The following is a 102,916-nucleotide window of genomic DNA, read 5'->3' as shown; positions in this document are numbered from 1 at the left end:
CATTTGCAAAGTTCTATAAACTTGATGTTACAGCCCCTTCTATGGCTCATTCTGTGCTAAGTGTAGGGTCTTCAGTGGTTCAGGGTCTCCCTGTATAATATATCACACGGGACAGTTGGTCTTCAGAATAGGCCTGCCTTGCAATCAGGGAGTCAGTATTTCCCCAATGTGAGACACCAAAAGGAATGCTATGAAAGAGAACTTTTGGGTTACTTACATAACCTGGTTCTCTGATTAGCATGAGTGAGTGTCTCACCAGACCACCCTCCTTGCTCATGAGTAGCGAGGAAGAGGTGGGTTTGTTTTTTGAATAACGAGTGATGCGGTGTCAGCCCAATTTATAGAGAGGAGGGTCCCGTTCCTCCCTGACACACACGTCTTTGGGCCCAGCCCTACTGTTGGCTAATCCAACAGGTACTGTGCTGGCTTTTTGTATGTACTTTATAATTAACATGTTTTCAAGCTAAAGCTGGTGTTGTTGCAGTGCAGTTAGTTGGAAGGAAAAAAACTAGGCCTACATAAACACTGTACCAACAGTCACATGAGATCTGTCATTTATTTAGCACCTGAGTCATTCTTTCTTTATTTTCAGATAGCCTTTTTAAAAGTTACTAGAATTGTACAGGTGCTTTTGGAAAAAAAAATAGAGGACTAAATGGCAGAGATGTACATTCATTAATTCATTTCATTTAATCTTTATTGCAGACTCATGGTCCATAGAAAAGAAAAAAGAAATTCATATTCATATTCCTTTATAAATATTACAAAATGTGGTTCTCTATGAGAAAGCTGTTATTTGTTGATTGGCTAACAGAATAATATGCCACTCTTGTTTCAGCATATCAAACCACCAAAATTGAAGTGCCAAAGAAGAACCGCCAAGTGGAACCAAAGAGCAGTCAGATGGCAGAAGACACCAAAGAGGCTCCACCAGAGGTTAGTGGGCTAGTAAGGTTTATCTCCAAGTCAGATATTCTCATCAGAGGAATATCTTCAGCTTCAGTTTGTATTTAATTTGGAGGATCACCTAGGATCACTTACCTGATCTTCAAAGCTGCTTGGGGAATTTGAACCAGCAACCATCCAGTCAGAAGCCTGTTTCTCTAACATTTAGGGTACCGCTGCCCACACTGATCAAAAAAAGAAAATGTTATATCACTATGACTTAATTAATACAGTTACTTGTGTGTTTTTAGCAGCAACGTGTCACAGTCTGTCTAATGAGTGCAGCCTTCTTCGGTGCCCTGGGATCATCTTTTCTGTACGGATACAATCTGTCTGTGGTGAATGCTCCTACTGTGGTGAGTCAAACCAAAACCAAACCACCAGGCAAACAATCATGTGTTTTCCTATGTATAATTTGCAATATAGCACATTTTTAGTACTTTTGAAAATGTATTTTACATTCAGTTCCCTGGACTGAAAATTCACATTACCACCCAGTAACAATCTGTATATCATTCTCATATGGATAAATTTGGCGTATATATCAACCATATGGATAAATTTGGCGTATATATCAACCATATGGATAAATTTGACTATTGCAATTCCAAAGGATTTAATTTAGGTCATAAAGAATGTTAAAAAATAATGTAATAATGTATGCATGTGTGAAATCAACATATAATGTGGAGGCAAAACAAATATGAACTATCCATCTCTTTATGCTGCATTTGTCATTAAATACAGCTAACTTTCAGCAGGATTTCCTTTCTCCCTTTCTGTTTTTCTGCAGTATATAGAGAACTTTCAGAACAAGACGTGGCTGGAGAGGTACGGGATGCCCATTGGAACTGAGACGGGCACTTTGCTCTGGTCCATCACCGTCTCCATATTGGCTATCGGGGGGCTACTTGGAGCAATTGTTGTCAAATTCCTTGTCAGAGTCCTTGGAAGGTAAGTGAGACAAGCTGGACTGGACTTTAAGAAAGTTTATTGATGCTTCCAGCCTGCAGTTATAGTGTATTTGCCCATAGGGAAGGTCATTGCTCCATTTGAGAGATGAGGGACTAGAAAAATAGATAATGGGCACACAGAGCAGGTTATATATTACTACACTGTGTTTTAATTCTTATGTTTTACATGATTTCTAAACTGCCTAATGTTTTAAATGTATCTGTTTTTCTCTCACTCTGTATTTTACCTTAATTTGTCTTTTCCTCTATTGTAAAGCACTTTCAGCTGCATTTTATGTACGAAAGGTGCTAGATAAATAAAATTGTATTATTTATTATTACTAAGTTAATGGAAGTGACTACATTTTGTCTTCCCCAAAGGGATTAAAATGACGTTATATATGGTACTATATGGTGCTTTATAGGCAATGAAACAAGAAATAAAAGCCAATGAAATAAACAATAAAAAGAAACACCGGACATGAATTTAAAAACAGGGTTACAGAAGAATAAAAATGGCAGTTGCAACAGCAATAGTTAAAAAAATAATAATATAAAGATGACATATGGATCCACATTGGAGCCCAATCCACACTCATCAAACTCTGCCAGCTGTCTCTTGTCTCTTGTCTCTTCTCTCTCCAACATGAGGCAGTAAAAACACACTACAGGTTGATTGTTAATGACTCTCTTTCTTTGTTTCTGTTCACTTCTCTTTTACGCTCCTCCTCACTTCAGGAGGGGCTCCTTGATCCTGAATAACAGCTTTGCCTTGATCGCTGCTCTGCTGCTGGCCTCGGGGGAGACGGCCCGCTCCTTCGAGATGCTCATCATCGGCCGTCTTATCATGGGGATCCACTCCGGTGAGGGTTTCTGCTGTTAGCCCTTTCTTTTAACCTTGTAAGCTGATGAAGAACATAATCATACTAATGTCAGAAACAGCCTGGGGGAGTACTTCCAGGACGAGCTCTTTTTGCAACAGAAAGCAGTGGGGTTTATGGGAAATGTGGTCTTAATTTTGAGAAACACAAACACAAACAATCCAAACAAATAAACCAAGGCTAGCAACCATCTCATCCATGGTCTCATTTGTTTCTGGTAATTACACAGAGATATCACAATCAATTTGACAATGATTGTAACCTGTGTAACTTTAAATTATCCCGTAGTGAGGGACCTCCCAGATTGGTAGTAGGCCTACCAGTTGTCTTGATATAGTCTCATTTGTTACAGTAATTGTACCAAAGTGTCAAAATTAACTTGACAATGATACATTGATGTTTAGAAATGCCACACATACAGTAGCGCCTTTCTTTACTTTTTTTTACTTTTACTTTTGTTTGTTTTGTCAGGGACCATGTACAAAAACATTCATCTCAGACTTGTGACTTTCATGTCGTTCTGTATCTTTCCCCTGCAGGTATCGCTCTCAGTGCCCTTCCAATGTACCTGGGAGAGATTTCTCCCAAACACATCAGAGGCTTCATTGGCCAGTTCCACGGAATCCTGATTAATGTGGGCGTGTTCACTGGACAGGTGTTGGGACTACCTGACTTACTTGGACAGGTGCTGTGAGACATTTGATATGGGAGTTCGTTTTGACACATTTGCACTCTGAACATACTTTTTACTATATAACCTTTTGATTTTTCCTGCATATTTTTTTTCATATATATATTTTGATATTTCTGGCTTTGATGTGTTGGAGACAGACAGTAGACATGATATTTGATTCAGTTTTGAAGTTTATTTATCCATTTATTCTGCGTGTCGTCTCTGGTGGCGGTGTGACTGCAGGAGTCCAGATGGAACTTCCTGTTTGCTTTCCTGGCACTTCCTGCGCTGCTGCAGCTGAGTGTGCTGCCCTTCCTCCCCGAGTCGCCCCGCTACCTGCTGCTGGAGAAGAAGGATGAGGCCGGCGCAGAAAAAGGTATACCGCCTTTCTAATGTCTAATGTCCCGGGCCGTTCTGTGTGGGGTTTGCGTGGGTTTCCTCCTGGTGCTTCGCTTTCCTCCCATAGCGCAAAGACATGTGGATCGGAGGCTCTAAATTTCCCATAGGGATGAATGTGAGTCTGTCTATCTGTGTTCACCCTGGCGACCTGTCCAGGGTGTTTCCCTGCCTACCCCAGTATCTGCTGGGATAGGCTCCTGCCCCCTGTGACACCAGAGAGGATTAAGGATTAAGGTGGAGAAGATGAATGAATGAATGAATGAATGAATAAAAAATGAACATGTCTACTAGCTACAACATATACAATGGCACACAATATACAGACATATCTATGTATCAAAATCTGCCATCTGATTATTGAATAACACAAGGTTCTTCAAATGTTAGAATGTCAAGTCACTCAACCTGCCAGCTGTTTAAAACTCTGGTATTCATCTTGTACTTTATGATTATTACCTCCACCAACAGAGTTGGACAGGGGTTATGGGGTTTTCACCCCATTCCATCTGTTTGTCTGTTTAGCAGGATATCCCAAAAGTTATCAATGGATTTGAACAAAACTTTGTGGAAATATTGGTCATGGGGCAAGGAAGAACTGAACAGCCCTAATGGAAACTGAGCAGATATAGAGCTGATTGGCGACATGATGCTCTCATAATTGGCTAAAATGCTTAAAAGTGGCTAGGATTTGAACAGGCAGATCTCATGTCCCATTTCAGCTACAGTCATGAAAATGTGTTTCCTGATGTGAAACAAGTTGGTAATGTGGCATGGAAGAAATTATTAACTTTTGGTGAAAATCCGAACTGGGATGGAACTGGCATATCTTGACAACTGCATAGCGTTGGCGGAGGTATGTGCTCTACCGAGTGCCATCTAGTTGCTATTTGGTTTGATCATAAGATTCGACTTGTGTTGGTTCCAGCCTTCAGGAGGTTCCTGGGGAAGGAGGACGTGTCCCGGGAGCTGGAGGAGGTCCGGGCCGAGAGCCGAAACAACCTGCAGGTCATCTCCGTCCTGCAGCTGCTGAGGAGCCCAGCCGTCCGCTGGCAGATCACCACCATCATCATCACCATGGCCTGCTACCAGCTCTGTGGCCTCAACGCTGTAAGATGTTCTTCAACTCCTCAATATTCCTCTGCACAAGGTCCTGTAAAATGTATGACATGTTGCATTTTTGTTAACAGCTCCTTTTCTACACCAATGAGATCCTGTTTGACGCTGGCATTACAAAGAGCTTGGTGCCATACATTGCTCTGTGCACAGGCGGCATAGAAATTATTTCTTCTGTTGTCTCAGTGAGTATGACAAACTTACAGGTTACCAATTTCTCCACAGACAGTAGTCTCAATAGACCAGAATGCAGTGTGGCTACAGCTTGCATCTTTGCGCTGGAAAAACTCACTATGCTATCTATTCTGGGAAACGTACAGAAAATAACTCTTTTTGTCTGTTTGTCCAGAGTCTTCTGATTGAGCGAGTCGGACGAAGACCCCTGCTCATATTTGGTTTCTCTGGAATGGCGGTGGGCTTCAGTGCTCTAACTGTGTTCCTCAATTTGCAGGTACAGAAAATAGTTATTTTTGCAATTCAAGACACATACACACACACTTACACATTCCCGTGAACACTCACACACATGCACATACACATACACACTTTCCATGAAGGCCGGGTTTCTGATGGTGCCATCCTGACAGATTTCAGGTGTGGCCCGGTATGTATGTGTTTCCACACTTACACACACACACACACACACACGCACGCACACACACACCAAGGACAAAAATATTTCCTATTCTAAGCATACAACCCATCCTCAACAACTTGCTCCTCTTTCCAACAGTATTCAGTTGCCCTTGTACCTGAGTTTCACCTTAGTAGAAATTTAGTTTACTTGCACCGGCCACTATACTGAACTTTTTCCGCACCTTGTACAATGATCATCCTTCTGGACAGTAATCATTTTCTGCGGGACATACTGTATTTATTTATTTATTTTTTACATATTTCATCCATATGCTGCTGTTTGCACTCTGTTTTTTTGTGCTATGTTTTGCACTGTGTTGTCCGTTGTTTATTGTCTTGTCTTCATCTTGTCTTGTCTTACTCTTACATATTGATGACTAATGGCTGTTTCATTAAGTCATCCTGTCTTTCCCACAGGACCGAGTGTCATGGATGCCCTACCTAAGCTTTGCCTGTATACTGGCTTCCATCTCCTCTTTTGCTCTCGGTCCAGGTAATGATGTTGATTCCCATTTTTTTTGTCACTCCTGCCCAAATGTTAACAGAATTGAGTGTGTTTGCAAAGTCATATCGTAAAGAGAGCAAGTATATGCTGAAATTAGCCGCGCTGCTATGTCATGTAAACACTGTTTCCCATTTGCTGTTGTTTTTTGATAGCACAAGGGATAGTTATGTAAAAACCCCCTATGTATTGTGTTTCTCCTCTTCCAGCTGGGACTGTTTTTATTCTCACCAGCGAACTGTTTGATCAGTCCTACCGACCTGCTGCCTTCATGATTGGTGGTACGGTGTTATGGCTGTCCAACTTCACAGTGGGCCTGATGTTCCCTTTCCTTCAGGTGTGTGTGTGTGTGTGTGTGTGTGTGTGTGTGAGAGAGAGATAGAGAGAGGGAAAGAGAGAGAGAGAGAGAGAGAGATAAGGAGACAGCTTATCAGCTTATTACTTCTCACTGCTTTCAAAGTGCTCATTCCTCCTTTGTAACGCTTTAATTGTAATTGGTTGTAATGACTGGTGACAAATTGATATTAGATGTAATTTACTTACTAATGCTGAGTGTTTAAAGGATAATTCTTAATTAAATAATAATAATGCCACACAAATGCAAAATGTAGCCTTGGATGTAATGTGGGTCAATGTGATTTGTTTTGTAGTTGTTTTGGGATTGTTTTGTTTTGTAATTCTGTCAAATCAAATGAAATTAACAACAATTTAAGATAAATGGTTATATTTGCTCAAATTTGAAATGTCAAAATGGCTCCTGTGACTCTTACTATTCAGGTTATTGTTTCAGTGTTGGCTGTATTTGCTCAAATACCATATTATTGATTGCTTCCAATAATACATAGAAATTATTGATGTGATAGTGTGACTTCATTTTACATTTGATGGAAGTGCAGTCTATGTCTTCATGAATGGTTTAATTGATTTAATTGATTAAAAGCTGGTAGCTTTAATAGCTTGGTATTTTATGTGTGCAAAAATATTTTTCACTGCATCTATTGACATCAACTGTTTTAATTGTTTGATTTATATTTAGTTTTTCTAACCATTTGATTGTTGTGTTTGTGCAGGAGGCGCTGAAAGCCTATGTCTTCCTGGTGTTTGTGGTGGTGTGTACCCTGGGAGCGCTGTATCTCTACTTCTTTCTCCCTGAAACCAAAAACAAAACCTTTGTGGACATCAGCCAAAGCTTTTCGAAAAAAAGATTTCCTCCGATGTGCAGCCAGATGGGGAGACTGAACTGTCTGTCACTCCGAAGACTCAAAAAGAACATTAGTATATGGAGAAGTCATGGATGTGCTTCACATGGTGCGTAACTTCTGAATCAAAGACATTGGATTGGGTATCTAATATGGAAATGCCATTTAGAGTTTGGTTTGAACATACAGTACGTAATGGGTGCCATCTGGAGGCCTTTCACCCTGTCTGCACTACTGCTGATATTGCATTTATGTGTTCTGCATGGCAACTTATTGGGTTAAAATGCACATTGTGTACTCACAGAGGTGGGGACAACGGGTCACATGACGTGGACTCGAGTCAGACTCAAGTCACAATTTTAATTGCTTGAGGACTTGACTTGATGCATGAAGAGAATACTTGAGACTTGGGTTCTGGTGACTTGGGACTTGACTTTGATGACTTGAAAAGGTTTCTGAAGTCTTGACAAACGATCTTGTGTTTGTGTAAATGAGATTTGTTCCACCAGACAACTGAATTTAAATTCTGTTTTCTGAATTTGTATGGAATGATTGAATTTATTGAAGTTGAAACTGATTATAGAAATCAAACTCATGATGCTCTTACCAAGTTTTTATGCTATTAACACAATATTGTATTTAAAAGTCCTAGATATTTTGTTTTAAAGATATTAAATTGATACGACTCTTGATTTGTTCTGACTTGACTTAGTGTTCTACATATAGACTTGAGACTTGCTGAATGAATTTTGTTCATGACCTTTGTTACATGTCATCTACTCTCTTGCTGTCTCTCTCACTGTCTCTCTTTCTGTCTCTCTTTCCTTATTGTATAGCCTACTGTGTAGTAAAACAGAATTGTTATAAAAATCTTTCAGAAGAGGTTATTTCACTCGGTGGGATCAGGGTGGATAAAGCAACATGATCTCATTCTGTAACACTGTAAAATAAACAAATATTTCAAATGTTACCTTTAAATAACGATTTGAAACATTTCCAAAAACAGGAACGAGAAAACTAACTCTCATCATTCCCAAGCTGGGTGTTGGTGCCTGTACATTCTGACTGGACTGATAACGTTAATATTAACTTTTTAACTTTGACTCTGAATGTTTGCCCCCTCAATCCAGATTAAAATTGAAAAATATTTTCAAAGAAGGAAAAGGACTCCTCCTGAGGAGGAGCAGGACAGTCTGGACCAGAGGAGCTGCTGAGCAGTAAAACAGAGTAGATAATAATGTCAAAGGCTGTAATGTAACGATGTAAAGATACAGGAGAAACTGACAGCACAGAGAGATGTAGCAGGGCAGAGGGGCAGAAAAGCAGATTTCTCTGTAAAAGGGTCTCATTTCTATTCTTCTGTACCTCGTAGACAGGACAACCGCAAGCAACAAACAGAACAGTGTAGCACTGTTTATATTTTTAAGTTATGTTTGACAGAAAGTACTTGAAAGGCAACATTTTAGATATATACAGGTTAGTTATTTGTTTGACAAATGGAACTATTTAAAATTGAGTACATTAGATATTTTTTCAGTCATCCAGGTAATGGGTAATCTTTTACTGATAATAGCCTATATATTGACAATATAAGAGAATACAAGAATTAAAAGGCACTTAGCCAGCCAGCCAGTGCTATTTAATAACAAAGAAACAGACTGCAGAGATGATGCACAAAGACGCACATCCGCTGCCTGTGATAGGCTTTTTACTCCCAGTCCCAACCCTTTGGCTTTGTTAAGAGTAAAGAAGAATAAACCATGCTTAATTTCAACATAACCTTGCAGCTTTAGGCTATTTACTTATTTGCCGATTGTCTTTCTTTCTTGGTTTTGGAAATAGAACACCACCCTGCCTTGGCCAGGCCCAAAGAGTAGCCTATTGCTCTGTGCAAATTTGGCCCCTATTTGATGACCCCTGCTGTACAACATGGGAACTGGAAATACCAGTTGTATGACAATTCATGGAAGAAAATATTGAAGCAACCTAATGACGATTAAGAAGTCTTCATAAAAACTACATTTCCCATGAGTCTCAGCGGTGTACGTAGAAGTGTCAAAGGCTGTGACTGCTGGGTGGACAAAAGCTTCTCTCGTGTGTAGTTCGAGTTGAAAATCTTGATTTTAGCGTGTGATTGTTAGCTTTACTCTTCATCGTATTAACGTGGCAAAGTGTTTACAAAACAGGATTTCACCTAACTCTGCGGGGCAATGAGACTGACATTACTTTAGCTAGTAGCTACGGTTAGCTCAACCTTGTTTTGGTGACAACGTTACACTTAAAACTAATTTGTTAAACGGTGCACCTGTATTTAGCTTTATGGTCATCATCACTTTGCTGGAGTTATTTAACTTTATGAACATATCGCTCCCCTGAAGGAGTGAGCTTGCGTTGTTTGCTAGCTGCAGGTTAGCTAGCTGCAGTAGTCGGTTAGCTCGGAAATGTTTTCCTGCTCTGCCAGTATGCGGCTCGTCATTGTGCTGGTATGCAGCCTGGCACTGGCTGCGATGGGACAGCAGGACGACGACTGGATCGACCCGTACGATATGCTCAATTACGATGCAAGCACCAAAACCATGAGAAAGCCTGCAGAGGTGAGGTGCGGTTAATCTGCAGAGGAACCTGTTCAGAGATTAGTTAGCCTGCATGCCCCAGTCTGTACGAGCCAGGCTGACTACATTTATCTTCTGACAGTGAATATGTTTGCCTCACAGCCCATCAACTATCCCAATGTGCCAACAAAAAGAAGAGAATACAGTCAGGACTCCGGCCAAGTGGAGCTGACAACGTGCAACAACCAAGTGGTGGAGCTACAAAAAGAGGTTAGTGGTTTTGGGCTTTTGTTGACACTTTGTCGTGGACTGGGAACTCCTCTGAGTTTTATGGCTGGCCACAAACCAATGAATAAGGTGTACAGCGCCCCTGACTGTGCTAAAACATGCAATGTTCTCTACAGGCAATGGTGATTCAATCCTTTATAAAATATTTAATTGCTGTCAAATTTGAATTATGTTCCTGAATTCCTCCCACGTGACTTTAAAGCATCAACAAAATTCAAACGGGCATTACAAGTAGTCACTACAAACATAGACACCTGAGCAGCAGATTTAAACAAAGCGTATAAGACCTTACAACACATACATAAAAATAAATAAAAATAAACTTTGGCAAACAAAAAGAGAAATTCCCCTAATGGTAAAAGCATCACAAAAATGTGCTCTCCTTCAGATTGAAGATCAAAAGAAGAAGGTCGCGTTCATCTCACAGCAGCCTACATGCAATCCGGTGTTCAAGCGATTCCTCACCAGGCTCCTGAAGGAAATGGAAAGAGTTGGTCTGGTGGGTTTTCATTTCCCATTTATGTTTTATGATGTATGTGATTTGTAATGCAACTTTTGCTAATGTTGAATGCATTTTACCAAACCTACATTGCCATCTTTACATCATGAGAACCTCAGTGGAAGTAAGTCTCTGTCTCAGTTGTAATATCCTTAATGATTATAACTGTAATTCAATTCTGTTCATTCTTTAGATTACACACAGTAGTATCTAGCACAGTACAGTAGAAAACAGCATTGCACTTGTAAACAAAGCCTCACTCTGGCAACCTGCCCCCTTTTTCTCCCCAGCCCAGTGACCAGAACGACGTCCTGTATGATGCCAAAGTGAGACTGTCCAGACAAGCCGTGACAGAGATCCGGAAGCTTCTGGAGGGTGAAGAGAGCTGGAGAACGGGGGCTCTGGATGATGCCGTCAGCCAGATCCTGGTGGATTTCAAAGCACATGACCGCGAGATCTGGAGGTGGAATTTTGAGGACACCTTCGGCGTGGAGATTGACACGGTCTTGAAGGTAAGCTCACTCTGTATTTGTATTATCTCTAATTCCGTACCGCTGTGTTCTTGCTGTATGTCTGTGTATATCTGTATGTATTCAAAGAGGGAGAACATGTGGGTTGCATTGGTTTTTGTGTTTGGGTCTTCCAGAGATGCTCATGAGTCACGTAATGCAAGTCTAAGTCAAGTCTCGAGTCACAAGTTGTCATAGCAATGCGCAACATAAAAAATAAAAAACACTTCAAACATTTTATTAAATGCAACAATTGAAGCGTTGGAGATGCACAACTCTTGTTCTCAGTAAAACCAACTTTATTCAACTTTCAAAAAGACATGCTTAAAAAGGTCATTAACGTTTCATCCCATTGTAAGGCCTTTGTCAGAATACATTAAATGCAACAATACCATTCTTTTACAGACGCTCATTGTTCATGAGTCACTAATCTAGAGTCTGAGTTGAGTCTGAAGTCAATTTGTGTATGACTTAAGTGTGACTTGAGTGCAAGTCGCAAACTCGAGTCCCTGGTGTCTTCAGAGAGAAAATGTACCTGCCTAACATGTCTGAAGACAAAAAGTCAACATATGGGGTGGAGAAACAATTTGTTGATCCCATTTACCCTCCGCTGGGAGACATGACAAGTTGCCTGAATAGCAACTAAAGATGTCGAAGTTGTTTAATATACATGCAAACAGCCTTTTAAACTCCAGATGAAATGCAGCTCTGTTTCAGCACCAGTGACACTCAGATGGCCCACTTCAGTATGCTGTTTTTAATGATTTTGATGTATATTTTGTGCTGCATGCTGATGTTTGTTTCCCATCCCAGGTTTCTCCCATTTTCCACCTTGTGCAGCCAGTTAAGTTGTATTGTATTCTCTCTACTCGTCTTCCAGATAGGTCTGTTTGTTATGATCATAGTGGCCATCATCTGCACTCAGCTGTGGTCAGTGGTCTCCTGGTTTGTCCAGTTCAGGAGACTGTTCGCCATCTGCTTCTTCATCAGTATCGTCTGGAACTGGTTCTATCTGTACAAGGTAAACTCATCTCTTTGAGTGTGCTCGCTCTTGAATGCTTTCTTTTAGACAAATAGTGTGTATGTAATGCTGATGTCTTTCTGTCAGATTGCCTTTGCTGAGCACCAAAACAACATTGTGAAGCTGGATAGCGTCAACGAGAAATGCACGGGAGTGAGGAAAATTGACTGGAGTGATAGCTTGAAGGGTAAGCCAGTTACAAGTGTATAACATAAAATACACATGGTAACAGTCGTGATGATCACAATCTTGTCTGTTTGAACTAGTGCTGAAAGGATTAGTTGATTAATCGATTAGTTAATTGACCGAAAATAGATTATAATCTTGATAATTGATTAATCAGTTTAGTCATTTATCAAGTAAAAATACTGAACATTTGCTGGTTACAGCTTTTCCCTGTTTCATATTATATAAAATGAATACTTTGGGTTTTTTGGCTGTAAGTAAGTAATTGGAAGAATCACTTTGGACTTTTAACTTGATGGGCATTTGTTGTTATTTTTGACAGTTTATAGACTAAACGATTAATTGGAAAAAAAAAAACATACATTTCAGAAATAGTGAAACTGAAATCATTAATAATACACTCATAGATCATAGATGCCAGACGTACACTATATTTAGTTAGTATTTGAGTTATTTTTGCTGAAACGTGGCACTTTGATCCTCGCATTGCAGAGTGGTTCAGGAGCACCTGGACTCTTCAGGACGACCCCTGTAAGAGATACTATGAAGTCCTCATGGTCAACCCCATCCTGCTGGTCCCCCCAACCAAGGTAAGTCACTGTGTTGGTGTGCACGTGTTTGAGTGCATGTGTGAGATATGTAGAGCTGACTATCGAACACAGGACATGGTCCAGTTAGAAGCCATGAATGTCAATTTTTAAAGCTTCAAAACGTATGAAAGTATCCGAATGTTGCATTTCTATTATAAGAACTCAAGTGTTTTTTTCCCACGGCGCCGCTAAGGGCATCACAAGGCAAATTCAGGTCAGGCAGTCAGTCAGTCAGTCAGTCATCTGTCGCTTTGTGAGATGATACGCTTCGTCAGGTGGTCTCTAGAGGGCATCTTTGACTGTAAGATGCAGTGTTTCCTATACAGAGGCACAAAATCAAAAGTTGGTCAATGTATAGAAATTGATCTAAATCGATCTCTATTGCGCCTGATTTCACATCACGTCATGTTTGTCATTTGGAGATGGACAGACAGCAGACCAGCAGCATTGTACTCCAGTCTCCCGGTGTGAAAACAGAAGTGAAACTTAACAATCCACAATTTGCTCCAGACTTGCCTGTGTTAGTGATGGTATTTGTAAACAGTAGCTTGATAACTCATCTTCTGCCGCCCTACAAACTTTAATGGTAGGTAATGTTATTACCTTATGGTATTTAAGTAAAGGTAGTGGAATTAGGTAATTTAACTGATAAACGTGTTGAATTGAATTGACCACATGCGCCATGGGTCTGTACAGGATCTCTACTTGTTTTCCTGTTGATAGGCATTTCTTGAGGAATGAGAGCATTTCATTATACATTAAACATAATGAAACACCCTAATTCAACACACAAGGTCTTCCATAAGCACTGTTTTTAAAACTGGTAGCAGATTTGAAGTGTGTGTATGGAAATGTCATACAGTTACATCCTACACTTTCCTCTCTGTTTAGGCCATATCAGTCACAATCACAACCTTCATCACGGAGCCACTGAAGCATTTTGGGCAGGGGATCAGTGAGTTCCTGCGGGCACTCCTGAAGGACCTGCCAGTCACCCTGCAGATCCCTGTTCTTCTCACTATTGTGCTCTCCATTCTGGTAAGGACCTGTGATAAATCACCATTCACATACACACATACAATCAGAGGACACCACCATTCAATTAGTGAGTGTCTGGCAATGTGTTTGTGTCAGTGGAGATTCAGAATGGAGGGAGGGGGCATGCTGTAAAATGCTGTAATGTAAAGATAGACCTTGTGTCCTCTTTTTTTGTATTAATTTGAGTGCAGAAGATGCATATTGTTCCCTGTTTTGGTTAATTCGTACCCTCATTTTCATTCTTTTAATAATTTGTGTGAACAAATGAATTCAACAAGTTAATAAAATGTGCACATATTTTTACAGCGTGTTTGATTTAGCTCCTTTAACTGATTTCACTCAGTTGAATTTACTTGATTGCACTGACTGTAGTTTAATTAACATGATATTTAGTTGAATAAAGATATATTTAGTTGAATCAGGGTTTAGATAAGGTATAATGGGTGGACTTGTTGATTACATTTTACTACAGGTAGTCTTACTTCAGGATGAGTGAGTTCTCAAGGCATTACCTACTAACAACACTGTCATGCAGCACTGCAAATGTAATTATTAGAAGAAACAACTAACATACTGAGAGCTAATGGGCTATATATCATCAATATGCAGACTGGAGGGATGTTATAGAGTATTGATCAGGTCTCTAACACCAAGTGTCAGAAAAGGGCTTGGTGTGGTTACACTGCCTGTATATATCAACTTACAGTTTGTGCACATTTTATATCTATGCACACACTTTTTAGGCAATTGGAGTTTGTGTTTTGTCGTGAACACGAGTTAATACTTTTTTAATACATTTTTTCGCTACTAAACGGCCTCTGCTGGGCTCCGTTGCCAGGCTGTCAGTATTGGTGAATTTATTTTTCTCTTCCACAGGTGGTCATGTATGGCAGTGTGCAGGCAGCCTTCCAGCATGGCATCACTGCACCGCTACGCCGCGGCCGAAGGGAGCCCCCTCCTCCACCGGTGGAGCAGCCCCGGCCTCAGCCTCCCCGCCTGAGGATCGAGGACCGCGACCACTTAGCGGGGGGCGACGCACCTCAACATGTCCCACGACCCCGAGCCAACCAGGGCCGAGCAGACAGGCCCCAGGTTCGTCAGCGGGGGCCCAACAGAGCCAGGGAAGGGCCAGCCAAGGTGTTTGTAGAGACCCTGCGGACTGCCGACCCGCTCTACAGGGGGGATGAGGCGGACGTCGCGCGGGGGGAGGAAGGTCATGACGCAGAGCAGCTAGAGAGCCTCTCTGCCACCGACAGCGACCCTCAGATTGAGGGAGATTCAGACGACCAGCAGGAGGCGCAGGAGGAGCTAACGGGAGCTAGTGCTAGAAATGTGGGTGGGGACCAGCGGGCGAAGCGCAGTGAAGCCAAAGCTAACTCACCCGCAGCTAAAGCCAAACCCACTAAATCGAATGCAAACTCATCTCAAGCAAAAGCTAAACCTTTGACGGGGGATGCAAACGTGTCTCAAGATAAATCCAACAGAGACAGTGTGGCGTCCAAATCTCAGCCAAATAGAGTGGCTGAGAGACCAGCAGGGAGTCGAGCTTCACAAACAGCAGCAAGGAGAGATGCTCAGGTGAGTTCTATTTAAAATCGATACCGCAACATTTTCTTGTATCATACAAATACTGATATCAGACTTTAGACCTAAGCGCTCTTTAACTGTGATAAAAGACATTTAAGGTACCCTTTTGTTCTTTTTAATGCTTCAGCGTTGTACATGCATTAATGGGATGATGATTCAGATGCTACATAAATTGGTAAATAACTATTGTGGATCTTATTGTTATGGCATATTTTTTCCATTTGGTATCTCTCCAGTGCTTTTACCATTGTGTTTTGATGATAGCTTGTCTGGTCCTTATGCATGTGTGTAGCCAGTAAAATGAGGATTTTATAGTTCTGTATGTTTAATATATCTATCCGGAAGGCATGTTTTTGTTTTTGAGTCACCACATCATACATCTTAACATTCTCTCAATTGGTATAAATAACATGAATCGTCAGCGCAGTGGTTCTTAGCTGGGATGCCGTGGCATACTGGTGTGAACTTAGGCAAGCGATGAGATGATGCCCAAATGCAAAGAAAATCAATATAAAACCAAATTATTTGCTTGACTTCATTAAAAGCTTATGAAATTGAAACTTCATTTAAAAATACTTTTTAGCCCCCAAAGCTTTTCGCTCCATGACCAGAGGCATTTTATGTTCAGCTACCTCCTCTTGTATGAATATAATTGTAATATTAAAAGATAATTCCGGAAAATACTTCAAGCTCAACAGTGAAGAAAGTGATGAAATTTTGAATACAATCGCCATGATGGAAAAAAATTAGGAAAATAAGGCCCAGGTTGAAAATAAGCAGATTTATCCTTTTATGTGACATTTCAAACAGTTGATCTGTAACTTAGCTTGACCTTAGCTTTATGGCACTTACTCTCGTTGTTCTCTCCTGACTAGATCCTTGCTTGTGTTGTATTAAAATCTCATATGTACGTCGCTTTGGATAAAAGCGTCTGCCAAATGGGAAATTGTAATTGTAAATTGTAAATAACGATCTACCTTGGAATTTTGTGTCATGGCAATAAAATGTTTAGTTAAGTGAATCAAGTGTGCCACAGCAATAAAGGTTGAGTACCACTGTATACGGGTAAATCCACAACATTAATTTTTATTAACATTTGAAGGCTTGTAGCAGCAAATAACATATAATCCTAACTCAGTCTATAATGTAATACAACTAAATATAATGCAAAGCTGGTAGTGTAATTATCAGCCGACAATGTGCTGCAATCCCCAAATGTAATGGCACTTCACTTATTTCACTATTTACCCAATCAGTACATAATTGATTGGGTATCTCTTTGTTGGCTTTAATGTAATAACATTCTGAAATGTCTGTAAATATCGCTTACGACATGGCTCATTATTAGTATTGTGTTATTGGCTGCTACAAGGTGTTTCAGTGTGAATATGAAGGCAAATGTTTTCCTTTTTAATATTTTTGGATGTAAACTCCCTGCAGGTCCTGGAAGCCTCGGCTGAAGACAGGACGTCCTCTGTCTCAGTGGGACATGTTGAAACTGTTGGGAGTCCTGTCCAGGAGACAGAGCCCACGTCGCTGACACGATAGGCTGCGAGTCGCCTCAGCAGTGTTTTGGGTGCCTTGAGGACATTGCTTTCGTAATCATGACACTGAAATTAAATTTTGGACTTTGTAATTTTACGGTGTGTAATAAGCACAATTTCTTTATGCTGTTTTTTACAGGAAGGTATTTTTATGGTATTATATAATTGTTTTGATATTTTGGGTGTTGAATTATGGTGCGATGTCAGTCTGAATAAATAAATCTAGATAATCCTGCTTTGTTACAAAATGTCCCTAAGAATTTGAAAGCCAAATGTATTACAAAAATAAAGTTTTTCAAAAAAAAAAAAAATAGCAATTACATATGACTAAACTGTATCTTTTGGATGTTCTATGGTGCACTAATGCTTAATTTCAGCACACAATATTTCAGACACCACTGGTCCGATTTTGACTAAACTTGGACGGGTGATACATTATGGCGCTGTGTTCTGGTGTTCAAAAACATTACACTGTTTGGCCTGATGGGGGCGCTATAATTTAAGGAAAAAAATTCTAACCTTGGAAGGCCCTAACTCCAACTCTGTTGTCCAATTGAGACAAAACTTGCTACACACATCCAGCTATCCATGCAAATTACACTGATTGCCCTAATGAGGGCGCTGTACTTAAAGGTCCACATTTTTAACTGAAAGTGAAAACTCAGACACAACTGGTAAAAACTTGAAACTTGGATGGATCATGTATCTTGCCACTGATTTGCCAAAGGGGTGTCTGCATAATTCATGGGGGACGACATGCTTACTTGTCTGTAATGTTTTGTCCAGTTTTGTTCATGATGGGTGGAGAAGAATCGTGCTGGTCTGATCATAGACTGTAGATAGTGGTGTTGGTCAGGCACCCAACTATATTTTGTAGCGGCTCACTTTCACAGGGTGCTGACAGAGTTATTCTGTATCATAACCATAATAGGTGGTTACAGGTACAGATTAGTACTGGGACAATGGAAAGAATTTATTACAATCTAAACAAGGAAAAAACAAACAATTGCGCTTCCCCCAACTTTGATTGGGTGCTCTGCAACAAACCAATCACCCTTACCCTAAAGGAAAACTAGAGCAGGGGCGGCATCCCAACTGTGTAAAAAGACTGGATTTGATTAGGTTTTTTTTCATAGGAGCAATGCTAATGTACTTTGGCCTGATTTTGCTGGCCTTCCTCACAGCATCTGAACTGAACTTAACTGCGCTAAAAGAACTAGTGAGGGCCAGTTGATCACTCATACATATTGAAACAAGCAAGTTGACATTGTAAATAACCTGGTTATAAGGACTTGCCACTGTGCAGGGGAAAAGATGGTATGTCGGATAACCAGAAAAATCACTTGTTAGCATTTTAGTGATTCCTCATTGGAACCAATGAGTGCTTCTGGCTCTACTGTAGTTTCTTTTACTATGTTGAATGCTACCTAGCTGAAAATCCTAAAAGCCTGAGTAAAAGCAAAGGATGATGCAAATTAATACTAAAAATGAAGACATTTCAGTGCTTGCTTTGTAATTACTGTAGTCAAATATTAGCATGACATTTGACATTTTCTGGCCTTCTTAAAGCTGGGTAGGAAACTTAATGTTGTATTATTTGGTGACAATGTCAAATGGTCTGAGGAGAGGAGACGGCCTGCCTATCAAGGAAGCAAGTTATTTTCCCCGCTGCACAAGACGAGTTAATCAGGAGGGAGTCACATTCAGGTCAGTCAACTGGTGTTAGGTAGCTATGGCTTTGTAACTACAGTAGCTAATCTGTGTGACAAAAAAAGTATTTTTTTCCTGTGAATATTTCAGTAACAACTACACTGAGCTAGCAGAGCTGTGTTGGTAATGACCAGTAGGCCTCTTGAACTGGTGTGTATGGACCTTTTATCCTCTGAACCAGACTGGTCCAACACAAAGGACATATGAGTCATCACAGATGATTCACAAGGTAGCCTATGTGGTAGTCATCCCACCTCCAAACCAACGAGCACATATGTAGCAAAGAGCCTCTGGGAAAACTTTTGGTTCATTATGGCCCAAGAACTGTATGAGTTGACTGGCATGAAGGTGCAAACTATTCCCTACCACAGGGAACCTGGTAGAGAGGTCAGTCTAATTCTCCTCCAAATGCGCGGAAAATTTCATTCAATACGATAGATTACAAATGGAAAAATATATATAATTATGAACTCACGGCACTAGAGTAAAGTATACATTTAGATGATACACAACATTCAACTGATATTTGAATGATCCTAAAATCCATAAAATGCCTCTGGTCATGGAGCAAAAAGCTTTGGGGGCTAAAAAGTATTTTTAATTAAGTTTCAATGGGAAGTGGCAATGGGAGAATGGGAAAATGTATGGCTGTCCTGTTGTAGAGGGGGAGAGTGGGGCAGAGCCCTAGAGCAGGTAAAGAAACAGTTCTTGATTCTCGAGTGATGATATGATGTATATTCCAGTCTCTTAATGTCATGACTGTTCCCTTTTAGTTCCTCAGAACAGTCAGTATGTGTTAGGGTTAGGGTTAATGATCTTCACCTACAGGTGGAGGCACAATAGCAACCATCATATTGGTGTTATTAGTGCTGGCTGGCATTGTGGTTACACTGGCTACCCTGTCACAACATACTGAACACATTTTCCTAATGGAGGAGATAACTACAATCATGCACAATAGGAAAACTAAACCATACATCACATATGAAATGACTGTAGACACAAATGAACCAAGGAAGAAGGCCAGTGGATTCCAGGTTGTAGATTTCAGAGAGGTAGTGCTAAGAGGAGAGGTATCATTATCCCATGGATGGAAAGGCATTATAACGGAAACTAGAGCACACCCACCGCTACTAAGAGCTGTATACACAGTACACAATGTGAGAAATAAACTCGTACTATCTGACGATGACTATGCAAATCATTAGGATCCCAATGTTGAGATTGGCCAGGCAGAACAGGAGCTGAAAGCAACTCTTCAATTGACATTGAGATATTACAAGTTGCCGCAGGAATTTCTCCTGAGCTCTTTACTGTTCTGGTTCTAGTATTAGCATATATATAGGGACGATTCTAACATCAAATTGAATCGGTGCCGAATGTCCATCATAACCACTACAATCCATTTTAGGCTTAACATTAACATTACGAGGAACCCAGGCTATTTTAGCTTGTTCACAAGTTGGGGAAAGGAAATCAAACCCAAGGTCGTTACGCAATTTCTGATATTCATGAATAACACTCTAATCACCGTCTTTCAACATTGCATCAGGTCTACCGCCATGTAGGGAAGTCAAATGTTTACGGTTCTGTTGCAAATCTAAATAAGTATCACTATGATAGGAATCTAGGGAACCACAGGATTGACACAGAGTTAATGGTACTGCTATATATGGTACACCGACCCCTAATGAGACTGGACATAAGCCACATACTTTAGAAGTGCCAAAGGCTGCAAAATGCATTTTAAACAGTGCCTCATGTCAAGCAAGTTGTCAGTCACACAACAATCTACTAAATGACTCAAATATGTTCCTGTGATTGTCTAAACTTTCTATCACTCATTGCATTGTTCTATGTGGCAAACCCACATAAGTATTTGCCATTACTGTTGCCCTTAGAAGATTGGAGTTTTAGTTATACAAACTTCACCTTAGGTCTGATCTAGACACAACAATCCTTTATGTGTAATGTAAAATAAATGGGCTTTTGGGCAAAGTTAAGGAGGCAGCAGTACTAGATCTTTTAGGAATAGTCTAGAATGAGTTCACACAAAGTGTTTGTGGGAAAAAACCTTGGGGATTATGGAAGAGGGCCTTGGTTTTTCTATTCCCAAGACACCTAGACTTTTAGTCTAGCCTTTTAGTTGACAAATCTGAAGTTGAGGAAATTAATAGAATACAGTTTAAAATATTGTGTTTAGGCATTATGACAACACTAAGGTCGGTCCTTAAATATTGGAAAACTACCAAAGCACCACTTTTTTTCAGAATGGATGAATTCATTGGTTAAAACAACTTCATATGAAATCATGTTAACTAGAAGATTAGAGAATTATGATAAAGAAACAAGATAGATATGGAAAAACTCTATTTTCTTAAAGGCTCATAAAGGGTAGTTGTTTTTTTGTTTTTGTCTTGTATTTGTCTTTATTGTGTTTTTGTCATGTATTGTGTATGTATGATTATATATGTTGTGCATATGATGGAAAATGAAAATAAAAAAAAGTTATATTAAAAAAACAAAAGATCTGAGGGTGGACATGAAAAACATTGAGAAGAAATTGAACATCATCAGACATTGTACTAATACATTACCAACAAGAACTAAATTGTGACTCCAAGTGGGAATTAAGTAGCTTCAAATTCAACAGTTAGTATTATCTATTAGTTATGGAAATATGACACACCCCCTCTGCTATTTACAAAAGAACTGGAAACTGCAAACACACACTTGGCTTCAGAGGTAGGAATGACTAAACAAAAAGACAATTACTTTCACTTTGGAGAGGTGGCAGACAGTCAAACTACAAATCATAAGAGAACAGAAGAAATGAGCATCTTATTTGCACATTTAGCTTTCTCTGTTGGTATCATAGCGAATATAAAGATGGACAGAAGGTAGAAGGTCTCTTGATCAAGCCTAGCCTACTTGTGAAAACTTAGGTTGTGACTTGGTTTCTTTCACACAAGTGTTTCCTGTATTTGATAAAGCCTAGAAAAAATAATTAAAGAATACTGTATGCAAATATCACAGCAAGTGATTGACTATTTTAGGGGTATTATAATGATAGCACAGGAGATAAAAATACAATAAAGTATGATAAGGCCACTATGAACCCAAAATTGAGTACTACACACACTCTATAAACCCTATAGGAGTATTATGATGATTTATCAACAGGATAATTCTGTCAAAATCAAAACCAAACCTTGTTTTGTCATGTCAAAGGCCATAGCCAGGTTTTCATTAAAGATTGCACCTTATGTGAAACTCGAAGATCAAGTAGTTGATTTTGGTTTTGAGGGAAAATAATGTGATGGGGTGTTTGACTTCAGAGTTGACCCAGACATCACTGTGTAAACCAGAGTTTCCCAAACTTTTACAAAGCAAGAAGCCCCAGACAGGTTTGCATCAGACCAGTGACCCCCTATCTGATAAGCCTGCGTCCCAGGAAACCCCATCTGAGGAGCTGTTTGTTATGACTTGGGAAAGGATGGAAGTAGCTAATTACATTTACTCACCTTACTGTAACTGAGTAGCATTTTTGTGTACCTGTACTTTTTTTAATGTATTTAAGTCAGTCATTTTAGTAATCACATCCATTACAGAGTACAAATTTTCATAGCTTTCCATAAGCAACAGTCACTGGACCAACGGCCAGTCAGCAGATAAGATAATCTGGTTTTAATTAATCTTTAAATTAATTTTTAAAAATGTTTAGTTTGGTTTGCACTTTATTTTGTAATTTCCAATTTTTCCAATTAAAATAATCTAATATGAACTCTGTCCTCTTGTCCTTTTAGAATTGCATGGTGTCATTGTGACTTTCTGCCTTTGTTCATTGTCTAGGTTTTGTATTTCTTTGTGTATTATGTTTCCCTGTCTAGTTCTTTTAGTTCTACGTGTACCATGTTTCCTGTCTGCCCCATTTGTAATCACCCCCCATGTGTACCGTATATTAGTCTTGTTCCCCAGTCAGTCTTGGTCGGATCATTGCTTTCTGTTACATGTGTCAGTTTTTGTGTGAGGAGCTCTCGTCTTTGGTTTCCTGTGTCACCTGCAACCAGTTACATTAAACACCCAGTGTTGGGGTTTAATCACCACCTGCCTCGCTGTCCTGCATTTGGGTCCTCACCACACCTCCACGTAACACATGGAAAAGATCACAGCTAAAACATAACATTTTAAAAGAGCTACTTTTACTTTAACTTAAGTAGATTTTTACACCGGTACTTTTAATTATACTTAAGTAAAATATCAGCAAAGTAACAGTACTTCTACATGATTAGGACATTGTAGTACTCTTTCCACCACTGGACTTAATTGGGTTAGAGTGAAATAACTGTCTATACTGCAGGTGAGGTGATAACAACAGCAGGGAGAGTGAAACCTGTCATCAGAAGAGTCATTCTCATTCATTCTATAACAGGGAATGAAATAACAGTGACATTAAAATATTCCTATTTTTGCTGCGGACCACTTGCGACCCTGTCCAGCGACCCCTGGTGGCCCCCGGTCCCCAGGTTGGGATCGCCTGCACCGCCTGAAACTCATTTCCTGATTGGCTGGAAGAAGTTCTAGCGAAGGAAGGGATTAATCTGTTCTGCTACAACTTTCTTTCTGCCACAATGTCACTGCAGCTGATCAGTCAGCCCCTTCTGACAAATACACCCGTTTGACACCAGTGTGAGCGCGTGTCTAATCAATCACAGATAACATGGAATTATTGGTTCGATATCTGGATAGGAGCAACTCAATTAGGTAAGTTTCTGAATTTTACCACTAATCAACCATACTGCAAAACTAGCTGCATTTTGACATATAACCCACTAAAGAACAGTTTAGGGATATGTTTTTAAAATATACAAAAAATAGCCCAAATGTCGGGCTGTGATGTTCATTTGAAGTGTGTTTTAGACTTTGGAAATAACATTCTTCACATGCGCTGTTGACAACATATCTGCACATGTACATGCAAAGTATATCTTATATCTCATATATATCTCAATATATATATCTAATATCTGAAGTGTATGTAAAGTGCAGTTTATCCTCTTGTTCATGTACCAAGAGCTATATTCTCATTGCCTTCTACTTTGACAAATGGACTTTCTGAAATGTATTTAAATGTAATTGGCTTTAACAACGTTTAGTTGAACAGAAACATCGAATATCGAGTAGCCGAAATGAAACCAAAACTTCTTTACATAACCTACCGGTAACTATTGTTAATTTGTCATTTAACATAAAAAAAAAAAAAAAAATACGGCAGCCCACTTTTAAGTCAGGCACTTGATTTATCACTTGATATTCATGACTGGGACAGACAGTTATTCAACACAACAGTTTAAGTTGAAATCAGTTGTAAAATGTGTAGTCTACCAACAGATACCTAGCCTAAAAGTTAATATCCTACAAGAACAGTAAAATAGAGTATTTGGGAGATTTAAACGCTACAGTGAGAGCTTGAGGGGAAAATATTTAAAGTGCACTGAGCTAACCTTGGACTTGCACCCAGCTGCATGAATGCAGGCAGTGTCCTCAGTACATGTACTTCCTGTCAGAGAGGACCAATTTGGATCACTGCACTGAAAAACACGTGGTGGTGAAGTAAAAAATCCTCATCAGCTAACTTTTCAGTTTCACTTCTCTGTTTTCATTCAGAACGTGCTGTACTGTGCTGTTTTTTTTTTTTTTTTTTTACATATAAGGGGGGACACAAACTGCCAGAAACATAATCATTACAACTTTTAACAATCTGTACTTTTTCACTCGAGCTGAAGTTGTTGTTTCTCATTTGTCTCCCAGCAGCTGCATGATGTGTGTGTGTTGCGTTTTGGTGTTTTCAGCTCCATAATGAGTCAAGACATTATCAAGGAGGAGACCCTGAGAGATGACCTGAGGTACTACTTCATGAGTCCGTGTGAGAAGTACCGGGCCCGACGTCACATACCCTGGAAACTGGGGGTGCAGATCCTGAAAATCATCATGATCACCACACAAGTACGTGCGGTGGGGTTTAATGCTGATCATCAAAGACTTAGGAAAGAAGAAGAAGTGTGTAAATCTGTTCCGAAATGGTTCCAGCAGCTCGTTTAATTAAAACAGGAAACATGATCCCCGTCACAAGCTTTCAGAGTTCAACCACAGAATGATTTTCCCTCGTCAGGTTGTTTCATTTGATTCATTAGCCTATCAGAGGAGGCCTAGAGGCTGGAAACTATTCAGCATTTCACAAGAAAAAAAGCAAAATTTTGAGAAAAAATAGATGATAAATTTGCAAAGTAGAAATATGCTTTTTTCCTATCCCATAAATAATCTCGCAACCCTCCAAAATTGTCTTGTGACCTCCTGGGGGCTCCGGACCCCCAGGTTGAGAACCACTAGTCTAATTGCACATGTAAGCGAATGAAGATTGTACATTATCATCCTAGCTATGAACGTAAACCCTCGACAAGCTTTGAAATAAATGAGATTTGAAACTGAATTCTGACCTGGTGGTTCTCCATTTGAACTAGGATTCAGATATTTCAGTTGTTTAAATTTCCATTCATCTTAGTTGTGGGATACTATAATGCTATTAAAGCCTTTTAGTTCAGTTACTTTGTTCTTTGCGTCCATTCTGTTCATTTTCACACTTGCCAAAATCTAAACCTAAAAATCACTTTGGTCGCCAAGTACAGTAAAGGTACATGAATTTGTCTTGGTGGCATCAGAGCGGAAACATTTTTGATAACTTTACAGTACATGCTGGCACGCAGAGTCGTAACATGACAGGAGTGTATTGCATCTGGCCGTGAAATGACTGGACTCCACCCACGACTCTGAACCTTGAACTCCTTACTGTTGATTTCTTGTGACATTGACAATCAAGGAAGTTAAATGTTTTTTTTTGCAGTTGTACTCCTAAATCGCTCTTTAATACAAGCCTCCATTGAATGCCTGACATTAGGGCCGGGTGATAATTCAATATTATTGTTTATCGTCTTTCAGTGGAATAATATCGTGATGATATGGTGATTTTGGGATATCGTGACACACAATTCTGCTGTCTAAACTGATGATAACAAGGACATTTTATTTAAAAACTGACAAAATGAGGTATGGTAGGAATATTGTTTGATAATTTCAGGGTGTAATTTGACATCACACCCTAACATTACCATTCAGTTCAATGGGATGAACATTAATTTGATTATATAATGTGATTTTGCATACGTGAACCATATCTTGATATATATCGATATAGACAAAAAATTCTTGTGATTATTGTGATATTGATTTCAACCATATCACCCAGCCCTACCTGAAATGTAAATGTTCCCCGCAGCTCATCCTGTTCGGCCTCAACAACCAGCTGGTGGTGTCCTATAAGGAGGAGAACACCATGGCCCTCAAGAACCTTTTCCTGAAGGACTACAGCGGGGTCGACGAGGACGACTACAGCATCGCCGTCTACACCCAGCAAGACGTCTATGACAGTCTCTTTTATGTCCTGGATCAGGCAAGTGCACCCATCCCCCTCCCCCTCCACACACACACACACACACACACACACACACACACACACACACAGAGAGAGCATGATTTGCTTCAGTGACGAATTTCCGAATTAAACAGACAGTTAGGGCGGGAAGCGTCAGTGGCAGGGACTTATTAATGAGAATATTAATGAGATATCGAGGAAATGGGCGTCAACGTCAAACCCGCTCAGATCAAACTTGGACAGTAGTGTAATAGGGTGTATTCTCCGCCTCGTCACCCATCTGGGAAAAGAGTTTTAGTTGAAGTGCAGCCAAAAGCACCCGAAAAGAGACGGTCTGTTAATTTTGATATACAATTTCTAGAAAACTAAAGTTTAAAACATTTTCTTTTTCATTTCATGGGGTCTTTAATTCTATGTCTCTCTGTCTGTTTCTCATATGTTTCATAATCCAAATATGAAAAGTGATGGTTGTAACGGGGGTTGTTCAAAAATCTGTGATGGTATTATTGGTTGAAATGTTTTTTGTACGCCTACTGGTACGCCATGGAGGAATCAAAATATTCTGTTTCCCAGGACGTCAAAGTAATGGGATTTTGATACAAAAATGCAAGCAAGTATATTATTTTTTGACATTTAATGTTAAATAGTTGTATGTTATGATGTGGAGAATTGGCTAACAAGGTGAAAAAGTCATTTTTCATTTCATTGTGACTAATTTTGCTCACAAACCCGCTAGGGAACCACTGCTGTTTTTCAGCTGCATGTAAATTGACAAGGTTTTGTGTGTGTGTGTGTGTGTGTGTGTGTGTGTGTGTGTGCATGCCGGGGTGTGATAGCAAAGTTTGCAGTCTCTCTGACATCATGCAAATCACCCCGGAGCGGTGTGTTTTACCTGAGGCTTGTGATCTTTACAGTACAGCCAGTTAGGCCGGCTCTCTGTCGGCCCCATTAGCTACGCTGAGGATGAAGAGGGGAAACTTCTGCCTCTGGTCCTCTGTAAGGAATATTACAAGAGAGGCAGTGTGGAGCCGTCAGACGAGGCCTACGACATCGACGCCCAGCTGGAGGAAGGTGAGGGGGAACATTTACACTCAGGAGGGCTGCTAGTGCTGGTAAAATTTGTCTTTGGCGGATAAATCAATAATTTTTGAGGTGATCAAATTTGAATACCTCAGATATACACACTCACCGAGCACTTTATTAGGAACACCTTACTAATACTGGGTAGGTATCAGCTTACAGCTCAATGTCAACCAGCTATCAAAGTGCCATCCGCCTCAAGGTTCGACGTGTTGTACATTCTGAGATGCTTTTCTGCTCACCACAGTTGTAAAGAGGTTATCTGAGTTACTGCTGCCTTTCTGTCAGCTCCAACCAGTCTGGCCATTCTCCTCTGACCTCTCTCATAGCGTTTCCGTCCGCAGAACCGCCGCTCACTGGATGTTTTTTGTTTTTCGCACCATTCTGTGTACTGTAAACTCTAGAGACTGTTGTGCGTGAAAATCCCAGGAGATCAGCAGTTTCAGAAATACTCAAACCAGCCCGTCTGGCACCAACAACCACGCCACGGTCAAAGCCACTGAGATCACATTTTTTCCCCATTCTGATGTTTGATGTGAACATGAATTGAAGCTGATGACCTGTATCTGCATGATCTTATGCATTGCACTGCTGCCACATGATTGGCTGAATGGATAATTGCATGAATAAGCAGGTGTACAGGTGTTCCTCCTAATAAAGTGCTCAGTGAGTGTATATAGTCTTTGGTTTTTGCTTGTTCTCAAACTTTGTTCCTTCCTCATAATGCTCTTGTAATGTTGAATTCTGTTACACTTCATGATGAATTGCAAACTTGATTCATTGTAGTATGTGAGTGAGCAAGTTTAGCCTTGGCAAGTGAGCCAAAAAGTTAAGCATTTAGCTGACACTCTCATTTAGAGCAACTCACAATAGCTGCAAAAGTAGAAGCTGGATTACCGAATTGCCGTCATTACGAGCAACGACAGTAAGAAGCTCAAGAGTCAAAACAAAACTGTCCACACAAGAAAAGTAACAAACATTCCGGTGTTCGTACAATATTCATGCATAATAGAGACGTGCTAGGTAAAGAAATAAGTAAGGTGGGAAATTGATGAAGATGATGGTGATGATTTATTATTGTTTTGCCATTCCCATTCCCAAAATCACTCTAAAGAGCAACATTGCACAACTATAAAGCAAAGGATTTAGGACCAATAGAGCCACAAATGAAATCTCTATGGCAATATTTCGAAGTAATTTTCTCAATCAGTTTCTCTCCTCTCTCTCAGCTTGTATGTCACATGATCCAAAGACTACAAACCAGTGGAAAGCCCACAATTCATCGTTTTTTGATCTGGACTTTTACAGGTATGTAATCCCATCAGTATACATGGCTGTGACTAACAAATATCATTTAACTTTTGTCCTTTGTCCTTTAACATCCGCTGCTTCCTTATTCAGGCTTGTTGACATCAAAATAACCTTCCAGCTGAAAGGAATCAACCTACAGACAGTGCGTTCGCGCGAGTTACCTGACTGCTACTCTTTCTACATCACGGTATGATTCACCTATTTCCTGTCATAATATACATGAGTGGACAACATGTTATGAACACCTGCTCTTTCCATGAAATAGACTGACCAAGTGAACGCTATGATGCCTTATTGATTTCACCCATTAAATCCATTCATCAATTAGAGATGAGAGAACTTAAAGAAGCTTTGAGACAGTTGATATAAAAGTTTTGCAACTCAGTATTTGGCAAATGTAGTTTTTATTACTCTTAACCCATATTGTTCATACAAAGATTGCTCATCATATTGGCTGGTTTGCGCAGTCAAACATCCTCATAATCTACTTTCCCTTGGCCTTTTCCCTAGATAATGTTTGACAACCAGTGTCACAGTGGAAAGGTGAAAATATTCCTGGACATCGACGCCCTGAGCAGTACGTGCCGAGACTGGAAGATATCAGGGACGGGTAAGGAAGGCATACTGGTGCAAGATCTGGGCCATACATATTTGCAGAGTAAATATTTGGTTTAACGTCCTTGCAGTACCAGCTGGGTGAGGTTTACTGCATCAATTCAATTAAATACAACTTAATCAAGTAATTTAAAGGACACAATTAAAAGGTACAAAAACATTAAGAACAAGCCACAGAATAATCAAATCGCATCACAAAAAGAGACAAGACAGATTTCCAGAATAACAGTTGGCCATTTTCATATTTGTGCAGGCAGAGGTCAGCAGTCATATTCTATAACTGAAATTATAATAGTTTACAATTTTCCAGTGTTAAAAACCTAACATTTCTTATTTAAAATTAAAAATTTTAAATTTAAAAAAGCCTAAAGGGAGGAGGTTGAATTCATTGTGTAGGATGTGCGACTTGTCATCTAATATTGCCGGACATTTTATGTACTGTAGTATCAGATAACTTGTCAGTCATACTACTTTTATGTGACTATCTAAACCTTCTGGTATGCATTGCATTGTCTTGTTTGGCAAACCCCACCTCAAATATTACAAAACAGATATTAAGAATAATTTGTGGATACTATTTGACCCAGGAATGCGAGGTACTTTCACTCCTAACAAAAAGACAGTGCGGAGTCTGGACACTGTTGGCTGTTATTGAGGCGTTTTCCTGTAAGCATGCGGTTATCAGCAATAGAGGGAGTTATGTAAGAGATAAACCCACCCACACACACACACACACACACACACACTTTGTATCTGTTTCAGCCCAGAAGAACACACACTATCTCCTGGTGTTCGACGGCTTCGTCATCCTGGTGTGCCTCACGTCGGCCGTGTTGTGCGCCCGCTCCATCATACTGGCTGTGAGGTTACTGCAGGTGGGCTGTCCGGTCCGTCTGTACAACATCACACACTGCATTTTTATTCAGCCTCTCTCTAGTCGTTCCTGATTCTCTTCTTCTGTTTACATTTCTCTTCTTCTGTTTACGTTTCCCCCTCGCTCTGTTTCTGGCTTTCCAACTCTTTCACCATCATTTCTCCCTCTCCCTCTTATTATCCTATTAAATCCAAATGTCCCAGTAAGCATAAATCAGTCATGTTCACATTATATGGCATTCACTATCAGCTGTAGATATGGGTGAATTGTATCGACGGTTTAGCACACACTCTGCATGCACTTAGTGTTTGGTGTGATAAGGTGGCCCATCATAAAATTTACACTTAGTCATCTGCTCTACTCTTTTTTTTTTTTTTCTTTCATTATTTTTTTCAAAGATAATTTGAATTGCATCCGTGTCATTACAGAGATTCTCCAGATTCTTCTGTGAGAACTACAATCGCAAAGTATGCGAGGACGACCAGAGTGAGTTCCTGAACGGCTGGTACGTGCTGGTCATCGTCAGCGACCTCTTGGCCATAGTGGGATCCATACTGAAGATGGAAATACAGGCAAAGGTAAAGCTCATCCTGTCCTTCTGTCTTTTAAAAAAAGAAAAAAAGACAGTTACTGTATTCCCATGATGTCACATGCATTTCCTACCAATATGGTGCCTTACAATATAGACACTTCATTGGCCGTGGCTGTCGTTTTATTATAATCACCTGTTATTTTATTACAATCACCTGTTATCTTCCTACCGAGATGGCCGTGTGATGATGTAACAGAATACAATGAATACCGTCCAAAAGTGACTGAGCGTATTACATAACATCACCCAGATAAATGTAGTTTACAAAACTGCAGAAACAAAAAGAAGGGAGAGAGGCACTCTTTGGTAAAAAATGTGGAGAACCATCAGTCACAGCAAAAAAATAAAAACAACCAGCAATCTGAATCATATTAAAAGTGGAGCAAACTGCATTGCTGTCACCGTTTTATTGCACTCTTCTGGATAACGGGCAATTGAGAAATAAAATGACTGGAAACGGTTGATAAATCAAGCTGTCTCCCGTCAGCGGCTGGTGGACTTTGGAGCGAGGCGGCTGAATGTAGACACTGTAAAGAGCTGTTTACTTTAACCCGAGTGTGACTTCTCGCTCTGTCCCTTTTATAGCCCCCATGTTAAGTATTTACCTCCAGTTTGACAGAGGCAGAAATGAACTCTCTCTTTATATACGCTCTCTCTCCGCTGACTGAGGCTTGTGTTTGTGAGGGAAGCCGCTGCCAGTCTTCTGCGGCGAGCGTGTGTGTGTGTGTATCCCGGTGCGGTTAACTCTGGAAACACACTCTTTCAAGTAGTAGTCACATTTGGTTTTGGAGTAGCGCTGGTATTTTTTTTACTTCTTAATTGATCCCACAATGGCAAAATCCTTCATCGCTGAACACCCTAAGCAGACTTTGATCAAATAATTCTTGGCGTTTTCTTTTAAACTACTTGGCACACCAGCTGGGTGCGGTTTACTGCATTGGAACAGTTCGGATAGTTAGTCAGGTGTTCAGTCACAGAAAAGAAAATTAAAGCTACAATAGGAAACTTCACATGTTGGCGGCTCCAAATTGCAGCGAGTGGTATCTGCTTGGAAAAACTGGAACTTCAATACCCAGAAATCCTGTAGCATGACGTCAGTAAACTGCACACACCACGTTCGTGTTTACCAACCTGGCCAGTCTGTGATGCTTTATATCAGTGGTTTTTAACCTGGGGGTCGGGACCCCCCCCAGGGGGTCGCAAGAAAATTCTGGGGTTTCGTGAGATGATTTATGGAATAGGAAAAACACATTTCTACTATACAAATGTATTATTATGGCTATGGGTTTTTTTTTTTTTTTTTTTAAATATTTTTATGTTGGGTTTTTTTCTTGTGAAATTCTGAATAGTTTTAAGCCTTTATGACTCTGATAATTAATCAAATGAAACGACCTGAAAAGAGAGAATCATTCTTTTTCATTTGGGCAAATAGTGTCTCAATTATTAGGGATGGGACACTCTTCTCTATTACAGCCCCACTTTGTGATTTAAGCTGATAAGACAGATGTATTATTACATTAAAATCTTAGCGCAGCTCTAAGTTGACTTTAAAATAGTCTAACCTTGCTGTCACTCACTGTAGTGTCCCATGTGGCAAACCCCATCCATCTGGTGTTCCAAGTAGGTTAAAACAAACACTAATAAATATTTGCCAATCCTGTAGTATTTGACAGATCTTACCCGACCCCAAGTAAGACAACACACTAATCTAAGCACAAACTACTCTTTCAGTGCTGTGTGTGTGATTTCTCCCCCTCTCCCCCTTATAGAGTCTAACCAGCTATGATGTGTGTAGCATCTTCCTGGGAACCTCCACATTAATGGTTTGGGTCGGTGTGATCCGGTACCTGGGCTACTTCCAGAAGTACAACGTAAGTCTATGAGCCTTTCTCCATCATTGTACTGGTCTTTCCTTGCAGATGTAAATCTAACACTCTTACAATGAGTATAGTAATAGAATAAGTGTAAATTCCTGGATCATCAAGATTACAAGCAACCAATCAAGTTGCTTGTACTCTCTTCATAAAGCACAGGTTGCACCATGTGACCATTTAGAAAGCACTGGCATTCAGTATAATGAACTCAAGTCATCACAACACAACCTGAACTCAATTAACACACAGTTCTCAAGGTGCAAACACTAAGAAGCAAAATTGTTCAGACACCAGTCAGAACCTCTGGATGAATAAAACTTCAGTTTACTGTACTGTACATCCAGGTAGTAAAATGTTTGAAATTTGATATTGTGTTCTTTTACCTGCACACTTATGTAATTTATGAAGACTACAGTAGCATGATGTAGCAAAGTTCAAAATGTATAGAGGCTGTTCTGAAAAAGCCTATGGTTCCTGATGCATAGTAACAGGTTTTTATGGTAGCGTTTTGAATTGATCTCACCAGTGTGTGTGATGGGTATTCAGTCTGTGTATTGGATGGCTCTTGTGTGCTATCTGAAGTCAAAGTTTTACTTAGATGGAACATGAGTTTTTGAGTAGAGCGTTGATTTTGTCATAGAAATTTGAGGTTTGTACAGATCAGTGTGCGTTTTTGGTTTTGTTTCTAGTTTTGGGAAAATGGAGCATCATTTCAGGAAATGTGACTTGTGTTGTTTGGGAAAAGACTGTAATGTCTCTGTATTAATGCCTCCGGGACAAACTTTTACATTTATTGATAATTAAAGTGATTCTGACGATGATTACAGGCTTCAGGGAACTGTAAAATGACCAGAATGTGTGTCGGAGATGTGGATCGCCTATTTTCTCTCAGTGTTCACGCACGTGTACACACATATACCACAATCCACCTGTTCTACCCTCCAGTAAATCGAATTAATATCTCAGCTTAGTTTTTGTTCCTGATTCCATCGCTGCCTCTCACCCTCTTCATGCTTCCTCTGTGTCTAGGTGCTGATTCTAACCATGAAAGCGGCTTTTCCCAAGGTGCTGCGCTTCTGCTGCTGTGCCGGCATGATCTACCTGGGCTACACCTTCTGCGGGTGGATCGTGCTCGGGCCGTACCACGAGAAGGTAACTGACCAAAGTAGAGGAAGTGAAAGCCTTAAGATTAGAGAAGTGGACTGAATCCCTGGACCGGCTTGTAAAGTCTGGGTGGGGGAAGTTGCTCTAGCTAGTTGCTCTAGCTCAGAGGTCAACAGGTTTTATTAGGCAAGTGCTGAAGTCAAGTTGGAACAAATCAAGAGTCCAGTATCAATTTAATATCTTAAAGAAAAGAAAATATCTTGGCCTTTTCAATGCAATATGGTTTTAATAGGATAAAAACTTGGTAAGAGCATCATGAGTTTGATTTCTATAATCAGTTTCAAAATAAATTCAATCATTCCATACAAATTCAGAAAACAGAATTTAAATTCAAAGTCAAGTCCCAAGTCACCAGAACTTAAGTCAAGTCTCAAGTCCTCTCTTTATGCATTAAGTCAAGTCTCAAGCAATTAAAATTATGACTCAAGTCTGACTCCAGTCCAAGTCATGCGACTTGAGTCCCCACCTCTGGGCAAGTGTCAAGTGTGTATTTGTGTGTAAATTTATAAGCTGGTTTAGACAACCTTCCCTGATTGAAGACGGGCTAAAAAGTCGATGTAATTTTACCATGAAAACACACTGAACACATTGAATTGGCAAAGGCTGAACATGGGAATGATCCTGGGAAAGGTTTTTTCAATATAATGTTAACCCAGGAACAATGAACACAAAACACAAGTCAGTTCAAGTAGAAAAACGGGTTCATGTCTCAACATAAATTACCGCTCTGGGTTTTGTAAAGAGATGAAAACAAAAACGTACATCAGGAAGTAACTGCCGGTTGAGTCAGTCCAAGTTACTGTTCAAAATTGTCAAAATAATAGGAATGCCTGTTAAGTTCCCACACAATGAAAGGATCCAGGTGTTCTTTACTAGTTTGAGATGCATTTTGACATGATTTAGAGGGACGAGGAATATTTGTAATTATTACTAACAACAGTTATGAGTGATCACCCTCATCCTGTGATCATTCTCTTCCCTACAAATTACCTCACTACCTCATGTCTCTCACAGTAGACAACCACTTATTTAGTATATTTAGTTTTAGAAACAGCACATGTCAGCACTGTGCCTTGCAAATGATCGGGGAAACTGGATTAATGGCCTTGGGCAACTTCAGTTCCAAAATCCACATTTGGCCTCATATTTTTCTGGAGGCACTGTACATATACAGCCACCAGGTGGCGGTGTTTGTGCACGTTTTGCACATGAAATCTCCAAACTCAAGGACAGCAGCCCCACTATCCTTGAAAAGCAAAATACCATCAGGGAAGTATGCAAGTGTGTTTAGCTGTCCTCTGCTCTCGCCCGTTAAGATAAATTATTTACGGAAGTCCGTAAAGCAGTAGGCGTCTAAACAAGGAGAGACAGATGTGAGATAGATTGAGCTCAGCAGCACTGGGAGAGGTGAAGTCTCACTGAACAAATGGATTTGTTGATAATCTTAACCAAATACATTTTAGACTCATTTGTCCTCATTTTGTTAGATCAGTTTACTGCAGAGCCACATGCTCATGATTTATGGACCATAACTCATACGAAAATTGTGTGGACAAGCACAAACACTCATGTGTTCCTCACAGCTTTTTATTTGTAAATGTTCCTCAGAATGACATACAAAAACCCAGTATTGTACCTTAAAATGGGAACATAATGCATATCACTTCTCAAATTCAATCAAAGCAATCTGTTTATAAATAAGCTTTTATATCCAACCCATAAACAAATTGACAAGAAAAAAGATCTCATATCAATGAATACGATATAAATTGAAGTTTCAGTTCCCATTTTGCACCTGACTGTACTGAAAGTGAATTGACCTGCAGCTCCGCATACTGTCAAGTCATGCCAACAAACCAGTTTCTATTCCTCCTGCATCTTAACGCTGCAGTCAGTGGAGCAGTCACGATATTTACATTGCGGTGGCCGGCGGGGGAGTCCCCCTGTCCCGTCAGCCCTTCAGGCTCCTCTCTGTGTATTTACTGAAGGGATAAACAGAGGATGTTGCAGGACTTGCCATCCCACACGTCCTCCTCTGGTGCCGCGGCCTGGATCCATACGGTCTGAGTGGGCTGTTGTGTTTAGATCCTATCGTAGTCCAGGGGAGTCTGGCTCTTCCATAACGTTCACGTCTGGGTTGCGGGCTTTCCCTCGTAGCCGTCTGTCCCTCTTTGTTTGCCTTTCTGTTTTTCTCACTCCACCTCTCTCAACCATGTCCCTCTTTCTTCTCTTTCTTCTCTGCACCTCTACACCTCTTTCTCCTCTTTCTCACTCATTAAAACGTATTTATTTCCTTCTCTTTTTGATATTTCTCTCTCTCGCTGTAGGGAAAGGTTCTATATGAGTACTTAAAATCACTTCTCCAAACCCATTTTTATACACTTGCTTATATGTGATGTCGTCTTTTTATCTTTCTTTTTTTTATTTTATCCTTATATATGTATTTATTTTGGTTTTTATCTTACTGCTACAGTATTGATTTGAATGTTGCACCTCTGTCCTCTTAATTTAATTCCTGTTTCACACTGTTCCATTGCTTTTTGAAATTGATTTTGAGTATATTCTGCTTTTATTTTGACTGTCAAAGCGCTCTGTTTTTAAAGGTGCTATATAAATAAAGTTAGTATTATTGTGCTGTTGAAATCCATAAATTATTTAAAATCTCCGGTCAACAGGTTATTGGAAAAAAGTACGAGATACAGCCAGATTTTAGGTTTTGAACGGAGTTGAACATGTTGTCGTCTTGAACATATTGTCTAGTGTTTATGTTTAGTGTTTATCTTTAGTGCGTATGTCTTATCTATTGGCAGACCACTGTTGAAATAATTACTTCTTCTGTGGTTTTAGACCCAAATGTTATATACTGCGGTTCCATCCTGTACCTCTGTGACTCATTGCACTTGTGTAAACTATTTGTGTGTTTTTAACTTTCACATGAATCAAATCTGTCCTCCTTGTCCCAGTTTGAGGGCCTGAGTCGCGTGGCGGAGTGCCTGTTCTCCCTGGTGAACGGGGACGACATGTTCACCACCTTCGCCCAGCTGAAGGACAAGAACACGCTGGTGTGGCTCTTCAGTCGCGTCTACCTCTACTCCTTCATCTCCCTCTTCATCTACATGGTGCTGTCGCTCTTCATCGCCCTCATCACCGACGCCTACGAGACCATCAAGGTACTTTGTTGTGCGTCGATTCATGAGTTTGTTTTCTCCCAGCGTGGCTATAAGGCAGCGAGGTCAGGCCAAAACAAGGGTCCGTACATTCCAAATCATGAAGCCACGTCACATATTGGAAGCTCATAGTATTAGTGCTTAAGCGTACAGAATATTATAAAATAGACTGACCAGGTGAAAGCTGTGGACCCTTTTTGAATTTCCCTTTTTAAATCTACTTATGCCATGAAGGGGAGCTGGGAAAAAAAAAATGTTAAGCCTTGAGACGAAATTGAGACATCGAAAACCAGGTGCCACTCGATGTATGGATGGAGAAGAATTGTGTTTCATTTTTAGCATAATAATCTGTGACATTTTCATATAAATAAATGTCCATTTTGTTTCTTCCTAACACCGATTTGATATAACACAATACAAATTCAACCTATAGCCAAAATCCTCTGGCACACAGGTAGAGTGAGGTGTTTTCCATTTCCAGCAGCAGCAACAGCTGATTGTTTGGAGTAAACAGAAGAAGAACTGGGTAGTTAGCATGAGCAGTGATAGCCACCGTGGCTGAACAGACAAAGAAAAGAGCGCCACCTACAGAAACTCAAACTCCATCAACAGAAAAACACAGGAAACAGATGTGACAGTACCGCCCACACTGTTTGATTGACAGGTTATCTGTGGGAAGAGCAGTGCAGAAACACCACAGCAATGAGCGCTGAGCACCAAAGATGTTGCCAAATAAAAAACAATAAAATGTGGATCTCACAACAGATTGGTTGGCCCTGCCCCTTGGTTTCAATGAGGAATGCTAACAAGCCATTTTAGGGAAACTTGGGGACAAATGTCTAAACTGTAAAAAAAATCTAAATTTCTCTTTAGCCGTTTGTCGTAGGATCCATTTCGTGTCCCCATGTGTTTAACGCATGAATTACGAGAAAGAGAAGAGTGTCTCTGAAACCAAATGGCTGCACCTAATTGCTTGCTGGATTTCAGACAGTAATTTTGAGGGTGTTTATATTTTTAATTGTTTTGTCTTTGTTGTTCTTACTGACAGAATTTCCAGAAGGATGGATTCCCGACGACAGACCTGCAGAAGTTCCTCAGAGAGCAGAAAGATTTTCCTATTGTAGAGGGGAGCAGCCAGACGGACGTTCACATGGGACACTCACTGCTCTGCTGCTGCAAACGGTACGGTAGTCCTACAGTAATATTAAGATAATTAAATGCTATTTATCCTTTATTTACATATCTTTTTTTCAGCAACACCCTGCCTCACACACATTCACACCTGGGAGCTGCCAACACAGACAGTTGGGGGTTAAAGTCACAATGAAACTGCATTTTGAGAGCATCTTGCTTCCTTAATGTGATATTTTTCCTGCTGAAACAGGACATTCGAAAGTGTAAACCAATGGGATATCAGTTAGGGAGAGAAAGGCGGTTTTATTTGATGGGAGGGGCGAGATTGTTAAAAAATCTGTGATGGTTTTATCGGTTGGAATTTTTATGTTGCCTCCTGGTACACGATGTAGTCACCACTTAAGGTTTTCCCTACAATCCTGGTGATGCAACGCAACTGATGTGTTTATTAAAGTGGTAGACTACTCTGCAAGATCTTTGTGGGTTTTTTTTTTTGTTTGTTTGTTTTTTGGGCCTCATCTTTGTTGCTAAGCGCTCATTGCTGTGGTGTCTCTGCACTGCACGTCCCACAGATCACTTTCCTTGGATTTTCTGTCGATAAAGTTTGAGTTTCTGTAGTTGGCGCTCTTCTCTCTGTCTGTTCAGCCACGGTGGCTATCGCTGCTCATGCTAACTACCCGGTTCTTCTTCTATTTATTCTAAACAAACCGCTGTTGCAGCTGCGGGAAATGTAAAACGCATAATTTCCTGTGCGGCAGAGGGTTTTGTGACCTACCAGACACCGGGTGTTTAAAACAGCAAATGTAGAAGCTTTCATGAACTGGATATAGGTTGAATCAGTATTGTGTTACATCAGTCTGCAATAGAGAAGATGTCGCTGATTATTACTTTAATGTGTTTGTATTCATGCCTATACAAGTAAAGCACACACAGCATGATGGAAATACAATGTTACTTGTATATAACATCAGTATTTGTCACAGAGTAAAACGCAGCTGGCGTCGCCGACACCTTGTTGCTTCAGCAAGTCGCTGTGCTTCTCCATACGTCCCCGTCTTTCTGCTCATTCCTTTGCTATGAGCCAATCTCTATCATCAGCAGGCAGCAGAGCGGAGTGGAGTTTCCTCCACGCTGCGGTTTGGCTTGGTCCAATGTGGTCTGAGAGCAATGAAATTAGTGGTAGGAGCTATGCAGACACACCCAGTGATGGGCTGATTACAGAGAAGCTGAGGCTGTACGCTGGGAAGAGCCCCCCACACCCCTCTCCCTCCTCCTCCCTGCTCTGACTGTGCAGGCTCCCAGATAAACAAGCCACGGCCAATGCACCGAGACTCAAATTGAGCTAGAAACTTTAGTGTAAGCAAGGCCGGTTGTTTAGTTGCAAAGTGTTTTTGGAGTCGAGGGCGATGAGTGAAAGTTTGACTCCAGCTGCCTTTCTAGTGGTGTGTTAGTTCAATGGCTCTCTCTCCCGTCCGGTGTGTGCGGTTTTGTTTTATGCATTATGTTCGGAAATGTTTAAGACATTTGTGATGAAGAAGACAGTGGTCTCCATCACTGTCTTATCCTCTTATCCTCCTGAGATTAGATTATTACCTCCATGTAATGTTTTCACCCGCGTCTGTGTGTTTCTCCGTCCGTCTGTTAGCAGGATATCTCAAAAAGTTGGGCACGGATTTGCACAAAACTTGTTCTGAAGGTTGGTTGTGGGCCAAGGAAGAACTGATTAACTTTTTATGTCGATTGGCCAAAGGGGGGCGTGGTGGTGGGCGTGGCATATCACCAAAAGGTGGTTGTCAGACATGTCTGTGCTCTACTGAGCACATTTTCTAATTAAATATTATTTTACAATATGGCCAGGTAATGAGTTTCTTTGTTCGAGTTGTATTTTACCACATCCCTTTTGAAGCTGCATGTCTGGTGCTCCTGGTCAAATATAGTCATCAGTTCCTTTTTCTTCTGTTTTTACAAAAGTGAAAAGTTCCAAAGCTCAATCAAAAGAACAATTACACCAGACTGTGGTTGGTTACCTTGTCTTTTTGGTTCTTCATTCTAACTAGAGATTGTTATAATCTTTCATAACTTTCTCTAGCTGTCTGTCAGTGTAGTTTCACATCTCATGCATGAAGCCGTTTTGTAACTTTCACATCTCATGCATGAAGCCATTTTGTAACCGAGTGCAAAAGATTCATTGTTTATCCCTCTGGAACAGAAACAGCAACTACTGTAGCAAGGTTTGTGTACAGTTGCGTGGTGTTCGTCATCGAGCCTCAAACGTTTGTGGATACACTGGGAGAGGAATTTGGAGCCGCCGTCATCTTAAACACAAAGAATGAATTGAATTCATTAATGACAGGAACGGTATAACCAGAGAGTTATTAGTTATTAGAGAGATTATTAGTGAAATATGATGCGGCTGTGTCTTCTTTTAAGGGCTCTACCATTGTTTTAAAACACTAAAAATTGATCTAAACATGTTAACACTTTGATTACATGGTTCTCCTCTTTATGTTTTTCTTTCACCAAAGCGAAATAGCTTCCCGCCATCCTGTTTTCCCCCTTTGGTTGTCAAAGTGTTTGGGCAAGTGCAGTCTCAGTTACAGGGCCATTATGTAATAATGTGTAATGCAATGTAATGCAAGAATCGTGATTTAATATTCTTCTGCTTTCCGGAGATTAACTTAAAACCGCTAGTGGCTTTTTGGTATAAAGTGACTGCCTTTCATTAGAGTTACCCTCGTCAAGTTTCACAGATTTTGTAAATGCAGCAATGTGCCGACTCTTTGTCTTGTCTGACTTTAATTATTATGAGTATCCTAAACTCACTCTGCTCACACAAATTTGATCAGTGAACATGTTAATGTCTTACTGGATGAAATTTCATCTACATGCAATCAGCCGCTTCCTACTGTTATCTCCTTCCATTGCAGCGAGTTCACTTATCTTGCTCAGGAAAACAAGTTGAGGATTAAGGCCTCAGAAGAGTCAGCCTGTCGTTGGGTTTAATACTTGGTATTGGAACCAGAATATCAAGTTTGTAATATCTATTAGATGAACTGTAGATGAATGAAATTGAATGTTACATAATTCATCTGAAGAACTATGTCAGCACTGGTTATTGGAGGACAAATATGTTAAAGGTTGAAGACAAAAATCATCGCGCTCAGCCAACATATAAAGAAACGGGGTGCGTTCAACAATCACAGAAGTCCAGTAGATACAAAATAAGTTTGCACACCCAAATCAGTCAAGACGTTTTTTAATTCAGCTTCTTTAAACAAACACTACGCAGCAAAACCCATGATCAACACTATGAACTACTTTATCTACTGGACAAATGTTATCAGCAACACACACAGCATGCAGGTTAATCTTGTTGTGCCAAGTATTCTGAAAGTTGACTTAAGGTAAAACTTAAATACATGTGACTGAACTAACACTTTAGATCCACACAACACATTTCTACTGACCTGATAATTGTCTTTAGACTTAAGAATGTAGCTGCTGCAATTCATAACCGCTATGTGATTATACTGTAACAAAAAAGCAGCTTAGCCAAAGGATTGATGGTATACTGTGCTTGACAGGATGCTAAGCTATACTGGGAAGCAATATTATACAGTAAAGGCTGTTTGCTTAGGCAAATCTCATGTATATGTTTCAGCTGAAATGGAGTTGAGCTAATTTTACTTTCCACAGAATGCGTCCATCCGTCCTGGTTGAAAACCCATTTGGTCACCGCGATGTACATTCACATCCTCAAACTGCCACAGCGATTTGTAGAACAGAGAATGTAAGCTCAACTGTAAATTCAACCCATCAGTAAAATGTGTTGGTTATGGCAGATTTTAAAGATGAAGACAAAATGGCAGACAGATCTTTTACATATTTCACTAACTATTCCACTTGAGAGCAAACAGCCAAAGGCAAGAAAGTGTGCAAGAAGCGCTGTAACAAGGCTTTCGTTTTCAAAGTGCTTGTTGGGGTTTATTGGGGGGTTTATATGGGAGGAATAATAATTGTATCTTTTGTATCTGGGTTATCTCTGCACATTCGGGTGGAAACCTAGTGGTTAAAGCAGCAGGCCTGTGACTGGAAGGTTACTGGTTTGAATTCCTGGACTAGCTGTAAAAATCTGACACTTGACAAAGACACTTCAGTCCCAGCAGCTCCAGTGGTCAGCAGAGGTTTAGAGGCAGCTCCCAGGTGTGAACAAGTAACTGTGGGTTTTTTTTTTCTTTCTTTTTTTTTTCTTCTTTAATTTAATTTCTTGTGTCCTTCATTACACGTTTGATGTAATATCTAATGGCTAATGTACGACTCCAAAATAAAAGAAGGCAAGGACAGAGGACAGATAAAGATCCTGGGAGTTTACTTGCCAGTTGAGGATGCTTTGGTCGGTCACTTGGCTGACGAGAACGAATGGGTAAACCACAACGCATCACATCAAACAGCTCTGTAGTCTATATTACAGACAGTTCAAACATATTAACGGCTGTAAGTTTTAATTGATGGTGTGCGACATCAAGTTCACGGCTCATCTCAGACTGTAAACACGGCTCTCTGAGACGTTTGTTCTGTCAACTTGTTCAACTTGGGACGATCGCTCCCCGCAAAGACACAAATATTGATATTCACCTTGTGAGTGTGAAGCAGGGCGTCGCTCACTTGAAGCAGGGCGTTGCTGAAAGAAGAGCATGTGTACTCAGTCAACCTTCCATGGATAAATAAAGTTTTTAAAAAAATGTGAATTTTTTTAATGATTGATCATAACCAAATGGAAGTCAACTGTGTGTGTGTGTGTGTCTTGTGAACACAAAAACTCAAGAACAATACATAGAAACTCCATACTTACACTACAGGTTCCCCCTGTAGATCAGATGATCTGATTAGATTTTGGAGCACCTTGCTGCATAATTTTGCATATTAATCAGGAAAAATGATTTTCTTGAAACTACTGTAACTCCTTAATGATTTGAGAAAATACGCATTTTGTTTTTATAGACAACTGACAAACAGCTTAGAAAAAAAAACAAAAAACACACACGATACATAAAAAAACAACCCTAAATAGGAGGAGGGGGGAAAAAAAGTAACTCCTTAATGCTTAAAGATAGAGTTCAAGTATTTTGACAAATATTTGCTAAAGAATGCATTAATTAGCTTAATTATCTCGTTAGAATAACTGGTTATGTTTAATATATCATGGTGCTAAGTGTTTTTGGATCATGTTGTTGCAGAGTTCCAGAACATGATGATGTCATACTCATCAGCTGACAGCAGTCCGGCTCCAGGTGAGGCTCTCCAGAGAGGAGGATGCTGGGAAAAAGGATTCACAGGTCTGAGATACGGACTTCCACAGAGGAGATCAAAGCTCCCAACGGGGAAGACTGGAAAGTGCAGGTTTATGGTTCCGGCAAAAGACTTTGTGTTCTCTGCAGAGGAAAGCACAGTAAAGTGCAACAGAAAATGCCAAATGAGTTTCCTCTCTTAAAACATGAAACCGAAGCTCGAGCAAAAAGAGTTGGAGCTTGGACTAAGACAGAAAAGCCTCAAATGTTGCCAAGTTTTACTTTATCTAATGGAATTCAGGGATATTCAGCAGTTTACTGGGCCTTTTTCAGGCACGCACATGAGTTTGGTCGCCAAAGAATGGGATTCTGATGCACTCGATGTAAATTCAATATGTTTTCCTAAGTTGAATGTTGTTACAAACACCAGAGCTATGCAAGATCACGCAAAAACCTCGATATAATTTATTTTTCAAGTGTCTTGTGGATTTGTTTGTTGATACAATTTTGCATACATTAAAGAGAATCTTTTATTCGACCGTTGACGTTGTTGCCCATCTTTATATATTGAGCAGTTCATTCTCTGAAGATTTAAATCAGACAGCAGGTCAACATCATATACTAATTGGATGATTTACACGGTCCACAAAGTCCACAATTGCGTTGTGTAATAAGCCAATAAAACCTGTAGATCCGCCTTGAGGCAGGATCTTGTGGCAGTGGAGGACAGTTAAGATGGAAGTGAAGTCTTTCTGAATTATAGCTGACAATGCATGAGAGATGAGAGGCGATCGTATTTATTGAGTGATTATCACCACCAAAACCAAATCAAATTAGTTACAATCAGTTACAATACAACACATTTCCCAAACGCTCAGAAAAATATTAAGAGCTTTTTAAAAAGATTCCCAAATTACTATGACAGATTTAGCTGTGTCAAGATTGGGTAAGAGGGGACTTCTGAATAACTGATGCATCATGAATGACGATACACTGGAGCCATGAGTAAGGTTTATCATCATAAGATCTGCCAGCATATTAGATTGTCAGGACAAGCTGCAGCACGCCTGCAGACAAGAGCTTTAATTGCCGTGCCTGTAACTCAATAAAATCAAAGGAACATATTTCTTCACACACAAACAATGTGACTCATGAAATTCAAGGAGTTATCTGGCACTGCCATGATGCTGTGAGCATGTTTATCGACTACCTCATTTTCCTATTGGGCCAAATGATCCCAGACTGATTCCAGTTGATTTACTGATCTGACAAACGCCTGAGGAGGAGGCGGTTACACATCAGTACCTCCAGATCATGTAGTATTTTTCCTATGTAGTAATATCACCCATGTTGTATTTGTGTTGATCTTTTGTTTTGAGATAGAGACTTGCTAACTTTCTGGAATAAATATAGCCTATGACATTCAGCTACAGGCTATTATACAAGAGCATGCAACCACATGCAAGAGCCAAGGTAAGCCAGGGATGAAGTCAAGAACACCTTAGTCCGGTCCAAGTCAAGTCAAGACCGAGACCAGAGCAAATCGAGTCGTTTTCGAGAACAAGACCAAAACAGGATGTGATATTTTCAACACCTGTGTGTCTCGTTTGGGAGGACAAACACTGACCAATATGTTATATGTCAGTGTTTGTTATATGTCATATGTTAATAACATAGCCTATGCTATGTCAATATTTGCTATATTTTGCTTTGAAAAGTAAGACCAATGTGTGCTGTCCCAAACTAGAGACACAGAAAATAACATATTTTTTTAAGTCTGTACATTTCTTTCCAAAAGTAAAAAATTGATTAAAGAGTTCTATCTGCAAATCTGCCCTGCCACAATACTATAGCTATACACTTCAACTTAACTAATCAATGCAGTAGGATTTGACTTATCAATGCATAGATTGTATTGTATGAGGATGATGATGATGATGATGATGACTTATGCCTATGCATTGTTATTTGTTGGGACTTGATGTGTCCCTATGCTAAATGTTGATCGCTGTTATGTTTTAATGTTGCCCATGTTGCTCATTCATGTGCAGAAGAAATTTCCTCTGGGGCAATAAAGGTTTAATTCATCCATCCATCCATTCATTCATTCATTCATTCAAGTTTTAAGCCCAAATACACAGGTTTCTACAGGGGAAATCCCTTAAATTGGTGAGAAAGTGGGGAGAAAATAAACCGAATGTCGATCAAATCACCAATTTCACTTGTAAGATGGGCGTTAAATGACTGAACATAATAAAGTTGAAGTGAAACACCGAGAAACAGCCCGGGGCCTCGCGCTGCGCGGGTCAACCACGCAGGTACAGAGGAATTCAGATAGGAGGCTCCGCGCGCTCACGCCCTCTGCGTCACCGAGCTGGAGACTCAAAACTTTTCTGCCTCCAGTTTCTTCACCCAGTCGGCGCTGTCACCTCCCTGCAGAAGGCTGCTGCTGGGGCAGAATGGTGGAGAAAACTCGGCACGGAATGAATCACTACTTTTATTGACGCACTTCGGACAGTTTACAGGCTTCCACAGGTGAGTTTACCTGCTTATCAGGCGGCAGTGGGTGTTATTTAATAACCTTTAGTCTAGCAAGGTAGACTTAAGGTTTTGGTGTTGTAGGCTATTCCTTATGCAATTAAGTTTTGGCCACTGTCGAGAAAAGTTAGATGTATTTTCTCTACTTTTATGTTTTGTATTCTGATGTTTATCATAAGAGCACATACTGTTTATCGGCAGAAACCTGATAACAATGTGGGAAATTCTCTTTCCTTCTTTGCTATTGGCAAGTCAAGCCTCAGGTATTAAAGTCAATAAGGAAAGTTTTCTCACGCCAAGGAAAAAACGATATCACTTTTGAGCCTTATTTGTTTTGCCACATATTTATTTCACTAAATATTTGTTTAATTATACAGGTAGGAAGGTTTATCACAGAATTTGAGTAATAAAGTCTGTGGACATGTTTCTCATTTAAGTTGACTCAAGTCAATACTGCTGCAATTATTGTTTATTTTACTTTTATTTTAGTCCAAGATATGTTACTATCTTGTTAAACTATAGTAAAAGGAAGCTACTGTGTTTTCAGCTGCATTCAAAGCAGCTTCTTCCAGTAAAGGGGTTTTGGCACGTGAACTTCCCTTTGGACTCATGTCATTTAATCTCTCCCAGTTATTTGGCCTTGAAAAAAATTGGCACCAAACAAAGACCCGGTGTATTAAAACACGTCGATCCTGAATTGTCACCGCTCTTATCGTCCCACATCTCGTTACAATAATAGACTGAATTTCCCAGAGAGTGTGCCGTCCTGAAACGCATCCAAAAGTTTAATGGAGTTCAGTCGTTTGATAAAGTGTACCCGTTCTTAAATCTTTTCATTCTCGTTCCCGCAGACTTCCCCACCAAGATGGCCGGGCAGAACCAGTGCCACTACAACCAGCCCATGGACTTCTTCTACAACAACAGCAAGCAGGTCAAAGATGAATGGGACTCCACCCAGCTCATCCTGGTGCAGGTGGTGGGCTCCCTCTTCTGCTGTTTCATCCTGCTCTCCAACGCCATGGTCATTGCCGCCATCATCACCAACAAGAGGTTCCACTACCCATTTTACTATCTCCTCGCCAATCTCGCCGCCTCGGACTTCCTGGCCGGGATCGCGTACGTGTATCTCATGTTCAACACGGGCAAAGTGTCCAGAAAGCTGACGGTGAAGGGCTACTTCATCCGCCAAGGCCTTCTGGACACCAGTCTCTCGGCTTCGCTGGCCAACCTGCTGGTCATCGCTCTGGAGCGCTACATCTCCGTCATGAACTGGAAGGTCCACAGCAACCTGACGAAGAGGAGGGTGACGCTGCTGATCGTGCTGGTGTGGGCGATCTCCATCTTCATGGGCGCCGTGCCGAGCCTGGGCTGGAACTGCATCTGCAACCTGGAGGACTGCTCCCAGCTGGCGCCCATCTTCAGCAGGAGCTACCTGATCTTCTGGTCGGTGTCCAACCTGGTCGTGTTCCTGGTCATGGTGTCCATCTACATGAGGATCTACACCTACGTCAAGAGGAAGACGTCGGTGCTGACTCCGCACACCAGCGGCTCCATTAACCGCAAGCGGACGCCCATCAAGCTCATCAAGACGGTCATGGCTGTGCTTGGTAGGTGTCCAACGCCGCGCAAAAATGTTGTCAGTGCAGCATTTCTCATGAAACAGTCAAAATATTTCTGAGCTGTTGTGCTGTCGTATGTCTTTCGTTAGGGTTTAAAGATGCTCACAAGCCGGTCACAAAGTCCAAGCAATTTACTGAGTCACTGCTGAGCACGCTGGATTGCAATCTGTGTTTTCCTGATAGGAAGGAAAAGCAAGTGGAACAAAACATTGCGCTCACACTATTCTTATGTCTAAATGCTGTTTATGCTCTCAGTAAATGTGCCGAGGGCTTGCCAGTGATATTTTAAAGACGAGTGACTCACACGCTCTCTTAAGTGGGACTTGAGTTTCTACTTACAAAGATCAATGCACCAAAAATACTGTCTCTCAAGAGAGTAGAGAAAACATGAGAGAAAACACGAGAGAAAACATTTCTGGGAGGATTCAGTCGTAGGTTAGCAGGAGCACATGTGGCTCTTACGAACTTAACTGTACTGTTGCTTTTATTTCACTGTTTCTAGTGCAGTGTGTACCTTGGACAAGGTCTGATCATAGTACTGAGCTTGTTTTTAGGTCAGGTGCTTAGATTAAACTCATCTTGCAAAACATCATGGCTTAATAACATAGGGCTATGTGCACATTCACCTTAGTGCTGTTGCAAGATACAAAAATACATCAGCAAAAAGTCGATCCGCACAACAGCATACTGCTCCAAGACATTTGTTCACTAATTCTTCCTTGGATATGTCTGGATAAGAGGCTTTTATTGTGAAATGCTACATATAGTTAGTGAATAAATATCTTGGAGACAACAAAACATCATGGCTTCCCAGAGTAAGTAAGTGTGAAAAGGCTGAAGTTTCATTTTCATCACGTGCGTTTTCATCCTAGATGAGACTGGCAGATATGTGCTGGGCCTCTTTGTTTAGGTGTTCATGGTGTTGAAACAGGATTCGTTGCAGTTGAGGCATAATACCCAGCTCACACCCCTCCCTCCCTCCCCCTCGCCCTCCTTTCATGCAGCTCTGCAGGTCAGATGGGTTTGATCTCTATCAGCCCCAGCTTAAGATGTTGAATTTGCTCAGTCTTTTGTTCGTGTCCACTCTTTGCAATCTTCCAGGTAGCAAAAAAAAAAGAAAAACCCCATGAACCTACATGAGATTTGTCGAGTTTTGTGCCATCCCTCTGCAGGATAAATAGTTCCATCATTGTTCTTTGTCTTTTTTGCTCTGCTTGCCTGATATGTAGCGTAGGAGCCGTCTGTCTCTGTACACAGTGTCTTCCAGGCTGCTGTGTAATTATCTCTCACTGCAAGGACACTGGTGCTCGGCCTGTGTGGCGTGCCGGCCGCACCGCACTGAGACTGCAGGCTCTGTGGCCTTCGCTGAAGAACCCCTCCCCTCCAACCAAAAAAAAGGAAAAGAGAGGGAACCTATACTTGAGGGCTGCAACCAGTCAGCAAACTGCTTTCAGATGCCCCATTGTCCCCTTTAGCCGGTTGAACTGCTGTTGCTCCGGTGTCTTCTTCAGATTTCCAACTGAGATTGTTGTGACTTTGTGGAATTTTTTGTTTCCCACATCGATCTGTGGATGCTGTGGCATCAGTTCTGTTTGCATTGTTTATTAATCTGAGTCTCTCTCACTGAGTGAATGGAGAAGATCAAGCATTTTTTTTAATTTTCCTGAATATCTGTTGCATCAGGAAATGTTGATGCAGAGAATGATCACCAGACATGATGTGTAAATGATTCGATCTCACGTGTCAACACGGAAGTTGACTGGACAAACTGTATAATGTAATCACACAAAAAAGTGGCTATCAGCTTCTTTGCCCTTTAAACATGCCTGAAATGCTCATGTTGTAAACCATTATGTGGCACGATGGGAGGCAGAGGGAACATGGGAGAAAGAAAGGAAAGGAAACTCCAAACATCTCTTTTGTGAGTTGAAGAAAAAGGTGGTCAGGCCCAGCGCAGGTTACACTAAGCAAGAAAAAACAGCTAACCCTTGTCTCAGGTGAACAGCAATCTGCTCAGGTGGAAATGGCAACTGGACAAACCAGTTCAGAGACGCGTAACGCACACGTGTTGTATTGTAATCAGATTAAAATGAATGAGTGCAGAAATGTTAGACATGGATATAGACAGACCTTTGGTCATAGAGAGGTGATTATAACTTTATAACTGTGGCTGGCCTGTGCTGGAGATCAAATAACCCCAGAACCCATAGAAGGAAACAGGTTCTTGCTTGTAAATGTACCTTTTAATGAAAGATTGATCTACTCTAATATCGTACTGAACTTGTGTATTCATGTGTACATTTGAATTTCCCTCATGAAAGTAGCTCAAAGAGGAATAAGGCTGAAAATGTGGATGAGAAACTCTGCATATCTCTTTAGCATACAATTTTGGCATCACAAACTGAAACTTCATGCCCTAAGCTGAATATAGCCATTCTTTCGAAGCTTATCCGAGAGGGGGAGAGCCTCCTCCACAAGATAAGCATCACACTGTACTATGTAGGATTTAGAAATTCTGTTTTATCTTTAGGTGCAACCACCATGTTTTTCAGAAAGCCTCGTCGGACGAAAAGTGCCTAAGCAAAGGAACACATGTGCTACAAACACGCTCGCCTCCAAAACCCAGATGTTTTTTTCTACGTCAAAGATTACAGGGAAAGAAAGTGCGCTTTTAAATGGGGGAATAGGCCTATATCATAAACTGCCAGTGAAACCCCATTTGATGGAAACCCCATTTGATGGGGTTTCACAGTAAAATCTGGAGAAGTTTTTCACTTTCAGTCCTAACGATAGTGAAAAACATAAGAACTGAGGTCAGTGCCTCTATTAGACTCTTTCGGTGTGTGCGGGTGTGAGTGTGTGCGTGTGATAGAGAGACAAAGAAAGGCAGAGAGACAGATATTTCATTCTCTTTTTAACCTGTATAGCACAGCTGTTGTTTTTGTTCTGCGGTTGAATCGAAGCGGTAGAGGTGCAGGCAGCGCAGACAAGTTGCTACTTGTGGCTTCCTCTTAATCCCAGAAATCCTTCAGAAGCCCTGTTTTGTGCCCCAACATGTCTGAAACGGGTGACTAATTGGCTGGGGATTCTTCAATAGCCCAATAACAGTCAGTTGCTGTATTATTTACCAAACAAAAATTAAAACAATAGTGGCACTGTATTCCTTTTAACCTGTGCCAGCTTGTTGTAGAGATGGTGTTTGGTGAGAATATTATCACAGCTCTTAGATGCTGTTCATTTTAATGTAATCCTCAGTAGTTTCTGAGGTTATCTTATATGATAAAGTAACCGCTTTCAATGTTTGAGCTTCATTAGGGGAAGTACTTGTTACCACCAAATAGTTCCTGATTTAGTTTTGATTAGTTGATATATCTCCTTATGTTGGTTTGCTTATTGTTTACCCATCTGAACAGTTTGTTACTCTCAAGAGTTCAATGAGTGGCGGTAGCCTAGAGGAAGCAGGCGTGGGACCGATAAGTCACCGCTTTGAATCCTTGGACCGGCCTGGAAAATCTGAGTGGGAAAGTATTAAGTAAATGAGCAACACTCAGCAACTGCAGTCAAGTTGCCCTTGAGCAAGGCACTTAATCTCCAACACCCAAGCCGTGTTGCTTAATGGCCAACAGTAGAAGACTGTGGTTGTACTGGGCAGCTCCCAGGTGTGAATACATGTAACTATATGAGTGAAAAGCAGGGCGTTGCTGAGAATGCATGCTCAGCACAACATTCCCTGCTTAAGTAAAGGCTACAGAAATACAGTAATGGCAGAGTAGCCGTCTAACTGTGTGTGTGTTGTGGTGTCATTTTCCCTCCAGGGGCCTTTGTGATCTGCTGGACCCCCGGCCTGGTGGTTCTGCTGCTGGACGGCCTCCACTGCGAGAAATGCAAGGTTATGCACTTCAAACGCTGGCTGCTGCTGCTGGCCGTGCTCAACTCTGTCATGAACCCCTGCATCTACTCCTACAAGGACGAGGAGATGTGGACAACCTTCAAGAACCTCCTACGCTGCATAGGCACCGGCACCCGGCGGCAGCGGTCGTCGAGGGCCAACGCCAGGCCGCTCAGCTCCGCTCAGGACACGGGAACCAGCCAGCCGCCCTCAGAGGAGGCGAAGAGCGACGATCAGGGAATACTCAAGACCTGAACGTGGAGAAGCGGAGCCTGAGTTCTCTTCTGAACTTCTTAAGAACTGCCTAGAACTTCTGCCCAGTTCTTGTTGGACGTCCTTTGCGAAGATATAGATGGGTGATGACTTGAAAGACAAGCCAAACACTCCAGCTCAGTAGGTCGCTGTTGCTTTCAGGGTAACGGTACTGGCTTGAAGAGACGCTACAGGCGAACTGCCTCAGTGTAAGAGTGGACTCGCGATGAGTGGCCTTTGATGCACTATTAAAGCCCAAAATGGGTTCAGGGGTGTGATTTGTCAGGGTTTTGTTTCAGGATTTCATGTTTTTCGGACACATAACTCCCATTCGTGCTTAATGGGAGACTCCTGTTGCTGTTTCATCCTGTTTTTTTGTGGTCCTGATCCCATCCCTGTGGGTTATTTAAATATGGAGGAGTGCTGTGCTCCAATGGCTGAAGAAAGATTCCGATATGAAGTAAACAATGGTACATTTCTCCTTTTTACCTCAAAGTCAAAAAGGGTAAAAAAGGGCGGCTTTACTCGCTCCCTAAATCTCTGTAAGTCTCATGGATTTTTCCTTTAGGTTTACTACTTGTATATCCTTGTAAGGAAGCAGTACTGTAATGGTTAAGAAATGTAACTCGCTTATAGTCAGGTACTATAAAACTGTAGGCTTGCTTGGGGAGGGGGCAGGTTTAATGAATAATTCCTGTTTTTACACAAAGCAAAAAATATACTGTAAACTACTGTACTGTATATGTCTACTCATATACTCTGTAAGATATTTTCATGATGAATTTGCATGATTTCAACTGTAAGACAGCTAGCATATCGCTGTTGTCAGGTGAAAACTTTGCATCTCCGAAAAGTCCCAAAAAACTTTAAAAAGCCTTATTTTTAACCCTGCAATTTTGAGTTTATCTGATTGGTTGTGAAAGTGTTTCAGGAACCCAGGGGTTGTTGAATTGTCTCAACCCATAGAGGAGCATGTTATCCTTCAATTAAATTTAATTTACAAGGTTTTCACCTGACAGCAACGATATTCAGCATTACCTGATAATTTTGAGCTCCAGTCACGATTACAACTCAGTTTGGACAATCACCCACCATCACCTCGTTTTGTGAAACAGTTTTGCCTCTGGGGAATAGATAACAGAGTCGCTCCTTTCTGTCTCCCTTTATCAGTTGGACTAAACAAACAGACAAAATACCCCGCTGCAGCGCCTCACCAAGGCAAACCTGTTCTCCCTGTGGCACTTTTACACATCCTTTCAGTGGCTGCTGTTGCTCTGACGAAACAGCTGCTCACCTGAGAGCGCGGGTTGTTGCAAAACGATGTTGCAACACACTGGATTCCTGCTGGAGGAACACACCATGTACCTGCAGGAGCCGCAGAGGATATGACTGAAGTAGACTGGAAGGCCCCACACCCCCAAGCTGCCCTAAAGACTCCAGTGAATCATTTACTGGGTCAAAAGACACTCTCTTTCACCTGCTGTACAGTATTTATGCCAGTTCAACCGCTCCTTCTGTAAAGGAAATTACATCATTAAAGCCATTTTGTTTTCAGCTTGGGAGTGTAGGAATGCTACGTATGTGAGTTGTCGGGTAAAAGCTACAAGCAGCGGACGTGGTGTGTTTCTTTATTGAACTGAAATTTTACATTGTCATTCACACAGTGTTAGTGTGTGAGTTTCATGACCCTTGGGCCTTTGCAACCTTTCTAAAACTCACTGCATGCATGAGTGTCTTTGAGAAAAATAAGCATTATTTTCTTGATTTCTGAAAACAGCTTTTGGAAATCTGTGGTTTTCATCGAACAAACATGATAACATTCGTGTTCAGTATCTTTGATGATGGGACTATATGATACAGAAACTGTAAGAGGCTGAGAGGCGACTTTGAGACCCAGGCTTTTAAACCATACTGATAGAAACAAGAAGGGTACAATCACCAAAGCAGGACCTTTAACCACATGGTTGGTGGTGAACTCTGACATGACAGAGCGAATATGATTCCCTCAAAGCACCAACACTGGGTCAAATAGTTTTTATTTGCTCCAGGTAGTGTCCCGTAAGTTGTTAGTCAAGGAAACATTTATTAAAAGTGACTTTCAAAACATTTTCCTGTAATTTTATCCATTTTCTGGTATCCACTGTATGTTCCTGTGTGGCAAGCGCCACCCATTTGGCACCAAAGAAGACTAAACCAAACCGTAAAATGACTTGCAAATCCTGTTTGACCCAGGTCTTCTAGGTACACTGTCTCCTAATTTTATCTAAAAATAACTGGCGCTGCATGTAATGGTAAGCCATAAAACTGCAGCTCAGCAGAAAAACAAACATCATTGAGATGATTATCTGACACTAATATCAGAGACGATTTGCTCACCGGTAATTGCACTAAACAGTCCATTCTGCCCAACTGCTGCCCTAGATTGCATGTGCTGAAGAGGTGCCACTTCAGGGTGATTTACTCCGTTCAGACCAATTAATGGATGACCTTTGGTTTCCACGGAATCAATCAAGTTACGGGCCAAAGTGCTTGAGAAAAAAAGACTTGGCAGTTAAAGGGGAGGGACACGATCCTCCTTGGAATTAAACTGCGCAGCACTGGCATCAGTAAAAACAATAATGGGAAATGATTTGTATGTGAATTTAGTATTGGTTTACAGTTTATCTGACACTCTCTGAATGGTCCTGATACAGTAAATCCCACCTATCTGCTACTCAGAGCAGGTTACAACAAAGGCTTATTTTCACCAAGGTCTGGTAGCAGTAAAACACTGAAAAATGTTATTGTCTAAAGGAAGACAGTTGTTGGAGGGAAATATAACACTAAACTGCATTCTGTAGAACATATTCTGTGTATCTAAATGTAAATAATAAACAATCCATTTCAACTAATTTCTTTTTTGAAACTCTTTTATCTCTGAAAAATACACTATTAATATCCATATCATAATAGCTCCAGTGACTTCCCAGAGAGCCCTTGAATCCCAGTATAGTTTCAAACTTCCCCTATAATTTGCCTCAGTCTTTAAATTCAGATGAGGCTCTTAAATCGTCCGCTTGCAAGCCTTTTGTTCACAATCTTTCATTCTATGCAACCACAAAACCACAATCACTGTTTCCTTTTCCTTCATATTGTAGATAATCTGCTTTTATGACATTCCTAATCGCCTTTTAAAGTCCCTGTGTGCCTTAAAATGAGTTACATCACTCAGGATTTTATCCCCTAAACAGAACCAGCGTCCTTTTGACTGACAACAGAAGACAGAGAGTGAAACACTATACATTTTGCTCAATAGAAAATGACTCAGGACTTTAATGGCGTGTAAGTTTCAGGTTAAGGTCTAACTCAATTGAAGTTGGGTCATGTGGTTTCCATTAACAACATGGTGTATGGAGTGTGTGTCGTCAGCGGAGCCCACCATAGGCCTATCGTGACTGTTGCCCGCCACTCTGGTTTTACATTCCCCAAAAACATGAACTGTAAACTGTGGTGTGGCAGGCTTTTTTTTTCTACAGCCATGCTGTAATTATGCGTTTTTGAAAAGCCAATTAAATTTCACAGATGGTCAGAAATGCTGTCTTTTGGTTGTTGTTAATCTCAGCACAGGCAGACAGAGGCGGAGATGGGAGGTGTGCGGGATTGTTTTATTCATAGATTTGTTTTCAGCTGCAAGTGCGACAACAACAAGTCAATGATACATGCTTAAAATAAAATTTCCACGTCCTATGTTTTCTCCTGTAATGTTTCAGGACCCATGATCACACAACCTATAGGATTACCACAAGAATCAATATTTACAATAAATGTACTTGGTACATGTTGCCATGGAGTTTCACAGTACATACACATGATATTAGGACCAGATGGTTGCACCATCATGCTAAATGTCAATGTCACTTGCTAGATAAAACTTAGAACGTAGAATGGGATGCATTGGAGGATCTGTAGCTGTGTTGTGCATGGTGTGTACAGTTCAGGTTCAGATTGGTGACGTCGACCTATAGAGTGACGAAGGTGAGTCGAAGCACCTTGCAAAAGAGCCCATGCTCAAACACTGATTGGAGAGTCTCTTCTGCTGATTGGACAATTAAGGGTGGGGTGTGTGTGTGTTTGTCTGTGTGTGTGTGTGTGTGTGTGTGTGTGTGTGTGTGTGTGGGGTCTTCAGGAATAGAGGACGTGGTGCATGCATGTTTGCACAAACTCACACTCCAAAAAAGACACAAACATACACAATTGGGGAGGGGTTAGCTTTGTTATCTCAACATAAAATAAAGAACAGTGTGACTGCCCGTGCACACACACACACACACACACACACACACATAGACACACGCACACACACACACACACAGACACACATGCACACACACACACATTTGGTCATTCAGTCAGTCACACGGTCAGTCGGTCCAGGACTCCTCCAGCCACAGCAGCGGTCCTCATGGCTCTGTGGACAGCGGCATCCCTCTCTCTGTGTTTCCTGCTGGTAAGTTGATGGCACTGGGAGGATTTACAGCTACGGCAGTAATGGAGGTAAAAACCAAAGTGGACAGAGAGCCACGGGTGTTTAAGGTGAACCTGTAACTGCAGCGCACCATGAGCTGGACTGGAGGTAGGGCACTTTCATAGGAGAATATTGCACAGAGAAAGGAATAAAAACAAGTGTAGAAACTGCCTGTAATATTCACTTTGTCCTGTATTGCCGAGGAACCCCCCTTTGCTTTTGTTGTCTTGTCAGAAACACTTGCTGCTGCAGGCATGGCTTGTGTTGTTTCAGTGTGCTTGGTTACTTGCCACAGGATTTGTGGGGCTGATTGCAGAGACTGTAAGATATTCAAAGATCCGTTTTCTTTCCTGATTCAAAGATAGATTTATGATTCGGAGGCAATTATGTTATCAAATCATTGATTCACTGTCTTGCTTTTGGTAGCGATGATGACACTGGTTGCTGTTTGGTTTTTATTGGTCACTGGTGTTGTTGTGATTTGGGCTCACAAGCTTGAGCATTTACATTTACATTTAATTTACATACTCGTACAGCCACTGATAAACCACTATACACACATTGCACTTGGGTGCATTTTCAAATGTATGTGTGTATACAAAAAAAAAAACACTTAATGGATTAGAGCAATTAAATCCCTTTACATAAAATAGCTTGCTGTCTCGCCTGCAGGGAGTGAACTGCTGGCATGACCTGGACAACACCGAGTACGACTGCTGGCCGATCAACAGTCCAAATGATTACAACATGATCAGCTGTGGAGGTGAGTCTTTTTTACACCTGTCTGTCTGTCTGTCTGGGTCTTTATTTGTTGGATTGTTCCACTGGTTTGTTTTATTAGTGAGCTGATTGTTTTCAGTGGTTATTTGATGATTTTCCGTAGAGGTGGATGGATTTATTGTTCTGGATAAAGAGGAAGGAGACAGCTTTTTAGGCACTTTTCCAGGGTGAGTCACAATGAGTTAGCAGTTTGGGGCTCGGTGTCTTGCTCAAGGACACTTCGGCAGAATGTGCCGCTGACGTTGGACACACACGCCGGCTGCTGCGGGAATTGAACCTGCAACCGAAAGTGCGTGCATGCCTGTCTGTCTTTGCAAATACAGCACATGACATCCCTTTATGCCTGCATGTGCCTGCGGGATGAGTCATGCTTTAGTGTTTTTTATGTGTACACACCCCTTTGTGTGCATGCATTTACGTGTCTGTTTTGCAAGCGTGTTTCAGATGCATTGTGTGTGTGTGTGTGTGTGTGTGTGTGTGTTCCTGCAGGTCTGGAGATGGCCTGGGTGCAGCGTCCGCCGGAGAAAGTAACCGACGGGGAGGAGTTCAATGTCACCTACACCGTGACAGCTTCAGATTCCTTCTACGAGTACGCAGTCAGGAACAAGATCTTCCAGTTCAGGTGAGTGTGTTGTATTAGCACACGTCTGGAATCCTGACCCTCTGCCATGCCTACACACACACACACACACACACACACATTTGATTTATGGATTATTATTTGGAAGGAGGAAGCTGGGAAAAGCGAAAATAAATAAATGTCCAAGGGCTTGACAAGACAATGACACAATTTATCACCAGTTATACTCCGAGACATGGAAGAAAAAAGATCAAGATCAAACCACATACACATACACACACACACACACACACACACACACACACACACAGAAGTATGTATTGGCACACTGGATCACCACCACAACACTAGGAAGAACTATGTTCAGGAACAAGCTTTTACCAGTTGTCGATCACAGTCTATGAGAGCTTCTATTGTGTCACTGCAGATGGTTATCGCATTAATTTATGATAGACTGAAACTAGTTTTCATTTTAGTTAAGTTAAGCACAGGACAAGCTGATCTTTAAGATTTTGTGTGAGATTTCATAGCAAATAGCAGAGGTGTGACCAAGTCCACTTTGCTCGAGTCCCAAGTCCGTCGCAAGTCTTGAGGTACAAGTCTCAAGTCAAGTCCCAAGTCTAAATGTAGATTACCAAGTCGAGTCCAAGTCAAGTCCATTTTTATTAATGTCAAGTCTCAAGTCTAAATATAGAACACCAAGTCAAGTCAGAACAAATCAAGAGTCCAGTATCAATTTAATATCCTAAATAAGCTAAATATCTAGGACTTTTCAATGCAATATGGTTTTAATAGGATATAAACTTGGTAAGAGCATCATGAGTTTGATTTCTATAATCAGTTTCAACTTCAATAAATTCAATCATTCCATACAAATTCAGAAAACAGAATTTAAATTCAGTCGTCTGGTGGAACAAATCAAATCACTTTCAATCTGAGTCATTTACACAAACACAAGATCTCAAGTCAAGACTTTAGAAACCTTTTCAAGTCATCAAAGTAAAGTCCCAAGTCACCAGAACACAAGTCAAGTCTCAAGTATTCTCTTTATGCATAAAGTCAAGTCAAGTAATTCAAATTGTGACTCGAGTTGACATCATGTGGCTCGAGTCCCCACCTCTGCCAAATAGCATCATTGGATGTTCTAGTAATTCATTTGTCCATTTCTGTCCCCACCCATCTTCCCTCCAGTGACGCGTCAGAGGCCAAAAGGTTCTGTCATGACCACAAGTGTCCGGCGAACTGGAACAACGCCAATGAAATGAACTGCTGTGTTTACCATGCCAACATCCACTCCTGTCCGCTCGCCCTCATGGTCAGTACCAACCACAGTACTGGACATGATCTGTTGTTTTCTTGTTTGTTTTTCAACTCTCTCCCTCAGTGAAACTTGCATGTCTTTTCAAACATCTCCATCATTTCCCTCAAGAGCGGATGCAGACTATAACCATTTTACCAAATTTGGCCTCAGTTTGGTCTTTCCATGCAAATGTAGCAGGACAGAGTCTAAATTATTGTCATGTTTGAGGTTCATTTTCTCAGAAGTTTTCCCTTGGCACTATGACTTGAAAACTTGGTGGAAACGGCAACTTTGGTAAATGAATGAAGACTTCAAAATTCATGAATTTGTGAATGAATGAAGATTCCAAGATTTCCAAAACACTATCTATCCACTTTGGGAAAAAATTACCTGAAAGTCACTATAAAATACTTCAAATTTATAGAAATATTATACTATTATTATATTATACTGTTTTATTATTATAAAGTGACATTTGCTATAATGTTGTAAGTCAAATTCACATTTTTCAAACACTACAGACAGCAAAATCATTAGTGTAATTTATCTCCGAAAACATTAAAATGAACACTATGCAAGTGTTTCTATAAGTCCACACCCATCAGAGCTAATTCATAAATCATCACTTGTCAACTCCAAATAATTGTCACTGAAAAAACGCAGCAGAGGTCACATTTTGGAATGAAACCCTTCAGATAGTAATGCTGTCTTCACAGAGACAAGGTGGAATATGCGGCCCGTGGATCCCTGACGACGGCAAGATAGTGACTCACACTGTTTCCAAAGCAGGCAAGATGACCCAGAAATACTGGACTTCAAAGGTGAGCCAACCCAAACATCCCCTCTTCAAAAGAACGGCTCATTTTCAACATGTGTCTAGTTTGAGGCAACACATGTTTGAGGCCCTTTTCAACAAAACATGTGTTAATACTATAGCACATATTTGATGCAACACATGTTGTTATTAGCTTGTTAAAAAGTAACAGAAATCTCCAGACAGGCTGCTGTGTGGTTCACTAACACTGCCAGGGTCTTTGATTTCTACTGTACTGATGGTAATGAATGGCACTTTGGGTAAAAGTGTCCATCAACTGGCAGATGTTTACGTGGATGTGATGAAAATGACAAATCCTTTGTAGAACTGTAGTCTGTTACACGTTCATGTCAAGATAGAATATAGCAGCAGGATGTAATCATTTGTCTGGTTAATGATAAACTAAAGACAAAACATTAAGTATTGCTTGTTTTTACGGCTCATCTAGCCACAATATATCTAAACTATGGACAATTAATGAATAAGAAAGCAATACAAAATTCAGTACAGTCAATACATTTTCTGGTCTACTCACTGTATAATAGCTCAAAAAGTTAGGACAAAAAAAAGTTAATTAACACTTTATTGTGTGTTGGTTCAAATCTGACAGAAAATCATCTTATATTCTTATATATCAGACATAAAGAAACAAACAATCAACAAGTTACAGCTCTGCTTGTTTCCATGGGACGGCCAGAGCGCCTGTTGCTCTCCATGGCAGCAGCTTCATCTTAAAATAATAGAAACATAATCAAAGTAATGCATGCATAATACAATAGTGTCATGAATCACTGCAGGTTTGTTTGTTCTGTGTCTTTTGGAGTGATATTAGCAGTGGGAATAAATAATTTGCAGAACTGGTTTTCTGTAGCAACAGCCTGATGCTTCAAAGGAGTTACTGAGTGAAAAAATGGGGTAGATTAGAGTCTGTTTCGCTTTATTTATAAGGTTTATCATGAATGAGTCAGTTACTTTCATGGCTTGACTCACAAATCTGTCCAGTCTTGTTTCGAGTCAGAATCTCTTTAATCCCCTAATACAGTAATACAACATATGTAAATAACAGGAGTTTGTCTTGGTGAAATGGGTGCAGAGACTTATTTACAACTTACAGTTTCTCAGTACAAATGGACACAACTTGGTACAAGGACATTTTAGTTTATTTTTAGCTTTGGTTCTATCGTTCTGTCGTTTCCTTCAGGTGGTGCTGGTCCATGTGGGAGTCACCTCGGTCATCGCCCATATCAAAATCGGCCAGATGCACGCAGCGCTGGAGTCCAAGGTGCTTGTTGTCAGTGCCCAAGGTCAGTCCTCTAACACTCGTAAAGTATCCATCTGCTGTTATGCAGAAGAAAACTTAGGAATTTGTACATGTGTAATCCACATTTGTACAAAACTGGTGTTTCTGTGTGTCTTTAGCAACACAGAATTATATAAAGCAGACTTTTCAGACTTTCAGACTTGTATCATTTCAAAACAATTGCTATGCTTTCAACTGAGTTAGAGGAACTTAAATTGTGTGTGTGTGTGTGTGTGTGTGTGTGTGTGTGTGTGTGTGTGTGTGTGTGTGTGTGGGTATGACTTAAGTCACTTTCAGGGACACACACCAGACTTAAGACCAGTTGATTGGGGACGGCTTGTGCAATTGGGGACAAAAGCCGTGTCCCCAATTGGTAAAAAGCTGATTTTTGGGTCAGTGGTTAAGGTTAGGGTTAGGGTAAGGGTTAGGTTTAGGCAAGTAGTGGTTATGGTTAGGGTTAGGGTAAGTCTCGAGGAAATGAATGTAAGTCTATGTAAATACCCCAAAAGTGACTTAAGTAAGACTGTGTGTGTGTGTGTGTGTGTGTGTGTGTGTGTGTGTGTGTGTGTGTGTGTGTGTGTGTGTGTGTGTGTTCTCAAACGTGCTGGTAAGTAAGGCTAAACAACTAGCAAGTGTCTGCTGTAACTGGTACCCAGGCTGCGGGGCACGATGGTTTTTGCATCCTTAAATGTCCTTAAATGTCCTTAAAACATGCTGAACCTCTAATATGTATGTTATAGTTGAATTCAATGGATGGAAGTATAAACTGTAAAATGTGTGAATGTGTCTCAGTGTGTGGGGATGATGTGTGCGAGCTGGAGGAGAACTGTCTCAACTGTCCTGCAGACTGTGGCATCTGCCCAATGTCCATCACTATCAAGGTGGCCATCGGGCTGCCGGTCGCCCTCTTCTGCAGCGGCTTCATCTTAACCATGGTGGTGAGTCTCCACAACACACACACACACACACACACACACACATACTGTACATACACACATAAATAAATGGCATCAACCTGTGCTTTCAGATGTTTGACACTGATGTTTTTCTTCCCTGCAGTGGCTTCAGTACCAGAAACAGAAGATGTTTTGGGATGAAAGCTGGATCATCAACTACAAGAACATCATGTTTGGTAAAATGGACATGGAACCTGCCAATAAATACGGACTGTTTACAGCCATTTTTTCCATAGAAAAATCTGCCAGCCAATCATCTGAAACCTCAAGACTTTGACTTAAGTATTCAGTATACTTCAGGGTTGGGTCGCTTTAATTTCACCTCATTCAATCCAAGAAATGGCTATTAAAAACATTCTTAGAGTAAAATTATTGACAAGAAAGGGTCTATCATTATTATTCCAGTTTCAATTTATTTTATTTGAGTGTAATTAAGTAAATTCAAATGAAACAATTACACTAGGAGTGGGTCAGCGTATCAAACTCTACAGGTGCTTGTGAGTTGGAAGAAAACTACTGTGTATTGATGAACAAAATTCAAAAAATTGTACTTCTAGTATATGAAAGTACAGAAATCAAGGTCCAGGTACGACTGTGAGTTGTACATATATATAAAATGCCTTTATTTTGGAGGCACAGAGAGAATAAAACCGTACCAATAGATTTCATCTGAATCACAAATGTATGGACAATTATTGATTAAAAGCCTTGCTGTTTTACCCTCTCTGTGCTCTCTAATAAACGCACTTTTTCCATTTTGCTTTTGAATTGGGAGTAAATTAACCCCATCGGTGGTATAAGCTCATATAATAAACTCAAACCGTCTGTGCTCCGCAGGTAAAGTGTGCTACATGGGCTTCTGTAGCACCACCAGCCTGCAGCCGGTGAAGAGCAGCTCCAGCCTGAGCCGCACCACCAATGTGACGGTTTGCACTGTGGTCAACACCTCCTTCAAACAGGGCTTCATCCAGCCAGGCATCTAGTGAGACGCTTCATCATTCGTTTAGAGGAAGCTCATGAATAAATAACACGCAATTAAAAGGGGTATAAAGATGACATGTTCAGGGACTCGTTTCTAAAAATGTTTTTGACGTCATTCATCCTACTAGTGAGACATATTTGTTTATATAGACAGCTTGTGAATCAGTAACAGACAATCAATAGCAGTGTAAAGATTCACAACATGGGTCTCACTTCTAAAAAAATATTCTTTAAATTCATCCTTGTTTCTATTGTATGATATTATGAAGGGATCTGCTAAAAATGTGTATGAATGGCCTTCATACCTTGAATATTCATAGAAATTAGTTTTAGGTTTTCATGTAGCACAGAAAATTGGAGAAAAACAATGTAACCCACTGATTATTTAGCATCAAGATACATTTTTCTTAAATCCCAAAGTGGATTTGGATTTGTTGGTAAGGACAAAATTTGACATAATAGTTTCTCTAATGAATTCATGAGAATCTGAGAGGCCCCAGATCACAATTTCAGTCCGTTACATAACATAAAAAGTGAGATATACTCAAAATTATAGCACAAAATTAAATCAAATTATGGTCCTTTAAAAAGGATAGTAGGTCATTTTAGTCTGTGGTTGACAAAATGATAACCTTTTTACAGACTGGATCCTCTGTACTTTAGGAATATTTGATGATGAATTTAGCAAACAATTTTTTTTTCCAAATGGATGTATAGTGTTTTAGAGATTAAGTCTTCACTGGATGATTTATTTATTATCTTCTAGTGATGGGAGAACGGTGGCAGTGAAAAACATCCAGAAGAAAAATTTCGCCCTCTCTAAAACCATCCGGAAGGAGGTGAAAGAAGTGAGGTGAGGAGAGCGACACCACATGAACACTGTAACGCTCCAGTCTCAAACCAGAATAATCCACAAGGAAACACTTATCTTTCCTGTGGTGGAAGCTAACATTTCAAACACAGCAGCTTCTAATGCCCTTCCTTTTGCATTCTCCCACCTTTCTTATTAAGCACCTGATGAAGTTTTTAGATCTGTGTACACTGCCTGGTTTTTATAGTCTACCAAGAGGTGAAGTGACTTGAATTTGAATTGACTTGGACTGACTTTAATGATTATTGCTTGCAGTTTATAGTAAATTTAAGCAGAATTTAAATTTGTCACTTCAGTTTGTATAAAACTATTTCGGAAATACAAAGAATAAAAAAATGAAAGACAGTGTTGCACGTCTGTCTTCCAAAATGAAATAAAGACCCCTGCAGTATATATGAGCTCATTTGTCTAATGTTTCATATTGACTATAGGGAACTGGATCACCCCAATCTATCCAAGTTCATTGGCGGCTCCATCGAGGTCCCGTACGTCAGCATCATCACAGAGTATTGCCCCAAAGGAAGCCTGTCGGACGTCCTGCTGAACGAGGAAATCCCCATCAACTGGGGGTTCAGGTGAGACAACCAGTCACACAACTGCATTTTTTACATTTACATTTGAGGCATTTAGCTGATATTCTTAGCCAGAGTACTATTATTATTGTTAATATTATTATGTTTTTATTAGTAGTAGAAGTAGTACTAGGCCTGTTATTATTATTAGTTTGGCCTTTATTTACCCATTTCAGCAATGCCGTGCTTCTCTCATTCATACAGTTACACATATTCACAGCTGGAAGCCAAACAGTAGAACCAAACGGTCAGTTCAGGCCACTGAGTAGCTCAATTAGAGCAGCTGAGAGGTTAAAGGAACAATCCCCCCTAAAACACTTAAACGCTGTTAAAAAACAGCTATGATGTGTCTTGAGTTGCTGGGCCCATTTTGTTGTTTGGTATGTGTATTTTTCTTATTCCTGTGGATGACTGGCCAAACATAGACATTTGCAGTTTAAAACATCATTGGTAAACATCAGGGTTTGGTGTCAGTCACTCAGAATCAAAAAGCAAGAGCTTCTTTCTAGACTCTCAATTTTGCACCAAGGTTCAACAATCATTCAGGGAGAAATCCACATAGAAGAGGCAAAGAAACCAATTTCCCCACCAACAGCAGCCTCAATACACCAGAATGCAGACTTATTACGTTTTTGTGTAACGGGCGTGGCCACGATCATAGACACGCCCCAGTGTTCACCAAGTAGTCGCCAGCTAGCTATATTTACATGCTCATACGCCCAGCTTTGATTGAAAGCAACAAGTTCACACTTGTTTATGTAGGAAATTACAAACTGGAGTAGAAGTAGACAAAGCAGGTTGAGGGAAAAACAGTACGGTACACCACTTAATCACATGTACTGAACATCACAAATTGATGATATCTAACAGTGTAACAGTGTTTTTCCTTTAAGTATCTTGCTCCAGGGGGTCACGCAGTTAGGAGCTAAGTGTGATAAAGGGCACAACGTGTCGCTGAAGTCTGACTGTGATTTTGGCTCATCCCTGCCCCCAGGCTGTCCTTTGCCACTGACGTCGCCCGTGGGATGGCCTACCTGCACCAGCACAAGATGTTTCATGGGAGACTTCACTCCAGGAACTGTGTCATCGATGACCGCTGGGTCTGCAAAATCTCAGGTAACAAAATACAGTCATCATACAGCGCACGCAGACATTGTGCAATCACATATTCATGTCTGTGATTAGTCATAGATCCTTGTCTCTTTGTAATTTGTGGGGTAACGGCCAGTCTTGGGTAAGTCAAGGTCTTGGGTAAGTCAAGTCAAATCTTAATTGTCCCTATCTTTATAAGGGAAAATTCAATTCAATTCAATTCAATTTTCAGCAAATGACACATACATGACAAATAACCATGCAAGACAATACTCAACATACACAGCAGCTGACAAAGACATTGAGAAAAGACAGGAGTTGTTGCCACATCCTACAGTAGCAATAATGTCAACATTGAGGCAAAGTGCAACAACAATATTGTGAATCACTGCTCTGTTACCTGCCTGTGTGTTTGGCTCCAGACTACGGGCTCACCGCCTACAGGAAGGAGGACTTTGAGGCCGTCAGTAACGGTTTCCACTGCGGGGATATAAACCGAATATACTGCGCTCCAGAGGTGCTGCTGGGAAGCAGCTCCAACATCACACCAGCTGCAGACATCTACAGGTGTGTTTGAGTGGAATAAGCAGCTCATTTTATGTTTTGGATCCTGATATTTGGACCACATGAACAGCATTATAGAGTTGAAATATTGTTTAATTGAAAAAGTGGCAGTGGAGATATGGTGTTCAGGCTTTCTCATTCATTCTTTCGCTCATGTCGCCCCCAGCCAAGCGGTTTCCGCAACTTAGCCTATGCATGCCCCATTCCTACACCCATGAATGTGTTTTATTCACAAATATGAAGAGTTTTCAATCTATTTTCATGCAAACTGAATCTCCAGCACTAGAAAGCACTGGAAAATGTAATGAATCTCTACTTTGCCTTCCTCTCCCCAGTTACTCCATGATCCTAGTTGAGATTGCAACCCGCTCTGACCTCATTTCAGTGAGTATGACGAGCCCGCTCCATAGATTACAACCTTTGGATTCCCTTTGATGTTTGCTTTGTAACTGGCAATCCTCCCTGACAGGACCAGGCCGAGGGAATGAAGATGGATATAATGTGGCGCCCCCCTCTGCCTGAGCTGAAAGCAGGGAAGGCAGATACTGACTGTCCCAGCCGAGGAGACTACTGTGAGGTCTGTCAGATGAACAGCTGTTGGAAATTAACTGTATAGAGTAAACTGTGATGTTGGTATTTGTTAAACTCTTGTTGAATTGAAAACAACACCCACCAGCACCGATTGGGAGCTGTCCAACAGAGAATAACTCCAAATAAAAGTAGAAAAGTTAGTCACACAACCATAGATTTATATATCGTAGGCATGATACAAACATGTGAGTCGGACAGTAAGACCATGCTCTCTCCTCTGGAACATCAGCTCATTAAGAAGTGCTGGTCCCACAACGTCACCATGAGGCCCACGTTTGAGCAGGTGAAGAAGATGCTCGACAAGATGAACCCACACAAAGTCAGTCCAGTGGACATGATGATGAACCTGGTAAGAACCCACTGAAATAATGTGGAATTATATGGATCTAAAGCTACATAATATATGTACAAAATCTGTCTAGTATTGTACAAGAAACACACCAAATCTCTTTTTGCGAAATCATATGGATCAAAATCTACATTGTACATAAAAAATCTCCAGAGTATACTATGAAAAACAAGATTCAGCTGACATGAGATATTAATCAATCTCACAATAATTGGAAAAAGAACTGTTCCTGTAAAACCTGGGGCAAGAAAAGGTATATGTAAATACCTTTAATGGTTTATTTTGGCCTACTTGTGTGGTGTGAACAGTAGTTTAACAAGTATTTTGAGTTCCCTGACTCTATCTACTCTAAGAATTATTTGCCACTATTATTTGACTTTGATTTGAGGTTGCGTTCTTGTCAGATGCAGACGTGAACACCGTTTCTTGTCATCTTACTGTAGATGGAAAAGTACAGTAAGCACCTGGAGGCCATAGTTGCTGAGAGAACACAGGACCTGCTTCAAGAGAAACAGAAGACGGATCGGTTGTTATACAGTAAGTCAGGAAAACCAGGAGGAGTGATGAGAGTGGGTCTAAATGATGGATCCCAATCAGAATCACATTATTGACCAAGTACAACTAATAGGAATTTGACTCTGCAGAGACAACACAGACACATTTGGTCCAAGCAGGAAAGGAGATGCAAGACAAGACATCTGATAAACAGGAATCTATAAAAATCACTGCACATATTCATTTAGTATCTATGTACATTTCATATTACGGCATACAGAATGATTACAGTTGCAGAAAGAAGTGCTGTGACTGTCTAGTTATCAGTTATTCCAGTGTAACATGTAAAAGATTTAAGCCTTAAGTAAGTATGAGAGTTAGAGGACACAAAAACTCTTCACTGCCATCTAGCGGTGTAAGAGTTGCACCTACATCATGCCTACTTGCTACTCAAAAGACAAAAGATACAACAGTTTCTCTCATCATTTAAATATAGCACAAATCATTTCAGTCATGAAATCCATGTCCAGGTATGTTACCAAAGCCAGTGGCTGATGATCTCCGTCAAGGCCGAACAGCGGAGGCTCAGAGTTACTCCAATGCTACAGTCTACTTCAGGTATGTCTTCATCAAAGTGTTGTGTAATACCACATGATAGTTGTCTAAAGTTCGATTTTTTTTTTTCTTTATCAAACAGACATTTTGTCTAATTGTAGTTTCTAGAGTTTCACTTGCAAATGCTCCATCTTTTTACCTCTGTGCATGTTCTTATGAAAATTATGAAGTTGTTATGAAAATGTTATTTGCCTGCAACTTTTATGTTTCTCTTTGATGCTGCTTCCTTTGCAAAGCCTCTCTGAGAACAGATCCAACTGGTTAAATAAAGGTCAGATAAAAACAAATAAAATAGAAATGACTGACACTATATTACTCCCCGCTGGCAGTGACATCGTTGGCTTCACTCAGCTGTCTGGTGCCAGCACTCCCCACCAGGTAGTGGACTTCCTCAACCAGCTCTACACCACCTTCGATGACATCATCGACAATTACGATGTCTACAAAGTCGAAACGATAGGGGATGCTTGTAAGTACGGATGGAAAAAGTACATTTAAGTGATAAAAGAAAAAAGCCAAGTTTGAAACATCCAAAATAAACAAACAAGAAGAAAAAAACAAGATGATAGAAAAAGACACAACTGCAATGGATATCAGAAACTAAAAGGCAGCAATAATAACAGATTTATTCTCTGTAGTCTACCTCCAAATGTGTGTTTTGCCATTTTATTATCCACTTATCTCTCCCTCTGTCTGTACTGTCTGTTGCCTCCATTTCTCCTGGCGTGGACTAACGGCTGACCTTCCAGATATGGTGGTCTCTGGGGTCCCGAATGAAAACGGCATCAATCACGCCGGGGAGATAGCCAGCATGGCCCTGGACCTCGTCAGCGTCTGCCACGCCTTTAAGATCCCGCACAAGCCCACCACGCAGCTGAGGATACGCGCCGGCATCCACTCAGGTGCTGCAGGCCGCTCATCTGCAGCTGGGTGAACCTTTCATCCCGTCACATCAGTCACGTCTCAGTAATCCAGTTTCACACAATCCAGTTACTCAATCCAGACAATTTAGAGCAGATTCAAACATGTAATCCTGTTATCTAAGGCAATCCAATCAATGAACAACCCTATAGACAGAAACCTGTTATTCAATTGGTGGTACAGGTACATTATAAACAAATTTACAATAACATACAGGCAATGTGTTGTGCAATATTTTGCTATGGGTTAAGAAAACAAAGTGCTTTCAGATGACTCATTCCAAGTTTAAAAAAAGGCTAAAGGTTTAATAGCTTTATGGTTAGAGAGTATATACCGGTGCATATATATGAGTAGAAGCATAAAACTGGCTTTTCAGAGGCTATCTTACATTTGTGAGTAGCCTAAAGAAGTTAGCTAAGAGAATGAGAAGGTAACTTTAAAATAAAGCAGCATCAGAGGGGTGAGACCTGACAGTGGATTTACAACGCCAGGTTATCAGTTTGTTGGAAAGTGAAAAGCTATTATAGATTTTCCTTTTGATAAACTGTTCAATATCTGACCAGAATACTTAAATGTAGGAACAGTCGCAAAATAAATGGACATTCAATATCAGGAATCTTGCTACCAGGGGTGAAGATGCTGTGACATAATACAGTATATAGCTTGTGTTTATCAAATAATGAGCAAACGTATTTTAAGATACACAAATGTAAAGGAAAGCTATCAGATTACTTCGGTTCAATATAATTTTGGCAGAAGGCGCCTGCAGCCAGAAACCAGAGAACTCAACACTTTAAACCATGATGTCATACAGATACTGACAGATAATGAGTGGGATATTGATTTTAAGGACTAGTGGGATGCTTGATTTATTATTTCCAAATAAGGCTCATCTTGTAGTGGTATTATCACTGCTGCAGCCAACATTATGTCCCCTTTGTCCCCATTTATCTCACCCATCTTTCCCAATTCATTGTCCATTTTCCGGATTCAACATCTTGATGATGTTACAGTCTTAGCTCTCTGGTCTCTGAATTGTTTATGTTCAAAACTATTGATTAGACTGCCTCATACTGTAGGAGTATGTATGAACTCCTAAAATGAGAGGTATTCCCCTTTAAATAACCTCAAGTAAATACTCTAGTGTTTACTTTATCTTGATTATTTCAGATATATTTGCAGCCGAACGTGTTGCTCACAGTTCCTGTTGTTTATGTGTACAGGACCTGTTGTGGCCGGTGTTGTCGGCACCAAAATGCCACGCTACTGCCTGTTTGGAGACACTGTCAACACAGCGTCACGCATGGAGTCAACAAGTGAAGGTAATGATGCTTTTATTCTCCTACCTGTGTCTATTCTGGTATGTTTTGTGTTGTTTTATTAGCATTTTGTACTGTGTTGCATTCTGCTTGCCACCCTCTCTCTCTCTCTCTCTCTCTCTCTCTGTTTGTTGTTTAATGTTGTCTGTCTGTTATGTCCCTTAATGTTGAATGTTTGTATGGCTTTTTATGTTTTTTATTATATCCCCTCCCCTTTCCCCCAATAAAAATAAAGGTTAAATAAATTTAAAAAAAATTAACGATTAGATACAGTGCCCTTGACACAGTAACATCTTAAAATAGATAATGGAATAGAGGGAATAGAGGTTTGTAGGTCTCAGTAGAATGTCAGGGTCATGTGGCTCTTTTAATTTTGATGAGCTAACTATAAGACTATGCTGCATCACTTCCATATTCAGCGTTCATGCGGTCCTGCTGTGGTTTTACATTCTGCCTACAGATCAGTTCATGTTATAAACGGCTGTGAGCGGAGGACAGAATTAGCCTTTGGCCTGTGCGTCCGGTGGCTGCTGCCATTGTGCCAAGCAGGATTTTCTCTGTATTTGCTCACCGGCGCCCTGCTGTGGAGTTACATCATGGAGGACAGACATTCAGTTCACTAAGCACCTAATCCTCTGCATCCAGCAAGGGGGACAATGGAGACAGACAGTGTCACTCTGGAGGGAAAGGCAAATTGTAGGCTCAACAGTGAAAAACAAAGGTCCGGCCAAAAGATATCCAAGATAAAGATCGATCATCAGGCGTTTGCCGTGGCCAGATGCTTCTCCAAGCCTCAAGAGCTGGCTGGCAAATTCAGTGTCGTCTTCTAAATCACTTCATAAAACATATTTTTACAGAGAGGCTTTTATATCATTTGCTTTGCAATTTTTGTTTTTAATTCAGCTCTGGCATTTTTATTATTTTATCATGTTGGCCTTTATTTATTAGCGTTTGATTGTCTGTACAGCACTTTGTTGCTCTGTTTTGCAAAGTGCCATACAAATAAAGTAAATTTTTAAAAGTATTAAAAATAGAGGAATTAATATTGCCAAATGTGTGCTGTACATGTTGTACATCGTGTTTGCACTAAAACTAAATCACTATGGATAAAAGTGTCATCTAAAGGCTTCTATATGTACGCTACATATAAGAGGCCTACTGGTCGATTTGCATTGTTCCATATTGCATTTAAGTCACATACTGTGTTTGCTTTCTTATTCTTGTGTCTGTAGCTCTGAAGATCCAGGTGAGCGAAGCCACAGCTGATCTGCTTCACACACTGGGAGGATACATTCTGACTTGCAGAGGCTCACTTAATGTGAAGGTAAGATTACAAGTGTGTGTAGCTGTGGCATTTGGAGGGCCGTGTTTGCTGGGGGGAAAAATCACACCCACAACTATCAACGGAGCAAATGGAAATTAAGCTTCCGTCTGTTTTAATCTATATTCTCACGGGAAAACCACGCTCCCTAACACTAAACACTGGAGAGAGAGCTATGTGCAGGACATTCCTGGACGAGGTCATGGTGGTTGCCATAGAAATTGAACCTTTTATTGTGGGTGAATGCACATCTCACTGCACAGAGTTGATATATATCTGCAAAATCTCTTGAATCAAACCCAATTAGACTGAGTAGCTTTGCTGTATATGCTAATTTTTCTATTACCTCTAGTTATCGATAAATACTCTTGTGGTGGGAAGGGAACATTTAAAAGTCCGTTAGTTTCAAAGCTGTGACATGAAAGCCACTGATCCCTTTTGAAACTGACTCATAAAGGCACAGGATTTATGAAGCGAAGCTGAGATTTGAAAAGATCTCAGGAAATTCAATCCTCACTCAAGAGTTTTCAAGGGAATACAGGCTGGGTGTGTCCGATATTCACTCTGTCTAGCCCTGTGCCTTTGTATTCACGTTGTAACCTAAGACCTCGTTTTGGGTGGTGCTAGGGTGGTTATGAGGGAGGAGGGGGGTACTTCGACTCAAGGGACGGGGCTTCAAGCCTGAAAGACTCTTATGTCTTAATTAGGGCTGGCCTCAGCTGCTTTGGCCCTCATTTAAAATTCAGAGAGGAGCACATGCTTCACCCCCTTCTCTCTTTTTTCTTGACTCAACAGGGCAAAGGGGAGATGACAACATGGTGGCTTGAAGCGAAGAGAGACGATCACACAGATCCGCTGCTCAGAGCCATCGAATTCAGAGGCGTTCCAGTGCCAGTTAGCAACTAGACAGCCATGTTGGTTTAACCTAAAATATGTACATAACTGTATGAAAAGAGTTCAGGAGTTGTGTTGTGCGGTTAATATGTCTCCTGTGATCTGTGTTGGTATCGATATTGTGAATAAATGTGTCGACACAATTAGGAGCTACTTTAAGTGTCACCTTGCATTGTAATTTGAATAGAAGATGTGACCAGTAAGGTGTTGAACTGTTGTAGAATAAAAGTCATGACGTTCTCACAATTTTAATTTTTACTGTTGTAGTTTCATTGTCATGACTCTGGAGTGATGATGGCAAACACAATTTGTGATATGATTTCAATATGAATTGTGATACTTGTTTTTTCCTGTATAATTTATTTGCAGCACTTTAACATGTCAGGAAGAATGTGGAAAAAAATGCTGAGAAAGATGGCAAAGCTAAGGTCATGCTGTTTTAATCAAACATAGAATATATTAGTTTTTCTCTGATGTGCAGCTTCATTTGTGAGTCAGGTATTCTGAATAGCAGAATACATGTTCAGGAGTCAATCTGAAGCTCCTTTCTGTCTTATCAGCTGAAGAGTTTTGTTCCTAAAGAAAATATTCACCACCTGAAAATATGAATACCTACTAGAAAATCATGGTAAAAAAATAATAATTTAAACTATTTTTTGTACTTTTTAAAGGGTTGTAGGTAAATTGCATCTCAAAAATTAATAATGATAATACTGGATTCTCTATATTCTATAGAGATTCTGAGTGTGAACCTCAGGTAATTTCCCCCCCAAAATGAATATATAGAGATTTTGAAAACAGAACTCTTCAGTTTTGTTGTAATCAATACTGTGTTTTGGATTTTCAAAATTTTGCCGCCCTTAATGTCACTCATGTTAACTTTTGTTACAGAATAACTTTGATACAAACATGTCATGTAGCCAACTCAGCTGACTGAACCTGTTACTTTGTGTAAAATAAGAATGTACAGTTGTGTTTAGTTTTTGTAAGGTGTTGCTTCACAGTGCAGTGCATTGGGTTATTGTGTTGTTTTGTCCTCATATTGAATTCTTACTAATTAAAGTTATTAGTTACAACTTTGTTCTTTGTGTTGGTGTGTTGATGTGTTGGTTACAAATGCAGAAAATAATAAATCTTGAGAGGGATTGCTACCCAAAAACATTCACTGCATTAGTGCCACTTATTCATTGAAATTGACAGATTTGACATTTTCTAAATCTTGCTCCATACGCTTACAAGTGAACTTAGCTGGCATAACTGAACATACAGCAGCAATAAACACTGCACTTGAACATTTTCAGTAAGAAGATGATTCCTGGCCTCTGGAAAACCTCCTTATCACTGAGGGATCCAGGGAAGAGAGGAACACATAAGTGAGTGTCCCATGGGTGCCATCCCCACCCTCGCCCTGAGGGTGCAGTCAGATTCCAAGGGTGGAAATAACTAATTACATTTACTCAAGCTACTGTAATTGAGTAGCTTTTATGTGCACTTGTACTTTTTTGAGTATTTTTCAGTAAGTCAGTAATTTTACTTTTACTTAAGTACATTTTTACTGAAGTATTGTACCTAGCTACAATCACATCCGTTACAGAGCACAAATTTTGTGTCTCTCCATAAGCAACAGAAACTGGATTAACATAATTGACAAAATTGAGGACCCATTTGCAGTGAACAGTCACTCAACAAAGAAGAGAAATCTGGCTTTACTTTGTGCACTTTATTTTGTAATTTCCAAATTTTCCAGGAAGAACTAATTTATTAATGTCAGGGCCTGATGGACTCACACAAAATCATTATTAGTGGCTTTTTACGTTCATCATCACATATTTCTGCTAAATGAAACACTGAGTTGAGTAGGTTATACTATAAACAACTTTGTTGGTGTTGATCTGATGGATTTTCTTTCTCATCTATCTTATCTTAAAATATGTTTGCTCATTATTCCATAAACACAAGCTATGTTGCAGCTTCTTCATCCCTGGTAGCAAGCATCCTGAAACTAGCTGACAAACAAATTGAAAAGCATGTCACTGTGAAAATTTTGAGATATGGTCAAAATACTAAAGAATTAAAACCACTTTCAAGTAACAATCAATTAGAATTTCACAAAAATGATATATGATTAATGAAAAAAAAAACTTCTGGCATAATTTCTTAACAATAACATTAGCACGATGATTATCACATGCTGGTGGAAAGATCAAAACAGGAAGTTGCATTGCCGGTTAAATACACCGGAAGCGCATCACAGCCAAGAACCAATCAGGTTAAGCAGTGTTCGGTTGCTTGACAACGAGTTGGCCAATTACCGTAATGTTTGGTGTGTGTGCTGCAGTCGTATGCTCGTCCACGGCTCAGGAGCTGCTATCGTGAGGAGAGTGACACACCAGCAAATAAAATACTGGCTTGAGTAAGTAACTGAGGCATTCTGTCATCTAGTCCTTATTGAATAAATAACGAATAATTATATGAAAGTTACTCTGACGTAGATATAGAACCTATTTGGCTAAGCTAGCTAGCTAGCCGTGCGGTTTCAATGTCAGGTTTGCGGTGGGAGCAAAATCAAACAGGCAGTCGTGGTGCAGGGCGGCTTGTGTGATTTGACGGGTGATTTGACACTGGTGCATAAAATACATGCACAACCATGACTTATTTTTTACCTTTATTGAATACCATTATCCATTCTGAACGTCGCCTTGGTAGTAGCTATCTTAGCAGTTGGACTGCGCGATCCACAGGTTTGCATCATCATCATCTTCTCGTTCGAGGGTTTTCCATGATTATACACTAACGTACTTGGTGCATATAATGTGACAATATCCAACGTTTTCCTCGTTCATTACACTGTTAGAAGGCCTGCCTCGACTCAAGTGTTTTTCCTGATCAACTAAAATATCACACAAAATAAATAGGAAATATTTGCATGCATAAGGCGTCTGATTCTGTGCGAGTACCAGCAGTGTCTTCTGTTTACATGATGATACAGGGCTTGGGTGCTCTGAGGAGACTTCAAACTCCATTCTGTAAAAGCTTATTTAGAAATTTCACATTGGAGATCACGCACTAGAGTTGTAATAAGGTTTAGCTAATAAATTAAAGGTTAACACTAGTTGATAAGTTGGCCTAAGTAGTCTCAGGACTTGTCAAGCTTTGTGGCTAGGCTTGCCATCTGTCTCGTGGAATAGTTAAGCATCATTTAAACCTGCTGAAAGGCTGTTGAAGTGAGTCCCTTAATGCATTATTCATTATTGAACCATTTGAAAAAGTAACTTCAACAATATTTCATACATAGGATGATTTTTTTTTAAATTAAATGCTGCTTCTACTCATGCTTTGGTGAAGTTGTCCTGGAATGGAACACCTGTATTAGTATATACTAAAAGTAAATCTACCTATATATATAGGCCTATTTGTTGATAACATAGCCATCATTTGTACAGAAGGGAAGGGGTCTGGGTCCCTGTTTCTGGATGTATGATTCTGTCTCTTTGCAGACAGATCACCATATGTCTGGCATTAGGCTGATCAGCTGGAGATAAGAGCATTGAGTGATACAATGCTGGCTGGGTCCTAACCTGTAAACTGCTATAGTGGATCTTCTGTCACCATTGTACCTATTTTTTATTTGCCATAATTAAGTGTAATGTCTGGAATGAGTGTTGCAAATATTCACTGCAGTTCAAGCTTATTATTCTACAATGCAATTATATGTAATCTATTCTCATGTTATCGAACCTTTAAGTCTCCAGACATATTCAGCTCATTGGGAACAGTGCAAGAAATCATGGATTGAGTCCACATCCTGGCAGAAGGCTCCATGAAAGTGTTTTTTCTGTTTAGCCCGTTGGCTGGTGATGACTGACTTGGCCATCCCTAATCTGCTCTCCTTACCCTCCCTGGTTATTTAGGTTGCAGCGTGTTTCCTACACCCGCTGCGTGTCCACTCCCATCTCTCCTTGTAATCCAGACAGTGTTGAATGGACGCTGCTAATCTGACCCTCTATTTCAGGAGCAGACTGCATAGATAGATCTTGTGTGTGCGGCACATGTAGTGGATGATCCAGACACGCAGCCTGAAGGGCGTACAGCAACAATGCCAGAGTCTTCCCTTGGTGAGTAGATGTTAAGATTTTCAGATGTTTGAAGACCAATGAAATTAGAATATGTATTAGACATGTTATTAACAGTTGCCTATTGTGATTTAAATCTCTTAAAATGACGCAGACATAACCTTAACATGTCTCAAAATGAGGAAATGTGATTTTGGCTTTAAGTTACTATCCTTGTTGGCTTTAGTTGAACTGAGTCACTGTGTTGTTCTGCCTACAGCCGTTGTGAGCAGGTTGTAACTTTGTGTAACTGTATCGAGCATCGTGTGTAAAGAACAGGTTAAATTGACACAAATGACAGATGAAGGCTATTTATAGTTTTTGTGCCAAGGCTAACCTCAATTCCAATAATGTTTCATTGGTAATGTTTTCCTTTCCAGAGATTCCTTTGCTTGTGGAGCAAGAAAAAAATTGTTTTCTTCCCTTACAAAATCTTTAGATTCTTCACTTGGCTTATGTCTTGCTCATGTATGACTGATGATGATGAATCTGATCTTGAAAGAACATTATTCTGTATAGCTTATTAACATAGGCCTAGATATATATTTGACAAAGACATTTTCATTATGTTCTCCCACCATGGTACAAGGTATGCAGGGCATTATGTCGTCCTGCTGGCGTCTGTGTATTTGTCTGTTTGTAAGCACATTCTTGTGAACACAATAACTCAAAAACAATACATGATAGAAACTTGATAGTTACACCACAGGTGCCCTATAGAGTAGATGATCTGATAAGATTTTGGAGCACCGTGATGCATACATTTGCATATTAATGAGGGAAAATGGCGGGACATTCGGCAGCTCAAGTGTCTCTTGTTTTTTTGTTTTTTTTGCAGAAGTCAAGGACATTTCCGGCAGCTCTTTTAAATGTAGGACGACTCCCTTGAGGCGGTTCAGCCAATCATCGCTGCTGTCGCTGCCAGTGCGCAGAAACTCTTACATGCTCAGTGCCTTCTGCACAGAGGACAACGTGCAGGAATGTCTGTCCCACATCAACCAGGTTGGTAACCTTACATCTACCTGTGATGCAGTAGTAATTGTAGTTGTTGTTTTCTTGTGTTGCATGCACTACAGCAGTTTTCTCTATTCATTCAACATTCTTAGTTAAATGCAAAATTAACATAACAGTTTAATTTACCTGAGTTTAAATCTAACATACGAAGAAGTTTACTAATTAGAAGTAGTGTTTTTATTATTATGAAGTATCCCAATACATTATTAGCATTGAAACCTGCACTAGAACTATAACACGGAGCAAAACAGGGACAGATATGGAAGCAAAACTAAATTACCCCCATGCACCACTGTTGCATAAAATTACTGAGAAAACACTATGCATGTCAGTAGATTGTAGCTGATCTAATGCTTCATATCCTTTTTCTTTTACAGGAGGTTTCATCCCTTGGCCTCCCACCAGTTAGGACTGAGTCTGGTGGGAGCTCGGAGCTGAATGTAGTGGCTGTGCTGAATAGCATGTATGACCTGATTCAGCTGCACCGCAGAGGCCTCCGAACCTTGGAAGACATGGAAGTGGAGCAGCTTAAGTCAAGCAGCAATGTGGATTACCTGCAGCTCACCAACACCCGGCTAAAGGTGACCCCTCCACCCAATTTCTCCTCTGTGTTCGTTCAGCAGTGGAGCAAGAACACAACCACCCAGGCTAGAGAAAATGGGAAATTGATGGTGTAATTAAGCAAATTTCCATGTAAAACACAAATAGGTTTTAATGTTTATAATGCATGTTTTTATTCCAATAAAGTATCCAAATAACAAAGTTTTTGTGCAGGAACCTGCCATAACTAGGACTAAAAGAAGGACAGATGTGGAACCAAAACTAAAATCACCCCCAAGCACAATGTGGCAATAAATTACAGAGGAAACACTGATTCAATAAAATTTTGTTATCTGTCAAACACTAATCTCTTCCTGTCAATACTGAAAAAATAATTAATGTAATACAATTTTATTATTTTATTATTTTATTATTACATATTTTTAGCTAAACACATTTATCAGTCCTTAACAAGATTATATTTTGCTCACTCTGTCCATGCTGTTCTGTTATCTTAGGAGCAACTTGAACTTTCTAAGAGAGAAAACACAGGACTTCTTGAGAGAGAACGTCAGCTACAGCTGAAAGTGAAGAGCTTGCAGAATTTGCTGAAAAATGAAAAAGAAGAGGTAATGAGGCTTGTGTTGTTTAAATTGTGTGACAAACAACACCTCGAATGATGTGGACTGAATCCCCAGTCAGATCTTTTTTCCCAGGGGAATGAGCATGGCAGTTTGAACAGGAATGACTTCTTTCATTTCACCCTCGCCAGGTGCAAAAACTTCAGAACATAATCGCCAGCCGGGCCAGTCAGTACAACCATGACATGAAGAGGAAGGAAAGAGAATTTAACAAACTGAAGGAGCGCCTGAATCAACTCCTGGTTGACAAAAAGGAGAAGAAACAAGGTTTATTTCTGCCTCATTCACTACACTAACCTTTAACACTTTAAAACTACTTCAACTTACACTTAAACTAATACTTTTATACACAAGATGGTTTATAATGTCACATTCCTTTTGAAACTCTAATTTTTAAGTTATTATTCTCCACTTTGTCACTTTTGCTTTCAGCCATTGAAGTATTAAACTACATTGGAAGAGCCGATGGGAAGAGGAGCCTTTGGAAAACTGGAAAGACAGAGGCCAAGTAAGTTTTCTTTTTATGGCTTTGTTGTCATGACATTAAACAGACCTTTTTTCCATGAAACGTGTACTCCTAAACTGAAACATTAAAGAACACAGGAGAGAAAAGTAGCGCATGATCAGTGAAAATAAAAAAATGCTTATTAGTCATTTGGATGTGAAGTTGTACATTAGCTCCTTTGTCAGTTTTCTAGATGGCATTAATTTAGTTTTAAGATCATAGGCTACTAACATGGTGGCACTGTCGAACCCTGAGTGATAACATTATTAAGTACTTCCCTCTGTACTGGTGGGACAGTGTCCCCAGTACATTGTAATTGACGAATACACAGATGATTGTCTTTCTTGTCCTAAGGCATGAGGGGGAGATGTACAAGACTCTGCTGAGCGACTATGATAACCGACAGAGAGACCTCGTGCTGGAGAACGCAGAGCTGAGGAAAGTGTTGCAGCAGATGAAAAGAGACATTGTGTCCATTCTCAGTTCAAGGAAACCGACTCTGAAAGGAGAGAAACATGAAGACAGTACACTACAGGTTGGACAAGTTTTTTTCTCTTATTTGCCTGGCTTCACATTATGCTGTATGACAGGTCATTGCTCAGCTCAGTCCCCTAAGTTACTGATACCCCAGGCTGCAGTCAAATGAATTTGAGCCGCTAAGAACTACTAAACACTGAAATACTGCTTATTGACTTACTTCAATTTGAATTTATTAACATTTGACGACCCTTGTCTAAACATATGAAGATGAAGAGACCTGTTACCATCAGTGGGAAACCAATTCTTTTCTTCAGGCAGCCACAGAGGCTGGTGGTCCCCACAATTTCCCAGCTGCTTTATTATTTAACCAGTCAAACAAGTAAACATGTCGTCCCCCACTAAGGCACTATCGCGCCCCCCCTTAGGCCAATCAGTGCGATTTTGAAAATGCCGAATCAGAGCAATGAGAGGCATCATTTTCCTACATTCGATCAAAATCAAAACAGCAATGTCCATATTGTGCATGATGTACAAACGTTGTAGCGCCCCTCCCCCTTAAAGCAATAAGTGTCATTTTGAAAATGCTGGAACGAAGCAATGAGACGCATCATTCCCTTTCGTTTCGTAAAAGATTCGATCAGCAGTGTGTCCCGTACAGACAAGTAAACAAATGTTGTAGTGCCCCCCTTAGGCCAGTAGCTGCAATTAAAAAAATGCCCGAATTGAGCAATGAGATTCCCTTATGATTTGGGAAAATCCGATCAGTGGTGTCTGACATATTGTGTGTAGCTGATGGATGGACAAACGAGTGGACGGACAGACCGGTTCATAGCACCTTCCCAGATTTCATCGTGGGGGACAATTAGATGAAAATGATCCTAAAAATGTTGATTGGTGATCTGCCAAAATAGCTCGTAGAATAGGCAAACTCACCAGCCACAGTCTAAATTTATCACAGTTTGACTGACAGCTGATAATGATTCTCCACCCTGCCTGCCAATCTTGCCTTGTAGTTATGTCTGTCTGATGTACCAACTGTACATTAATAGAAATTCCCATTGTCATGTCAGGCTGACTCGGAGGAGGAAGAGGAAGTGTTTGATTCCAGTAAGGAAAGCATTGAGCTGTCGTGTGTTCACGCCCGGGAGAAGCTGACCAATAGCATTCGCCTCCAGTGGAGAAGACTCAAGAGCCACGTGGAAAGACTGGACAGCCAAGGTAGTCTTCACACTCTGTCACTGTCTGAACTTGATAAATATAACAATGTGACTCTGCAGGGTTTTTTTTTAGGTTTTCATAGCTTTGGACACACAACTCTTTCATCTCTAACAGGAAATAACTCTTGCTTTTTTTCCCTGCTTATTTTCTTTTAGAGTGCTGAATTGGCAAAAGAGAGTAAAGCATAGAACAAGGAAGCTCATCATAGCAGCTGTCACAACCACCCAAGCATGCTAATATACTGAAGCCATTGTTTATTTATGAAGCCATTGAATTTACCAAGCTAATGATTGGGGGCTTGGTGGTTTTGATTGATTCAGTGTCAGCTGTAAACAGTCATGAATCAGCATTCACCTCTACTGTTCACTTCAGGAGAAAGTTTGCACGCGTTTGCAAAGAGCAGATAACCATTTTCTCGGTATCAATATCAGAAAACAGACGCCATTAATTTCCAGGATTAGAGAAATGATCTAAAACTCAGGTGAAATATCAAGATTGGTATTGAAATAACTACTGTAATATATGGACAGGAAAGTTTTCAGGTTTTTAATGATGTTATAGACTGGAGCAAAAGGTAATCTATATCAGGAAGACAGATTCTTATAATACTTCTAATATTATATTTTCTGTGTTGGTTGTTCTTTAGCATCTTTAGCGCAGATGGGTGAGGGGACCAACATGGACGCCGTTCCAAGAGAGACTCATGAGGAGGAGATGGACAGGCTGAAGCTGGAGATCCAACAGTGCAAAGACTTTATTCACACGCAACAGCAGCTACTGCAGGTATGCCTGTGATTACACTTAAGGTCACAATGAAATCAGATATTGAGAGCATCTTGCTTCCTTATTGTGATGTATTTCCTGTTGAAAGAGGATATTGCGGTGGGACATGAGGAAGGGATCATTCAAAAGTGTAAACCAATGGGATATCAGTTAGGGAGAGAAAGGCAGTTTTTTTTGATGGGAGGGGCGGAGGGATGGGATTGTTCAAGTTGCTGAAATTATTTTGTATGCCTCCTGTTACATGATGGAATCACCACTAAAGTATGGCTACTTTGGCAGTTTTTAAGTAGTCTTTCAAATTGTACTTCTTTTACTTGGTCAAACTTACTTGCCATAACCCGCTAATACAGCATGTCTATACATTGGTTTATCAGTTTTGAGTAGAAGTTGAAGGGATTGAACCTATTGAATTTCAGTTGTTGGGTGTTTTTGAATATTAACTGATTTCTAACATTGTCTCTTATACTTAAGCATGGTAGCTTTAACTCATATTAATATACAGTATCTGTAATTAATGCTAAAGCATTTACCAAACACAGGATCTGATATACTTATCCCTTATAGTATTAACCTAGGCTGAGCACCTACATTGAAACGTGGCTCCCATTAGATATTTTGTTCACTGAGGTACACAACACCAACAGACGGCTCAACAGTAAACTCTGGCAGAACGGAAATGCTCAGATCTACAGTTGGAATGTGTTTTTTCCAGTGTTATTTCAGCTCCGTCACACTCTTTTCTCTCTTTTCTCTCTTGTAGCAGCAGCTGAGCTCTCCGTGTGACGAGGAGACGGCGTCCCTGCTGAACGACTGCTACATGCTGGAGGAGAAGGAGCGCCTCAAAGACGAGTGGAAGACGCTCGAGGAACAGAGGAAGAACTTTGAGAAGGAGAGGAGGAACTTCACTGAAGCAGCCATAAGACTGAGCCATGAGGTCAGTTGTTTTTTATTTTCTTTGCAAATCATTTTCCAAAAATTGGTACAAAGTGTAATTTAGAAGATAAGACTTTTTGCTCTTTGTTTAATTTACCATCGTGTGCCAGGAAGATTGGTAGTAATTTAATCTCTGTGTGTTCAGTATTTAGTCGGCTACAATGAAGCTTAGCTAGGTCGTGCCATCCTCTAAACAATACACAGTGTGTCAGAGTGTTATAGTAGCATGCACCTTTGTGTTTATTTGCACAAGAGTACATTAAAAAGAAAAATACATGATATAAAAGATATATAAGTGTGCAGATGAGGTGAGAAACCCAAGTAAGGTTTATATAGACCTCACCTGTTTAAAGAGTAAAACGAGATGAGATAATCTTACATAACAATAATGACAAACAACTTTCAAATACAGTAGCAAAGAGTTTTAGTCTTAAAAGTATAGTGACTGTTTTTGAGATAACTTGCATCTGGTATGACTTGCAGAGGAAGGCCTTCGAGGAAGACCGCGCCACATGGCTCAAACACCAGTTTTTAAACTTGACTCCATTTGCAGACCCAAAGAAACCCCAGATGTCAAAGTCAAAAAGTGCCTTTTCAATATGTGAGTATCAACTCTTTACTTAGATGTACGGTTTATTCTTAACAATATCAGAATCTTCCAAAGACCAAGTTGATTGTTGGATGATAATCGATCAATAGACTGAACAGTTATCTGTCACAACCGAATCCTGATACGATGCACATTTGCATATCATGTATATTGCTGTAAATTCACATATCTGCTTCCTCAGTTTCACACATTGTTATATTTATATTTATGTTTTCATAATGATTCCACTATTTCATACCATATACATATTTTTCACTTTTTTTTTTAACACTCTTATAACACTTGTATCTTTTATACATATATAGAAAATGTGTTTATACATACTTATATTTATATAGTAATATGTTTATACATACTTAGGATATAATATGTCTGTATCACTCATACCTACATATACAGCAAATGTTTCATGCCTAGTAATCAATACTGCAGTTTAGACTGTTTCTGATGTCTGCAAGTAACAACTGTAAGAAAATGTTAGTAATTCATTTCTTTCCCATACTTCCTACCTTTACAGTCTACTTAACATGTTGAAATTGTTTTTTATTGCTACTATTTTTATTGCTTTGTGTGATTATATTCTATTTCCTTTTCCCTGCTGTATCCTGTCATTTCCCCACAGGGATCAATAAAGTTTCATCTTTGTCTCATCTTGTCTTTACAGCTGAACCAGAGGCTAGTGCAGCGTCGACTCCAGAAAAGTTCGACAAATCCCAGTCCGACGCCACCTTCTCCACACCCAGATGTGCCCCGGTCAAATCACCATCTACAGCTGACTTGTATCGCACACTTCGCCTTATCCCAGAAAACAGGTATCAGTAGTTGCACAGTGATCTACGGCGCAAGATTTATGAACTATTAAAACCATAACAAAATGTAAATACATACAGCTGTTGTGTGTGTCTCTGATTGTGTGTAAAATGTACCTTCCAGCCCAACCAAACCAAAGAGAAGGATTTCATGTGCGCAAGAATCAAGTGTCTTCCGTAACGGAGACGTTCCAGTCCGGCACAGACAGTGGAACGACAGAGAAGACCACAGGAGCGGCACAGCTAACGGGGAGAAGAACAGCTCTATATGAAGCCAAAAACTTGAATCACTGGGATCGTGACAATCCTTGCCGTTGAATCATTAAATGCCATGTGTGGTATCGCACCTGAGTACACCTGAATGGGAAATGCCAAGCACTTGAAGATACCTTGTGAAATGATTAAATGGTTATCAATAATGGAAGCCAAAAAAAAGAGTTCAGGCAAGCCCCCTGGTGTTCTGTGTATTGGGTGCTGCGTGACTTGAGAGATAATTTATTAGTTTCTTTGTTTTTATTAGTTTACTTTTGTATTCTTAGATTTCGTTAAGAGTGTGTTTGTATTTATTTATTTATTTATTTGTTACCGTAAATGTTTTGCAGCTTAACCATATCTTATGTCTAGCATTTTTCTCTTACAGTAGTGACACACTAGGCAATATTTTTGGCGATGTAGATATGCAACACATAATCAAAACGTTATTCATGTTTCCTGATAACAAGATGTTGCTTTGCCCTGCTCCTTGGCCACTGTTGCACATAAGTTGCCCAAAATGTTGCTCTATGTATCACTTCCTTTTGAGTAATGTTATCATGGTAAACCTTTTGTGAGCTGGAACAATATTTTAGAATGTTAAATGCTGCTGTTACACTGAATGCAATAACAAACTGGGCATAATATACAGTATGTTTGTAGAAGTTACCTTAGAAGTGTGGTTAACAAACCATGTTACTTTCATTGATTTGTAACAATACTGGTAACTACATTTAGTAGGCTAATAAGTAACATTAATGGGACTCATTAATGGATGCTGTATGACGTTGCAGTTGAAGGGGAAGAAAGGGTGAAGAACGTAACAAATTGTATAATGTGTAGCAAAATCCTGACACTTAGGTTAGACCACTCTGATTTTAATATGAATGTAAATTGCTATCATTCAGCATTTTTCTTACACCTATTAATGTGATTATCATAGTGGCTTTATATTGACGGATGAGGATAATTCTTACAGTGGGATGGTAAAACGATGTATTTGAGACAATCTTGTTATACATATTTGAAACAGAAGTTTGAGTGGCCTTGTCATTTTTGAAATTGCATCTGTTGTCAGGATATTACAGGGGCATTGATTGCCACTGAGTGAGTCAAAAGCCAAAGGAATAGTATGGGAAAAAGCAATACACAAATAGTAGGATAGATATTGTGATAGAGAAACAAAAGGAAGACATTTATATCAGCTTCAAAATAAAGTAAATACAATGAGGATATTTGGCAGAAACAGAAGAGACGAGGTTGTAATTAGGAGACTGATTAGGACATAGTTGGCTGAACAAATCATTGAATATTAGAGGGAAACATCCAACAGGTTTGTGTGATTATTGTCAGGAACAGGAAAGTGCAGAGAGAGAGGAGATGAGGATGCTGGAAAGTGGAGAACAATAATTCACAATGAAAACTTAAAATTAGCAGACAATGCAAGGAATTGTGGGATTTTGATTGATTTCTTCAAGGATACAGGTGGGTTTAGTGGAAAGGATTTAAGTAATGACATGATTAGTCATTTATGAAACCAGTAGAGTGCGTTAATACAGCGAAAGAGGACATGAACTGCCGGTAAAAGCTATGAAGTAAACAAACGGATAGATTCCCCTCCCAGCTCTACGGTGGCCTGGACAGTAATTGACGGAAAAACAGATACCATACCACCAAGGCGGTTATTTATTGACGGATACCACCAGCAACTAGCAAGTAAGCTAGCGAGTTGGAGCAAAAATCCGACAAAATCGTTCTAGTGAAGAGGTAAGTAGCTACTGTATAAATACTGATTTTTATCACTGGATTTTTTTGGCCTGAGAACGAACCTTTTTCTAAGTAAGACACTTATAAAAACGACTCATGCCCTGTCCGGCTAACGTTACCTGGCTAGTAACTACCGACTAGCTTTTTCAGCCAAAAGTGAGCGGCTGTTTTCGGTGTGTTGCGTTGACAAACGACAATATCCTTTACTCAGTTTGATATATACTAATTAAAGACTAATCAGCACAATGTCACTCTAGAATCACATACCTTGCCCCCACAAAAGTTATGTTTGCCTTGGCTTGGAGCTCTGTAGTATTGATAGTATTATGTTACATCACCATACCGCCATCTTGGTAGGAAGGGCGAATTTGATTACAATCACCTGTGTATATGGTAAAGCCCCATATTGGTAGGAAAGGCATGTGACTGAGACTACTATGAAGTGTGAGCAACCTTATATTTTGAAGGAGCCACAGATGCGTGGCGGTTAGGGTTGATTTAACTGTGGAGAGACATTCAAGGGGAGCTGTGTTTTTTGAGTGCTAAATTTGGCAAGAGTGAGTTTGCTGATGCCTTTTTTTCTGCCACACAGGCCAGAATTGTCAAGGTCTACACTCACTTTTTGTCTTCTTGGTCACCTCTAACAAAGGACCTTCTTCCCCAGTTGCTCAGTTTGATCAGACAACATATTATTTCCATTTCCATTGTGCTTTTGTGAACTCCCAGCACTTATGTATTATTGTTTTGTACCCTTCCCCACACCTATCATGCCTCCTCTGACTTATTTCTCAGTCATATGTTGTGAGCTTAACTCTGGCCATCTTGTTTTTTTCCATGTAAACAAAGGGCAAGAATTTTATGTAGGTTAGAAAGTTGAACAGTTTAATATCTCTGCCAGGCTTGAAAAAAACTTTCAGATAACATATTTGGGGATGCTGTTTGAAATTTATTTAAGATTAAATTTAAAACAGAATAATTCCAAATTCTGATGCGACATATAAAATAATATAAACGACTGTGACAGAAGACAATGAAATTAAGCACACTGAGCGGTGCAGCTGCAGGCAAGGTGGGCTTCTGCTGTTTCCCTCAGGTCCACACTCTTATTGTAGATGGCGGTCAGCTCTTCAGGGCGATTCAGGGTAGAATCTGCAGTGGTGAAGAGAGTAAAACCATTAGAAACTACGAATTCTGCCTCTACATTTTCAAGTTGTGTCTTCATGAAGCCGCTGTGATGCGTTGCAGACTCACCGGCAGGCAGGCAGTGGTAGCCAACCGTGACAGGGGTGGTCTTCACTGGGAAGCAGCCGGGCAGGCAGCGCAGCACGGGCTCAACAGAGTAGCAGTTGGACTCCTGGCCGTGGACGATCATCTGTCTCTCCAGCATCACAGATTCAAGCCTCATGCGGCATTCTGTAACATACAGGTATGGATAAGTACCTTTTTGATATGAATTTAGTAGGGGAGTTGCTTTACTCATGTATGCAGGGATAGCATTTTGTCTGCTCCCGAAATATGTTGATCATCTTGGTTTATTCCATGAAGTTTGAGTTTCTGTAGGTGGCGCTCTTTTCTTTGTCTGTTCAGCCGTGGTGGCTATCGCTGCTCATGCTAACTACCCACTTCTTATTATTTATTACAAACAAACTGCTGTTACTGCTGCTGGAAACATAAAACGCATCACTTTCTGTGCGGCTGAAGATTTTTCCGGTGAAAGACCTACCCAACACCAGGTGTTTTTCGAACAGCAAATGTAAAACCTTTCATGAACTGGCAAATGGATATTTATTTTTCTGAAAATGCCATTGATTATTACTTTAAAAAATGATGCTGTAGTGAAGGTATAGGGGTTTACCAGAGGTGTCACGGCAGGTCTCGGCAGGGAGAACCCAGGAATGAGCATAGCTGGATGCGTTCTTGGTCAGGCGTCCATTGGGGGTGCGGTACTCCTGTCTGACTTCCCCATCAGCCTTTCCACAGAGTCCACAGGTCTGTCCCTTCATCCAGTCCACAACTTTAACCTGCATGGCAAGACCAAACAGGACATTAGAATCTGTTGAATCTATCTGTCAAATTTATTAAAGTTTGATAAATCATGGGAGGGAATCTAACAAAATCCCTAGATGCTTGTTAGAAGATCCATAGCCATTTCAACTGTCAACTGTCTCAAACTTGATGATTCCCAGGGGTCAAGCTTTTAAGGATGGAATTGCTCATAATCTGTATAGCTACAAAGTCTGGGGTACATTTTCAGTAGATTTATCCTCTGTCAAAAAAATACTTATTTGAAGAGTAGTAATTTAATAGATTTGCATATTGCATCGTTTTAGATTATCCATAATTGATTTTACCTTCCATGAGTTCTTATCAAAGTAGACTTCATGAAGGCCATGGCTTGGAGCGTAGACAGAGATGCCTTCACCCTTTGATCTGATCTGGATTTTACCTGGAAGTAAAAAGCAGGTTTATCACAGTACACACAAACAAAATTTCATCAGGCCTTAAGTGTGAACAAGTAATAAGGATAAAGTCAATTGCTGTGGTGATGAAATAAACTTTTGGTCGTCAGTGCCATAATGTTTACTTTAGTTTGGTACATTACATATCGCTGGTTTGCTGCAATACAAGATGTTGAGGGTGAAATTAATATTTGTAGAAACCTGTGGGATGCTGGTATGGGAGGTTGTTGATGGGTATTTCCATTCCATTAACCTTCACAATCACATCTGTGTTCTTAGGATACAGGTCAATATCACTAGAAATGAAAGTGTGACATTTTGTTATGGCAATTTGTACATAAAAAACAAAACTTTTCTTTGTTTTTTTAAATTGAGACTCACATGTCAGCAATTTTCACATTGATATGGTTTTGTTCAATGTGATCTTTCTTCAACAAAACCATGAATTTCAGTTCTTGGGTGCAATCCTGAGCCAGAACTTGGTAGCAAGACAAGGGCATCTCGTTCTTGTATCTCCTGTTGTTGAATGTGGTCAGTGTGTCTTTGACAAAGCTACATTCAGCTGAGAAGAAAGAAAAATAGTTTATTTAATCCTTGGCATTTGGTCAAAGATTATTGCCAGATGCATTCTGTATTAAATAATGGGGTCAGCCTTTTGTATTACCTGCATTAGCCTTGGCAAGCAAGTAGTGGAATTTGTCAACAAGGTTGTCATCAAAGGGGGTAAGACCACTGAGTTCATCAAGTGGCAGAGACATGGGAAGACGCAAAGCCAGTTTGTATATGGTTCGCTGTAACCAGAATAATTCACAATAATTAGAGAAAATGTGTAAAAATTGAAACAAAACCTGCTTCATTTATCCTTGAAGGAAATTTGATCATTCGTACTTTTGGTGATTTCAAAATGATGTCAAGGGTCTTGTCAGATGTTGCCACCACTGTCAGTGACACCTGCTTCTCACTGTTATCTTCCTTTCCTTCAATCAGGCCAGCCAGGATGGAAGATGGAATATACTCATATGCACTGTAAAATAAAACATCAGAAATTTTATATAGGCTATATTACATATGAGTAGGCTAGAGATAGTATGTATGAGTGTCCATACATCTTTGCATAGTGTCTAAGGGCACTGGGTAGGTGTTCCCAAGCCACTCTCAGGCGGGCTGCAGGGCTTGGACCGACCAGACCAGTCTCGGCTGTCATCATGGTGCCGTATTGCTTGCATTCTGCTCCCCAGCCAATTTTGGCCTATTTAGACAAATGGGATAAGAAGGCAGTTGACTTTTAAGAGTAACCTTTTTACGTTGTGCCATAAGATCTATGATGTAAGAAAGAACGATTCTTACTGTAACTTTGTGCTTGCTAAGCAAAGCACCATCAGCACAGAACTTCCAGTTGTCAGCCTCAGCCAAGGCAGCAATAATAAACTGCACTCTGGAAGTAGGCTTGTCCAAGTAGGCAGTGATCTGGTATCCTTGCATCTTGTGGTCATTTCTGACAGCACGGAAGATGATTGCAAAGGTAGGAGCAGCAGTATTGCCCAGGAATTTGTTCTGTGGAAACAGGCTGTGTTAACTAATATAAAAACATCCACAAACCCAGAAGTGAGAAGATTCATTTGAATGCAATTTTACAGTCGAAATTATCAAGTTTCACCTGTTTGTAGATGGCCTCAAAGCTTGAAGCGCTGCTTCTGCTCTTGGAGAGTCTGGCCGCTGAGGTGGCTTGAGAGGCCATAGTCTACAAAAATCATGTACGACGATCAAAGGCCATCATGAGAAACCTGCTGCATAATTTAACGTTTAATGTATTTTTGTATCATTGTCCAAAGTACCCTAGAAATCTACCTGCTTCTTGTGGTTCTTCTGGAATTTATGGTGGTAAATCACACGCTGTTTGGAACAAAACATTTTTGTCAGATTCCACCCTTTATATATTGCGACATGAAGAAATTGAACACCAATATTTTTCTATGCAAAGTCAAGTAACAATCCTTAACTATTACCTTTGAGACACGAGCACTGGAGGAGCTGGAAGAGCTGGAAGAGCTGGAGATAGACCTGGAACTGGACCTGGAAGAGCTGCTCACTGATTTAGTGGAGCTAAGTCTGCTGCTACTGCTACTGCTGCTGCTGCGGCTCCTGCTGCTACTGCTGCTACGAAGTTTACCAGCTGGGGCAGCTGCATCGATAGTCTTGCTGTTGAGACGAGATGAAGAACTGGAGGAGGAAGAAGAGGACCTGGAACGAAGGCTAGAGCGGGAGCTGCTGGAACGGGAACTGGCGGAAAGAGAACTGCTGGAGCTGGAGGAAGATCTGGTGCCATTCTTCAGACCAGAAACCAGGATTTTCTTGAGCTTCACCAAGAGTGGTTTTCCCTCAACAATTTCCTCTTCACTCAGGTTGATCTGTTTGATGATCTTCTCTGCAGCCTTTGGTCCAACCTGAATCTCAATCTCCAGTCTCTCAATGACTTCACTTTCAACTGAAAACATGTATTTTAAAGTAATGTTATTGATACTTGCTTTGTGCACACTACTTCTACATAGTGCACAATTTATTGTATTCTCAATACTTGCCTGGTTTCATAGAAAGAGCAACAGAATGCCTTCCAATCAGTTTGTAGAGAGCGGTGTTGCTGATGAAGGCAGCATTCTCAGAGGCAATCTTGACACAAGTCTTCAATCCGATGGTAGTACCTTTAGCACAATACTTCTTCCCAAAGTGAGCTAATTTGGTCTTTACAGTGGGCTCGATGCCAGCTGCCTCATCAGAGTAAATAATCTCAGAGGATTTTGACTAAGAAAAGAAAAAAAGAGATTAATTATATGGTGAATGTAGAAACTTCTGTAACTGTATTAAAAGACGATGTTTAAAACTCACCCAACTACTAGCAATAGAGGAGGCAATCTTTGATGTGAACCTTTCCCTTGAGATGGGTTCCAAGATTTTGGCTGGGATAATTGGAATGATTTTTTCAGCAGCAAGATCCTCAATATTTCTTGTCACAGCAAGAGTTTCAAAACTGTTGAAGGAATAAAGACTTAAGAATGCAGGTTTTACAAGTATACACATTTTGGAAGTACCAGAATAAATGTAAACGTTTGAAGTGTACATTATGATGAAAAAATGTTAAGCTTACTGCACAGCTGCAAGGTTTTCAGGTGCAGAAACTGGCAGAGCCTCAATCTTGAAGTTGCCTTCGGTGATGTCAAGCCTTGCTGCTATTTTGGCTGGCAGAATAGAGTTGACTTTAGCTCTTGCCATCAAAGCAGTCTGGAGTAGAGCAGTATTTACTCCCATCACAGCAAATGTATGCAGAGCAAGACTAGAGGAAGAGGAAATGTATACATTACATTTTATGATATGTAGATATATTTTGTGTTTGTTGTTTTGCACAACTTTAGTGCCAGAAGTCATAACTACCTTGGTTTGATCTCAGTCTCAAGCTTCATGTCTGTTTTCAGCAGGTGAGCAACATGGAAGGTTTCTGGCAGAGTTGGTGTGGTGGTGGCCTTGACTACCAAAATAAAAATAAAAGCATATGTCACTTATTAGCATAATGTTTTTAACCCACTTAATGCCACAATTAGATGTTATAATGTACCATATCCCATTATTACTAATCTTATTGGAGACAATCGCATCGTAAGTCACATTGTACGTTACATTGGTATGCAAAAAGTTACAGTGCCCAGACGAGGGGTGATCATCCCATGTCTCAGTCTAAATGTGTTTTTTGATTAAAAAAAAATCACTATGTATTTTCTTTGTGGGGATTTATTTGTTATAGATTGTATACACTTAGTCTGTTTGTATAGATATGCAGTATATGGTATTTGAATGGAGGTTATTCTGTCTTTTAAAATGTTACTGCATTTGTGATTAGCTTGGGTTTAGTGTCACTGAATGTGTTTTTCTAGGTCTTGTATTTAGATTTAGATGTAATTAGGCGACCTGACCAATTACCGAGGTAATTATTTTCACCTCCGTCGCGATTGCTATAGCCTATTAAAGACCTGTCCATGAAAATGTTGGTAAAGGTTTATGCTGTATCAGTTAGGAGTGTGCAGCTACTTTCAAGTAAATCCATGGAAAGTAATAACACTCAGTGGATCACACTGATTAAATGGACTGAACTGAACTAAATTAAATGCGACATGCAACAAGCTAAATTGTGGATGTATCGTAGTTTGTAATCCCTTACCTTGAACAGCTGCAGCAGCCACAGCAGCAGTGTAAAGACTGAGCTCCATGGGCAGACCAGCAGCAGTAGGGAAGATGCGTCGTACCTCAGCAGCCAACAAAGGCTTAGCATAATGGAAAGAAATGCCAGATAGCAGAGTCTTCACAGCACTTTTTCCATATGCTTGAGCAGAGGGCCCAGTGAGAAGCTGCAGGGAAATGAAATAAGTTATCATCATGCCGCACAAAACAGTTATAGGCCATTCATTTTTTTGGTTTTGAGGTTGAGAGATTGTAATTGAATCATACCGCAATGGCCTGGGTAATCAAAGCTTTGTCAATGTTGGCGAAGGCGATTTCTTGTCCAAACAGTTTGATATATACAGAGGCCAGAGGCTGGCTGGTAGGCAAAGATCTCCACTCAGACAGCTGTGGAAGGAGGAGATATCATATAACAATGTGTTTCATCGTGTGCTTTTGTTCTTCACTGCATTTGCATGAATTACTGATTGTATTTTTTTTACCTCCAAGTAAATCTATCCTATCCCTGTATTTGTGACTTAGTGATGTCTCATTGCTTACAGCTTTGATGACGCGCCTCATCTTGGTGATTCTGTCCACATTCTCAAGAACAGCAGGGTTTTTCAAAAGAGCCTCCTGGAGTCCCTCAGTTCTTACTCCAACCTAAGAAAATTGAAAATGGTGTTAAAAGAATTGGACTTTTTGATTACTGATTTGTGAATATCTTAGATCTTATTTTATTTACCTCAAGAACATCAGCAGCAGCCCCAGCAACGTAGGCACTAGTTTTAGCCAGAACAGATCTGGGCAAAATGGTAGCAGCATCATTGATGTAGAAAGTGCTGGCAGCAGCACCGAGCATCAAGGGATCTTTATGAGGTTGTTAATGAGGTACAGTTAGTTGACGCTATGGCAAAAATCAAACTTAAGAACTTAAGAACTCCATATATTAGTCTTACTGTTATAGATATCCATGTGGATGGCTTTGCTGAAACGATAGCTCAGTCTGTCCAGTTTGGGGCTCAGGATTTTGACAGCAACGTTGCAAGCTGCAGCACTGCAATGAAAACATAACAAGTAAATAATCAGTTCACTGAGATACACTCGATTGATGATGTGTGGGGGTCAGAGAGTGTGCTTACACGGAAGCGTGGATAGCTGCAGTGCTCCTGGTCATGGACTTCATGTGAGAATAAGTGAAGCTGGCCACCTGCAGATTCTCCTCTGTCTTCAGAAGGTTAGCTAGAGTAGTCACCAGACCCATCGCAGGCCTCGTCTCAAACAGCACAATGCAAGCAAGCATACGGAGCTCTGGGTGAAGAGCCTTGTCCATGAACAGTTGAACAGCCATTTCCTGGATCTAATTACAGGAGAAAATACAGTTAATATGAAATCCTCTGTCAATATATAATAATATCCTTTGGTATCGAAAATTCACAGACCATTCTGGGCTCCTTCTTTGCGATGTTCCTCATGGCCAGGATGGCATCAGCATGGACTCTCACAGGCAGAGATGCAGCTGCGGTGCCGTAGAGGGGCAGGACCTTTGTGATAGGCTTAAGACTGATAGGATGGCCAGCGTTACCCAGAACCTTCAGAAGCAGGATGATGTCCTCAGTCTCACTCTTGGCAAGGGCCTCCACCATAAGATCATGGATGGGCTGTAGGGGGAAATTAGCCATCAAGAAGTCTTTTCTAATCCAGAAATGTGCAAAAGTGTTTGAAGCAATATGTAAAAAAACAAGATCATTTCACCTTCATAAGTTCAGCAGGGCAGGTAACCTTCTCAACACAGTGTTTGGCAACCATGGTGCCATAGCCAAGCAAGACAATTTCACGCAGAATGGGGCTTTCCGCTATTTTGTGGTTGAGTATCAGGGCCTAGAACAGTACAAAAATCAGAATTGTTTCATACCATCTCTAATCTTATAAGTGGCAAGTAATATGCTGGCTTTCAGATTTACCCACCTCAACAAGCTTGATGGCTTCCAGGTCAGCTGTCACCATGTGCATAGATGCCATCAAAGCCTGTGTTAGTTCAGCAAAAGTTGCATCACCTTCCAGGACCTTCTCTTTGATGAATCTCAGAGCAACTGGAGTTCCAATGGCAGGGATGGCTTCCAAGATCCAGTGTCTGAGAAATTAAAAGGGAGTTAAGTAAACTTCTATAAATTCTTTCCATCTTTGTCAAATGTTCAAACACTGAAAATCACCTGAAGGCAGGTCGTGTCTTGTATTGATTCCAGATCATCTCAATATCTTGAAGGTGGGCCACACGAAGGAGCTGAATGAGTTCCAAAAACTTCAGAGGGGCATCTTCATGGACCTTCTCCGTATTGTGGGCAACCAGATGATTCAGAATCTCCACAATCTAGGAACAGAAGAAATTAAGTCCAAGTTGCTGAATATTGCAGTGATTCACAAATTTCCATGCATGACTTTATTGATCTATACGTTTAAAGCAATCTGAAACAATACCTGAGCCTGTGCATTGTTGATCTTAATGAGCTGAATGGGTGTCTGAAGAAGCTCAGTGGCAAACTCGTACTTAAGGGATCCGTGGTGAAGATACTCTGCCTCGAGGGGTACCAGTGGGGCCTTTTGAATCTCAAGGAAGACCAAGGATTGTCTTAAAAGTAATGGAGCAAACAATTAATTTGTGGCTTCATAAAATCTAAACACTACCATTGTTTCACATTCAGTATCTATCAACATACTTTGTCTCCATCTGAGCAGCACCGTTCATCTCATTGAATGGTGAGAACTGAATCAGCTCATCAACAGCCGCCTCCAAGATTATAACACCATCAGAAACTGGCTTCAAGATGTAGTTGTATGCTGCAGCTCCCCTTAGGTTCTTTGTATCCTGTGAAGATAAGCCACATAGTTAGTTGCTTTATCACGTGGCACATATACATTCATGTTTATTTTGAGGACACAAAATTAATTAGAATTTACCTGCTGGCACTTAACACATTTCTCGGTGTACGCCAAGCCAATGTCCTTAATGATCTTCTCTTGGCAGTGGTTCAGATCCCTGGTCTTTGTCAAAAGGATGCGTTCAGCTCTTTCGTCTTCAGTGATGGCGTAGAGAGTCTTGCACACACCCTGAGCCCCAGCCTTGGAAACAGAGGAGGAAGTTTACTGGGGAGCTCCAACTTTGTGGTATGGATTTGTAATCATCTTTGAAGGGTTTTGACTAACCTCCTGCAGCTCATAGACATTCTGTGTCTTCTTGATGTTCAACTGAAGGACGTTCAGGATACCTCTGTAGATATTCAACACCATGGTTGAGACTCCCTCAGGGGCGAACATCTTTCCCACAATACCGTGAGCATACTCAAACTTGATGGGAATCGTGAGCTGAGCAGCCAGGGCTGAAGTGAGCTTGGTTGCTGGGGTGAAAGCATCCTTTGGCCAAACACCACTGAACTCAAACAGCTCAGGTTCCACAAGCTATAGTGTAAAAATGATAATGTTTAATGCAGGGCGATTTGCATGTAGAAAGTTTGAGTGTTGGTGGAACACGACGTTTGACCTTTACCTTAAGCAGGTAAGTATTGCGGGAAAAGGCACTGATGAGAACTTTGCTGCTGACTTTTAGGCCAGTCCTTGCCAACCCCTCCTCAGGCAGGCCGCCCATGAGCAGTGCCTCGTACTTGTACACATAGGTCTTACTGGCAGCAAAATTGGGAGCTGTGAGAACAGTTTAATTCAGTCAGAACTCAGAGTAATTTATGATATCCACACAAATTATAAAACATATTGCATTTTACCAGGAAATTCCCTTTCATTTAGCTTTAGCAGTGGTTAACTTTTGCACGTTTGTGTGCCAATTATTAGTGACTATCCCATATATTGCTTGCAAAAACAGAAACTATCCTTTAAGGTTGTATATTATTGCTCTTACCAAAGTTATGATACTGACCAGCTGAAAGAAAATGACAAGGAAATTAATTGTCCAGCATATAAATGGTAAAACTCCTAAATCTAAATTGACATCTTGGGAGTTCAGTTGGTAATAAAGTTGTTAGACGGGAGATCCCTCTGCATCGAATAAAGTTATAATAAAGTTAATAAAATTACAACTTTAACTTGATCCTAAAATACATATAAAGAGAAAAAGGAAAATGATGGAAAACAAAAAACAAACCAGAAAAATCAAAAACTCTCACTCACTCTTCAATTATACATAAAAACACTCCCAAAAAAGGTGTTTGCTTGGGGGCGCAATCATAAACAACAACCAACATCAAGATCTTCAGCAACAATTAAATATATAAAATCTAAAATAACAGATAATAATCAGAACTTAAAAATAATAATAAATAACTTTAATAACTTAAATAATTATCTGGTCTAATGAATAGGGAAAATCATACTCACCCGCAAGGGCCAGAGTCAGGGCGAGCACAACCGCTCTCATGGCTGATGTGGTTGTGGTGATCTCCAGTCTCAAACAAACCTTTTAAAGCGAACTTTCTGCTGACGAAGCCCTACAAGCATATCATGAAGGTATGATGTCAAGTCAACCCTGGCGCATGCCATGGAGAAAGCTGATTGGATAGATTGCTGTTGCACCTTTCTGATTTGAACAAGCTGACGTTGTTTTGGGCCAGGGAGAGCGTGAATCGTGCATAGAAGGTTAGGGCCACCTGACTTGTTCTGCTCAAATATCAGTCAGTGTTAAGTGTCTGTGTCGGATTGTTTGCTGTGTGTCTCACAATTCATTTTACAATAACATATATATATATAAAAAAATCCTGTACTTATCCTACACCAATCCTCACCTTAGTTAAAGTAAAAGATAAAGAGTTTCACTGGCATTTTTTTTCCTGGCTGGTGTTATTACTGTTATCATATACTGTATGTAATATTGCATTATGTATCATTTGACAAATAAGAGAAGAAAAACAAAACAGTGTGTCAAACAACCAATTGTTTCTCCAAAACAATCAACTTTTCAGGAATGAATAACAAACTTTTCTTTTTTTTCAAACTCGCTATCGTTCATTTTTGACTTGTAACAAAGAGTGTTGTATGGTTTTCATGGGCGCCAAGGTCATAAGACATAAATCTTTAATTAAAGCAAAAAAAGAAATAAAAACATGCCAAAATTGGACTTACAAGGTCTCAACAGAAATTAATTTTGGTTTAGTTCATATCCATCATACTTTATACCCATGGGAAATGTACTGTAGGTGTTTGCTTGGTTGTTTTTGCTCCGCTATATTTATTATAATGCTATAATATAATTTTTGTAAGCCATATTTAGAGCCCGTGGAAGTATGTGGCATCTCTCCATCATATTGTTGAAATGGAGTTTCAAAGTTCAAATAACAGGGCACAATGACTATGGCTGTTTGCTCACTTTATCTCTATTTATATGGTCGGTGTGACCATAGTTGACATGACATTTCAGCATGTTTGTTCTTGACCGTGTTTCAGATGTGAAATGGAAGTGACCATTAGGCCCAGAAAGAAAGGCTTTATTCATAACAGCCTGTAACCCACAAAATTGATTGTGGGTTTAAAAAAAGTAATTCAGCAAAATTGTAACAATACTAAGAGAACATAAAGTTTTTACTATGGATCCATGATATTTTTTTTTTAAATATATAAACCAGCGTCCCTCATAAAGAAGCAGATAAACTTCCTGTGTTTAATTTAGCCAGTTTATATCTCTGGTCCTACACCAGTTAGTTTGCCTTTTTTATACTTTCAACCTATAGTAAACCATAAGCTATGTTTTTTTTCCGACTTTCTATGACATCTACAAATGTCAGAATTTTTTTTTTAAAAAGAAAAAGACTTCTAATAGTGGCATACTTCTGCTACCCAAATGTCTCAAAGCAGGTCTTGTATGCAGGCTTGTTAACAGTAAATTATTTCCACTGGCACATTATACCAGCAAATACTACTGATGGTCCTCCTCAGTCGTTCCTCTCTCCCCAGTCACCAATCCATTAGGAAAAGTCTCTCATGTATTGGACAACATATGATAGGCCACTGATAATTGTCTTCCTTAAATTAAGATCTGTACATATTCAAAACTAAGCCAGACAGTAAAAATATTTAAAAATATACTGGGGTGGGCAAGCAAAAGGAGAATTTTGCTATATAGGGATCACGGTATGATTCCACCGAAAGACGACAAACGACAATATTGAATTATCGTCCAGCCCTAGGGGTATATGAATATCAATTGTCATGATAATCATCTCTACCTATCATTTCCAAATAGGGACCCCAGATCTTCCTGAAAACATTTAAACTATTATTAACTCTATGGATAAGCTGCTCAAAAGAAGCTATCCTAGCCAGTTCATCTCTCCATTCTTTGAAACTGATTTTCTCTTTCGATTTCCAATGCCTTGCTTTACTATCCTACTTCCCATTATGAGGGCTAATTTCACCCAGGAACACACTTGTGGGGATAGGTTGGCCTCTAATGGCAGGATACCCAATATGCATAATGCTGGACCCTCAATGAACTCTGTTTTCAGTATATTATTGATACATTGAACAATAGCTGTCCAGAAGTCATGTACCATTTCACATTCATATAACATGTGGGCCAACGTACCCCTTTCTTTGTTGCATCTCCAACAGCTATTGCCCTCCCTAAGCCCCAACCTAGACATTTTTGCTGGAGTCCAGTAATTCCTATTCATTATTTTGAATGAAATTAGACGTGTCTGCATGTCTCGGGCTATGGAGTACCATGACTGTACTGCTTTCTTCCAGGCTTCCTTGCGAATAGGTGTTCCAAGATCTTTTTCCCATGTGAGCTTGACACCCTCATAGTTTGGGGATTGATGTTTTCTAAGCATGTTATAAAACCTGGATGTCCCCCCTCTAAGCTTCCAACTTGATCGCCATAAATCCTGAATGCAAGTAACAGGGGCAAGGTTTCTCTTTCTATCTGCTGTTATAATACAACTCCTTATTTGAATAAACTTCCAAAAATCTCTCCTGGGTATATTATATTTAGACACCAGCTGTTCAAAGGAGAGTAAGTGTTTCCCATCAAACAGGTCTTCTATTAGCAATATTCCTGCTCTCACCCAATTTTCCCACATGATAGATTTTTTATTAATTTTCAACGACTTATTATACCATATTGACGACCCTTTGGTATAATAGGGATTCATGTTACAGATCCGATGGGCTCTTCTCCAGCTGTCTCTAGAAAATGCCAGCACCGGGTTTCTACAAGGTATATCCCCTCCTGTCTGGGTAAGGAAAGCTTGAATCGAGAAGGGATCCACCAGCTCTTTCTCCATCGCTACCCAAGCAGGAGCACGAGTCTCCGGTAGATTTGATTTAGATAACTGACTAAGTGAGAAGGCATAATGGTACCAATCTATTCTTGGACATCCTAGACCACCCTCCTCCACTGATGCATATCATTTCTTTTTATTGAAAGAAGGCTTCTTGCCCGTCCATAGGAAGCTGTTTATGGCTCTGTTAAATCTAGCAAGAAGAGGAGGAGGGAAATCCAGAGGTAGCATGTATGTTATATAATTCATAAACATCAAACCAGTTTGATGAGTTAAATGTCTTGTTAACCTTAAGATTCTCAGATATTACAATATGGAGAATATTTTAAAACTCTGCAAGGAATGACAATATTTGAGAACTAGGCATGAGTTTTGAATATATTTTGACGCCATTATGGAGGTCCATTGGAGAAATGGCTGTGCACAAATAACGGGTAAATAATATACACCATAAAAAAGAGAGGTCTGAAAAAGATAGTTTGCTCAGGTTGTATGTAGATTGAGAAGAGTCAGCTCAGTTAACCTAAACGGGCAGTTGGTTGGTTTTGGCTTTGTTAGCAATTCTCAGTCAAAAACAGCACAGACATTATCCATATCTGTTGAGACGGCCAAGTAAGCTGTTGCTGCAACGAGCTGAGGAACTTAAGTATGGCTGCCAGAGGGTTATGTCTTGTATCCCACTGGTTCTCAGTTATGACTGAATCCAAAAGATTAATTCCAAAATATGTTTAATTCAGATTGGATTGTTTTAAATTGGGGATTTGTCATATTGCATTTTTTCTATGGCCCCAGACTGCTCAGGCAATACTGCAGTACATGAACAATCCTGTCCCAAAACTAGACCAGAGAACCAAGACAAGATGGATAGATGGGAAACTGACATTGTGGACTCCATATCCAAATGGGTCTTGTTTCATTTCATCGTTATATATCCAAGAAAATGCACCTACATATCTCCAGAAAAATTTCCATTCATTATGAATGGAGCAGTTTCAGGCTGTCTTGATGACATTATAGAGATATGTGACTGAACTGCTCAAGATTACAGGGAATAGGTGTGAGTTTTTTCATTCACTGAGATGTTGGGAAAATAGACACTGGCGGTGTACTGTAGGCTGAGATAATATAAGATTTGGGATTGAGAATAAGATAAAAATTGTGATGTTGCTATTTCAAGGTTTATATGGAATGGTCAAAGGCCAAGAGTCAAATTTGAAACATTACAGATTGGGAAACATAAAGGGGGTATGGCGTTGCCAAATCTTAGGGAATATTTCCATGCAGCACAAATTAGACCAGTGATTTATTGGTGTGCTAAGGACTATGAAGCAAAATGGAAAAATCTAGAGAGATATGTACAAGGAAGGGAAAATCAAAGCCTCATTGGAGACGGAGATGTAGCAAAGGATTTACTTGAACAGGTAGATGCTGTTACTCGATTTACATTCGAATTGTGGTTTAATTTAGTACAAAAATATAGATTAGAGAAAGAACTCAGACTACTTCGATGGATAGCCTATGACAGACATTTTATCCCGGGCACTCTTGACCAGAGGTTCAAACAATGGATTCCAAGTGGTATAACAGCATTATGCACAGTAATAAAAGATGGGAATGTTATGAGTTTTCAGGAGCTGAAACAACAATATACATTAAACAACCAGGACCACTTCAGATATTTGCAATTAAGGGACTTTTATGACAGAGAAATAAAGCACAATGTAAATTTAGATAAAAATGGAATAATTAGAACCATAATTGGAGTTTACAATTCAAAGAAATATAGAATAATATCTACATTATATCAGCACCTAATGGAGAGAAGAGGAAACACAACATTATATGTAAAGTTGAAATGGGAAAAAGAATTAGGTGTGAATATTGCAGAAGATGAATGGTTGCATATTTGGAGAACACAACAGTCTACAACATCCTCACGTACTTGGAGAGAACACTGCTGGAAGAATGTAATTAGATTCTTTATTACACCCAAAATTAAGAGCAAATGCATGTCTATAGCACAACCATGTTGGAGACGATGTGGGGCAATAAATGTAGACCATTCCCATGTATTTTGGCTTTGTCCTAAAATTGTACAGTTTTGGGAAAATGTTCATATGGATATTATCAAAATTCTGGGCTACGATATACCTAGGTCATGTATGGTACTGTACTTTGGTAATATGACAGGAGATATTGTGTTAAGAGAAGACAGATATTTGTTGAAAGTCTTGTTGGCAGCTTGTAAAAAGGCCATTACGAAGAGATGGTACACGGCAGAACCGTCAACACAAGATGGATGGCTGAAAATTGTGAATGAAATATATGATATGGAACAGTTAACTCATAGGATAAGAGTTCAAGAGGACCGATGTCAAGAGAAATGGGAGAAATGGACAATATTTACATGACAAGAGAATGAACCACTGAATATGTCACAGGAATAAGTAAGCCTTGTGGAGAAGGTGCAACCCAGACCTTTTCTTTTCTCTTTTTTTGTTTTTCTCTCTATGTGTATGTGTTCTTTTTGTAATGGAAAAGCAATAAAAATAAAGTATTAAAAAAAAAAAATTGTGATGTTGCATTGATGAAGTTTTATTTTTGTGGAAAAAAAACATCTTGAAAAGAATGATAATAAATGTTTAATTTCAATATCTGTGCTACATCTGCATATAGGATGACACCAATTTGTGCCGGATCCTGCCGGAACAGGATCCGGCACCTCTGGGTTTTGGACTACCTGCATTCCGGTACCTATTTACGTGGACCTGGCA

General features: G+C 40.2%; 7 protein-coding genes across 7 annotated transcripts in view; 6 read left to right on the top strand and 1 right to left on the bottom strand.

The window, feature by feature from the left end:
* The window catches only part of LOC139929103 (solute carrier family 2, facilitated glucose transporter member 9-like), a 9,476-nt gene extending 2,058 nt beyond the window's left edge, over positions 1-7,418 (top strand). The window contains exons 2-13 of the mRNA XM_071921877.2: positions 839-936; positions 1,197-1,301; positions 1,739-1,899; positions 2,637-2,761; positions 3,319-3,464; positions 3,696-3,828; positions 4,777-4,958; positions 5,039-5,149; positions 5,314-5,415; positions 6,018-6,093; positions 6,312-6,439; positions 7,173-7,418. Of these exons, the coding sequence (XP_071777978.2) occupies positions 839-936; positions 1,197-1,301; positions 1,739-1,899; positions 2,637-2,761; positions 3,319-3,464; positions 3,696-3,828; positions 4,777-4,958; positions 5,039-5,149; positions 5,314-5,415; positions 6,018-6,093; positions 6,312-6,439; positions 7,173-7,418 (1,613 nt within the window). The remainder of the gene's footprint in view (positions 1-838; positions 937-1,196; positions 1,302-1,738; positions 1,900-2,636; positions 2,762-3,318; positions 3,465-3,695; positions 3,829-4,776; positions 4,959-5,038; positions 5,150-5,313; positions 5,416-6,017; positions 6,094-6,311; positions 6,440-7,172) is intronic.
* Positions 7,419-9,353: 1,935 nt separating this feature from the next.
* On the top strand, positions 9,354-17,576 carry clcc1 (chloride channel CLIC-like 1). The gene is made up of 10 exons (XM_071921865.2): positions 9,354-9,895; positions 10,016-10,123; positions 10,530-10,640; positions 10,931-11,152; positions 12,030-12,170; positions 12,258-12,357; positions 12,849-12,946; positions 13,838-13,984; positions 14,861-15,562; positions 17,012-17,576. Exons 1-10 carry the CDS (start codon positions 9,743-9,745, stop codon positions 17,117-17,119), a joined length of 1,890 nt encoding a protein of 629 aa, XP_071777966.2. The 5' UTR covers positions 9,354-9,742; the 3' UTR covers positions 17,120-17,576.
* Positions 17,577-23,454: 5,878 nt separating this feature from the next.
* mcoln2 (mucolipin TRP cation channel 2) lies at positions 23,455-43,951 on the top strand. The gene is made up of 14 exons (XM_071921855.2): positions 23,455-23,589; positions 24,678-24,831; positions 26,159-26,332; positions 27,229-27,385; positions 28,624-28,702; positions 28,796-28,892; positions 29,216-29,315; positions 30,083-30,195; positions 30,623-30,772; positions 32,556-32,657; positions 33,690-33,812; positions 36,788-36,994; positions 38,040-38,173; positions 43,363-43,951. The coding sequence occupies exons 1-14, from the start codon at positions 23,546-23,548 to the stop codon at positions 43,397-43,399; spliced, it is 1,671 nt and encodes a 556-aa protein (XP_071777956.2). The 5' UTR covers positions 23,455-23,545; the 3' UTR covers positions 43,400-43,951.
* Positions 43,952-45,799: 1,848 nt separating this feature from the next.
* lpar3 (lysophosphatidic acid receptor 3) lies at positions 45,800-53,817 on the top strand. Its single transcript, XM_071921857.2, has 3 exons — positions 45,800-45,948; positions 46,803-47,558; positions 51,386-53,817. The coding sequence occupies exons 2-3, from the start codon at positions 46,817-46,819 to the stop codon at positions 51,712-51,714; spliced, it is 1,071 nt and encodes a 356-aa protein (XP_071777958.1). The 5' UTR covers positions 45,800-45,948; positions 46,803-46,816; the 3' UTR covers positions 51,715-53,817.
* A 2,490-nt stretch (positions 53,818-56,307) lies between these two features.
* LOC139929104 (atrial natriuretic peptide receptor 2) lies at positions 56,308-73,578 on the top strand. The gene is made up of 24 exons (XM_078285641.1): positions 56,308-56,323; positions 56,511-56,536; positions 56,888-56,978; positions 57,485-57,617; positions 58,767-58,890; positions 59,592-59,696; positions 60,891-60,993; positions 61,782-61,927; positions 62,049-62,121; positions 62,783-62,927; positions 63,693-63,779; positions 64,229-64,372; positions 65,364-65,485; positions 65,884-66,028; positions 66,361-66,409; positions 66,501-66,602; positions 66,846-66,965; positions 67,409-67,502; positions 67,991-68,078; positions 68,405-68,544; positions 68,825-68,977; positions 70,220-70,318; positions 71,548-71,639; positions 72,432-73,578. Exons 1-24 carry the CDS (start codon positions 56,308-56,310, stop codon positions 72,540-72,542), a joined length of 2,508 nt encoding a protein of 835 aa, XP_078141767.1. The 3' UTR covers positions 72,543-73,578.
* A 1,297-nt stretch (positions 73,579-74,875) lies between these two features.
* On the top strand, positions 74,876-85,431 carry LOC139929092 (afadin- and alpha-actinin-binding protein-like). Its single transcript, XM_071921864.2, has 14 exons — positions 74,876-74,943; positions 76,543-76,645; positions 77,481-77,644; positions 78,034-78,237; positions 78,715-78,825; positions 78,969-79,104; positions 79,270-79,345; positions 79,697-79,877; positions 80,893-81,040; positions 81,687-81,823; positions 82,584-82,757; positions 83,240-83,357; positions 84,031-84,178; positions 84,300-85,431. Exons 2-14 carry the CDS (start codon positions 76,627-76,629, stop codon positions 84,445-84,447), a joined length of 1,764 nt encoding a protein of 587 aa, XP_071777965.1. The 5' UTR covers positions 74,876-74,943; positions 76,543-76,626; the 3' UTR covers positions 84,448-85,431.
* Positions 85,432-87,230: 1,799 nt separating this feature from the next.
* Positions 87,231-97,285, bottom strand: LOC139929076 (vitellogenin-like). The gene is made up of 33 exons (XM_078285629.1): positions 97,225-97,285; positions 96,404-96,555; positions 96,064-96,315; positions 95,818-95,979; positions 95,577-95,725; positions 95,338-95,488; positions 95,073-95,230; positions 94,828-94,993; positions 94,615-94,740; positions 94,302-94,520; positions 94,002-94,219; positions 93,819-93,916; positions 93,605-93,729; positions 93,421-93,522; positions 93,148-93,267; positions 92,861-93,047; positions 92,080-92,173; positions 91,796-91,981; positions 91,537-91,678; positions 91,233-91,452; positions 90,660-91,138; positions 90,502-90,546; positions 90,311-90,394; positions 90,001-90,207; positions 89,760-89,902; positions 89,542-89,710; positions 89,318-89,444; positions 89,035-89,215; positions 88,855-88,949; positions 88,546-88,640; positions 88,050-88,215; positions 87,446-87,607; positions 87,231-87,343 (listed from the first exon to the last, which is right to left on the bottom strand). Exons 1-33 carry the CDS (start codon positions 97,283-97,285, stop codon positions 87,231-87,233), a joined length of 5,154 nt encoding a protein of 1,717 aa, XP_078141755.1.
* Between the last annotated feature and the right edge of the window lie 5,631 nt (positions 97,286-102,916).

Source organism: Centroberyx gerrardi, chromosome 9, assembly GCF_048128805.1.
Source record: "Centroberyx gerrardi isolate f3 chromosome 9, fCenGer3.hap1.cur.20231027, whole genome shotgun sequence".
In the NCBI taxonomy this organism is placed as follows: Eukaryota; Metazoa; Chordata; class Actinopteri; order Beryciformes; family Berycidae; genus Centroberyx; species Centroberyx gerrardi.
Note: the sequence above shows the minus strand (reverse complement) of the source record. Positions and strands in the feature narration are given on the sequence as shown.

What these genes read in the sequence shown, in the direction of transcription:
- clcc1 (XM_071921865.2), top strand. Translation starts at nt 9,743, where the DNA reads ATGTTTTCCTGCTCTGCCAGTATGCGGCTCGTCATTGTGCTGGTATGC. An exon ending in TGCTGGTCCCCCCAACCAAG is followed by an intron (nt 12,947 to 13,837) that starts GTAAGTCACTGT and finishes CTCTCTGTTTAG; the next exon opens with GCCATATCAGTCACAATCAC. An exon ending in CTATTGTGCTCTCCATTCTG is followed by an intron (nt 13,985 to 14,860) that starts GTAAGGACCTGT and finishes TCTCTTCCACAG; the next exon opens with GTGGTCATGTATGGCAGTGT.
- mcoln2 (XM_071921855.2), top strand. Translation starts at nt 23,546, where the DNA reads ATGGAATTATTGGTTCGATATCTGGATAGGAGCAACTCAATTAG. An exon ending in CGACGCCCAGCTGGAGGAAG is followed by an intron (nt 27,386 to 28,623) that starts GTGAGGGGGAAC and finishes CCTCTCTCTCAG; the next exon opens with CTTGTATGTCACATGATCCA. An exon ending in ACGCCTACGAGACCATCAAG is followed by an intron (nt 36,995 to 38,039) that starts GTACTTTGTTGT and finishes TCTTACTGACAG; the next exon opens with AATTTCCAGAAGGATGGATT.
- lpar3 (XM_071921857.2), top strand. Translation starts at nt 46,817, where the DNA reads ATGGCCGGGCAGAACCAGTGCCACTACAACCAGCCCATGGACTTCTTC. An exon ending in GACGGTCATGGCTGTGCTTG is followed by an intron (nt 47,559 to 51,385) that starts GTAGGTGTCCAA and finishes TTTTCCCTCCAG; the next exon opens with GGGCCTTTGTGATCTGCTGG.
- LOC139929104 (XM_078285641.1), top strand. An exon ending in GCTTGTTGTCAGTGCCCAAG is followed by an intron (nt 60,994 to 61,781) that starts GTCAGTCCTCTA and finishes AATGTGTCTCAG; the next exon opens with TGTGTGGGGATGATGTGTGC. An exon ending in GCTTCATCTTAACCATGGTG is followed by an intron (nt 61,928 to 62,048) that starts GTGAGTCTCCAC and finishes TCTTCCCTGCAG; the next exon opens with TGGCTTCAGTACCAGAAACA.
- LOC139929092 (XM_071921864.2), top strand. An exon ending in CAAAAAGGAGAAGAAACAAG is followed by an intron (nt 79,105 to 79,269) that starts GTTTATTTCTGC and finishes TTTTGCTTTCAG; the next exon opens with CCATTGAAGTATTAAACTAC. An exon ending in CGCCTTATCCCAGAAAACAG is followed by an intron (nt 84,179 to 84,299) that starts GTATCAGTAGTT and finishes TGTACCTTCCAG; the next exon opens with CCCAACCAAACCAAAGAGAA.
- LOC139929076 (XM_078285629.1), bottom strand. Translation starts at nt 97,285, where the DNA reads ATGAGAGCGGTTGTGCTCGCCCTGACTCTGGCCCTTGCGGGTGAGTAT. An exon ending in GCAGCTATCCACGCTTCCGT is followed by an intron (nt 93,917 to 94,001) that starts GTAAGCACACTC and finishes TTTTCATTGCAG; the next exon opens with TGCTGCAGCTTGCAACGTTG. An exon ending in AATGTGAAAATTGCTGACAT is followed by an intron (nt 88,950 to 89,034) that starts GTGAGTCTCAAT and finishes TTTCATTTCTAG; the next exon opens with TGATATTGACCTGTATCCTA.